The 144179-nt window shown below is 38.7% G+C and overlaps 2 protein-coding genes across 4 annotated transcripts; one reads left to right on the top strand and one right to left on the bottom strand.

Moving 5' to 3' along the window:
• The first annotated feature begins 61871 nt into the window (after positions 1-61871).
• On the top strand, positions 61872-87734 carry LOC145991308 (uncharacterized). 2 transcript variants are annotated; one of them, XM_083127301.1, is made up of 7 exons: positions 61872-61955; positions 65866-66031; positions 70372-71000; positions 75230-75433; positions 77699-77869; positions 83065-83254; positions 84970-87734. In XM_083127301.1, the coding sequence occupies exons 2-7, from the start codon at positions 65963-65965 to the stop codon at positions 85567-85569; spliced, it is 1863 nt and encodes a 620-aa protein (XP_082983427.1). In that variant the 5' UTR covers positions 61872-61955; positions 65866-65962; the 3' UTR covers positions 85570-87734. The 2 variants fall into 2 exon arrangements, with proteins under 2 accessions (XP_082983427.1, XP_082983428.1); XM_083127302.1 differs by lacking the exon at positions 61872-61955 and adding an exon at positions 62406-62458.
• Positions 87735-99050: 11316 nt separating this feature from the next.
• LOC145991307 (major facilitator superfamily domain-containing protein 6) lies at positions 99051-143913 on the bottom strand. 2 transcript variants are annotated; one of them, XM_083127300.1, is made up of 9 exons: positions 143785-143896; positions 142358-142484; positions 141176-141298; positions 137057-137734; positions 134169-134423; positions 133437-133581; positions 132210-132361; positions 127163-127333; positions 99051-101005 (listed from the first exon to the last, which is right to left on the bottom strand). In XM_083127300.1, the coding sequence occupies exons 2-9, from the start codon at positions 142470-142472 to the stop codon at positions 100584-100586; spliced, it is 2061 nt and encodes a 686-aa protein (XP_082983426.1). In that variant the 5' UTR covers positions 142473-142484; positions 143785-143896; the 3' UTR covers positions 99051-100583. The 2 variants fall into 2 exon arrangements, with proteins under 2 accessions (XP_082983426.1, XP_082983425.1); XM_083127299.1 differs by having other exon boundaries at positions 99052-101005; positions 142358-142542; positions 143785-143913.
• Between the last annotated feature and the right edge of the window lie 266 nt (positions 143914-144179).

Below are 144179 nucleotides of genomic sequence, written 5' to 3'. Positions count from 1 at the left end.
TTAATTTTGCTATAATTTATGTAAGATTCAATTGGGACAGTCTCTGTATTAATGTATTTATTCTTTTGGAAAATAGTAATAAGACAAATGAAACACAATGAAAAAACAGCCGGGTGAAGGAAGTCAACTTTGGATTTTCCGAAATGGTCGTAGCACGGTCAAAAGCCGCCCCCAAGGGAAAAGACAATGCCAAGGGTAGAAGAAGAAGTAATCCAAGCCACGCCCACAGTAGTAAAACCTGGTCAGAGTCATCTATCGGCAGACGGCTGAACTTGTAGGATTTGAAAATAACCTCGCCAGCCGATGGCCAGCCTCGCCACGGCTCGAATAAAGCCATTCTCAAAGGTGTTTGAAAATGCATATCAATGTTTGCAATGGCGTATTGTCACAATGGGCCTCTCAATTTGAAAAACAAAAAAATCAGTTTACTCAGGAAGGGTGCAAGAAAGCCTTGCAAGGTTTAATTTTTACAGTAACTTAGAATCGGGCTCTATACGCCGATCCAAAAACTAAGATATTTGACAGCTAATATCTATTAAAATATGGAAGTGATAAAAAAATTTCGATAATCACTGTTAAGATTCATCCTTTCTGATCAATTCACCACAAAGCTCATTCAAATGCCTCAAATAGTTTTCGAGTAAAAGTGTTCTGAATGAAGGTCTGTTTTTCCGCTGCCCATGATATGGCCTCTTAAGTACGTAGCCACAAAGGGCGTAGCATGGTTTTGTCATTATAAAGAGGGCATTTTTACTTAAGCGTTTCTCCACGTTCAGAAAGACCATCGGGCTTTAATCAAGACTATTTTATCCACAAGGATCCACATCAGTCGACTCGAGAATTAGCAAATGTGATGAACTGTGACCATTCAACCATCGTGCGACATTTGCATTTCATGGGTAAGGTTCAGGATACCGCACGCTTTAAATGAAAACAACCAAATCAGCGAGTAGGCCAGGAAGACAGCATCAAGTGCTGCGACAAGATAATGCACACCCACACTCCGCTAACATGACAAAAGCTGCTATCCGGGAGCTTGGTTGGGTAGTTATTCCACATCCTCCTTTGTTGCCCCGATCTTGCGCCCTCGGATTGCTACCTTTTCAGCTCTCAATCAATCAATCTTCAAGGAAGCTCCTTTGGTGACGAAAATGCTCTTCAAACTTGGCTTGACGACGCTCTTAACCCGGAATCAGCTGATTTCTTCAGACGTTAAATTGAGAAACTACCCCAGCATTGGTAGACAGTCATAGACAATGAAGGAAAATATATAACTGATTAATTTATGTCTTTTGTTCATCTTAAATTAGTATCAAATAAAAATACCCTTGCTACGGTAGGAAACAAAAGGCTACGAACTTATGCATCAACCCAATATATTCCTTTAAAATGAAATCAATTTAGGAGTCTCGAAAAAATACTGAAATTTCTTTAGATATTTCTTTTTACATATCTTGAAGAAACAGGTACGTTTCTTTAGAATACTTATCAGGCATTAGGTTTGCCTCGGTGGCCTGCAACATGAGTGCACTACCTGGAAGGGAATTTGACTTCTGGATGTCTTAGCAAAGAAATGGATAATGTCAGTTAACATAAGACTGTATTGAAAATTTAACAAAAATCAGCAGAGTAACCAGTACCAAGACAAAATAGAACATCCACAGATAAATTTCTCCATCTTCACTGATAACACTTCATTATAAAGGGTGTTCCGTATAGGACGCCGAATGTGAATCGAGTGCTATTGTTTTGTTTCGAGGTTGGCAGACCTGTTCTTACCAATATTGGCATCTGTTGTCATGCCGATTAATGTAGCCTCAATTGTTTTGACTCGTTTCTTGTAGTTTCCTGCCAAAAATCCTCGAATAATCCAGGAGCGTGAATTCCATCCATCCGCTGACAACGACTGTGTGGTGTGGGTTTTGGTAGGCGGAGTGTGATCTTACAGCCTGTGATTTCTTCTTATGGGGGTTTGTGAAATCACAGGTGTCTGCCAACAAACCACGAACCCTTTTCGAACTGATGGCGGGTGATTAGAGGCATCGGGACAGACATCTGCGAGAGGGTTTATCATCTTATCAATACTTTTGTGGAGTGTATAAATGCATGCAGACTCAGTAGGGGTGGACAAATGCCTGACATTGCCTTTCATACGTAAATGGGAGATGTCACTGCTTACATATATGTGAAATATAACTCATTTCATGATATTTTTCCTATTTTTATTTAATTTTCTAATTCGGCGTCCTATACGGAACACCCTATACAAACGAGAAAACCTCTTCAGTATTCGCCGCCAGGAAAAAGTTTCAAGGAGAAAGTAACACTCTGTCTCTGGGAGTCTGCAGAGCAAGATCAGGCGTAACAGTAGAGATGGGGAGAAAGCGAGGGGGACAAAGCAGTGCGCGCTGCTGTGAACAACTGGCAGCTGCGGCCGCGTTTTCCATTCCATGCACTTACGTCTCCTCTAATACGTTCATTCGTCAAGCCATCTCGAGCCCTACTTGCGCAGAGAAATGTTTTTCGTTCTCTTGCTCCACATATTTCCGGGACAGAGTATAATCGCAACTGCCAGCCAATTAAATGACTTCGGTTGGCAAGGAAATCGTCTAACGCCTGCTCAGTACAACAATCTGGGCGAAAAAAAAACCAACTTCATTACACGAACATCTTGCCGTGCGGAAATCTGATGTCCACATTCTGCCTGCAGACTGATGCCTGTAATTCAGCCATTAGCTAAGCAAGGAGACAGGGAAGCTGTAAAATGTTATCAGAATTATCGGTGTTCAAATTTAGAAGCAGGGCAGCTCTTGAATGTCCCTTGACGGAGGAGGTGACGTCACGGGTCTGTAGCGAGGAAGGCCCGCAGCCGAAGTTGTGAAACAAGGCAGCAAGGTGATACAGAGGTTCTGCAACTGACGCCCTCAGTTCTAGACAACTTTTTGCTTCGTTCTGCGTTGCCTTCGGAAGCCACAACTTTGAACAACTTTCTTGCCGGGTTCTGTAACATTCTTTGTGTGGGGTCTGTGGAGCGAGGGAAGAAGTTGCGTCAGCTGCGAGGGCGGAGAAACATCGGGGAAGCAAGAGAAGAACGAATATCGACATCTTGTTTTGGAGCCAGCCAAGACATTATACAGAGTGACCACAAAAATCGAGGAAGAATATCATTATCAGTCCTCTTATTCTCTCGTTGTCCAGTGTATGGTCTTTTTTTTCCTACTACCTTGATTTGATGAGGATGACTTGATGAAATTGATAAAGGGACACTCTGAAATAATACCCATGCACAGGCCGGGATTTGAACCGGGGTCCGTGGCATCATAGCGCGCTGTGCTAAACACTCCGCCACGGCGGTCGGCTACACGATGAAACTAAGAGAATACTGAGGAAGAGGGGTGAGCAGGTGTAATGTGTGCATTCACTACAAGAACCAGCACGGCATTCATCTCGATTGGCCGCTTGTTTTACAGGAAAAACTGAAGGCAATGGGAGGATTGATCTACACCCTTCTGGAGAGACGCCTGCAACGACCTCTGGGAAAATCTGCCGCCAACATGATGCACGGCTCGGAGGGAGGACTTACTAATTACAAACTTTATGACAACTTAGGTGAGTTTGCGAACAGGTGAGGGAGACGAAGATGGGGGCAAAGTGTTCGCAAATCTTAGTTCTCGGTAAACCTAGAAGATTAGACTCCCCCTCTCTCCCCATTCACCTGCGAGTGTTAACCAACCCTGTCGCCCACCCCTTTGCTTGATGAACAGCATAAACAAACGAGCCTTGGAAATATAGCACGCTCAACGTTTCCCCGCTCCGAAAGGAAAAGCGACGGTGAAACCGTTCCGAGTAATGTGCAAACTGTGTGAGTTTGTACAGGAACAGTAATCCAGGGGTAATTAATTAGCTTCGGGCCTCAGAGGGTGCGAGGAATGTCACAGGGTGTGCCATGAATCTCCTCAGTTAATTCAGGTGACTTGCAGAACGGTTGTGACGTCGGAACGTCCGGTGTGAATGCGCCACCAAAGGAAATAGTATATTCATTATTATCTCTAGACTGTAATTTTATTTATGTAAAGACTATAAAGGGAAAAGGAACCCCCTGAAAAAGCCCGCCTCCACCCCCATACATTCAGAGCTATGCGTTTATGTCCTGGTGCCTTTAAGCATTAAACCATGACGTCATTTCCTCAACGTTTACATTAGTATTTAAGATTACACGCATTTTGATTTATGGCTATAAGTACCCTTACTGTTCTCCAGAATAATCAATCAAGATCTACACATTATAAATTGTTAGAGATAAATGGTGAGTAATGTTAGTAAGATCAGTATATAGTAAGCTATTATGATTGATTGATTGATTGATTGATTTAGTTTATTTTACTTCGCGTTTTGTGCCTCTTGGCTAATTTGCGAAGATGGGGATGAGTGATGAAATGATGAAATTGATGAATGGACATTCACAAACAACCAAGCCCGACCGGGATTCGAACCCGGGACCCTTGGCGTCGCAAGTAAGCTATTATGTGTTGACCAACTATTATGTGTTGACCAACTATTGATTCGTTTTTTGGGGGGGGGGTAAAACCTTAGTCCATCATTAATTGGTTGATAGATTGATTGAGTTGGTGTTTGAAGTCCACTTAATGCACAGTAAAGCTAATCGGGACTGGATCTACAGTTTAAAGTGCGATCTGAACCACTATGTGCCTCCACCGGGTATCGAATCCGGGACACCTTTATTGGTTGATAGACGAATTGATTATAAAAAGAAGATATGTATGGAATATGAAGGTGGTACTTAAGATAGGGCGAGTAGGGACTGGGAGGGGAATCGTCGCCCTTTGAAGAGAGGGTCTTTGAAGAACAAGGTAAGAGATTCAAACTTGGTTAAGTTATATAGATCCTACTGAAAACAACAGGGACTGGGAAGGAGACATGTCAGCCCTGAAGAGAGGATTTCCTAAAAAGAAAAGCCATCAGTTTTTTATTTATAACGCGAAATTTGCGAAAGTACATTTTGACAGGGAGGGCCAGCAAAAAAAGCCAGGCTAATGTTGGGTGGGCCGTGGCCTCTTCCAGTCTATGCTTGGCGCCGACCCTGTTGCGGAACAGTTAAAGGAAGGGTTTGACGGTTACAGGGTCAACGAAGTTAGTAGTAAGGTGTGTCTTATACAGAGTATATTGATACACTTGTAGATTGAATTGTATCTTCTTCAAATGTGCTGAATAAAGAAACAAACTGCCGTAGTAAGTGAGGTGACTGTACAAACCTCTCTCATTGATTAAGTAAACATTTTGCAATAACTTACTGATTTGGTTTTCTGCCAGATCTACCGATCTCAGTGGTGGAGTGTTCGAATCCGGCCTGGCCGTGAGTGCTTTTTGTTAGTGTCCATCAGTCATCACTCAACTCATCGACGCGATTATACCAAAGTGGCAGAAGAGCGAAGTAAAATAACCTTATTCCATCAATCAATTCTTCCACTTTTGGATAATCGCGAAGATGAGAATGAGTGGTGAAATAATGAAGCTGATAAAGGGAGACTAACAAAGAACAATTAAATCCAGGCTGGGATTCGAATCCGGAACCCCCGGGACCCCGTACCGCGTTGTGCTAACCACTCCGCCACGGAGGACGACGTTTTGCAATAACTTTATAACAAAATAATCAAGAACGGAAAGACAGAATTACTGCACTGCTCAAAAAATGCGCTGAACATCTAATGTATTGTTCAGATTTGACTGGCTGTATCTTTGCGGGTGAACCCTTACCAACCCTGTACTCATGAGGAGCTAGAGTGTGATAGACACTGCGGCCCGTTCTCATATTACTTTGTAAGAGATGTCGACCACAAATACAGAACGTACTCTCTGCTCGGGGTAGCCAAGGACACCCGCAAACATACAGTTAATCAACTCTGGCATATGACCTAAAAACATAGAAATTGGACAAATGTATTTTTTTTTTCAAATAAAATAGAGTTAGCCTAATGGTTGTTCCTCTCGCCTTTGATGTGAGAGGATCTGTGTTCGTTCCCCGGTGGAAGCTAAAAAACTCGACGTTGTTCGAGCACCGCGAGGATAACTTGGGAGCAACTTCAAAAGCACAAGTAGCTAGCAGAGGTCTCGAAAACCAGAAAACAGCGGCGATGGGATCAACCTGTAAAGCTTCTTTCTAAAATATGGAACTTACTTCACATTTGTCTCTGCAGGTAATTTTGCACAATCGTGCAGTTTCTGTTTTTATCTTTATTTGTGTAAAGTTTATTTCAGTCTGGCGGTAAAGTTCAAAGTGAGTTCATTTTGTTCGGATTCATTATAAAACAGTAGTTTCAGTCCCTATTAGCCTGACTGAACATAAAATGGATTTCAAACAATCTTTGAGTTTCTCTTTGCAACTTTCAGTAACACCTGGGGTGAAGTGGTGACATTTTCTGAAGACATCCAAATACAATGTCAATTCTCCATCGGGCTCTCGTTGGGTCGTTCTTATATGATTGTGATTAACCCTTCATTCACTTCATCTTATTACCATTCATTCTCATCTTCGCGATTAGCTAAAAGTGGCAGAAAAGCGAAGTAAAATAAATCCAATCAACCAATCAATCAAACTAACAACAATGGTAAAAACTTTTAAATATGTAAAGAAGTGAACAGAATTCGATTACAGTTGCAATTTCCATGTTGGTTTTGAAAATCTTTTCCACCCGTATCACTTCAATCACGGTTACGGTCCAAATAATTTCTCACATTGCATTCTGTGTTGATATAACATTTCTTGACAAAAATTAGGACGTTGAAAACTTTCAACCCTACTCCGGCTCGGTGGAGCAGGAAACTGGAGCAGACTTCACTCTGCTAGCAGTAATTCCCTCATAAAGCCTTCCAGTTAAACGTGATGACGGTCCCGGAAGGATCTTCTCCAGGACTTACGATGATTGACAAGCAGAGTTGCCAACTGCACCCTCTAAATTTCAGGGCAGCTTAGGCTTGCAATAACCTGTATCTCGATAGATCTTCTTAAGTAAAAGGCAACTTAAAATCGACGACTCTTTGGGTTCGCCACCGCCTCTGCGAAGGGGACCTGAACTTGAAGATGTGGTAATTCGATAACAGTGTGGGAAATTTTGGAATATGGTAAACGAGAATGCATGAGAATTCTCAGGATATACAGAGAAGTGGTATCACAGTTGTAGCTAGAGGTGTGCGAAGAAACAGAAAGAGAAACCTTAATTGTATCGTTTATAACTAGCGAGCGGAAGTTGATGAAATGTCATCTTTTTCCTGACGTCTTGGACACGATGCCCATTAAATATACACAATATTACACTTCCTCTAGAACCCAAAAAAAGGTTATTTTAAAGTGCATTTTTTTTTGCATTTTTTGCCAATTTTCAGGTTTTATGTCATTTTCCCCGATTTTCGGCATTTTCCGGCATTTTTCACAATATTCGGTGTATTGTTTCGTCATATTTTGTCACTTATTTCATTTTGGTAATATTATCTATATATCTTGCAGGATTGCAATTTACGAGGAAAAGAAATGCTGAACTGGTGACACTCTTTGTTGTGTCGGGGGAAACTATTAGGTGTCCGTCTGGGGCAAACTCAGATATTTCAAACAATTTCTGATGTTAAAAATTACCTTTCCGGCGTACTTTTCCTGGGTGGGGTGGGGGGGGGGCGTGTCATGAACCCTTTCCCGGATGCGTCCCTGATTTTGGTTTCCCTATTTTTTATACAATTTGTTAAATTTCTATACAAAAATTGTCTTACGTGGATAATTTCTTTTTCTTTACAGTGCCACTGAAACACACTACACTACATAACCAGGCAAAGATGAGGGAAATTAATGCATTTTACACCAATTCATTCAGTGTATACAACTTTTTCGCTCATTTCTTTAAAAATTATTCGGTTGTTTCCATTGTAAATCCTCGTTGTATATTTTAATTGAATGTGTATGCATATGGTATCATATGGTGCCTGTTTTTTAAAAAGTAAGATTGAATTTTGTTTAATTTCCGATTCATTTCAATTTCTAACCTGAAACTAACAAATGTAATGGTTATTTTTTGCATTTTTACGTCATTTTTTTTATTTTTTAGGACATTCTATAGATCATAGAACTATATTTTTTAGGTCATCAACTTCCGCTCCCTATTATAACTGATCAGTATCCATTTACATAAAATAGTGACCTCAATTTTAAACTAGAAGGAAATACCAGGTGTTTCATAAATTATTTAAGGGTTACAAAAATTTCTTGCAAGTAAAATACTGAATTTTCGTTAATGAAACCAGTCCAGAACGATCAAGGAACGCAAACAGTTTTTTTTTTTTCACAGCTAGAATGTTCAATGTATGCACCACGGGTGACGCGGCACGCATCAACACCATAGGAATGAAAACAGTTTGTGCGTGCATGTTTCGTTAAGCTGAGAGTTCACATCCCTGCCGCTATGCGACACTCAAATCACCCATATCACTCACACTGTTTTGTGCAATGTTCTGGTCCTCGAGATCACGGGACCTTACACCGTGTGACTTCTTTTCGTGGGGTTTCATGAAAGACAGGGTATTCGACTCACCGATGCAGCGTGATATCGCAGCCCTAAGGGAGCGTCCCTTAGACTTCGACACTAGCGACAAGCTCATGTTGATGCGAGTGTGGCAAGAACTAGACAATCGGGTTGATGGGGGCCGTGTCACCCGTGGTCATACATTGAACATTTGTAGGTGTCAAAAAACCGAGTTCCTCGTTCGTTCTGGACAGGTTTCATTAACGAAGTCTTTCCTGATTACAAACTTTATTCATATCCGCTATATGCAATGTAGAGATGTGAAAGTGGTGCCAAAATGTTGGAAAACTAACCAAGTTTATTTGTTGCAGGTTTCAGTAATGTGGCTGTAGAGTAGCAATGTCAGTGCCAAGGAATCCGGAATTAATGCTCTTGACATCGGGTGGTATCTTTCCATACAATGTTTCTTGGTGACAGGATTTGGGAATGAAGATAAATTCCATTTTTTAAATACCAACTTATTGATGGCAGATATTCTAGATGAAAGAATTCTGTACATTTAAAAGTTCCTCTGCACTGTTATTGGTGACCGGGTCTCGTGATGCCTGAGGACATTCTGAGCTTTTTCCTGATTTGTGGACATTTCCGGTTTTCTGAGCACTGACACTGCTACACTACAGCCACATTACTGAAACCTGCAACAAAAAAACTTGGTTAGTTTTCCAACATTTTGGCACCACTTTCACATCTCTACCTTGCATATAGCGGATATGAATAAAGTTTGTAATCAGGGAAAGACTTTTGGGACACCGGGTATTTGTAATCCCTCAAGTATTTATGAAACACCCGGTATTGTTCAAGGAGAAGTTGCTGCCTAGTCCCCTCTCTTAATAACTACAGAGAAACAAACTTTCGACAGAAGAAAGGAGGAGATGGTTCAGAATATCCAAACGCTTATTCGTAGCCGTGAGAACTCAGAGAAGGGAAAATAATGAGACAACCTGACCGCAAAGCTATTGGATGAAGACAATGCCATCTGGATAACAAGCGGAGGAGAAGAAAGGTAAAGATTGAAATTCCTTGTACTGGAGATTGGTCGGAGTAGCAGATCCCAAAGATACTTCATCTTTCCGAAGAGGAAAAATTATGTTTCCCTTCGATGCTCTACCTCATAGGATCAATTCCCAGGCCTCGCATAATTCATAAACTAGAATGCGAGTTTCCCCTCCCTCCCCTTTCTCTAGCTCGCTGGAAATGGAGAGCTCAGAGGAAGAGGAAAAGAAAGCTCTACGCACACACATATTGATTTCTTCTTCCATCAGTTCTTATTTTTATTCTTTAATTTCCTTTGTCTCTATCTCCTGTGTGTGTGTGTGTGTATCTCTGTAGGATGTGTGTCTGTTTCTGCTGGTTTAATCTCTCTCTCCCTCTCTCCCTTTCTCTCTCTCTCTCTCCCTCTTTCGTTACTGTCTCCATATTCGCTTTATTGAACATTCGCTCCATTATCCTTCCGTTACTTCTATCTGAACCACTTCTCATATTCGTTATATTTCGCTACTTATTTTCTTCCCTCTCTTCGCTTTAACATCCTCACTCTCTTTTACTTTTCGTTTTTTTTACCTTTGCGTTCGTATTTCCTCCCATTCTCTTCTTTACTTTCACATTCTTGCTATAGTTCTTCCTCTCTCCCTCGCCAATGATCTCTATCTGTATTCTTTTCCCGTTACTTTTCCTTAGTCTCTAGTTGTCTTTCTTCTATTTCCTGACTCTCTCATATTCTATTTTCTTCCCCAATTACTATTCTTTATCTCACCGTTTTTCAGTTTCTATCTCTTGTGTCTCTCTCGTTGTATCCTTCTCTCCCCTCTCTCTCTATCTCTATCTCTTCTCTCTCTCTCCCCCCTTCACAACACCCTTTCTTGTTCAGTCCCTATCTCAATAAATCCCAATACATGCTCACTCTCTCTCTTTCACAAACACAACACCCTTCTTTCTTCTTCAGTCCTTATCTCAAAATGTCCCACATTTAGTTCATCTTCCTCTTCTTGATCCTTCTTTCTCCTCCATTATCCGCTCTTACTATTCACAACTCTCTTTCTTCTTCTCTCATCCACTACTTCTTTATCTTCCTTAGTCTATTTATCTCTCTCTATCTACCTACCTCTCTTCCACTTTTCTACATGCATATTCTTTCTTAGCTCTTTTCTGCTCACTCCTTTCTCTAATCGCGCTATGATGCCAGGGGTCCCGGAGGTTCGAATCCCGGCCTGGGCATGGATGTCTGTGAGTGTCCATTCATCAATTTCATCACATCATCACTCATTCCCAACTTCGCAAGCTAACCAAAAGTGGCACAAAAGGTGAAGTAAAATAAAGCAAATTAATCAATCCTTCCTCTAATTTCTTTCTGTTCTTTCCCTCTTTCTATCTTCCTCTCTTCTTCCCTTCTTTCCTTTCTCCCTCTATCAACAACTCTTCCCCACACTTCTTATTTCGCTCTTCGTTCTTCCCTACCACTACCTATCTTTCCCACTACCTTTCCATTTTCACCTGCTATTTCCACTCTTATATCTCTTCCCATTTTCCTTTCCCTTCTCTCTCTGCACAAAAGGTGAGCAAGAGAAAACGGTACTGGAACGCGCATTGATTTCTGCTTCCATTCGTCCTTATCCTGCATCTATCAGGCCTCCTATTTCTGACTCAGCTCTCTCTCTCTCTCTCTCTCTCTCTGCTCCCTTCCCAGTCCTAGTCCTAACAATGCAAAGGATCAGCCTCGGGTGAGGCAAAGTTACAGCCTCCTCCGCCGTCTCTTTGAAACGCGGTGATTTCGCATCTCGGGGTCCGCGGGGGATCCCCAGCCACGGGGAGGGAATCCCTCCTCCGACAAAGAAAGGGTTTTTGATTCGAGCGCCCCTGGACTCAATTACAGAAGTTATGAACCTCAGAATCGGAGATTTATACATTTTCTTTCCTCCTTCATCCCTCGCGGGGCCGGCCTCTTAAAGAGGCACAACAGAGTGGCGAAGTGTTTGCAGCGCTTCTAAACCTCACCGGAATGCAACGTAACTTCAAATAAGGATAAGCAGGCTCTCGTCGAAGGCAGTTCGTATGCTTTTGTATTTGCATTTTGCCTAATTTGTACGGATGATACCGGGACCAAGTCAGCCTTGCAAAAATTCGAGATGAGAACAAATGCTTCCCAGAGGCTCCAGAGAGCGTAGTAGTAACGCTGTTCGCTTCTAGTCATCGTCATGGCGAATTCGTGCCAAAACTTGGGGACAAGGTAAGTTTGTCTTGGTGGACAGGGTTTAGCATTAAGAGGCCATACTGCGAGGCAAAAAGTGGCAGAATTTGAGGAGGGAACTGCCCCCCTTATCCCCCCTAATCGCCGTTTATATGCCCAAGTAAAGGGTGGGTTCAACTTACAGTAGCCGAAGGATAGCACAACTTAAATAGTTATAACTCAATTGTTATAATTGGACGGGTTAAAGTTATAGTGGTGTAAGTCACTTTTTTTAAAAAAAATACGTACACACTGAAACCATATCTATGTAAGTAAGTCTGTTAACAGAAAACCTGAAGTAAATCAGAGATACATGCAACTGTCAACAGATGACAGTTTAAGGTCTAGTGATAAAGGAATCGGCTACTGTGTTGGTCAGCAAAGTACTGTGAGTCAGACTTTGTTTTCATTTTAAGAAAGTGACTTACACCACTGTAACTTTCACCCGTCCAATTATATATTTATCGTTATTAACAAACACATGTCAATTTTAAATTATACACATAAATAACAACATTTTGATTAATTGATTGATTGATTTCTTGTTTAAGTTTACTTCATGCACAGAAAGGCAAATTGCGACTGAACCTACAGTTTAAAGAGGGATCCAATAACATTTTCTCTAAACAATTTGCATGTAAATAATTGATTAATGCACGTTAACGTTGACAATATTGTTTTAATACATTTAAGCGTTTATTTTAAAAACACGTACTTGATAGTGATATTAACATCAATTTCAAAACCTTTAATATCTTGGCTATTTTCTAAATCTTGTTTAATTGATTATACCATTAGTATTATACCCTCCCCTTATATACGACCATGCTTGTATTCAAGGAGTTGCCGGTTCGATCCCCAGTTGTTTCACAATGGTTCGGATCCCTCTTTAAACTGAAGGTCAAATCCAGATTTGACTATTTCTACATAAATTGGAGTTAAAACAAGAAATCCACAAGCAAACAAGGCGTTTGCAAGTGGAACTTTATTTATATGTACTTTACATAAGAGTAAAAAAGATGATACTTTTCTCGGTGGCGTCGGTGACTATTCATCGTCGTGATTAGCCGAACTGGCAGAAAACCGGCGCTAAATTACAAACACAAATACTGATTGACTTCCTTAGCTTGACTTTCTGTAAAGTGCAGAAGGGAACGAGCAGTGTAAGGAGAAAAGAAACAATGTTGGAGAAGAGGAAAAGGTAGTGAGGAAGAAAGAGAAGATGGGAGAAATAAAGCAAGAGAGTGAGAGGGAAGGAAAGAGGTCGAAGAGATAAAAAATAAATGCAGAAAGAGATAGTGATAGAAAGGAAAAGAAGGGAGAGCATAAAAGAGGAAGAGAGAATGGGAAAGAGAGACAAAGTGATGAGGGAGAGAGAGTGAAAGTTTCGCTTCGAATAAATACGAGAAGCAGCTTATCCTAACATAAAGATATAGAAAAGCATAGTAAAATACCCAAAAATAAAATTGGTGCTTGTCTATGTTACTAAATAACTAACTCTCTAGCCTTCTTAAACCCGAAGGTTTATGGCTGCAGCAACACAAGCCTTCCATCTGTCCCTATCCTGGGCAAGATCAATCCAATCTTGTCCATCCTCACCGATTTCCTTTAGGTCCATCTCAACGTTATTCCTCAATCTTCGTCTTGGCCTTCGTGCAGGTCTCTTACCATCAGGTTTCCCAACAAGAATCCTGTAAACTCTTATTTCCTCTACCATTCGTGCCACATGGCCTGCCCGCCTAAGTCTTCTTGATTCAATTATTGTAATAATGTATGAACATGAATACAAATTGAACCAGCATGTTCGAACACTTTATTCCCCGTGTTTGTATCTTTATTCCAGGCACACAAGCGTACCTTTTCGCCGCTCAATTTCTCAGGGTGGAGCTTGAGACTCGATACGGGCGATTCTTTCGCCAACAAGAAGACGAAGAGGAACCGAGATAAACTTCTCAGATTTCGACCTTTTTGCAAAAGCACCCCTCCTCCACCCTCCTGGTTCTTGCTTCATTCCGTACCTTTGTTAGATAATTAGCAGGGCTTTATGATCCGTTTCTATCTCTCCTTCGCGCGCTTAGAACTTGCAGATACAATTATGAGTCCAATTTCGTACGAACTCAGATACGCTTTCCGGTAATTGCTTTATTTGATTTCCCTCAGGACGCGGGATACGTTCCATTGTTTATCTCGGCAACTTCCTGCTCGAAACTAGTTGGCTTTGTGTCCAGCGAGAGGTTATGAACCACTGACCTTTTGCCGCCTTCGTTGTCCTGCACCTAACCATCAATTAAGAGTTTTCTATTTGCTTACGTGGGAACGTCGCAAATTGTACACTTGCCGTAGCCGTAGGGTGGGCTAAAGTGGGCCCTAGCTCCCGTTTTCTCCTGCGTACCCAAATTGTCTACATGAGAAATTTTCAGACTAATTTTACTGGAACTAGAATAACAAAGATTGGCTTAAGAGAGAAATTATAGAAATAAAATTGGGAATGATATGAATGGAATGAATTAGAATGATAGAAAAAAATAGAGAAAGATAGAATGAAATAGACACAATGGAAGAGAGAACGTGAAAAGGAAAAAGAAAACTACAAAATAAGAAAGAAAAGAAAAGAAAGAGAGGAAGACAGAAGGAAAGATACAGAAATTAGTGAAAGGAGAATGAGGACAAAATGAAGATACAGAAACAAGGTAAGGGATAAAGTGAAAAGAAAGAGAGAAAGTAAAGAGAAAGAGACAAAAACTAAGGAAGGAATATAGAGAGAAGGAAGAATACAAAGAAATGTAAAATTAAGAAAGAAAGAAATGAAACAGAAGATAGAGTGATATAGATAAATAAATTGAGAGAGAGGGAAAGGGAAAAGGAGATATAAAACAAAGGAATAAGAAGAAGAAAAGGGAGAGGAAAAAGAAAGAGAAGAAAACAAATTAAGAAATTATGGGAAAGAAACAGATTAAGAGAGAAACACATAGAGAAGGACATGGAGACCGAGAGAAAGAAAGATACAGGAACAGGGAAAGAGAGAAAGTGAAAAGGAAGAGACAAGAAGAAGGAAGAAAGAAGAATACAAAGAAAGAAAAAAGAGAAAACAAATTTAAAATAAGGGAAACGAAACAAAGGAACAGAAAAAGGAAGAGAAATAAATGGAGAGAGAGAGGGGGGGAAAGAAAGATGAAGAGAAGGGCAAAATAAAACAAAATCTTGGCAGTTATTACCACAGAATGTTTAAAAATACAGGGTGGAGCATTTTCGACTACCTATTTTATAATGAAGACAGATGATTTGCTGATTACATTTGGATTATAGAAAATGTATACATGAACAATGTACACACAATTATTTCTTGAAAATAACATCTTTCAAATGACGTCCCTGACAGGCAACACATTGTGCAAGACGGTCTTGAAAGCTACGCATGACCCATGTTCTCTGGTGTTCTGGCTGTTCTTTTTCTCCCATGCGGTTTATTTTGAACACTTCCAACTTCACGCCATTGTTTCCGCCATTCACTGATTGTTTTCCTGTTAGGAACTCGTTCACGGCACTGTTGATCACCATACTCCCTGCGGAAAGCACGCAGCACCGCTAAAATTGACTTCGTCAACACGAACTGCTCCACACAAAATATACGTTGCTGTAGCGGCCAACGTTCCATACCTACTGAAATCCAAAGTCACAGTGTACATGAGGCAGGAGGAAACCGCCCTCCCAATGCATCTGTTTTGCAGTGTTGCCAACCTCAAACTGTGTAGTTGAAAATGCTCACCCTGTATAAAAAAAAGTGAGGTGTGACAAAGATGTTTGGGTAGGGAAAGAGGAAATATATATATATATATATATATCCCAAACATATACACACACACATATACATACATACATACATACATACATACGTACATACATACATACAGAGTGTCCGAAAAGTCACGCAACCCAGTGTTTACGACCGTATAACGGAATAGCGAAACGGAATGAGAAGAAACGCTTTCTGCCAAAAGAATGCCCTGTATATTGGGAAAATTTAGAGAGACAAACATATGTAAGAACATGCATGTTTTAATAACAAATAAGCAAAGTGTTGCCAAAGGCGGAAAAAAAATATTTGCAAATCGTATGTATTGATGCACAGAACTCACTGAGGTAAATTATTGCAACATTTCACAATACCAACGAACAATTTGGATGGCCATCTATTGAATTTGACAGAAAAAGAACTTTGACGAAGTTTCAAAAACATTGCAGAAGGGAATAAATCGGCTGTTCCAAAAATTGATGTTTTCACAATATTACGAGGGACACTGGCAACACTGTTGCTGTCACGTGTCACTAACAGATGTGTTTGACCTCAGGCTATCACACTAAGGCACTTTTAACGACAAAGGAGAAAGTTGGTTATTCTCGAACATATGCAATAAATTACGTACACCTTGCAACCCTGAAATGTGGGTACAGAAGAACGTGTATCAATTGCTATGTTTTCTGTGCCTTAGGTAGTTGCTGTTTGCCGCGAACGGCATTCTAGATTGTGTTTATTTATGCTGACGTCGTGTGTGTGTTTTTAAAATGCCATATTCTACACAGGAAAGAGTGTTTATTGTTGAAGAATATATCCGAACATCGTCATATTCTGGCGTAAGAGAAGCATTTAGGGATACCCACATTTCAGGGTTGCAAGGTGTACGTAATTTATTGCATATGTTCGAGAATAACCAACTTTCTCCTTTGTCGTTAAAAGTGCCTTAGTGTGATAGCCTGAGGTGAAACACATCTGTTAGTGACACGTGACAGCAACAGTGTTGCCAGTGTCCCTCGTAATAATGTGAAAACATCAATTTTTGGAACAGCCCATTTATTCCCTTCTGCAATGTTTTTGAAACTTCGTCAAAGTTCTTTTTCTGTCAAATTCAATAGATGGCCATCCAAATTGTTCGTTGGTATTGTGAAATGTTGCAATAATTTACCTCAGTGAGTTCTGTGCATCAATACATACGATTTGCAAATATTTTTTTTCCACCTTTGGCAACACTTTGCTTATTTGTTATTAAAACATGCATGTTCTTACATATGTTTGTCTCTCTAAATTTTCCCAATATACAGGGCATTCTTTTGGCAGAAAGCGTTTCTTCTCATTCCGTTTCGCTATTCCGTTATACGGTCGTAAACACCGGGTTGCGTGACTTTTCGGACACTCTGTACATACATAACATACATAATACAGTATTTTTGTTTCAAACGTGACAATAACGATGACATGTCACGATTCACTGGAATATTTTCTGCTGGAGTGGAATCTTCCTGAACGCGTGGGTTGAGACTTGCAAAGTGAGATTGAATCCGCTGTGGTTTTTCCGTGTTTGTCGAAGCTATCCAACTTCTTCATTCAGTGCTTACCGTAATGGTTCGGCGTGAACAACCTACGCGAGTGTTTGGTTTGCATTGCGCGCCTGGAAATCTTTTAATGTGTCAACAACGTTTTGCCTGAAACCCAACACCGGAGTTCTGTTCCCAAAAGAAAACCGGGAAACAGAATCTGCATATATTCTGTAGGTACACTGTGCACCCACTGTGTAGACGACTACACTACTGACCATGAAGACTTCATTTAAATGACGCATTTCTAGGAACACTTGGTTAAGTACTAACCTGAATATCGCAATATAATCAATGATCTCCACATTCTTACAGTTTTTGTTATAATGTATGCTGGGCATAAACAGCCACATGTAAAAAAAGCTGTAAGTCCAATAAAACTTTCTTAAGTTGAGCTTACAGTTTTTGGATATATATATATCCAAAAACTGTAAGTCATATATACATAACTTGCTTTTTTGAGACAGGCTGATATAAAATTGTAAATTTGAATATTCATAAAGAATGAGTGAATGTACTTACACAAAAACAAGTTATTTAATAATGTATTTGAACTTAATATGTAGAAATTTATATAAAAAAGGGTTTCTTTATGTATGCTGGGCGTAAATAGCCAAATGTAAAGCAGTAAGTCCAACAAAATTTTTAGATGTTGTTTACGATAAATTGGTTAATGGGTACCCAGAAAAGCGTAGGTTGATTCATTGAATTGATTTAAGCGTAAGTTGATGGTTGTCTTATTAATCAACTATTCTTTAATTAAGATTGTGGTCTGTGTTTAATGTTGATACTATTTGTTAAATTGGTTATTAACTTTAAATGTTTTGGAGGTTTTCTTAAAAAAGGGACAGCTTCGGTTCATATTATGATTGATTGGTTGGTTCGTGTTTTTATACTTCGCTTTTCTGCCACTTTTGCCTAATCGCGAAGATGGGAATGAGTGATGATATGATGAAATTGATGAAGGAAGGAGATAAATATTGAAGTCAATCATATAGCTTTCCTGTACGCATAAAATGTAGCATAAAGCAAGGCTTTGCAGCTCCTTGCCTATTCCTAAAGGAAATATCTCGGGGTAACTTCATCACTTGAAAATCTTGAATGGGTCGAGTAACACCTTGTATGTTTTTCTTCTCCCCTACCTCTGCCAAGTGTAAATTTCTCCGCCTCATATTCTGACTTCGTTGTATTTTATCTTTTACAAAATATAACTTGGAATGGCGTGCATGACGTCATAGGTTCAGCCCCCCACACACACACTTCCTATCCTATCCCTCGCTAAAGGTCTGCTCTAAACTGTAGGTACAGTCACGGTGGACTTAAAACAAAATTTGAGAACGAGAATAAAGGCCGAATCACACGGAACTGGGTTTCCAGTAGGAATGCCCTAGTTGGCGCTGGAGTGGCTACCCATTTGCTAGTTTTCGCCTCAGACGATACTTGTTACCGTACTTGTCGATAGTCTTTTGTTCCCATAAGACATTGCGCAGAGCAGACAATCTCTGTAAAAATGGAAGAGCAATTTGAAGAATGTTGTAGGTAGGGATGTGCCGAAGATGTATGAAAATCGGCCGAAATTGACATATCGGCATCGGTATCGGAATCGGCAAAAATCCGATATTTAAACCGGTACAGATTATACTAGAGTTTTTACGTTCTAATAAGTTTTATATTCTAGTTTTGTAAGATTTATTGAAAATTTGGTTATGATTCGTCATTATTGTAGAGTTTTTGTAATAAAATTATTGCAAACTCATTCAGAGGATGAACCTAACTATAAATCGGGAATAAAACAGTACATTGCTGAACCAGAATCTTCTGTTGTATTGGAAATTCAAAAATGAATATTCAAACCTGAAGCAAGTCATGAGAAAATACTTGGTCATACCTGCTGCATCAGTATTCAGTGATTGAGTGTTCAGTGTTGCTGAATAGATTTGCGATAAGAGAAGAAGTAGGTTACTTCCTGAAGTGCTTCCAAATCTCGTGTTTCTGAAGTTGAATCTGGCAGAACAGGAATTCATTTTGCATTTCAAAGAACTGCTTGTGTACTAATGTTTAATATCTTGAGAATCCATGTTCTTCTTAAAGGTTCACATAACATTTTGTAGGTGCAAATGTACATTCGCATCTCTTGAGAATATATATGTACAGTCATGGAAAGTAGTTCTTGGGCCACGAGACCAACGATATCGTAACATCTTAAAGCCTGTTGTCTATGTAACCCAAATAACAAAATTGTCGCTTGGGTTTGCCTGGCGGACCTGGATTCTCGGGAATGATTGAGTATTGACAGCAGTGTGAGTCATACCCCCAAGCCCAGCCATAACAAACAAAAGCTGGGTGCCGTGAGACCACCAGAAAAAGTTTCAGGAATTGGTTTCTTAACAACAGCTATTCGTAAGAAAATGTTCTCTTTACTGATATTAGAGTCATTGTCAAGAAAGTTCACTAAAATTGTGGTTTTCGTCGAATCATCATCGCGCAACACACATGCTTTCAACCCAGAAGACCTTGAAAAAGATTGGAGTTAAAAACAACTACTTGACTAATGATAAGACGAATCGCTATTCATTAGTCCCAAATTTGAATTTTGTGTAAGACATGGATCATCATGTCCTATCATCCATTTCATAACTTCATTAATCATCCTCATCGCCTTTGTTGACGCCAAGTGCTAGAAAAGCAATATAAAATAAGCAAAATTAAGAAATTAATAAATGACATTTTCAGCGATTTCACGCAGCGACTCAGTTGCATGTAGACAAAGTTTCATTAATCGGGAACCAAGGGCCCCCTCGTTGTGCTTCATTGTCATTTTCCCTCCACTTTGCCTGCCGCGATTAACCTGATGTTGATTAATGCACAATCCACAAAGTGCACCAAAGCGGCGCATATTATGAATAGGTAAACTATGTGATATTATGCTAATTTACAATTTAGTAATAAAATGTGAATTTTGGGGGCTTCAGTTAAGTGGCTGCACATCCATTACGTAATCGCGATATCATCAAATTGTACGAAGCGTGTCAATTATACGTAAAGTGTCAGTCCCCGTCATAGGCGTGCGCAGACCCTCTGATTAGGGGGGATAGCCTTGATTAAAACGTAATTTCATCTCACTTGTTTAAATTTTATTGCATTGATGGGTGTGTTTATATATACTCCCCTCCCCCCGCCCCACACACACATATAAATACATACATACATATATATATGTATACAACACACACACACACACACACACACACACACACACACATATATATATATATATATATATATATATATACATATATACCAACAGTAAAAATCATATAAATTGTCTCTCAAATCTGCGCGTTCCTTTTCCTCCCAACAATTGTTCATGCACTTAAGAGAAAACCTTTTAGCAGCAGTACTTCTCTCCTCGGTAATATAAAATGCATTACAGAAAACAAATTGCGAGCAAAGCGACCAATAAATTTTCAGAACCAAATATTTGCAAAATGAAAACAATGTCGATTTAATATGGGGAAAAAAATTCATGGAGCGCCATATTATTCTCTTTTACAATTTTTTTCATTTAGATCGTTTGGCGTCCAGGGTTAACTCCCGCCGACCCCTAGCTACGGCTCTGAACTTGACTAGAATATTTGACATTTTACAAAAGGTATTTATATTTGTATAAAATTTGAAATCAAGGGGGCAATTGCAACTCTGTCCCCCCCCCCCCCCCCCCACAGGTGCTCTTGGCAGTCTGGAAGAAATAATGCAAGAAAGACGTGAAAACAAAATCCATCTTGAGTATCCTTTTGTCCTGCTACTCTTAGATTCTGCTACTCTTGCTTTCCTTTATTTCCATGTTTGCCCCTAAAATTGATTTCCGTTCAAGGTTGTGGGGGGCTGTGGTTTCGCCACTGCACCCCCTTCCCCCGTAGTTGCCTTGAACTTTCATCGGCTTGAAAATACTTAATTTTCTTTAAGAGTATAATATAGTTTAATAACGGCGATAGGATTCATCTATCCTAAATTTCTAGGTGAAAATATAATAATATAGGGGCATAGATGTCTGAAAGGGAGGCAAGGATTGCCACATCTTCCCCTTAGAAAACGAATGTCAACCAAAAAGTACGTTTTCACATGTATAATTTGATTTCAGTCATAATGATTTACATTAATTATTATAATGAGGATGCAGGAATGCGATAATGAAACACTATTATCGGGGTAATATGCCCCATGGAAAAATACCTTGCTTGTCTCTTCGTGGAAAAAATCTGCAGACGTCCATGATTAGGGGTGCATTTGCCCTCCCCCTGGCCCCATGGGCGCACGCCTATGATCCCCGTGATGGAATATGTAGCGCAAAGCCAGGGCTTTAAGATCAAATTTGTTTTGTTATTGTTTTTATTAGTAATTACCTCAGATTTCTTCCTCTGAAGTTAAATTATTCATGACGACGATTTATGATTACATTAAAGACATACACAATGAATCCATTTTGGTCAAAACTCGAACTCGGAACCTTGTTCGGCAAGAAATAAAAATATCCATAAGGCATGAGTGTTTCATTGGAGATGTTCCTCTACTTCCGTCATTTTATCACTAATATATTTCTTTAATATACAATAATATGTCACAACTACCTAAAAATAAATATTATTTTGCATTTTCACATGCATATGTTTTTTTACGGTTAGAGTGTGAACTGGCACCTGTTTATTTAGATTGTTCTTTATGTTTCGTGTGTAGTTAAAGATAGGAAATATGCTTGAGGAACGATTAGAGCTATAAGAATTCCGTCCGTGGCAGAGTGGTTAGCACAGTGCGCTACGATGTCTGATGTCCTGGGTTCGAATCCCGTCGTGCGTATGGGTGTTCTTTGTGAGTGCCCCTTCATCAATTTCATCATATCACTCATCCTCGTCGTCGCGATTAGCAAGAGGTGAAAGAAAAACGACGCTAAATAAGAAAATAAAAAGACTTATAAGAATCATTCTTATTTCCGGACGTGTCCTACATTTTATAGTTGTGTCTGGCTTCCGGAAGGAATTTGAAAGAAATCTCAAATGTCTTATACGTATTTTGAGCATCACGTAACTTCAAATTAGATGGAGAAACAGAAAAACTGAGGAAAGCCTAAGATAACGTGGTTCTTTGGAGAAGTATGCTTAAATCAAAGAGTGTGCATGGTTGCTACTGGATGTTCGGAAAAACAATTACAATCCCAGCTCAGAAATTACTTCACGATTTTCTGGATTCGAAAAAGTCCGGATATATGTATAAAATGCTTACTTTGTGAAGTTTTATCGATATAAGTGTCGGTAATTTGTTCGAAGTAACAAGTAATTTTTCTCCTTATTGGAGAAATAAGGCACACAATTCTGTTTTTTCCCAGTGTATAGTAGTTTTTTTTACATATTAATAAACAAGAACTTCCAGACTTTGTTTACGAAATTGTGAATTTTTTCCTTCCCGAATTCATGGATTGTTTTCTCTTCCTGGCCCCACATCGACGAAAAACGTTCTGTCTTACATACACAAGTTGAAATCACATACAGCCGTGCTATTAATTAGCAGTTGAGGAATTTTGAACTCAACCGTTCACTTCAACATTAATTTTTCAGCTGAAGATGTGTCATATTCTCGTTATATGCTAAGATGTCCTAGTAACCTATTATAGTTACTGCAAATACGATCGTGTTCAACATTTTGAGACATTTTGTCCTACTTTCCGCTGAAGAGTGATCTGATAGCCCTATGTGTGATGAGAACTGTTTTGACTCAATTTCTGATATAATTTATTCCAGCATTTTCTTCAACCTCCATTACCTTGTTCTTACCTCCAATGCTTACACAACTTTTGCTTCGTGCTCGACCTTTGGGTTCAGAAATGTTTACAACACCCCCATCTCCCGCGTGTAAATAGCAGGCAACAACACTCTAGAAAACCACAATGTATACAACTTGTTTACTACATATTTTACGAAAATATTAGAATGTTAGCTTGATATAACTGTGGATTGGAACGAACGAAATAAAATACCTGTTTCATACGCACACTGGAACGGGTGCAGGCCTGCTGTGAGTCACTCTGGCAGTGAAGGTCACTGATCGAAGCACTTGGTGCTTGCTTACTACAAGCAGGCGCCTTATCTTTCCTCAAGGAAACACGGAAATCTTAGTTACTTTCTTTCACCAGACTAATGGTGAACATTTACAGGAACGTAAGGAGTAGTATCGTATTCTATTGGAATTAGATTTCGTGGTGTTTAAAAGATATCATAACAATATGTAAATCTCTTTTGTGACCTACACTGAACTTATTTTAAAGTTTCATTGACATGTGAAAGAGGAAATTTATAGATCCTTCATCCTTACGATTTCTAAACAACCGTAGAGTGTGGTGAACGTGAAACTACTTATTGTTCGCATCAACGATATGCATTATACAAATGGCCTCTAATCAAAAAACCCTATTACATCACAGGAAATGATATTTAAAACAATTCTACCACGTATCAAACGTAACCAATATTCAGATTGATTCCAAGCTTCTGTTTGGGTTATTTTGTGTCGCATTTTTACCTCTTGCGATAATCGCGACGACGAAGATGATGGGTAATGATACGAATGCAATGCTACATCTAAGCCTCAACAGGTTTCAAAAATGGATCCTCTGGCTTTGTAGAGAGTTACGGTGATTTTGATTTTTATTTTCATTTGGTATTTTAAGTCCACTTTATGCACACAAAGGCTAATCGAGACTGCAACTACAGTTTAAAGTGGGATCCTACCCACTGTGTCTCCACCGGGTATCGAACAGGGTACTCCTTGATTACTAGGCGACTCCTCTACTACAGCGCCATCGGGAAGGATGAGAGAGAGAGAGAGAGAGAGAGAGAGAGAGAGAGAGAGAGAGAGAGAGAGGGAGAGAGTTACGGTGACTACGATAATGAAGAATTGAAAGTAGCAGAACGCCTAAGCTATTCTTTTGTCAATATTGGAATTGTTAATGAATGTTATGAATGTCAGTTCAAATTGAAAAAAAAATAAACTAAAAGATTTCCAGAGTGTCGTTACAAATCGTTAATTTTTCTCTTTCCACACATTACTTTGCTACTGTGTAGATATTTGCATGCTAAGATGTAGAAAGTGCTGCATTTTCAGTGTGTGGAATTGCGATTTATTTCTGAGAATGGAGTGAGTAGTGGGAAAAGGATCACCTCACATGTTTGGATTATACCTCCCCGCCAAAAAAAAACACAAAATATATATCGGCTGTTGTTCTTATAAGGAAATATAACATGTATGAATTGTCAAGAAATATTGCAGCCTATTCACATCCTTACGGATCTTGGAAGAAAGCCCACGTAGAGATTGGGAAGTTTTGTTACGATAAAATTGGGATGTATAGTAAATTAAAATGCAAAGTACTACCTTGTGCTTTGCACCAAGTCATGAAGGCGTATAGGGGGTGTGGAGTTAGTGGAGTTAGGGCCCCACGCTTTCTTCATCAGGCCGAAGGTGGGAATGATGTGATCAGCACCACGCCCCTGGCCGCCATACCCCCCCTTCCCCAGAGTTTCCTCCAGGTACCCACTTTATACGACGCTGGGTGGGCACCGAAGCAGCTTGAACAGGTGGACAAAATCCCGATTATCCCCCGATGGGGATCGAACCCAGATCTCTCGCATGGTAATAAAACACCCTAACGACTGTGCTACTGCGGCACATACAGTAATTAAGTGTTTTAGCCTTTCGTTCAACGTTTTTAGGGGAATCATTTTCGGAGATATAACGTGTAGCACTTGTCGGTTCTGCGACCTGGGTTGAGAAAAGGCGATTTTCTAACGAACAACATTCCACCTGACAAGTCACGTGACTTTTCTACATTTCCTGTGCCTGTTGGCTTTTGCATGAAAGACGAGTTGCTCTTGAGACAGACAGAATCACCCGATCACCTAATTGTGCAATGTGTGTTGCCTACCCTTCCGGCATTATTTACTGCCATTAAAGTCTTATGGGGAAGAACTTTTTTCCACCACTGTACATACATATGATATGCAATAGAAATGTACATAGCAAAATTATTTTTGTCATGCTGAAAATAACATCCCATTTCTGTTTAATAATCTTATGTATCGGAATCGGTTAAATATCGGCATCGGTTCCAAAAATTATCGGTGAGTACATCGGCATCGGTAAATTTTCAGCTTCGTCACATCCCTAGTTGTAGGATTGATTGATTTGGTGTTTTAAGTCCACTTTATGCATAGTAAGGCTAATCGGGACTGGATCTACAGTTTAAAGTGGGATCCGAACCACTTGTGCCTCCATCGGGTATCGAACCCGGGACCCCTTGATTACAAGTCGACTACGCTACCACTGAGCCATAGGGGAGGCCTGAATGTTGTAGGAGAATTACTACTTGTGCTCTTATTAAAACAATTTAAAAAGTAAGTAAAGTGCTCCCCTGTGCATGAAGGCGTATAGGGGGTGTGGGGGTAACGCCCCACACTTTCTTGATCCGGTCGTGAGGGGGGGCGTGATGTGATCAGCACCACGTCCCTGACCGCCTTTACCCCCCAAGGGTTTCCCCCAGGTACCTATGTTATTCGACGCTGGGTGGGCGCCGGGGCCGCTTCCAACGTTAGAAAAGTTCCCGTATTTGAACCGGCCGGGGATCGAACCCGGGACCTCTAGCATGGTAGTCAGACGCGTTACCGACTGAGCCACAGCGGCCTCATTCTTATTAAAAATTATAAAGGAAAAGTATGGACTAGAGATTGGCTCGAAAAAAATAAACTCGGGTATGCATATTCATATATGAAATTCACAGGATTCATTCATAAATTTAAAAAAAATCAAGCATTTACTTTAATACACTGGTAATGATAAGGATTTTCATTTTCGGGTAATCATATTTGTCACGTACACATCTCATCGCTTTGCATAAATAACTAAATATTAATAAACTGAACACGAATGCACTGAACGTCATCTCTTTCGTTTTCTTATGTTTTTTTTTATCGGGAAACTAACAAAAACAGACAACAATCGGAAACCACAGACAAGAAACTCCCTTTGCAAACTCACAGATTATCTTCACATGGTCAAACTTTGCCCTGATTGGTTGTTCCACAGAATCCAGTCGAGGAAAGCCAGTAGCAATTAGAACATGTCCTACTCCTCCAAATCAGTCGCAGTCAGCCAGGCAGCCATCACATCCGGGCAGGTAGCCAGTTCAGTGCCAACTAACTTGATACCAGTTCCGTGTGATTCGGCCTTAACTAGTGCAAGTCCAACTGGAGGAGATCTAGCCTCGTGTAATTCGATTGAAGCATAAGATGAAATTGTATGAACCCTCGTCCCCTCTCAGTACCATCTCTACCTGGCACAAACATTCCAACGAGAATTTATGCTTCCCCGCTTAATAACGTGTAACTGCAAGCCACACCGATAACTCAGAGCTTGTGACACCCGTAGTAGCATAAATAAGCTCATAATCTCCTGCTAAGCTATATGCACTGACCCTTTCGTCAATGCATCATGGCGATAAGGCAGCTTAGTGCTGGATCAGGAAAGAGGACTGGCGAATGAATCAATTGGAACGCTTGCTTTGCCGCTTCCAATAATTTCATTTCTTCCAGTGCTTGGAAGCTTGGCGATTACAGAGTCGCTTCGACCTCATAAAGCGTTAATTCCCATTAGTCTCAAGGGATTATCTGTTGTGTATACACCGTATATTGGTGTGGTGTTCTTTTACTAATATTTCATCTTATGGGAAAACAGTTCATGTAATGTGCAGTCCTACAGAATGAACTTTTAAACTAATGGATCAACTCGACATGTATTTGTATGTATTTTTGTTATTAGTGTCGTTTCTCTGGCACTTTTGGCTGATCGCGACGAGATAAGGACGAGTGATCAGATGAAATTGGCGAGCAGACGGTTCCACGCAGAGATTTGAACCAGGGACTTTCTGTCGCGAATTCGAAAGTACATGCAAAATTCTTTGCCAACAGTATGGTATCGTACTCAAGGTATTGGGTAGAAGGGACAAGTCTTCTGTCATTCTTAGCATAGCTGGAAACAAAGAAAGGAATGCGGAATAAGCAATTAGGCAAACGTTAGGTTATTGGCTTGAGAGACGGGTATGCAATGAGCGTTGGAATCGAGAGGGAGCGAGGACAGTTGGCGAGAGAGAATGGAAGTGGGGGACGATTATTGGACAATGGTGCGTGAACAGGGTGAATTCTGACATGGAGGTCAGACATGTGACAATTGAGAGGACAACCGTGGAAATAACGATATAATTGTGAGGCAAGTAATATCCTTTTCTAGACAAATCCATATCGGTTCAGTCATGGAGAGTACAGAAATCCAATTAATGTACATTTAAGTTATTTTGCCATAACCTTGAATGTAACCTCTTGCATATATCACATTTAGGCCAAGCGAGTGATTACCATCTGAAAGATGAATGATGAATAACTACACCACCCAATACAATCTAAAGGTCTCTAGTTAGTTCGATCCCAACGCAATATTAGCATTACGTTAAGCTATATTGGTCAGAAACACCGTTTTAAGGTTTTAATAATGTGTTACGTTACTGGTTAAAATCATTATAATCATTCAAGTCTGACTGTAAAGTAATAATAAAATTGTAATTAGATAATTTCACAAAATTACTTTAAGATCTGAATTAAATATGCACCTAGTAAGAAATTTTATGTTTGAAAATATTCCGTAAAACTCTGAAATATAATCGAGGTGTAAGGGGTGGCCCTTACTCAAGACCTCCCTTCCACGTAGTACACACTGGGCTGCATTTTACAGACTATCGAGGCTATGGCGTCTGGACTCACTGCCAGTATAATCCTTTGTGAGGCTCGTGCTGTCTATTTGTGTCTGACCAAGGGTCCCAGGTTCGAATCCCGCTCGGGCTTGGGTGTTTGTGAATGTCCATTCATCAATTTCATCATTTCATCACTCATCCCCATCTTCGCAAATTAGCCAAGAGGCACAAAACGCAAAGTAAAATAAACTAAATCAATCAATATTTGTGTCTGATTGTTCCTTCATCAATTTCATCGCATCATCATTCATCCTCATCTTCAGAGGTCCCGGGTTCGAAACACTGCCTGGGCATGGTTGCTCTTTGTGAGAGTCCCTTCATCAGTTTCATCATGTCATCACTCATCCTCATCTTCGAAATTAGCCATGAGTGGTAGAAAAGCTAAGTAAAATAAACCAAATCATTAATTAGTTCCTTCTAGAGTCGTCGCCTTGTAATCAAGGGGTCCCAGGTTCGATACCCGGTGGAGGCACGTAGTGGTTCAGATTCCACTTTAAACTGTAGGTCTAGTCCCGATTAGCCTCACTGTGCATAAAGTGGACCTAAAACAACAACTCAGCGTTCTTTCTAGACTGAGGACGATAAAATCCTGCTTCTCGAGGGTTCGTAGCGTCGAAGCTAAGCGTCAAACAGAAACAAGTCACTAAAGAAACGTTGTTTCCTTTAATGACCTCTATAAGCCGTGAAAGTTGGTTCGGTTGCACCAATATGTTACCTAATGCTTATGCTATACAGTCCGAGATCTGAGATGGGACTCTGGCTTGCCCTTCGATATCGAAACGAGAACAAAACATGTGTTTATAAATCGTGATTTAACCGACAACGAGACAGAGCGTGTCGTCTCGATACCATCGGAACAGTGCACTACCATAAAAGGTTGTATGTACTTCAATATTCCTATACATCCCCCCCACCCCCCTTTCCTTTACTCCATTCGTTAAATCGATCGTATTGGTGATTTGTATTTGCAGTTTAGTTCTTTTGTGTCACTATTCTGTTTGTTCAGCTTCATTCCGACAAAGGAACAAAAGAACAAATATAAAACAACATTGATACGATGGCCGGGACTTTGTTTATGCTTCATTTGGATTTATTTCAATGGATAAATATGGCTTTTCGCTTGCCCTAGGTACACATTTTTCAGGTTCAATTTAATGTTTGCATTGTCTGACATGCTTACACATTTAATGAAGACCATATACTACCTCCTCTATTTTTTACCACCGCTCCTAGCAAAATAGGTTTTAGAAAATGGCGCAAGTTGCGATTGTGTTCAGATATCATCATGTAACACAGGTGTTTTCTACATGAATCGAATTCAAGCATACCTATAAACACACACTGAATAAGTTTTATGATTACACATTGTACTTTTTTTCCAGAATAATTTTCTCACCCTGTTCTGTAATATGGTTAAGCGCGTAGGCTTGGGAGGTAAGGTTTGGTGATCCTATCATTATAATTACGCTCCTACTGCCTACAATGTTCCTATTCATGTAATTTAAACTAATCTCTCATCCACCGGTACAACTTGTATTAGTACTGAATTAGGACCTGACCCATCAAATACTCTGAAGACTAACAGGACGGCTCAACATTATTACGAAGGTGGAACAGCAAAATGTTATACATAGATGAAATATGTTATTTTCATGTGCAACTATTCATAAAACATTTGACTTTTAAAAACTATCATTGAAAAGTATAATACACATTCTGGTTTCGAACATTACACATACCTTGTCGTGTATTATTAGTTTCCCTCCGCAAACTATTAATACAAGGCACGAACTCTAAGTCGTGGGCCTTGTTCGATTACTCTCAGGCTTTGAACATATTGGTTGAAACCACACATATGGCAGGTACAGCCATCTGTTGTCTACTGCATGACACTTTCGCTGTCAGTGATGTCGGTAGGGAAAAATGAATTAAACAGCATTCTGTCTGTATTTTAAATCATAGAAGTCGAAATTCTTCCAGTTGTTGGTCTTATATTTTGTGATAATGTAAATATACGAACTTTTAAAAATATTATTTTATTCTATGCGAAAAACAAGTGTGTGTTTATAACGCGGGAAAAATAATGTTTTCTTAGTTTTATCTACTGATGGCCACGTGCACCAACGCCGATCAAATTTAATCCACTCTAAATGAACTTGGTTTAAAGATTTGCATTGCACCAACCAAAAACGACGTTCACAAGATTCCGTTGAACTGATCCGAGATTAATTTGTAAGGCTATACCTGATTAGTTGGCTAAAACAAATGACAATCAAGAACCCCTTAGAGTAATGTGATGTGTTAAAGTATCAACATATAGGAGAAGAAAATAATTCGGGCTGCAAACTTCTGAGAGATGTATACTAATCAACCTTGTCAATATGTACAAGGATGTAGTGGAGTGAAAAAAAAAATAATATTAAAAAAGATCTGACGACACAACACAAAAGGATGAGATGGAACCTTCTTCTACGGGACTTTAATGCCTTACGAAATGCATTCGATTTTGAGAGAACAGCGTACGCTGAACCTCGCCCGCTCAATAAAGATATATTATTATTATTTCTATTATTACCGTACTGTGGTAAGTATTTGAATTTTTCATTTCTTAATTCTTATATATTTATATTGTCGTGTCATGTATTTTCGTAAATTTATACAATCATATTTCCAACACCATGTAGCAATATCGTAAACATTGCTCTGTTCTAATTTACCTTGCACGTAATATATGATATTTATATATGGACGGGTTAAAGTTACAGTGGTGTAAGTCACTTTGTTAAAAAGAAAAAAACAGTCTGACTCACAGCACTTTGCTGATCAACCCAACAGCTGTTTCCTTTATCACTAGACCTTAAACTGTCATCTGTTGACAGTTGAAGGAATCTCTGATTTAGTTCACGTTCTCTGTTAACAGATTAACTTATCTCGATCTGGTTTCTATGTCTAAGTGTTTTTTTTTTTTTAAAAAAAAAAAAAAAGTGGCTTACACCACTGTAAATTTAACCCGTCCATATGTTTTGTGTTCTGGGATACAAAGTACAGTATTTAGAAACATTACGACTTTGCACCACAGAACCACAAATTATTATTATTATTTTGGCAGTTTTTAGTTTACATAGTTCTCGAATTATCAGCATTGTACATCCAACATCTCTAGCGTTTCCACGCCCTCGATATCACTTTCCGCTCTTTTTATATTAAAAAAACAACTGTCTTCAGTCGAAGCGTCAGTATCGTGAACCAGGATCAGACACCAAAACGGTCGCGAATGGCCGATCAGAAGATAAACTCGTTTTGATGTTCAGTAGTGTTATTTGTGGTATTATAAACTCAACAAATGATGAACCCCCCTCAGGCAGATTTGGCTACACTTAAAACAAGCTCAACATGCCTATATGAGCTTTTTGCTCAAGTGTGGAACCCTGTCTAATCCAAGATTTTTGTAAAAATGCCCTCGGGAATTTCCCGAAACTACCGTGTACAAATGATGAGCCCCCTCAGATTGATTTGCCCATACTTACAAAAGTTGCATCAGCCAGATTGTTGTCCATAAGCTTGTTAAAAATATGCCCCTTCTTGATATTGTTTTGGATACACTTGAAATTAAGCCAAAATCCTCATAAAACCCACACCCACACACACACAAACACACACACACACACACACACCTACCCACACACACCCACACACACACACATATTTACTTCCGGTCCACTTACGGTCCACTTACGGTCCACTTCCGGTCCACTTCCGGTTTGCCTACTTCCGGTCCACTTGTGGCCTATTTCTGGTTTATTTATATTGCATCATGTTTTGCAACAAATTATTACCCAATATTAAGCAATAAATTATTAGACATGTGTTGTTTTCTGATTGGTTGGTTATGACATAATGTGATGATGTGTTATATTCTGATTGGCTTATTGTTTCAGATGTTTTCAATGCGGTCTGTGCTTAGGCTATATAAAGAGATTTTGCATTGCATATCAGCCAGTATTGTGAGAGTTGTTGAAGAGTAAGGGTGTGTTGTTGCAGTGCTGCTCATATTTTTTTAAACACAAAAATATTGCAAATTTATATAAATTGAATTACAAATCTATTTGATTTAATAGACAGAATTTTTGACAACCTGTCATAGGTTTATTAAGTATAGAGTTTTGATTTGAACCCCAAGAAATTTTATATAAATACCAAAGCCAAAAAATATTAACACACATACACACACACACACATTAAATATACAAAACACACTGCTGAACCCAACTGATATTTTTTTATTAAGCATAGAATTTTGATTTGAACCCCAAGAAATTTTATATAATAAACATAACAAAATTCTAATATTTATTTTTGTTTAACAGGTACAACAAGTTCTGAGCACATAAGCAGTTTCTGAGGAATACAAGGCAGCAGCAGCAGCAAGCAATTAACTTATAGAAGGCAGTGTGTATCATATCTAATTGCATGGATAATCTTGACACAGGATTTTTTGAGAGAAGATGTATTTCAAAATACATAAAATCTAAGTCACTTGTTGATGATTTAAAGCTTAGATTCTTTGGCCTGTCCGAGTATGACCTGTTTACAGTGCAAAATGAAACTGAAATGCAGTGGGTGCTTGCCAGTGACAGGCCTTTCCAATGCCTATTTCTCAATTTTATCAGCAAGTTTGAAAGGCTTGTATACAACAAGTACAAGAGAATTGTTGGATTGTTTGTTAATTTTTATACAGACAGGTGCCATTATGATTTAAGGTTGAAATTGTTTGACAATTATTGGTTCAACAATTGCTATGAGCATTGTTTTGATTATAGGATGCCTATGATTGCAGAGCCTGAAAAATACAGAAAATAAAACATCTCATACATCCAGATTATTGCAAATTGTCATATCTTATAGAAATTTATTCTGAATATTTTATTGATTATGAAGAAACACAGCAATATTAAATAGGGCAAGTTTTAAAATATAGTGCAGTAATAATTTTATACTCAATGTCCCTATCTCTGACAGAGCTATGCTGTGATGAAGTACAAGCTTCAAAAAATTATACCCAAGCAAATTTCAACTACAAACTTCCTGCACACAGACCCAGAGCCTGGCTGCAGCACTGATGGGCAGGGATTTGGAACTGCATGTGAAACAAGACAGGACACTGATGAGAAGAACCTATTAAAAATTAAATATTAGAATTGATTACTGACAAGAATAATTATTAATTATTGATTACAGATATATTTTCAAATTTGAAATTGTTAGCATAGAACATGTGGAATTATAGTGATGGCAATATTGGAGAGAGAAACAAGATTGTAACAAGAGAACCTGAAAAATACAGAAAATAAAACATCTCATACATCCAGATTATTGCAAATTATCATATCTTATAGAAATTTGTTCTGAATATTTTATTGATTATGACTAATGTATTGAAGAAACACAGCAACATGTTAGATGGGGCAGGTGCAGTAATAATACATACTCAATGTCCCTATCTCTGACAGAGCTATGCTGTGATGGGTACAGGCTTCAAAAAATTATGCCCAAGCAGATATCTTGCCTGTTCCTACACACAGACCCGAGCCTGGAAGATATTTCTACAGCACTGATGGGCAGGGATTTGGAACTGCATGTGAAACAAGACAGGAGAAGAGCCTATTAAAAATTAAACTTGTTAGAATTGATTACTGACAAGAATAATTATTAATTATTGATTACAGATATTACTCAATGTCCCTATCTCTGACAGAGCTGTGCTGTGATGGGTACAGGCTTCAGAAAATTATACCCAAGCAGATTTCACAAATATCATGCCTGTTCCTGCATACAGACCCGAGCCTGGCTGCAGCACTGCTGGGCAGGGATTTGGAACTGCATGTGAAACAAGACAGGAAATTTGTTACACTCTGACAGAGCTGTGCTGTGATTAGGTACAGGCTTCAGAAAATTATACCCAAGCAGATTTCAAACAAATATCTTGCCTCTTCCTACATACAGACCCGAGCCTGGCTGATATTTCTACAGCACTGATAATGGGCAGGGATTTGGAATTGCATGAGACAGAAAATTTGTTACACTGATGAGAAGAACCTATTAAAAATTAAACTTGTTAGAATTGATTACTGACAAAAATAATTATTAATTATTACTCAATGTCCCTATCTCTGACAGAGCTATGCTGTGATGGGTACAGGCTTCAGAAAATTATACCCAAGCAGATTTCAAACAAATATCTTGCCTCTTCCTGCATACAGACCCAAGCCTGGCTGCAGCACTGACGAGAAGAGAATTAAACTTGTTAGAATTGATTACTGACAATATTGATTACAGATTTTATACTCAATGTCCCTATCTCTGACAGAGCTGTGCTGTGATTAGGTACAGGCTTCAGAAAATTATACCCAAGCAGATTTCAAACAAATGTTTTGCCTCTTCCTACATACAGACCCGAGCCTGGCTCATATTTCTACAGCACTGATGGGGCAGGGATTTGGAACTGCATGTGAAACAAGACAGGAAATTTGTTACACTGATGAGAAGATCCTATTAAAAATTAAACTTGTTAGAATTGATTACTGACTTATTGATTACAGATTTTATACTCAATGTCCCTATCCTCTGACAGAGCTATGCTGTGATGAGGTACAGGCTTCAAAAAATTATACCCAAGCAGATTTCAACTATGCCTCTTCCTACATACAGACCCGAGCCTGGCTACAGCACTGCTATGCAGGGATTTGGAACTGCATAAGACAGGAAATGTGTTACACTAATGAGAAGAGCCTATTGAAAATTAAACTTGTTAGAAATGATTACTGAATTATTAATTACAGATATTACTCATTGTCCCTATCTCTGACAGAGCTGTGCTGTGATTAGGTACAGGCTTCAAAACAGATTTCAAACAAATGTCTTGCCTCTTCCTGCATACAGACCCGAGCCTGACTGCAGCACTGATGGGGCAGGGATTTGGAACTGCATAAGACAGGAAATGTGCTACACTGATGAGAAGAGAATTAAATTACACTTGCAGCAAATATTTATTTACCTTGATTGCTGTCTCTGCTGAAATAATCGGGGCTGCCTGCTGCGGGTTGATTCCCAACTGCCAGATTCCTGTGCCTGAAATCACACTGAGAGGCTGGACAAAACTCTCCCACAGTTGCATATGTCATGCAAATTATTCTGCCCCAGTGCCTCAACAATACAATCATAAGTGCAATCTCTAAATTTTTGCCTTATAAAATACATGACAAGCTCATACAAATATATATAGTTGGAATGAGATACAAACTCTGGATTGAAATCTTCACCACTGTACAAATTCCCATTATCAGTTGTAACAAATTCAATCTTCTTATTTTTAGATATCTTGTTAATAATTTTATTTGAATATTTATAATGTCTCCAATTTAAACTCTGAGATGCAATCATAGGCATCCTATACTCAAAACAATGCTCATAGCAATTGTTGAACCAATAATTGTCAAACAATTAGATATGATACACACTGCCTTCTATAAGTTAATTGCTTGCTGCTGCTGCTGCCTTGTATTCCTCAGAAACTGCTTATGTGCTCAGAACTTGTTGTACCTGTTAAACAAAAATAAATATTAGAATTTTGTTATGTTTATTATATAAAATTTCTTGGGGTTCAAATCAAAATTCTATGCTTAATAAAAAAAATATCAGTTGGGTTCAGCAGTGTGTTTTGTATATTTAGTGTGTGTGTGTGTGTATGTGTGTTAATATTTTTTGGCTTTGGTATTTATATAAAATTTCTTGGGGTTCAAATCAAAACTCTATACTTAATAAACCTATGACAGGTTGTCAAAAATTCTGTCTATTAAATCAAATAGATTTGTAATTCAATTTATATAAATTTGCAATATTTTTGTGTTTAAAAAAATATGAGCAGCACTGCAACAACACACCCTTACTCTTCAACAACTCTCACAATACTGGCTGATATGCAATGCAAAATCTCTTTATATAGCCTAAGCACAGACCGCATTGAAAACATCTGAAACAATAAGCCAATCAGAATATAACACATCATCACATTATGTCATCTAATAATTTATTGCTTAATATTGGGTAATAATTTGTTGCAAAACATGATGCAATATAAATAAACCAGAAATAGGCCACAAGTGGACCGGAAGTAGGCAAACCGGAAGTGGACCGGAAGTAAATATGTGTGTGTGTGTGTGGGTGTGTGTGGGTAGGTGTGTGTGTGTGTGTGTGGGTGTGTGTGGGTAGGTGTGTGTGTGTGTGTGTGTGTGTGTGTGTGTGTGTGTGTGTGTGTGTGTGTGTGTGTGTGTGTGTGTGTGTGGGTGTGTGTGTGTGGGTGTGGGTTTTATGAGGATTTTGGCTTAATTTCAAGTGTATCCAAAACAATATCAAGAAGGGGCATATTTTTAACAAGCTTATGGACAACAATCTGGCTGATGCAACTTTTGTAAGTATGGGCAAATCAATCTGAGGGGGCTCATCATTTGTACACGGTAGTTTCGGGAAATTCCCGAGGGCATTTTTACAAAAATCTTGGATTAGACAGGGTTCCACACTTGAGCAAAAAGCTCATATAGGCATGTTGAGCTTGTTTTAAGTGTAGCCAAATCTGCCTGAGGGGGGTTCATCATTTGTTGAGTTTATAATACCACAAATAACACTACTATGTTCCTAGATCGCGATCAAGTGTTGAACCGTCTTTGTGCAATGGAATTTTCCAGTGATCCTTTCCCGATCAGAGTTTAAAATTTGATCTTCGTTCGTGCACATGGCCATGACTCTATTAGGCGCTGCAATCGAAAGATTTTCGCTTCCAGTCCAAGCAGTGCCGGATCTACAAATCTCGCCCCCGCCCCCCCAGAAAAATATTACCAAAGGTCCCCTCTCTACCTACCTTCACACACACACACACACACACACACATTATACATGTATTACACATATATAATGTCTGTGTGTGTAATTCTTGATCTCATGTTGACAAACTCACATACGAAGGCCTACAGGGTGATTCAAAAGTCCGTTAACACCCCCTATAAAAAGTAAAGGAGTTAGGCTGGGTACAATTGGTCATGATAGAAACAGGTTAGGCTTAGGGGGAACCACGTTGGTGTGTTCCAAGCGGACGTCCACCATATTAGTGGCCGCCATATTGAATTCAACTCAATTTTTTTTTTAAATGGCAAGGGAGTGATGTGCATAGGCGCCGATTTCCAAAGAGATTTTGGGGGGGTAAAGCTAAGTAAGGCATAAATACTGATTTATTTCTGTTTGCGGGAAGAGGGGCAATTTTTTTTACCTTAAGGTGGAACCTAATACGCTTGAATTAACCTTTGAAAAAATAATAATTGCAATAACTGTCTTTGAAAACAAAACATATATCAGGGTACATAGAACTTTATTAGCTGGACAAAAAATTTACTGCACTACTGTGATTATGTAATTATACAACATAATACTTTACATGTAACTTTTGACTGAGAATTTTTTATCATATTCTGTTTATAATACTTATACTTACAATCCTTTATAGGAGTTTAATATCTTCACACATATTTACATAATAAGGAAGGCCCAAGATAAAATTTTCTTCTGGGCGAGCGATTTTTGACATTTCCGAAAGGAAACAAAGGAGCCTATTTTGCAATGGTCAATGGACTGCCTCATTCAAGAGCATGAGGACTGCAGTATTCACATGCTTCTTCCTCTATTCTCGCACATATTCATTCATAATATGCCATGCGTTCTCCTTAATTCATTGTCTGTTTGAAAATGGAAATACTGAAATAGTAAACGCACAAGCACAAGAAATACCCTCAAACTGAGCGATAGTCCCACATTATTGATTCGGCCCATTTCAGAGCAGAATCCTGCGAAATTTCCCACCTGTTGTGTGTGAAGTTTCTGTGTGCAAAAGTTATGTAATATGTTGGAAGATATGCATTGGGCTCCTTATAATGGGTCAAACGAGAACGGGATGGGCCCGGGCCCCTCTCTCCCAGTTTCGGCACCAGTAGTGATGTGATATAGGTGTATGTGTATATATATATATATATATATATATATATATATATAAATCACAGCTGTAGAATGGTACATTTGTTACAATCATGCAGTCAAAACTCTTTTCTGATAAAAGGTAGGTTGAAGAAACCTTCACCACAGCATTTCTCGTGAAATTGTAGCCTGATTTGATCTAAGGTCGGAATTTTTCCAGCTTTGTCCCCGCAAAAAGCTGATCCAGGGTCCATCCAACATCAAATCACAGGGTACCCGTTGAAAGGGGGGTGTAAATGCGGCCGGAGCGTGGTGCTCATCACATCACCTCCAAGATGTCCAGCATTGAAAATATGTGGGGCCCTGTCTGCCTGCACGTTGCTACATGCACAGGGAACTTGAACTTTACCTGTGATATTGTATTCGTTTTTGTACCTCTGAGTAACTACGTTTATTTTTTATATGTGCATATACGAACCCTCTACTATGTCAATGGCTGAGGGCCCCACTAAAGGCTTACTTATTACCGCCCCTCCGCACTGTGGGGTTTTGCGGGTTGTAGACCCGGCACTGAGTCCAAGAATTCGAGACTGAACTTTGAGACCATTCTCGAAGTATGTTCGCTTCAAGTTCTGTCTTGCGCCTTTCGGACACGGTCTTCCTTGAGTAGTAGTACTGTGGTAGTAGATAAGCCAATGGGGGTTATTCCTGAGTAAACAAAAAATAATCGATCCGACAATTCGATTATAGGTGGCGGGAAAGAACTTCCGGTTTGGGCAATTTTCCAACGTAAACAAGTGGGATACAGATCGTCACCGAGCTTATTTTCTTATAAAAGATCGGAAACAAAATGGATCACTTGAAATTTTTGAATGATATAGAGAAACAAAGGTACCTAGAAAAGATTGGCAATTTTCCGAATCCTTTGGATGAAGATTTGCGGAAAAATAGTAGTATTTTCCAAGTCAATGTTGATCTTCTAACAACAGTTTCGTGTTAAGACTTCTGCAGGTTGAAATAAAGCTTACATAAATTATAAACAATAAACATTGAAAACTTCAATTTTACAACAGTAAAATGTATAATTTTCGACATTGTGTAGTCAATCACAGCCCCGTTAATTTTATCATATGACTTAGAGAGAGCGTCGTCAGAAATTTTTGTAGGGGGAAAGGCCAGTAATAAAAGTAGAAATTGTAGAAATAATAATAATAATTACAACTGTTATAAATTTTATACAATAAATAATTACTAAACTAATGAAATAAACAATTTTTTTTCTAAATATATTATTATTTATTAATGCTATTCGAGTGGATATCCAGCACAACAATTTGAAATGCACAGTTATTGTATTTTATTACTAACTTTTGCAAGTGTCGTTCAAGAAAATACTTTAGAAGTTAGTATAAATTTTACTAATAAAGTTTACATTGATTACATTAAATTTTAAATTTTAATTTTTGGATTTCTGTATTATTATAAAGAGTTTCAATTTTTCAATATAGTCAACATATATGAGTTAGACAATTATGATTTTCGAAACACGTAAAGTATTTTCATTTGAATTACTCTGGTGATGTAGTGTCGACTATAGAGCCCATTCCATCGTGTTTGTGTGCAGTCTTTTCGCTTTACTGCCTGAATCCACTGATTTTCCCGTATCGAATCTGTCTGTAAACTATGCATGGGTACCCGAGAAAAAATATTTGTTCCCAACCTCGTGTTGTAACCAAATGTCACACAATGATTGTCGCCTTTTCTTAAGACACTGCCTTTACACCTTTGAACTCAATGTTATTCTATTGAAAACCGGAAGTAAGGTTCCCGCCTGCGCCAAGGAAGCACAGAAATGTAAACATACGGTGAATAGCCCCCATAGGCTTTTGCATCTGCTAGTTCCTTCTTGACCAGGGTTGCCAAGATTTGTGATTTTTTAAAAAAGAACAAAACAAACTGTTTCTTTTTGTTTAAAACATGTTTTTTTTTGTTTTAAACATAGTTTTAAACATGAGTTAAAAAAACATGTTTAAACATGTTTTAGACAAAAGAAAGTCAACGTTTTCCCAGTAAATTATTGTTAAAGTCGTTAAAGATAAAATACTCATTTGTATGAGTACAGTGGCGGCAAGGACAGTTTATTTCCCTTTGGAGATAAGGTTTACCATACTGCGGGGCAGAATTTTTTGGGTTGGGGCGGGAAATTCTTTAAATCCCGACATTCGGGACGGGGAAAATTCTCAATTTCACGACAAAGTCGGGAAATTCTCGGAACGGGATATGTTCGAAATTTCCCAAAGCTCTTGAAATCTCGAATTCTATACGTAATTTCCATCTTAAGCCCTTGTTTTTGCACTTCTGGTACAAATACTAACAATTTCCGATAAGTTCCAGACATTTACAATGCAGAAAACATCGAGAATTGACGACTTTTTAAAATGACCATTCGGCATTTCCCCGACTCCTTGGGATCCCGAAAAATCGGGAAGTCATTTTTTTTCCCGATCCCGACTTTTCGAGATCCCGCACACCTCTACTGCAGGGACAAAAGTTGGAGGTAATAGCCCCTCCTTTTTCCGCCACTGCTGAAGTAGGTTAGGATTCATATTCATCTAAATTACAAGAAACTAAATATTATAGAATTACTATCCTCGTCCTGGAAAAATCAGTGTGAAATATTTCCCTCTGCCTGAACAGTTTATATAGCAGAAAACAACCTGCAGTGTCATAATAGATTCTCCAGATCAATTTATCTTTCCAAGTACAAAATTATGTTACCAAAAGTAAGCATCTGCGCTTCATTCAGTTATACAAACCAATGAATCGTATCGCAAGGGGAAAAAAATTCACGTCATGATCAAAATCACGCATTGTGTATTCAGATATTAGTTTCCAGCTTCCACCAGTCTCAAATTTATAGGACGGTACGAAACAAAGAACTGAGAAGTTTCGAATTCTACAGTAAATCACGGGTCTTTCTTGTCGCGGAACAGTTTTGCTACCTTGTGCATACATAGCTAGCCTGCCTAACCTAGGGTTGCCAGACGTCCTGTTTTTCCCGGACATGTCCTACATTGTAGCCTAATGTCCGGTGTCAGGGAGGAATTTGAAAAATATCATAAATGTCCTACATTTTGAGCATCACATAATATTAATTAAATTAGGGAAATACATAACAAAAAAATCATGCAAGTTACAAGTCTATGGACTGCGCTTCCAAATTCATTAGTGAAATTTATTTTGATTCAGTCATTTCCCAAAAAGAAAATAGAAGTTTGTCCTGCTAGAAAACAAACGATAAAACGGAAGCAATTAATGAACAAAGTTTTCGGACCACTTTCTGATGATGTTACTATTCAATGCAAGCGGAATTTCTTGCTTTTGGTTTTATACTGATGAAATAAGGTGCTTCCCATTCTTATTCAATATTTTGATTGTAAAGCAAGGGCATAGAGAACAAAGTTATTCAGGGTGCCTGCCAGTCAAGAGAGTAATGGAAGTCAAGAAAAAGTAAAGAAATCAATAAAAAGACAATAAATTATTCTTGTGGTCAAGAATTTTTGTTATCACAATGACTGATTGGTTGATTTAGTTTATTTTACTTCACTTTTTCTGCCCCTTTGGTTAATCGCGAAGATGAGGATGAACGGTGGTAAGATAAGATGGATGAAGGGACAGTCACAAACATATAGGGACAACAGACACAAACCCCACATAAGATTATACTGGATGAGTCCAGACGCCAAAGGGTCCCGGGGTCAATACCCGGTGGAGAATCATAGTGGTTCGGATCCCACTTGAAACCGTAGGTCCAGTCCCGATTAGCCTTACTGTGCACAAAGTGGACTTAAAACACCAACTCAATCAATCAATCCAGATGCCAAAGCATCGCTAGTCTGCCGAAAACAGTCCAGGATGCTTAATAGATAAAGCAGATCTAATTCTCTTCTTAAATAGTTACAGCTTCAGTTTTCATCTAGGGGTTTTCATTAAATAAATATTTATTTTCTTAATTACGAATTTCCAACTTTACCTAAGTAGGGATCGAATAAATAAACGTTAAGAAAAACGGAAAAAGTCTAGAAATGTCCAGAAAATGTCAAGAATTCTGGATGTGTTGTTTTGGTAGACACCCTGTTATTGAACTAAAAACTATCCAAGATGAAACTTTTGGAACCATTTCAAATTACGGTAATTGATGAATATTTCCTTGCCATTACAGGTCATAGTGCAAATCTTGAGAGTGTACTTTCACTACCATCAGCACAACAGACTCACAAGAGAAATGCTTTCTTTCATAAAGTCTGTAAAATGTTTGGTACTGGTCTCTATAATTTCAAGAGTTTGACTGTCCACTCTAACCTAAATATATTTTGACTAAACCTGAAATTTTGAGAAAAATTGGCTCCTCTTGTACTAAGAGGTGCATTATTTACTATGGTTGCAAGTTCTGAAATTTCGCTTTTAAGAATTCATTTTTTAAAACTGAAAAGTGTCATTTTTAAATTACTTTCTAACATATTCTATAGACACATGTACGTATTATTTATTGAAAATATTTTGGGACAGCATGTCCGACATTTCCCTTATAGCGATCTGGTAACCCTAGCCTAACCTAACAACGTAGGCATTAGCCTAAAATTAACCTTTTGCCGCCCAAGCGTCACGAACGAGATTCCCAAATGTAAGCCTCACTGTCCCAAGCGTCTCGATCGAGACGCTGTGTCAAGGTCGTAGTTTTTACGTTATAACTTTTCTATTTTTGGCTAGAATTTCGATTCTTTTTATATTGTTCCTAATACATGTATTTAACAGAAATGTTTTTTGCATTTTTTTTTGTCTTCATGAAAATGGAGGGGGAAAGGCGGGAAAAGGGACTTCTCTTTTGCGTCTCTTTTCAAGGTCAAATTTTTGCCGACAAAGGAACACCGGCTTTCTTGTTCTAAAGCAATGCTTTTCACTCCCGCCTGTGAACTGCTTTCGAAGGAAGCTTGTTTATCAGTATCCGATGTCAAAATGAAAGTTTTCCGTGAGGGGGAGGGGGTGGGGGGAGGGGGAAGACTGGTTGCTGAATCTGCGTTGTGAGAATGGAATTTCGAAACGCCCTGAAGGAAACCTTTGCTTTTTTAGCACAAGTGTACACAAGTTGCGACAGGGGTTACCCTGCATTGTCTAAAAATAGAATTTCAAGCAGCTGCAAGAATCGGTGCTCATTTTTTTACTGCGTTCTAGCTTTTCGTCCGTGAATATTGTGCGTAGGTGTCGTTTTGTGCCCAAGTGCGAGGACATTTTTTGCGTGAAGTGACAATTTTTTAAAATAATTTTTGGGGTTTTTCTCCCTTCCTCTCCATATATACACCAAATTTGCATAAATTTTGCATTTTGTGCATTTTGACATTTTTTCGGGGGGGGCTGGGGGAAACACCATTTTTTTAAGAAAAGTATTTTTGAGGGGATTTCCCCCTTTTCCCCCTCCATATGTACACCGAATGTGCATAAATTATATATCGTCTGAATCTGTGATTCATTCTGCGTACAACTGTATATCTTTCATATCTCTAGGGCATTTAGTTTCTGAGCTATATAGTCATTTCAAGGTACCGCTGCATTTTGAAGCTTGAATCAGTGGCCATTCCTTTTGGGGGTACAACTCAAGTTACATTGGTCATAAGACAATGATGCAAATATTTTTCTGTTTCTTACATGCCAGCGATAATTTCTATGTGCATTTTGAACTTTTCATATCCTTTTTTCGGGGGGGCGGGGGGGGGGCGAAACCCCTTTTTTAAAAAAAGTATTTTCAGGGGATTTCCCCCTTTCCCCCTCCATATGTACGCCGAATGTGCATAAATTATATATCGTCTAAATCTGTGATTCATTCTGCGTACAACGGTATATCTTTCATATCTCTAGGTCATTTAGTTTCTGAGCTATAGTCATTTCAAGGTACCGCTGCATTTTGAAGCTTGAATCAGTGGCGTCCCGACCATTCCTTTTGGGAGTACAACTCAAGTTACATTGGTCATACGACAATGATGCAAACATTTTTCTGTTTCTTACATGCCAGCGATAATTTCTATGTGCATTTTGAACTTTTCATATCCTTTTTTTTCGGGTGGGCAAGGGGGTCGAAACCCAATTTTAAAAAAAAGGTATTTTCAGGGGATTTCCCCCTTTCCCCCTCCATATATACGCCAAATGTGCATAAATTATATATCGTCTAAATCTGTGATTCATTCTGCGTACAACGGTATATCTTTCATATCTCTAGGGCATTTAGTTTCTGAGCTATAGTCATTTCAAGGTACCGCTGCATTTTGAAGCTTGAATCAGTGGCATGCCGACCATTCCTTTTGGAGGTACAAGTAGTGCAGGTGCACGGGTTCTAAATAATCATTTGCGGCTCGAATCATCATTTGTGGCTCGTCGTAGCCTTTTATGATGTATATTTTGAGGGCAGAGTTGGCAACACTGTGGGCTCTTACTGTAGCCTTTTATGAGGGGGGTCTATTGCCCTCTGTTTACATCTGGCAATACTGCCGTAGATTTTTTGACAGTGTTGTTAACCTACTGGGTTTTTTACTGTAAATTTTTATCAAAGGACCTGAGGGGCCCATGTATTTTTTATGTCTGGCAATACTGTTGGGGGCACAGAGTTGGCAACACTGTGGGCTCACTGTAGCCTTTTATGAGGGGGGTCTATTGCCCTCTGTTTACATCTGGCAACACTACCGTAGATTTTTTGACAGTGTTGTTAACCTACTGGGTTTTTCACTGTAAATTTTTATCAAAGGACCTGAGGGGTCCATGTACTTTTTATGTCTGGCAATACTGTTGGGGGCCTAGTGTTGGCGACTTGTGGGCTCTTACTGTAGCTTTTATGAGGGGGACCCATTGTCCCCTTTTTATATTTGGCAATTTTATTGGATGTTTTTTTGAGGCTTGGGTTTTGCCAACCCATCCGAAGAAAATTCCACTATATGATCTTTCACTGGCTAAGCTAACCTACAAATAGGAGTTGGCAACACTGACGAGCATTAAATGATGATTTCGAGCCTCAAATAATGATTCGAGCCTCGTCGGTGTTGCCTACCTACTCTACAAAAATTCTACTATATGATCTTTCACAGGTTAAGCTAACCTACAAATAGGAGTTGGCAGCACTGACTTATAAACCCATTGGGTCCTCTTGGCATGTTTTTTTATGATGTGTTGCTAGGCTATTGAGCATCTTGGCGTATACAATGTATATATTTTGAGAGGGGGGTTATGGCTTTTTATGCTGTACGAATACTGGAAGCTTGACAGTGACAACCAGCAGAGTAGGTAAACCTACATCCAGGAACTGGCAACACTAGTTTCTGACAGTGAATTTGAAATAAAATATTAAACAAAATACATGAGTAAGCACTGTGATTACAAATAGTACCAGTGTTATGCCCCCAACTCCAACTGGACAACTGGGGAAAATAATTGTACAACAATTTGTACCTAATTGTACAATACTTGTACCTAATTGTACAACATATACACAGACATAAAAGAAAGAGTCTTCCCGTAACTTACTTCATGTACAATTTATATGATTTTACAACTGTGAAAAGAAAGCATATGTGTTCTGTATGCACATATTCATTCTTATTTTTCGAAGTTGAATGAAAGCACATGTTTTTACGTTCTCGTAATACTAACCTTGCTCCACTGATTTTAATTTGCTTCCATCCGCTTTTTTTTTCTGTGTTATTTCCGTATGCACGCAACATTCGCTTTCAATAGTATAATGAAACACAGAAGGAGTGTTAGTATAGCAGGCTTCGAGTTTACAATTTATTAAATTAAACAATAATTTATGTAAGAATATACTTGTACTTACCGAACACAAAATAATAAAAGCACATCTGAATGTTTGCGTGTGTTCATGTTATATGACGACTGAGTAAAAAAATAATGTTGACTCCCCGAAAGATAAAAGTTCCTAGTTCGACATCAGATGCATGCAAATTTTATGTTTTGCTCTCCAAAATCTTGATTTTATGTTTGTGCTATTTGTCATACAGCAGAGGAGAAGAGGGGAGAGGGAGAGGAGAGGGTACTATTAGCGCCATCTATTAGCAAACAATAGAAATAAAAAGTAGGGTCAAACTTTTTCAACACCCAAACATTTTAAACGTCCTCGCGTAGTAATACGATCTAGCTGAAGACGTTTAAAAGAGTACTCTTAGTCGACGAAGCTAATTGCTAGGGCCCTTATATTACAAAGTATTCTTTAATTTGCATATTTCTCATACCGCCATATGTTGTTCTATTTGACTTCTTCCAAAAAAATGCTAATTAGCGAGAGTTAATTAAGCAAGGCAAGTAAAAGAAGCAAAATAGAACAACATATGGCGGCGTGAAAATATGTAAAAAATTCGATTCAGAGGTGGATCGAATTAAAGTTAGGGGATATTTTGCATTTTTTCCCTATAATGTACAAAACATTTACCGTACATAATCTTTTCCATTTACAACAGTATAAAATAAGAGGAATGTGTGACAATATCCATATTAATTAGGAAGGTATGTTGTATGCTAGGTTAGCTAATTGTGTCTTCTACAGCTTCACTGTATAGAGGAAAGATGGAAAAAGAGAGCTCTACAAAAACTGGTGCTCTTAACAATATTGTACGTCCGTGAAAATTATATATAAATAAGACTTAAGCGTATTATCTGCTTTCATGTCAGATTTTACCAACCTGTGAGCTGTAGTGTTTAGGTGACAAGCGACCTGCTCAAATATGATACTGTTGACAATATTGTACGCCCGTGAAAATTACATATAAATAAGACTTAAGCGTATTATCTGCTTTCATGTCAGATTTTGCCAACCTGTAAGCTGTAGTGTTTAGGTGACAAGCGACCTGCTCAAATATGATACTGTTGACAATATTGTACGTCCGTGAAAATTACATATAAATAAGACTTAAGCGTATTATCTGCTTTCATGTCAGATTTTACCAACCTGTGAGCTGTAGTGTTTAGGTGACAAGCGACCTGCTCAAATATGATACTGTTGACAATATTGTACGCCCGTGAAAATTATATATAAATAAGACTTAAGCGTATTATCTGCTTTCATGTCAGATTTTACCAACCTGTGAGCTGTAGTGTTTAGGTGACAAGCGACCTGCTCAAATATGATACTGTTGACAATATTGTACGTATATTGTATTGTATAGGAGACTAGAAGCATATAATTTGGCGAAAAAAAAAACCAAATAAGGTCATAGAAAATAGTTAAAAAAAAGTGAACAATTATATTTTGCATTGCACAGCATTAGGTATTAAATAACATACCCCAAAAAATCTCTGCATTATGCGTTCTGTAAAAAATTGCCCTACGTGCCAAATTGCTGTGTCAAGTAAAACTTTTCAAAGGCACTGTCGTACTTGTGTGCTGGGAAAGCGAATATGTGCGACCAAACTGTGCTCTAAGTGTGGAAAAAATATTACTATTGCCAACTTCAAGCGACACCAGCTTACTTGCAAGAGCACTGGAACATCTCTACCGCAACCTTCCAAGCGAAAGGTAGAAGTAACCTCCCTCGATGCATCGCCACCTGCCAAACGCGTCAAGCTGGCGAAGAAAGCAGACCGATTTGCGTTTGAGCATTTATTAGAAGACTTTGACATAACATCAGACAGCTTCTGCGATGTGCGTAGTTTTCTGGAGAGCGAGCGAGCTAAGATAATATCCATCCTCAACGATGCATTGGCTACACACTCCACTAAATTCTATGCTGTGCTATGCTGCAAGTATAAGAAACCGTCTGATGAAATATATAAATTCTTCCATGCGACAAAAGCAAAAACACTGCATCAGGCAGATGTCACTGACCTCGACAGCATCTACGACAAGTTTGTCGAGGAGTTTGTGGCAAAGCACGAGGAGCATCAGGCTAAAGGCTCTGGCGGTTCGCTGTGTGGCGACCCCCACAAACTTCGTCTGAAACTTAGCAAGTCCCTGCCACTGGCAGGGTCTAGCTATATTGCCCTGCCACCCGAGGTTGAAGCAAGGAAAGCTATTCTCAATATTCAAAACAAAGACACCAAATGCTTCCTCTGGTCGGTGCTGGCAGCATTGCACCCTGTTCACTGGAAAAGCAGTCCACGCTATGTTGCACACTACAAGCAGTATGAGTCGGAACTGGAGGATGCAATGGCCGGGATTGCCTACCCTGTAGAAGTCTCGCATATTCGCAAGTTTGAGGTTTGTGCTCGTGACTTGTTGGGCCTGCAATTAGCCATCAATGTTTACGGTCTCACCGAGAACAAGCATGAGGTCCACCCCATCCGGGTGAGCAACGTGAGCAACAACAACGAGGTACGAGAAATCAACCTCCTGCTCATCAAGGACGAGACCCATCACCATTACACCCTTATCCGTTCCCTCTCTCGGCTTGTTTCGAGCCAACGGAGCAAAGACAAAACCCACGTCGAGGTGTGTCGCAGGTGCTTGTCTACATTTCATAATCGAGAACAGCAGGATTACCGGCGCATCAGAGGACCCAACATTGCTGCTGAGAAGCTAGCTCGCCACATGCTCTACTGTGGTACCAACAAGCCTGCACGAACTATCCTGCCCGAACCTGGTGCAGTAGAGTGCTTTCGCATGCACAGTGCTATGGTGAAGCATCCTGCCTATATTGTAGCAGACTTCGAGGCCTTTCTTCAACCTCTGTCTAACTGCGAGCCCAACCCCGAAACATCCTCTACCATTCCTTTCCAAATCCACGAGGCCTCGAGTTACTCCTATGTTGTGGTGTGGCGAGACCAACATATTGCCTCCGAGCCCTATGTGTATCGCGGTCCCGACCCGGTCAAACACTTCCTGGAGAGAATGCAACAGGAAGCCATCAAGATAGGGAAGGTGCTGTTGGCCCCCAAGCCCATGCTGCCTCTGTCTCCGGAAGACATGCATCAGCACGAAATGGCTCTAAATTGTCCTGTTTGCAACTCGGTCTTCACTGACGATAACAAAAAGGTCCACCACCATGACCATTATGGGACCGGAAGCTACATTGGCCCGTGGTGCAACAGGTGTAACTTGAGAGCCAGGGACCCGCGCTTCATACCGGTCTTTTTTCACAATGGCTCGGGATATGATTTCCATCACTTGGTCACACATCTAGGGTACGACAATGCGAGAATCAATGTCCTGGCACAGAACGAGGAGCGTTATATTAGCATCAGCAAGTGGGTGCCGATCCCCGACTCAAGCAGCAGCATCGAGCTTCGGTTCCTCGACTCTCTGAGGTTCCTCCAGGCAAGCCTCGATGCTCTTGCTGGGAAGCTCAGAGACGACCAACTAGCCATTACCACATCAAGTTTCCCGAACTTAGATGTCGCACTCATCAGACGTAAAGGGGTCTACCCCTACGAATACGTCACAGACCCTTCCAAGTTCGAAGAAGAGTTGCTGCCTCCCCAGGATAAGTTCTACAGCCAGCTGAGAGGTTCAGGTATTACCGACGAGGAGTACAAGCATGCTCAGTCTATGTGGGTCGAGTTGGGTTGCCGAACTTTCGGTGATTACCACGATGCATACCTGAAGCTTGATGTGACGCTTCTTGCCGATGTGTTCCAGGCGTTTCGGGCGACTGCGATAAAAATTTACAACCTGGACCCTGTATATTTTTACAGCCTTCCTGGACTGGCATGGTCGGCCATGCTCCTGCTGACTAAAGTTAAACTTTCACTTATCTTCGATGTTGATATCATGCTTTTCATCGAGAGAGCTATCCGGGGCGGCATGGTCCAAGTGTCGCAACGCTTCGCACACGCCAACAATCACCACATAGCCACTGGTTACGACCCCTCCCAACCATCAAGCTACATCATGTACACTGACGTGAATAATCTTTACGGGCACTCCATGATGCAGCCACTCCCAACAGGACAGTTTGAGTGGGTTGATCCTTTATACCACGACATCGAAAAAGAGTGCGACGAGTTTGGGTTTTTTGCCGAGGTGGACCTTGACTTCCCCGAGAAGCTGCAGGATACATTCTGTGACCTTTCGCCTGCTCCGGAATTCAAGTGTCCACCTGGCTCGGATCAACCGAAGCTCGTTATGGACTTGGAGCCCAAAAAGCGTTATGTGCTACACTACCGGAACCTCCAGTGGTTAATGCAGCAAGGGGTCTCGGTCAAAGCAGTTTATCACGTGCTCTTGTTCAGGCAGTCTCCATGGTTGAAGCCGTACATCGAACTGAACACCAACCATCGCACTGCTGCCACTTCGGAACTTGATCGCGATTTTTTCAAATTAATGAACAATGCGGTATTTGGGAAGACCATGGAGAATGTGCGAAATCGCGTTGATGTGAGGTTGGTGACGAAGAAAACACAGTGTCGTCGACTTGTTGCAAGCCCGCTGTTCAGGTCTCGAACAATTTACAACGAACAGATGTCTCTGATTCACATGAACCGGGGCAAGGTGCTACTCAACAAGCCCATCTATGTGGGAGCTGCAGTTTTGGATCTGAGCAAGTTGTGCATGTTCGAGACATATTACGACATACTACGTGCACACTACAACCACAATATCTCGCTCCTCTACACAGACACAGACAGCTTGGTGTACCATGTTCGCACGGCCGATGCGTATGGTGATATAGCCAAAGTTCCAGCTGTTGTCAAGCTCTTCGACACATCGGGCTATCCCCAGCTAAACCGGTATGGAATTCTGCCCCGGAACAAAAAAATACCCGGCAAACTCAAGGACGAGAAAGACGGGGATGTGATTAAGGAGTTTGTTGGACTTCGTGCCAAAGCCTATGCGATCCGGGCTGAGGGTTCTGTAACAAAAAAGGCAAAGGGTGTAAGCAGGCAAGTGGTTCGGGAGCACCTCAAGTTTGAGGATTACCTCGAGTGCCTCAGAACAAAATCGCCCATTCTACAAAAAGAGCATCGTATCCAAAGCGTTGATCATGTGCTTACAACTAATATTGTTAGGAAAGTTGCTCTGGATGCACACGACAACAAAAGGTGTATTCTTGAATGTGGGGTCCATACACTTCCGTGGGGCCACTATCGCCTCCAAACTAGTAAGGCCTGCCCAGAGTGCAACAAAAAGTAATAGGCAATGCGAAAAAAAACAATTTTAATTTACTTCCACTTCCTCGATTACATGCATGCATGGCACAGCAAAATTAAACTTCTGGAAACTGCTAATTGCAATTTGTACTTATATATATATAAAATTCCACATTTCTTATTGTGTGCTATTTTTTTTATTTATTTAAAACTGTTCAGTCACTCTTTCATTCTTGACGTCATACACAAATGTTTTCTCTGCAATAAGAATGACACTGCACAGAGTATCTGAAGGCAAGGCATCGTGGAACTCGCATACAATCTTGATGTTGGTACGATCGTTGACCACCACTTGCTTTCTTTTCGTGGTGTTGATGACGGTCATGGGTCTCCGTGCTTTGAATTCGCTGGGCGCGTAGTACACGTCCACGCTTCCCTCGGTCACGCGTTTGTAAGCCGTGTAAGCTTCGTAAAGTTTGAGGTAATCGTCTTTGGTCATGTCGAGGTTGTAATTCTCGCGCGGGAACACTTCCTTTCTACCGTTCTTCAGATAAACGTTCTTGATCTTGCAGTCGTCGAACTTGCTGGAATCTTTTTCCTGATCGTTATCGCGTCCGGTCTGAAAAAGCACTACGACGAAATCTGGCATGTCGAACTGTATGTTGTTGAACTGCGTCGTCACGTCGAATTCCATGTGACTTCCCGACGCCAACTTCTGCACGCACTGGTAACCGTGAAAGTGAATCGGCACCTGCGGACTTTTCAAGATCTCCGCTTTGTACTTGAGGGCGTAGTTCGTTTCGTATTCCACCACCGGCATTCTCAATTCCATGCTCCGGATGACGCATTTCGCTGCTTCGGGTAAAGTGTTGGCTATCGGCGTGGTGCCGTCCGGACCCAAAGTAGCGTATCGCATTAGTGCGTCGTTGTCGTTGGCCGCTCTTCGAAACGTGATCCTTAGTCCTCCCTTCCACATGATCTCCTTGTAGTCCGAGAAGAAACCAGGCAGCAGACGCATGGGAAAGAGCACCGTGTGACTTCTCGTCGATATTTTGGTCCCGGCTTCGAATCCCCCGGCCTGGTAGTACGCTGCGTCCGTTTTGGATAATTTCAACGTTCCCACTGCCGTCGACGTGATGCCTGGATAATCTAATCTGTCGATGACGGTGTTGTGTTTCCTCACCTCCACCTGCGAGAACAGGTGAGGCACGAAGTTGTCCACGAGTATCAAGTTTGCTGCTGCGGGAAACGCGTCTCCGCTTTCCTTCTTCACCACGTCGAATTGAAGATAAAGGTCCGCTCTGTGAGGATGAATGAACCCGTCGCCTACGTCCACGTCGTATTCGATCTCCCTGTTTGCTTCGTTCAGATTGGCGAACGTGCGACGGTTGGGAGGGAAAGACTGCAATTCGTAACTTTCGATTTGCTCCATTTTACATGTATGGTTATTTATTATACGTTGATCTCTACGATGGCCGTCGTAGTGGCACCTGCGAAATCCACCACGTCTCCTTTCTCGTTCGTCACCACCAACTCTATGTCGTCTATGCGGTTGCGACATACTGGAAAATAGATCGGCGAAGAGGGCGTGTAGATGATCGGTTCCATGAACTCGGAACTTGGTTTGAAAGTGGCTATGATTCCCGTCTGCTTGTGACTTCCTAATAATCCGTCCGAAGATTTCGTGATCATGCCTTCCGCCACGTTGCAGTGTACGTTCAGAGTCTCTATGGCCAAGAATTTAGGAATGTTGGTTGCTACGTGCTTGATGCCAGCTTCGAGTTTTGGGTGGTTGTTCTCGAAACCTAAAAGTTCTCCCATGGTGCCCAGGTCCACGGTCTCCGTCGCGGATAGGATTTCCACTCTGTGCGTGACCGAATTTTGAGAAAGGTATGTGCCTTTGGGTAATTGAGCTTGCAAAGTGGAAAGATTGTATTGTCCTGGCGTGACGACGATGTGTTCGCTTCCGACGCTAATTTTGTTGTTGTGCTGCGTGACGTTAGGTATGAGGTACATGCTGTAGAATGCACGCAGAGCCACGGATTTAGGATAGACGATGTCGTCGTGCAGCGTGAGTTTCAAGATTGAAGATTCGCTCGTGAGATGGAACACGCCCATCCTAGTGATGCTGTTTGAGGTTCCACAATGCTTTCTGGAAATCCTCGATCGTAGGGTTATTTATTTTAGAGAGAAACGCGAGCACGGAGAGGCAGAGATGACCGCAGTTCACGTCTCCGAAATTTTGAATGCGTTCGTCGTTGTAGTATATAGAGGTTTTGTTCGTTTTCAGATAATAAATTAAATTTGTAGGTGGAACACCTCCGAAAGAATCGAAAACGAATGCTTTATCATCATTTTTGTGGTAACATATCCAATGCGTGCCTGGATTTTCTTGACCGTCCAAGTTGACTACTCCGCATTCTCTTCTTTTAACGCTTGAAGGTAACGAGTCGGACATGAAAACTCCTCTGAAGTGTTTGATTTGTAACGGTTCGATCAGAGATTCAATGTCTCGGTTGGTGAGTGCTGTTGTTTCTTTTTTTTAAACTTCTTCATCACGCCCTTCCCCCCTTTCTTCTCCATGGCCAGGTTGTGACGTTTCTGTTCTTCCAATTCCGCCTTGTTCTTCTTCGAGTCGATGACGGTTTTCGCGATGGCGGCACTTCCGCCAGCCAAACTTCCAACAGCCCCCAATGCTGCTAGGATGGCCGGGATGCTGAATATGAAACCTCCGATCTTTTGCTGTTTCCGCGAACGCTGCAATCTTTTCAATTGAGGTGTGCTGAGCAGCAATTTCATTCCGTGTCCTTTCGACAAGCAAGAACGTTTCTTCTCACGTTGTTTCTTGGTGAGTAACCCATCGAGGGCACCTAGATTTTTTAGATTCGAATATGGTATCTGGTACACGATACCCTTGGGCTTCATGTTGATGCTTTATGTGTTATTTTCACGGTATGTTATTTATATATATATTCTGAGATTTTTTCTTGTGTAGTTTTTTTACGGTATGTTATTTATATACCCCACCCCAATTTTTGTTTTGTGTTCATGGCGATGGTGGTACCCAGTGCGGCAACCCGTTCACCCAGCGATGCGTCTCTGCTCACGAACCTTTCGAAAGCTGCATGTTCCAATTTTTTGTCTGCTTCGTGACGTGCGTCCAGATCCGTCTGCATGGTGTTGTAGGCGATGTCGTGATCTTTGCATGCCGCGTCCAACGGATTCACACCCTTGTCTCCTCTCTCCAATCTTTTCTCGAGTTTGGTACCCGGTCCGCAGTACTGGTAGCCAGGTAGATGCATCTCGAAAGGTAACTTGTTGATGATGTCGTTCACGAGTCCCTTTCCTTCGGCCACGTTCCAAAATTTCGGAGGCAGCGTGTTGATGATTTTGATCAGGTAACCTATGCCCTTGTCGTCGTTCACGATGAAGTTGGAAAGTTTTGTGCTGATCATGTCCACGATGCCAACCTTCTCGTTGTAGAAATTACGGTTGCCTGCATTCTCTTCGCCGGCTATCACCAACAATCGGTCCACGAGTTTCCTAACGTCGTCCACCCAAACGAATTCTTTGGGTAACGTGTTGTAGCGTTTGACGCCGCTGCCTGTTTTGACCTGGTTCCAAATCGGTTTGATGAGATTCCTGTACTTCTCGCCGCTGCTCGATTTTACCCTATTCTGCGAGGCGTCGTTGTTCTGGTACAAGGCATCCGTCATGATGAGAATTTCCTTGTAACTTTGGTAATCTTCGTCGGTGTAATCTTTCGGCTGCTTTTTGGCGACGAGTTCCCACAGTCCCACCGTACCCGGATACCTGTTCCAACTATCCTTGTCGCCTAAATTGACTTTAATGTCGTTGCCTTCGAAGGTCACCTTCGATTTCCCAATCTTTCACACCACACCGCCGCCTTCGCTGGTTTCCATGCTGGGATACAATCCGAACACTTCATCCTTGTCGAATTTCCCCGTGCTCAGGTAGTCTCGTGCCAAAGGTCCCAACTCGATTTTATCCGAAGACGTGCTGCCTATGGCTCGACGTCGTGCCGGTGCATCCTTCAGTTCGAACGGCGTCGAAGGAATGCTCGAAATGGGTGTGAGTACGGCGTAACTTTTAGCTGCAAGCGGTACGAGTTCGTTGATCAAATTTTTATTTTGTTCCGTGACACTTTTAATTTCTTTACCTAGACCGCTGATGGCATCGATCACAGGTTGATCCTGACGTTTCTTCTCTTCGTAGAATCCGCGATTCTCGGATTTCCAACCTTTGAAGCGTTTCGCGAGGTAATCGCGAAGCTTGAGATTTTCGTCTTCGATTTTTCGTTTCGTCATGACGTTATTTATACACGTTGTTTCTCACAACGTTGCAACGTTTAGAAAGTCGTTGATTTTGTTTCTGTATTTTCCGTCGTTGGGTTTCCTCGTCATGTCGATCGTCGCGAATCCGAAATCGTCACCGTTCCAGCAAGTAGAGCAGCAGCGTTCCGAAAATTGATTGTAGTTCATGTCTCCGCCTACGTAGTCATCGTACGCGTGCTTGAGGTTGGTGTGATCTTGACGAAACAAACATATGAAATTAGCGTTGTCGCGTACTAACTGTTTTGGAATTTTGGAAAACGTTTGAGCTAGGTAGAAGCAATCCATTCCTTTGTGACGACCTTGCGTGAAAAAGTTGCGAATTTCATTTTGATTTTCCAGAATGGCGTCGTCGAACACAACGACTGAATTTTCACGACAATCGTCGAGTGGTTTTATTTCCGAGGCGAACGTTGCAATGTCCAGACCATCGTACAGTTTCATCAGTTGCTGGTATTTGGATTGCTCCAAACTTTTCGAGAACACGTACAGGTGCCTGTTCTTCCAATCTAACCAATTCGGTGCGAGGAGAAAATTGTCCACGAGCAGTGTCGTTTTCCCACACCCCGAAGGACCTACGATCAGACAGCGGATGCTGTCGGGAAGCAACTTGCCGTTCTTTTTTTTTCTCGTTTGACTTTCCGGATCCGGTAGACGCTTCACCACGTTCCACGTACTCACAAGATCACTTCGTTCGCGTCGATCCAACTCTTTTCCGGAAGTCCCAGCCATTTGACAAACAGTTTGTCACCTTTCCTACGCAATACTTTCTCGATGAGGTACGTGTCGGGGTGTTTTGTTTTAGAGAGTTCCTCTTCGTAAAATCTTCCTTTCAAAATCTCGCCGCTACTATCTTTTATTATATACGTGTGTCGGTTTCCGGGTAGAACTCGAACCACCGTAAAGAGTTCCGTGCTCCAATTTTTTGTGAATCCCTTCTCGAAGGTGCGTTTGAATTTGCTGATCCTCACCTGGTCTCCAATTTTGTATTTAGCTTTTTTTGTCGTGGGTGTGTACTTTGGACAGTAAACTGTAGAAATTAAACGCTGCTCGTCGGACTTGGTAACGTCGGCTGGCTTCATGCCTATTGTTCTGTGTACCGTATCATTATAGGTGTCGACGAGTTCCGGCAGGATGTCGACCCATTTGTAATTTCCCCGAAGCGTGAATCGTTTCCACATGTGTGTTTTCAAGGTTCGATTGAATCTTTCCACGATGCTGGCTTTGATGTGAGTGAAGGTCGAATAATGTTGAATCTTGTGTTTTTGAATAAACTTTTGGAATACGGCGTTGTAAAATTCTTTACCGTTGTCCGTTTGCAGAAACCGTGGTTGTCTGCCGCCGCTTTCGCGAAAAATTAATTTGAATGCTTCCGTGACGCATGTTCCCGTTTTCGCCTTCAAAGGTAGAGCCCATGCGAATTTCGAAAATGTGTCTATGACGGTGAGGAAGTACTTGTTGCCCTTGTTCAATTTATGTACGTTTTTCAAAATGCCGCTACTCATCTCCACGAGGTCACTTTGCCAGAGGTCGTCGATGCCCTTGGTTACCACAGCCAAACGTTCGTAGTTACGGCGTGCAGGTTTATGCAATTCTTCGACGATGGCTTGCCTAGACATTTTTTAGAGATTACGTTTCAAGAGAAGCACAAGCGTGATGGGATTCAAAGAGGGTGGCACTTCGCTCGTGTTTTGAATGATCAGCTTATCGCCGGCACTCACGTCGAAAACGGAAAGATCTTCGTCTTCGTGTATTTCATATATGTTGCGCGTTTCGTTCCAACGTGCCAGAGGAATGTTTCCTGCTTTCTGGACACCACGATTCGATATCAAAGTCATGGTAGGAACGCTAGCTTTTCTACCGTGAGACCAGTACGAAAATTCGTTTATCTGAATCGTGCCATCGAGGAGAAACTTGTAGTACGGATGATAAGGATGTAACATGTACAGTTTGTTACCTTCGACGAACGTGGATATTCTCTGTTGATTGGGAACGCTGTTGATTTCGATGGCTTGCAAGGTGAACAATTTGGCGAATTTAGTGTCGACGCCGAGCAGATTACTGTGAACGTGTCCGAGTTTATTTTCGATGGGCAGCAAATGCTCGATTATGGTATCCGTTACGGCAGAAAACGACGGTTTGATTTTCACTTCCACGTTCAACTGCTTGTAGTTTTCGTTGAGTTCTTGCAACTTGGCACCGAAAGAGGCCAGCGTCGATTCCTGCGTGGATTCCAGCACTCCGACTAGATCTCTGATGTTGACGACGATGTTCTGAAGGTTCTCGACTTGATTCAATTTCGAGCTCTTCTCGGTAAGATCGTTCACAATCCTTCGCATCTCTGTAAACTGCGTGTGAAGGTCGGCGACGCTCTGCGAAGTGGGCAGCGTCGACACCAGCGAACTAATTTCGTCTCGAATCTGTTCCACGTTCGCCGTTTCCGTTTCTAGTCGTTTCAGCATTCGAGATATGTTTCTTTTCAAAGCGTGCAATTCTTTGGAGGTGGGGAGATTGGCCACCCTACTCTCGAGATCGCTCAATGAACTTTTGATGTCGTTCGAATCGGATAGTGCCGTCACCGCCGTTTTCAATTTTTCCAAATCTTCGCTCGAAGGCACGCTCGTCCGTAACGATTCCAAGTCACTTTGTATGTTGTCGAGTACGTGATGAAAATGAGCGAGATTCGTTTCGACGTTCAAATTTTCTAAATATTCGATCTTCTGCTGAACCGTGCTTAACGTGTCTTGAATGCTCGTCAACGCTCTTGCTTCAGCGTGAATATTTTTAATTTCTTCGTTGATCAATTCCAAGGACGCCTGAAGCGTAGCGATGGTGGTTTGAATGTGTTCGAAATCTCGATACGCCTCCAATTGAATTTTTATGTTCGCGACGCTTTTACCGATGACCTGCAGTTCGTCCGACGATGGTAGGTTCGTCATGGTATCTTCCAAAGTCTGTAACTTGGATTTGATTTCTTCCAACGTGCCGGTGAATTCTTCTTGTAATTTGGAAACGACGACATGTAAGTGTTCTGCATCTATATCGTTCACGACGGTTTGAAGTTCAGAGAAATTCTTTTCTATTGCGGAAGTTCGTTCTTCGATTTCGAGTTTCAGTTTTTCCAAATCTTCATTTTTCGATTGAAATTGCTGTAATTTGGCCAAATCATTTTGAAGCGAATCCACGCTCAACTGTATATTTTGAACGCTGTCGTAAGAAGGTACGTCGACATAATTTTTTATGAGCGTTTTCAGTTCGGAATCGATTTTCAGAATGGGGTCGAGACATTGCGTTTGGAGCGTAGCGATTTCCGACTCTAAACTTTTGTTTAAGGTCTCCTGCAAAGCAATCAAATCGGTCCTCAACTTCTTAACTCGAATGTCCAACATGAGAATCTCTTCTGCGTGGTCTACACGCTTGGTGTTGCCGAAAATGTCGTTAGGCATTTTTGGTTAACGGTTATTTATAATAGGATAGACGATTCGTAATTCTACAAAAAAAAAATAAGTTTGTCGTAATCTCCGAGAAGTTCCATGTAAAAATAATCTCCTGCAGAAACATCGTACGTAATGTTAGAAAGCATCTTGTCGTGCTTGATTCGAAAAATATTCTTGCCGGTAGAAATTTTGATTTCGCCTGCGTTTTCCGGATTCACGGTGATTTGAAGTTTCCCGTCGATCGGAATTTCGTAGAAATGTAAATTGTTATTAAAAACATAAAACATCTTGCCCACATCGTCATTCAGTTTCGTCCAAATGCTGTTGAGATGAACAATCAGTAAACCATTGAGTTTAGATAACACGGAAGGTAAGAGGTTATTGAAATTTGGCGGTGCAGTCTCCATGTTGATCTGTTTGCGGAAGCCAAAAAGATTCATTGTCCTTGTTAGTTATTTAAGAATACGGTCAAAGTTTTTTTTGTAATGACACGCAAAGTTTTTTTTTTGTTTGCTTGCGTCACAATACAGGCACGCGCGCGCGCGTGTGTGTGTGCGACACATTGTTCCCGAAAGAGGTTTACAAAGGTCACGATATATAAACATTTGGTCCCACAGTTGGAAAATTACGATAAGTTGCATTCAAAAGTTTCAAAATATCATATAGTGGAATTTTTGTAGAGTAGGTAGGCAACACCGACGAGCATTAAATGATGATTTCGAGCCTCAAATAATAATTCGAGCCTCGTCAGTGTTGCCAACTCCTATTTGTAGGTTAGCTTAGCCAGTGAAAGATCATATAGTGGAATTTTCTTCGGATGGGTTGGCAAAACCCAAGCCTCAAAAAAACATCCAATAAAATTGCCAAATATAAAAAGGGGACAATAGGTCCCCCTCATAAAAAGCTACAGTGAGCCCACAAGTCGCCAACACTAGGCCCCCAACAGTATTGCCAGACATAAAAAGTACATGGACCCCTCAGGTCCTTTGATAAAAATTTACAGTGAAAAACCCAGTAGGTTAACAACACTGTCAAAAAATCTACGGTAGTGTTGCCAGATGTAAACAGAGGGCAATAGACCCCCCCTCATAAAAGGCTACAGTGAGCCCACAGTGTTGCCAACTCTGTGCCCCCAACAGTATTGCCAGACATAAAAAGTACATAGGCCCCTCAGGTCCTTTGATAAAAATTTACAGTGAAAAACCCAGTAGGTTAACAACACTGTCAAAAAATCTACAGTAGTGTTGCCAGATGTAAACAGAGGGCAATAGACCCCCCTCATAAAAGGCTACAGTGAGCCCACAGTGTTGCCAACTCTGCCCTCAAAAATATACATCATAAAAGGCTACGACGAGCCCCACATGATGATTCGAGCCTCAAAAAATTATTTAGAACCCGGCCACTAGGTCTACTAACGTTGGCATCTCTATTTTTTTTAGTTGCAGGTGGTTTGCCAACACTCTCCAGTTAATAATGCTACATATTATACACACACACGCACACACATACTGTGTTGCCATCCACCCATCTCTCTCTCTTTTACAGCAGTGCGTGTTTGTTGCCGGCTCTCCTTGTTTAGTGTGTGTATGTTACGCCAGTATATAAATTAGCTAAGCCTAAAAAAAAAAATAGTAGCTTTTGCTAAGTAAAAAGAAAAAAAAAAGTTGTAGGTAGGTGTTGGCAGCTGTCGGTTGTTTAATTCCCCCTCTCTCTCTCTCCTCTCTCTTTTGTAAAAAGCTATGGCAAAAATACCAGTAGGTTGGCAAAAATTGCTTTATGCACTGTAAGGCAAGCCTCAAGCAAAGTTGCCAGCTCCTTGCTTTAGGCTAGGTTAGACCAAGAAAAAAAGCTGTAGGTAGGTGTTGGCAGCACTATCGATTGTTTAATTCCCCCCCTCTCTCTCTCTTTTGTAAAAGGCTATGGCAAAAATACCAGTAGGTTGGCAACCTTGCTTTATGCACTGTAAAACAAGCCTCAAGCAGTGTTGCCAGCTCCTTGCTTTAGGTTAGGTTAGACCAAGACAAAAACCTTGGCGATTTTTTTTCGAGTAGGTGTTGGCAACACTGCGAGCCCCACTTTCGGTTGCAGAACTCTCAAGCAGTGTTGCCAACTCCTTGCTTTAGGTTAGGTTAGACCAAAAAAATCTTGGTGATTTTTTCGAGTGAGGAGTTGGCAACACTGCGAGCCTCAAATGATGATTCGAGCCGCAAATGATTATTTAGAACCCGGCCACTAGGTCTACTGGTACAACTCCAGTTACATTGGTCATATGATAATAATGCAAGTATTTTTGTGTTCCTTACATGTTAGCGATCATTTCCATGTGCATGCCGACACTGTCATGTACTTTTTTCTTGGGCGGAGGGTGGGGGAACCAATTTTTTTTCCCGAAATTTTGGAATTTAGAGAGTTAGCCCCCTCCCCCGCCACATACACGCCGAATTTGCATAAATTTCATATAGTCTGAATCTCTGGTTCATTCCGCGTACAACGGTATATCACTCATCTCTCTAGGGCAATTAGTCTCCGATCTTCACTCATTTAATTGAAACTCTGCATTTTGCTCAAAATCGGCTCGGGACAGAGAGGCTTACAAAAGGTTAAGAAGTCTTCTCCTATGACGTCAGAACATAAGGTTGCTCAAGTGTTCTGCGATAAGTGAAACCCGTAAAGCACGGATTAATTGACACAGATTCAATGAAAATGCAGGGTTGCCAAACAAAAAAATTAACACAGACTATAAAATATCAAGTACCAAAATGTGTTTTAAACACTTCTAAAAAAAATGTTTAAAACAATTGTAAAAAAAACAAAGCCGTGTCTTTTAAACACTTTTGTTTTAAACATGCCAAGCCTGTTCTTGACGTAGAGACCATTAAATTCGTAAACAATGCAAGTTATACTATAACATTTTTAGTACTCCGATAGGGGAGTCCTAAAAATTATATGGCAACATTGGTTCTACAAAGATGGCGGTGTAGTGAGAAATAGAACTGAAAGAAATACATAAATAATATCTGAAGTTCTGCACATTTGATTACATTCCAAGTATGTGGTGACAGTAGTGTAACTTTGATATACGGAATATGTAGTACATAGCTTAGATGAGTGTGCCATATTTGTTGTTATCCTACAGTTGTAGGATGATCAAGTTGTTTGAATATGCATTTTCTTTCTGCTGTTTTATTTGAGGGGTCCGGGCACTGTTTCGTTGAAGTGATCACTAGAATAATAGATTTCTACGAAACTAGAGAACGGTCAAATGTGTCTAGAGAACGGTCAAATTTATGCCAAACCTAAATACAAGAGCGGATTCGCTGGAAGGTAGTTTGTTCATTCAACCCAATTGTGAAGGTGGACAAAGTATCATATGTAAGTGCTTTGTTGGATATTTACCATATTTTGTGGAGAATCATTTTTCTATCACAGTTGTCTAATTGCAGTTTAGGTGCACTACTTCCATCTGTGTGTTGTGTGCGTACATACTCACGTGGATATGTTATTGTGAAGTAGGAAATGGCTTAGCATAGGTTTTTTTCATTGTAGATAAGGTGAAATTGCCTTAACGCAGTTCGTAGTTCTCTACCTGTATAGGAACTATTATTTAGAACCAAAAATACACTTCCAGCAGCTGAAATGGTATAATTACAAAATACCGGGAGAATCTCAGATTGCTTTCAAATTTGGTATACTCACTAATTTTGACCTCAAAATCACGAATCTGCAGTTAAAAATTGGCGGCCACGTCTAGAAAATGCGAAATACATATATTACTGCTATGATTGTCGATACTAACGGCGCCATGTTTGATGATGTGAACAAGTGAAGTTCGCTATCCGTTCCATGGATCGTTGCTTTACATGTGACAATATGGCGTCTTCAGTAAATGTGGAAAACATACTTGCCGCACAAACCATTCACGTAGCCCCACGAACCATTCATGTTAGGTTAGGCAAGTATAGTTAAAATTCAGGGTATTCATAAACATAGTTTTTGAACGCTAATCATTGCAAAAAATTGTGGTACTAGTTTACTATCCTTCGGACAGATTTCTTCATTTCTACAGAAGAAACTACTTACCGTAATAAGTTCCTGTAGTATTGTCTAACATCTGGAAGGTGTTTTGTGTGATGTGGGAATGTTTCATAGCGGAAATTCAACCATTGACGTATAGCCCCACGAACGATTCATACATAGCCCCACGAACCATTTCCGGTAAGGTTAGGTTAGGTAGGGTCACAATAGGTTACAATAGTTAAAAATTGGTTTCGAAAAAAATATGCGTAGCCCCACACACCATTCTCGCATAGCCCCACGAACCATTGACACATAGCCCCACAAACCATTTGTGGAAACGTACGTTCTTCAGTTACAAAAACACTTTTTTTTAAAAGAAAAATTGATCAAAAAAACGTGAATACACGTTAAAAAATGATCCGCGAAGCAGATAGGTAAGTACAAATGTCAAAAATTGACGAAACTCAGAAGTTATAGGTGTCCGAAGAATAGTAAACATTTACCAAAGCAGTTACCGAGGTGTACTATTTGGCGGTTGACTTTTATTTGGCTTACCAGAAGGTCACCCCGGTATGACTTGAGATGACCGGACCCCTCTCAGATTTTCTTCATATTTGACATACTCACTAATTGAGGCCTCGTAATCACGAATCTGAAGTTAAAATTTGTCAGTCTAGAAATTGCGAACCAATGACGAACCATTGGCACGTGGTTAGGTTAGGCAAACATAGTTAAAATTTGGTGTCGTGGTAGTATCAGGAATATATATATTTGGTTGTGAAACAAAAAATTTTGCGAAAATCGACAGTTTCCATTCCGAAAACTAACTCCTTATTTTCACCTTTTTTGCAATTTTTAGACATTTCCGACAAATTTTCACTTCAGATTCGTGATTAGGAGGCCTCAATTAGTGAGTATGTCAAATATGAAGAAAATCTGAGAGGGGTCCGGTCATCTCAAGTCGTTCCGTCACCCCTTATGCACCATATAAAGTGAACTAACGTCTTTTCTCAGTCAAATTTAATGATTGAATTAACAATACTACTCCCAATAGCCCCTCATCCCTCTTTTAAATACTACCCTAGTTGATCCACATTCAGATTATGGCACATTAACCTTGCATGGGTCTCTGATGGAACAAACTTGGAATTACTTTTCCAGTGCCACATGAAACTACCTTACACATACTTTCCACTACCTCTGGTAAAATATGCAACTTTTGTTTCAGACATTGCAAAAATAGCCTGTGCGCTGAAATGTCGGTAATATAAAAATCAATCAATCAAAGCTCTGTGCTTGGTCGAGAATAGTGTGGAACTAAGTGTCAAATAAGGACTAACATAACATGTAGCATTTAAAGTTCCAAAGCTGACAACTGTGTAACCAATGTGCAGTATAACACCATTGAAGTGAGCCGGCCCCCATGGCGAAGTGGTTAGCACATCGCGCTACGACACTGGGGGTCCCAGGTTCGAATCCTGGCCTGGGTGTGGATGTTTGTGAGTGTCCATTCATCAATTGCATCATGTCATCACTCATCTCCATCTTCGCAAATTAGCCAAAAGTGGCACAAAAAGCGAAGTAAAATAAAGCAATTAAAAAAACATTAAAGTGAGAGGTTAATATCAGAATATGCAGGGCACGTATAGATTTATGTGATTGTGAACAGCACAATAGGCATAAGTTTGGATTGTGTAATACTGATAATCATGTACTGAACATGTTTTCTGATTACTTACATTGCTTGTTGTGTAACATGATTTTACCACTCATATGCTGTTTGGGTAAAAAATTCATAAAAAGCCCATACGTGTTTACTGTGTTGCTATTTATATGTTTTGAGGGCCTCCCCGATGGCACAGTGATAGCGTCATCACCTTGTAATCAAGGGGTCCCAGGTTCGATACCCGGTGGAGGCAAGTAGTGGTTCGGATCCCACTTTAAACTGTCCCGATTAGCTTTACTGTGCATAAAGTGGACTTAAAACGTCAACTCAATCAATCAATATAGGTTTTGAGTATGTTTGATTGTGCATTATAGGTCTTTTCTACCCTTACAGCGGCCTGTCCTAGTTCTGACAAGGGAAGTAAGGAGCGGGGATTATGCTGCAGACCAACCAAACAGCGGTGGCGCTGAGAGTTCCGATGTGGTGAGAAAAAGTACTACATGAACCTCGTTCTACTGGCTGCTTCGTTTCTTATCATGCTAGAATGGTCGCTTCCTCGCTCCCCACTTCCCTTTCCAGCATTAGAACCAGCCACCGTAACAGTAGAAAAGACCTTTAGTATTTCCACACTTTCCTTCATCTTATGCACATGTATATATAAAATTTTCTGTGCAGAGAGAGCACACACTGGTGGCTTCCGATTGATTGATTTGCTTTATTTTACTTCACTTTTTGTGCCACTATTGGCTAATATGCGAAGATGGGGATGAGTGATGACATGATGAAATTGATGAATGGACACTCACAAACATCATGCCCAGGCCATGATTCGAACCTGAGACCCCTGGCATTGTAGCACGATGTGCTAACCACTCTGCCTTGGGTGCTGGCTAGATGGCTTACGAGCATAGTCTCTTGCACAGTTATCTTTTCAGGACACAATTCCTCACAAATTCCTTTCAGCAGCTCACAACACACAATTAGTTTGTCCGAACTTCAAACTGACTTCCACAACCATTGCCAACATTTTAAGCTTATTCCTTATGTATCTGTAGAACTTCTGAAATTTTTATACAATCGGTACTATGAATTAGACCTACAAATCAAAGTTCACAAAATGAACATTTGACAAAGAATTTCTTATCTTCAGCTAGATTACATTAATTTGTTCTATCTACAATACTCATATTTCATGCACTATTTCTATTTGTAACCTGTGACTGAACACAACCAAGTTATTTTGTTCTCATCATTATAATTTACTTTACATTCCAGGTATTCTACAGGAGAGAGCATACAAGAAGTTGCATGTTTTAGTTTGAACAGCATACATGTTAGCCCATGAAGACACAAGCAGTGTTTCACATTAAAAATGGAAAATGAACATCAGGAAAATGTTGACGTTCAACAAATGGAGATTAAAGTTGAAAATGATGCAGAGGTAAGGAAGTAAGAAATGAGGGTAAATAATTTGATGTTTACATGAGCATTCAACACTTTCTTTAGCCTTTAAAGGATGGCTGGTTGCACATTATACCACCATCACATGACAGCAATTAAGACACCATTTCTTGAAATCTGCAGATGATAATTAAATTCTGTCTGCATTTTTCATTTACACATATACGACACAAAAATATATTTATTGTTACTATTTTTAACAAACTGATTTTGAAAATGTCGATTTTCCTCCCAAGAATTGTGATGTTTAATATGAATAGTTTATTACTTTTCAACCAATGTTTCTTGCTCATGTGTTTTACTTTTATATGTAAACTGTACACTTTAAACTGTAGGTCCAGTCCTGATTAGCTATCTGTGCATAAAGTGGGCTTAAAACAACAATTCAATTCAACTTTTACATCTAATAATGACAAAATTATATAAAAAAATGTACTCACAACATGCGACAATTAGGGATCTAATCATTTTCTAAAATTAGTTGAAGTTTTATCTTTTTTTTTTCCTTCTTGTCCATCCAGCATCTATAGAACCGATTTTCCAGACACTTTTTTTCCATAAGATGGCAACACTGCTTTTCATATATTATTATATTTACCCCAAGGAATATCCACCTATTTTCAAACCACATTTGCATGGTTCTAGGAATATACCACTGCTACACAGTGCTGTTTTTTCTGTTCACTTGGGCCTATTGTGGTGGTTAAAGGGGTGCTGAAGAGACATTTTTTTGTAAAATTTTGATTTTTTCTTCTACTGTTAGCTTTCATTATTGGGTGAAAAATGCATAAGTTTCACATCTGCTAAGAATCCTAATAGGCTATTCTAAAAACAAGAAAGAAACTATTTCATCTCTCTCCAGCAATTAGTTTTCCTAATATGTGGCAAGTTTGAAAAGTCATCCTATAGATGTTAATGTTTGCATAAACGTATTGCTTCAACAATGAAGGATGTTTTTAAATTTTATGTCACTTTTCTGCCAATTTTTGGCTAATCTCAATGCTGAGAATGAGTTATGATTAGATGAAATTGATGGAAGGATACACACAAGAGCACCCATGCTTTTGCCAGGACTCTTACCCAGGAATACAGTGGCCAGATCAAAAGTTATCCACTTTACACTCTGCCACAAAGTCAACAAATCACTTATAGTAGGGATGTGAGATTTTCATTTTAACGATAACACTGTGAGGATAACAAATAAAGTGTTTAAAATGTTTTTGGTTAGGTTAAGGACGCAACTTTCCAGTGTTTCGGAATCGCGAAATAACGCGAATTATACTATTTTTCAGAGTAAGACCAAATTTTGCAATATAAATTGGAGATAACATTACTTCTGATCAAAAAGAAAAAACCTAAACGCTATTACGTCTGTCGTTTCTAGTCTAACTGGCGATAGTTTGATTCAAAATAGATTATCATGCATCATTTATTGCAGTTTGGCGCAGACATGACTGACAGTGTTTAACCTCATCCTGAAATAAAATTTGGTGCATAGATCATCCCAGAAGAGAAGTTTCGTAAGAACGGGAATCTTTTCAGGGAGAAGCACCTGTTGTGTTGCAGCGGAAGGGGGTTAGTGGGCATGTATGAGTGTGTGCACAAAACAATATTTTGAGGTCGCAAAGGGATTTTTTGGCATTGTTAGGGAAATGTGATTTGAGTGATATCATTTAATAAACATTTCATATTTCCTGGCTGCTGAGATGAAATACTTTTCCAAATGAAATAAACTTTATCATTTCTCACAAACGTAAGCCTTAATTTTTCTTTTTTTGTCAGCCTCCCTGGTGGCGCAGTGGTAACGTAGTTGCCTTGTACTCAAGAGGTCCCGGGTTCGATACCCGGCGGAGGCACAAGTGGTTCGGATCCCACTTTAAACTGTATGTCCAGTCCCAATTATCCTTACTGTGCATAAAGTGGAAATAAAACACCAACTCAATTCATTTTTGTCATTTAAACTAAAATTTGTCTCAATTTTCCAGAACTAATAATAATAACCCGTGGCTTGACAGCCCTTGAAGTGCCTAGGCCGATCTCCTGACTGCCAGTCTCCCTCCCACAATCCAGGTGTCGAGATCTTCAACCAGTAATGGAGTGACGTGTGGTCAGCACATCGAACTCCCAGTCGTTGTGGGAGATTTCCGAGACAGTTATGCTACTCACTTGCAGCTCCCCAATTTCCTCACGATAGTGGGTTGCCACCGGTCCTATACACAGGCCGAAAACCCAGATACTGAACCCATGCCATCCCACAGTCGGAGCCCAAAGAACAGCATCTTAGGCCACACGGCCACAGAGGAGGACCTTCCAGGACTAAAGCAATGTGAAAATCTTAAGCATAGAAGGAACAGTACAAACGCATGTATAAATAAAACCAAATTTTGCCCTAAACTGCGAAAGATAACACTTGGAAAAAAAGTTCAACATTTAAATTTAATTTTTTTGCCAAATACAGATCTATCTGTCCACCTAAAAGTAATAATTTGTGACCAGAGAGATATAGTGGAAATTGGATAACCTTTATGATACAGAGGGTGATTCGCATCAGAGTGCTGCACGCGGACCAGTTTCGCTTACTAAGCCTGCCTAGTCGCCGAGCCTAGTTTTCCTCCCTCTCCCACCTATCGAGTAGAATTGCCCACCTGGGTCTTGGAGCTTCAAGCATCGAAAGCCCATGGGTAATTAGCACAACTTGCACACTTCCAAAGACCCACCTTGCTGAACTCTCATTCCAGCTCCAGATACATGAGTCATGCTGTCACTGTTGCCAACTTTTTATTCTAAATTGTTCGAGGAGCACATGAAATGTTCATCACGTGTAATCAATTTGAATTTGCAGATATTTATTCCGTGGTAGAAAACATTTGTATTACTCACAACAGTATAACGGAGTACAAAGCAAGTTACACAAAAAGTGCCGGTAAATACATTTTTCGAACATTGTGTGACTAGTGGTTGTTAAACTATTTTAACAAGAACTTTGAAAACTTTTGCTACAGGTTTTCTCTCTGATGCAATTTTGTTAATATCTGAATTATTGCTCAAGATATACCCTCACCTTTTTGAAAAGTTATGCTATTTGTGACTTGCTTAGTGTTATTATCCCCTGTATGGCAGAAAGATCGGTTGTTTTACTTTCGTAAATTTAATAGCGAACGAAATTTTATCCTCAATTTAGATGCGATGCAGCACTTATTCAACCATTACATTCTGTTCATAAAATATTTGATAAAATTAGTATTTACACTACAAAAGGTTTTTGCATATTGTCATCTATTTCCAGCGTCAGCTCGTGACTTTTCAAAGATGCATGCTACAGGTGATTTTCTTTCTTGCATTTGCAATGACTGCTAACTGTAGATTTATGCACATGAAGTTGTCAGCCAATTTAGGGTTTATTTCTGAGAATGACCATCCCTATGTAAAGCAAGGAACATTCCTGGCTTACATGGGGAAACGACACACTTCCCACCAATGTTTTTCTAGAAAACCTGTTCTAAATTAACTACTAACCACCATAACACTCCCAAACAATAATAACGCAACCAATAACAAGCACAGTTTGCAAATTAGAACACATCATGAGCACCACTAGTAACAAGTGCATTTTGAACTCCTGCCAATAGGACAGTATTAATTGATTACAAAGCCCTCTAATGGAAATTCCAATTACTAGACAAACAAAAGAATAAGACTCCACGACTAATACCAGACAAAAGCTTCAACCAATCAATTTCAAGTTGTGCAGGAAAGATAAATAGAAGCGAATTCAAAACATTTCAACATTCGCAATAAGAATACAGTGATGCTATTTTTTTCTTTACTGAGTGTATTTGCTCGTAAAAGTTGCAGTTCTGAATTCTTTCACACACTCATGTTGTTTACACTACAGTTTTGTAAATGAAAAAATAAATATATTCTTTACAGATCATGATTGCACTTGATAACAACATGATATGCCAAATTTTCAACTTGTAGCTTGTTCTATTTTCAGCAAGAATATTTTTATTTTTATGCGAAAAAGCTCACTCTACTTCTCAATATACAATTGGACAATATTTTAAGTCAACAGTACCTGACCCATCAAGTTCAAGATCATTTTGATGTTGAAAGACTGTAACTCGCTGGCAAATAGTCTGATTTTGCTGAAACGTGCTGCATTTAAAACATAAAATTTAGTTCTTTCTATTGTGTATAATGAATATTCTTCAATGTAATTAATAATAATGCAAACAACAACAGTAAGCAAATATGAAGGTGTTAGAAAATAAAGAAGGTTTAACAAGTTTTTAATTATTTTTTTTTCATTTATTTCAGGTAAATGAAGAGATAGACCTTCCTCCATTAAGTGTTAATTCCTTCCCTGATTCTTCAAATGATAAAATGGAAATAAAATGCGAAGAGAGAACAGTGGAAGAAACTAGAAGGAAAAGTCCAAGGCAGTCGAAGAGAAGGAGGAAAGGAAGGAAGCAGTACACTCCAAGACCAAGGAGGGTGAATGTGACAAGGAATAAAATAGCCCAGCCAAGCCCTAAGAGTACAAATCCCGAAAGTGAAGTGGCAAGCACAAGCAGTGCTAATTGTACCAAAGCAATGGACAAAGATGAAACTACCGAGGAGCACAGTGACGAAGCTCAGAACAATGAGGCTGTGGATGATTTGTTCAATTCAGAGGACGAGATTGACGATGATGACGACGACGAGGAAGAATCCAACGGCGAAGTTCTCGGCAAACGTCTTCAGAAGGAAATAAGTTTAGCAAGCTATTATCACATGAAGTGCCATGTGTGCGAGGAAGTCTGTAGTTCTTGGACAAATCTTTCCGTTCATTGTATGGACCAACACGACACCCAAGCACAAGTGACGTGTGTGTGTGGACGAGTGATGACCTGCCGTCGGGCATTGATGAGGCACAGACTCAAACATGAGAATGCAACAAATTTCAGGTAAACAGTGCTCATTTTTTGTTCTCCAGTGTGTAGTGCTATATTTGTAAAGGGTTATGAGTTCACAGGTCTGTGAGACGAAGCCTCTCAATTCTGTTCCAGAAGATCTCTTTGGTACCCTTGACACTCTGTATCCCCTCGAGAAAGTGAAATATTTTTGCATGGTGTATGAAGATTATGTTCATAATTGGGGAAAGAGAGACGCGGTAGTATATAAATACGGAGAAAGTAGTACTCACTTTTATCCGCGAAGCTGTTTTTTCTTCTTTTTCGATTAATTTCAGTGGCCACTGCCACCATCCTCGTTGGAACTTGCTGTACTGTTGCTTGGCGTGCATCTTTTGTTCGTAGTTCTCTGGCTGCCGCTAGGTGCACTGTTGTTAACTGTGCATCTGGGTTTGTGTCGTCGTCTGCTATTTCCGGGCGATAACTGTTGTAGTAGGGGAATCCAAGTGTGGTGCGCTTGCCCGCTATCGATGTTTAGCTCGTGCAGGAAGTGCATTATGGCGTGAGTTTCCTTGATTTTGGTGTCTACGAGCGTGTGGTCGGTGTGTTTGACTTGAACCTTTTGAATTTTATGGCTATTGTATTTGATATGTTTAGCTTTTTTTTCATCTGCTAGGTTCTGTTGGATTCTTTCATTGACAGATCTGATGGACCTGCCGATGTAATGAGCCTTGCATTCACACACTGCATCGTATACACCTGGGTTATCAAGGGGGAGAGGAAGTACCGTTTGTGTTTGTTCAGTTTATCAGCTATTTTGGAATTGGGTTTGTGCTCTACTTTGGTGCCATATGGGAGAAGGGCTTTGGATATGCAGTTAGAAGTGGTGGAATGGTAGGGGAAGGCAAACCATTTATATTGGCTGCTGGGGGTTGATTGTGGTTGGGTAGGGTGTCTGACCTGTATTTCCGCTTTACTGCACCAAGTGGAAAGTTGTGATTCAGTGTAGCCATGTTTCAGGGCTATTTCAGTGATGGTGGCTATCTCCTCTCGTAGATCCTCTTCTCTGCAACAGTAGGAGAAGGCTTTGCGATAAAAGTTCAGCCGCACATTGGCTTTTTGCTCGGGGGGATGGCTAGAGAGAGCATGTATGTACTGGTTGCCTGCATCCGGTTTTCTGTAGACTGTGGTTGTGAATTTGTTAAGTGCACGGCTGATGGTGATGTCCAGGAAGTTGATTTTACCATGTTTTTCTTGTTCTACGGTGAAGTTGAGCCTGGGGTGGATGCTATTTAGCTTGTTCACTAGAAGGTTGAGTTCTTCTGTCTTTTTGTATACGGCTATTGTGTCGTGTGCGTACCTTCCATATCGGATGTGTAGAGTATCTCTTTTTCAGCTAGGTGCATGACGATGTTGGCTAAAGGAGCTGATAGCAGGTTGCCCATCGCAAGGCCCTCGGATTGGTTGTAGAATTTATCCTAAAACTGAAAGTAATTGTGTTTTAGACAAACTTCCAATAGCCTGGTTATCTCTTGTACCTCTAGAGCAGGGATTGTGTTTGTTGTCAGCCATCTTTCAACTGAACGCAGCGCTAGGTCTGTGGGGATAGAACTGTACATGTCTACTATGTCAATGCTGACTAATTTTGCACTGTCAGCTTGCACTATTGAAGTCACCAGATTTTTAGCATCGGCACTGTTGGGGAACACGTATGTTAGTTTGTGGTTGAATTGAGATATTTTGTTTTTTAGCCAGTTTGTTAGGTGGACCGTGGGGTAATTGAAGAATCGAATCGAAAAAGAAGAAAAAACAGCTTCGCGGATAAAAGTGAGTACTAGTTTCTCCGTATTTATAAGATTATGTTGTTTATGAATATTTTCCATTGTTTTTAGCTCGCGGAAATGTTTCATTGTGAAATAAAGTATGTCTGTTACCGTGAAGCAGAACAGCCCGAAGGCTTCGTGCAGGTGAATATAGCACTCAACATGACATTCTACAACATTGACAGATAGATGGTTGCCTAACCATTTCGTAAATATATTATAAAAGAAAGTAAATCAAACACGAAGAACTTAAAACATATTAAATCAATGTACAAGTGAAATTACGAGGGTCACTATTTATATTTTGAGCCTTGGAAACACTGATTGAAGTTAGGCGCGATTTGACGTTTGCACGGAATCGTCTGGCATTATTGACCATAACGTACTTCACATGTTTTGTCAATAGCTTCATTTGTGTTGTTTATGTTGCCTTGGAGATTGCGCGACAACAATAAAATGGAATTAACTCGTGAACATTTTCGTGCGATGATTTTTTACGATTTTCGACGTGGATTATCAAGACAAGAGTGCATCGATCAACTTACTTCCACATTTGGCGATAAAGCCCCATCCTTTGCCACTGTGAAACGCTGGTATAACGAATTTAATCGTGGTCGCCGTTCGCTCACCGACGAGATTTGCGAAGGTCGTCCAAAATCAGTTGTTGTTCAAGAAAACATTGATGCTGTGCAAAACCTAATACTGCAAGATCGTCATGTGACATACTGTGAGATTGAGGCAACCATAGGCATTAGTTCCACCAGCATATATAAAATATTACATGATCATTTATCTGTGAGAAAGGTATGTTCTCGTTGGATCCCACACAATTTGACAAAAACTCAAAACGACGCTCTCGTCAATTGGTGCAAACAAATGCTCAATAAATACAATCGTGGTGCTTCAAAAGACGTATATAAGATTGCAACAGGTGACGAATCATGGATATATGCATATGAGCCGGAACGTAAACAGCAGTCGACTGTATGGGTGTTTTAAGATGAACCCAATCCAACAAAAGTTGTTCGCGCTCGAAGCACATCGAAACAAATGGTCGCCTGTTTTTTTTTTCGGGAAAACTGGTTATGTGGCAACTGTGCCTTTAGAGGAACGTAGAACGGTCAACTCTGAATGGTACACAACAATTTGTTTGCCAGAGGTCTTCGGTCAAATACGGAAAACAAACAAACGCCGTCGGATCATTCTTCATCAAGACAATGCCAGCTGTCGCACATCTCGTCTAACAACCGACTTTATGAACAGTCAAAAAATTGAATTGATGGGTCATCCGCCGTACAGTCCTGATTTGTCACCCAATGACTTCTTCTTGTTCCCGAATGTCAAGAATAAATTGCGTGGACAACGATTTTCGTCGGCGGAAGATGCCGTTGATGCTTTCAAAAACCATATTATGGAGGTGTCTCAAGAAGATTGGAAAAACTGCTTTGACAAATGGTTCGAACGAATGCAAAAGTGTATTGACCATAAAGGAGAATACTTCGAAAAACAATAAAGCAGTTTTCAATGCCAAATTCCTGTTTTTTTCATTGTTAGGCTCAAAATATAAATAGTGGCCCTCGTATTGTTAGGAGTGTTAGATTTATTGGTGTTTATCATATTATGTCATTATGTTAGGACTATTAGGTTGGGTGCTGATAGCAATTTTCAATGTTTTTGTTAAGTTAGGAGTGCTAGGTTTGATAGTGTGATCTTTTGCACGTGTTCTTTAGCTATTTGAGTGTGCATACAACAAACTGGTTTTTACTAATAAAAAGCAGCGAAAGTACTCTGATATCAAGTTTTTACTTACGTGGGGCATACTTTGGGATCAAGTATCTCTGTTATTTGTGTTTTTCATGCTCTTGAACCAATTTTATATTACATAGAACATCGAAAATCTGTCAATTAATAAAATGGACCTTAATTCTTGATGGGGTGCATTGGGTCAGTGGCCCCAATCTCTCTTTTCTGTACTTTTCTTGGTCTACCCAGTGGTGGTTCAAGATGGGATGAAAGAGGTTGGACACCAGTCCATACCCTACTACCTTCCCTCCCCAGCAAACAAGAAAAACTTGATAAATAATTGTCTTTTAGCCCAAATATGCAATTTTTGTATGGTATTTAGTGGTTTGAGGCATGAGGTTAGCACTGTTGCCTTTGGTGTGAGCAGTCCTAGGTTCAATCCCATGGTACCAGGTGAGTGATCAACTTCCGATCTTACCACCAAAGTTCCCAGCTTCCAGTCCCAACCTGGACATGGATGCAAGTGTCTCTTCCTTAATGTCATCTTATCATCACTCATCATCGCAATTGTAAAAAGTGGCTGAAATGTGGTGCTATGATGTCAGATGATAAATTTCTGTGTAAAATACATATATTATTTTTTTATTATTTGTATCTTCATTTCCCTTGTGAGTTATATGTGTGACTCAGATGTATAAATAAGCTACTTTATTTCAGGTGCAATGAGTGTAAGAAGTGCTTCTTCAATCGTGCTGCAATGGAGTCCCATTCCATATCCCATTGGCCGAAAGAATTGTGGCCTTTTGTGTGCAATGAATGCAACAGGCGATTTCACAACAAGTCTTTGCTACGTCATCACCAAAACATCCACAGGCCAGTAGAGGAACGTTACAAGTGGATATGTGATATATGCAACAAACGGTATGCATTTTTTTCAGTTTTCATTGTTTTAATAGTATTTGTGTATGGAAAATACAAAGTTTATCAGTTTTATATATACTGCTGGACAAAAAAAACCGGACACTTGCATTTTTTGTGATAACGCAATGGGTCGATAAAAGCTCTGGTACAAGGGCTAACTAAATGTTGCAGAAACTGAATTAAGTACGAATGCATAAACAAAGTCCGAGCCTATGAATGGTGCATATGGTACTACATGATCTGCCGAACATTCTGTAATATACCTGCGAGCTGTTATTGCAATTCAGATGTCAAATATTAAAGTGTCCGGTTTTCATTGTCCAGCAGTATAAGAAGGGGATCTCGTAAAGAAATTAAATTTGGAAATTATTTTTTTTAATAATAATAATAATTTCCATTCTGGACGTAATGGTTATATCATTACAGTTGTTATCATTACTACAAGAATTATACTCAAGATATTACAACAAAAGTAGTATTAAGTAATAGAATAAAAAGCAAGCTGTTAATGTAAGTAACAGTAAGTAAGTAAGCTATTTTTACTCACCCAATGAAAATGGAAACAGTTGGGGTGACCAAGAGAGTTGTGTTTATGTGCTTCTAAGAACCATAAAATACAATAGATAAATGATTAATTTACATTGTATTTACAAATTTGCATGCTTCTTTGTCCTAACCTATATGTATTTGTCCACAGAAGGTGCAGAACTAAGCATATTTTTTATCATCTTGTGCAAGGACCTTGCAGTCAACTAGAAGTTGTCTTGCCTAACTCATCTTACATCGGGATGTATTTTATATAGATTGTTAATTAAATATAAAGGAGAAATAGAAGGTCAATAAAGGAGCTGGGAGGACCCCAAAAATTAACTCTGATTTGGGAGTTCCCAGGAAATGCAGAAAAATTGGCCACTCTAGAAACAGTTGAAATGTTATGTAGAAAAGAAATATCTGCCAGAATAACTAGTAAAGCACAATAAGTATAAAATACTGTCAGTTAATTTGTGATATCTAATATAAATACAGGACTTGGGTGGTCATAGTGAAACACATTAGCCTCCCTTTAGATTGTTTCATTCTTTTGTTGCACGACAAGGCCCTTTCTCCCTTCTTCAAGGCTGGCACTGACCTGTTGTGCAGTCAGAGGAAGGTGTCTCAAGGGATGCTGCTACAGGCTCGACACTGGCATATGCCAGGATAAAACAAGTAAAATGATGGTCCCCAACCCTCCCCGGTTTGGCAAACCTTGGACTGCAGGTTGATTGATTGTACCCTGGCCTTGAATCGTGGTCCAGGATACTTTGGAAACGGAAACTGCAAATTCTCGCTTGAGCTGCCCTGGTTCTATGCTTTTTCCTTCTCGCTCCCTCACATTAGTCCAGAGGTCTATTTATTTGCTCAATATTAAGACTGAACTTCATGTTTCACTTTTGACAATTCATTTACTATTTAATAGAGGTGTGCGGAATGGAAAATTTGTGGCTTGGATGAGAATTTTTTTAAATCTGGACTTTTGGGATGTAAGAAATTTACAGGATTCTTGTTGGGTAAGCTGGTGGTGAGAGACGTGTAGGAAGGCCAAAAATGAAGATGGAGGGATAACGTTGAGATGGACCTAAAGGAAATTGGTAAGGATGAAAAAGATTGGATTGATCTTGTCGAGGATAGAGACAGATGGAAGGCTTGTGTTGCTGCAGCCATAAACCAAGGTTTATGAAGGCTAGAGAGTTAGTTGGTTAGTTATAAATTTACCATTCCCCAACTAGATGGGATGGGAAATGTTCAAAATTTTCTGACAGTGAAAAAATCTTGAAATCATGCATTTTTAGAATATAAACTGCTAACTTCAAGAAATTCCAGACACATAGAGCAATACCATACTCAGGCTGCTACCTGTACTCCATAGAGTTGCCCCCGCATACCAGTTTGTTAGAGGCTGGGCAACCCCAGAGCCACTCCATGTAGAAACATTGCTGGAAAGATTCCAACCTGAAATCAATTAGGCACCCTACCAACTGGACCATCATGGCTGTGGTGTAAGTAGGGCTTTCATTTTTAAGAGTGATTTCTGAGAGGGTTTGCTTACAGTCTAGTGGAACTTCATGCCAGTACAATAACCCTCGTATATTTCTCATTTATCAATGAAGAATGTATAAAAATAAATAACCTTGTTTTTAGTGTATTTTTCTTCTAGTGTTTAACCATATATGAGAGTATAAATTATTTGATCGTCACCAAAATGTTAATAATTACTTTCCCTTCCAGTTTCGGCACAAAGAATTCCTTGTACGTTCACAAGAAGCATGTGCACCTGGGAGAGAAGCCTTTTGTGTGTGAGGTGTGCGGAAGGGCATTTGCTCAGAAGGGCGTTTTGCAGGAACACATGACAATACACAGTGAGGACAAGCCTTTTGTCTGTGTGCACTGCAAGAAAGGGTGAGTGTGTTAGGTTACGTGGCTTTATCACGATCAAATGATCCTTACTTTCATGGTGGAGAACTACGAGATGTAAATGACCTACTGTGAGACCACCTCATCCGTGGATCTAAGGAATGATTGATAGGTATACACACTATAGTTTATATATCCTAGTAATCAACACAAAGCACAGCTTCTGCTAATATAGTTTCATACAGACTGTGTAATCCTTCCATGATGCACCCAAATATCAAGCTTCCTTCAATGTAGTACACCCTGGACTGCTTTTTGCAGACTAGCAAGACGTCTGGACTCGTGGCCAATATAATCATTTGTGGTGCCTGTGTTGTGTCCTGTCCATGTGTTATCACCATTCATCCTCATCTTCACATTTAGCCAAAAGTGATAATGAACTAAATTAATAATGTTATTTTATGCTTCAGTTTTGCTTTTCACTTTTAAAGGAAGCACTGAAGCATATGATGACACTTAATATCGATCAACCTTTCTTGGTTACACTTGTTAAAATTCCACAACCAATACAAGCACTGAATCGTCTCTAATCAACCACAATTTTCTAGCAACTGGAAAAGCCCACATGCTTTAGTAACCATTTAGTGAGATTACACAATTACATTGTGATAGAATTTACGTGTTTAACACACTAAAAGTTTTGTTTTAGACGTTACATTTTAAATATAGAATTACTCATGTTATGCAGATGAAAAAGAGGTAAAGTGCTCCCCTGTGCCTAGCACCATGCCATGAAGGCATATAGGGGGTGTGGGGGTAATGGCCCACACTTTCTTGATCTGGTCGTGGTTGGGGGTGATGTGATCAGCATCATGCCTCTGACCGCCTTTACCCCCCAGGGTTTTCCCCCAGGTACCCATGGCATTCGATGCTGGGTGGGTGTTAGAAAAGTGCCCGGATTTGAACCGGCCAGGGATCGAACCCGGGACCTTTAGCATGGTAGTCAGACACGTTACCGACTGAGCCACCGTGGCCACTTATGTTTTAATTTTTTTAACCACCAAGGATGCCGTCTTCCAGTGATGTACAATTCCCTGATGAGGAAAGCTTGGAGCCAAAGATGTAAGTTTTGTTTGTACTGTGTTTCTTAATGTACTTGCTTCAAAATAATTCAGATATGACATTAAAACCCATTAAGAACAAATATCAATATCCCATTGATAAAAACTGACATCTATTGAGAACCAGGTCAGACACATCAAATGTCACTACAGCATAGATGAAAGATTACATCCACACAAGACCAAATTAAAACAGTTTGGTACTAAAATTGTTATGCCATTTATGAAAGGAGATACTGTGAAATGGCACTCAGCATGCAGATGCATTAAGTGGTTGATCTTTGGTCTGAAGGTTCTCCAGGTTCAATTCCCAGCCTAGGCATGGTTGTTCTTTGTGATTATTCCTGCATCAGTTCCATCTAATTATCACACATCCTCATCATCACAATTATGTAAATGTGGCCAATTATCGGCACTAAATAACAAAAATAGAAAGCACACGGATTGATAAAACACACAGGAACGTGGAAGCTCCACAGGCTGCATACTAGGTGCCCGAGCCTCAGTGATGCAGTTCCCAGTTGTACTATATGAAAGACTGGTTGTCTTAACCCTTTACATACTGTGATAAAAACAAACAAATGAATGAATGAAACTTTAAAACTGTAGGACCCTTACTTAGGGAGAATTCACACCGAAGAAACACACGACACGAGACACGTGTCGCTTGGAAGCCAACACTCAGTAATCAATGCAATCTTTTGAACTCGAACCAAAGAGACACGGCAAGATGCACGTGTCGCTTACGTGCTGTTTTCTCAATGCCGTGAATCGTGTTGCTTCAGTTTGTTGTTCGCACATGCGCAGTGAATGCTTCATTCCAACCAGCTGTATTTAGACTCTAGAAGAGAGCCCAACCGGCATTATGTTTGAACCTCTAATTTGTTGATATAATAAAGTATCGATATGTACAATGTTTTAAGATTTAAACACAACGTTCATTTCGCTTTATCAGTTTTTTGATGCAGTTATCTATCGGCTGTAATTTGCCTTCAACATCACGTAAAGAGGCCCCGTGTTTTGGCCATTTACCTGACTGCTTTTATTTGAGAAAGTCAGCTTATGGAGACACTTTAGTCCAAACTATATTAGTCAACATGCTAAAGTACTCTAGTGCATTGTTTTTCAACCGCCGGGCCATGACCCAATGCCGTGCCCTCGTATCAACTATACTGAGCACCGAAATGTTCTGCTGAAACTGGTTGACAACTATTATAATCCCGATATCATATTTGAGTTGTTAGTTTTTGTTTTTTAAGTCCATTTTATGCACAAATAGACTAATGAGAACTGGATCTGCCCGGGATCACTTAATTACAAGGAGACGACGTTACCACTTTGTCTTCGATATGTTTATATTTGTCAACAATCCTACACACGTAATCAAACTATTATTACTCTTATGATTGTGCTAGAATTTATTTATCAATATTTAATTTCATAGGTACATGTTAATTCATGCATAAAATCTTAAATACTGTAAAGATTTACAAGGAAAATTCCTCGGCTAAGGGCATTGACTTAAAAAAAAATACCGTGACATGGTTTCACGAAGATTGAGAACCATTTCTCTAGTGTTTAGGTATTCGCTTTATTCAGGCTGAAAAGTTTAGCGTATAGAGTTTGAGGTCAGTGCATGTTATTTCTCAGTTTTCTCATGCACAGCATGCCTCTCCCAAGTTTCAATAACTTGCACAAATTTTACAACAACACAATTTACATGTAACAATATCTCTTGTTACATTATTTTTGGGTGACTAATAAACTTGATTAATGCAATTATATCGGGACCATCATGCAAACTGAGCAAAGAAACCAGTGTCACTTGTCACGTGTCACATGCATCTTGTCTCTTACGTGTGAAACACTCGTGTCGCATGTTGCATGTTGCGTGCCGTGTGTTTCTTCGGTGTGAATTCTCTCTTAGTTGAGCAATGATATGAAGGGGTGAGGTAGAAATAAGCATGAGGATGTATGACATTCATGCCACCAAGGCAATGTAGACACGTGGAGGGGAAGATCTGACATGAGCAATATATGTTATCGTTAGATCTCAGATTTTAGGTTCTTAACCTATTTTTTTTTCCTTTACAGGTATGTAAGAATTAATAAGTTATGTCAGCGTTTCGTTAAAAAACACAACTGATGAAGTTTTATAGTACCAAAATAACCTATTTTGCTTTTTAGAACCTATTTTAGGTTTACGTGCCTGAATCAAGCCTTTTCTTAGGTTTTCAAGCCTTTTTTAGGTTTTTATATATTTTTAAAGGTTTTACTGGATTTTTTGTCACACAAAGGCATTTGCTTTGTTTGGTCACGAAAATATTCAATGACGAACGTGTTTAAAACGTATTCTGTGTAGAATTCCCTTCCTCGAAGTCCATGGTGATTATTCAAAGCTCTAAAGAAAGCAAAATGTCTGGTGCCACTATGCCTGTACAATCCAAAGTGGTCTGATCTGTATGGTTTTGCTCACTTCCGCGTCACTTCGGTGCTTTTTGGCATTCACGCCTTGCAAACTAGCATTTCAGCATTGAAGTTTGCACCAATGACTATGTTTTCGTTGAAAGATTATTTTTTGTCTGTGAGGAGATTGACTGTGGATAACATGAAAAAAGATTTTTTGCTTAAGTATACAGCGAAAAGTGGATTTTGATAGCAAATTTCCAATGGTAAGTTCTGCCATCACCGTAGGGTTAGGCAACACCCATAACGTTATGCAAGGTAGTGCATATTTCTGGATATAGGTGTCCTAATTTCATTGCCTGTAACTATACCTAATCAGCATTTTTCGGGAATTTTCAACTATTTTAGTTTTTTTTTAACCTACTTCAAGATTTTTCGAGACTAACTTAAGATTTTTAGGACCTATTTTAGGATTTTTAGAACCTATTTTAGGGTTTTTCGAACCTATTTTGGGATTTTTAGAGCCTATTTTAGGAACCTAAAAGCACACTTTTTAGAACCTAAAAATCCGAGGTCTAGTTATCATTACGGAAGAGATTTTAAGCTGTTTTCATACCGATTGTTTCTGATATGTATTTTAGGACATGAAATCAAGGAAAATGAACACACTTTGTTGCGCCTTTTCATGAGATTAGCACAGTTATCCCCTTTTTGGAATATGTTCATGAAGAGATTTCAGCTAGAAGCTGTATGTTGAAGGAATACAGTCAATTTGCTTGTAATAAACCCCTACAGATTCAGATAATAATTGGTTTACTAAAACTAAAATGCCTTCTCTTAATCTGAATTGAAGTTAGAAGTGACAGAGGAAATAGAAGTCCTAAGGCAGAAGCAGTTTGATGACACAATGTATTAATGTTAAAGAATATAAAAAACAATACAGTATGAAACATAAAATCAGTTTACTGTAAGTTGAAAGAGTCTGTTATCTGTGGCTGCTTAGGCCATACTGTTTTCATGAACTTTTTTTTTCTGTAATCTTGTCTAGACTTTGTGCCTTTTCTACACATGATTTGCCATAGTCCACACATTGTAAAAAAAACCTTAGAACTTTCCTGACACCCTCCATACCTTTCACTGACACCTACACCCATTCCATTTCTTTTTCAACCATTCTGCATTCTGCTGAAACAAAACTTGTTGCTTCAATTTAAGTTGTTTTTTTTTCGAGTACTGTTCTAACAATGGAAATTTTTCATGAACATTTTATTTTTTTTGTTTCACTATAGCTGAATGTTCACTACATATTAAATAGTACTTGCTTGTGCATTTCACAAAGATGTATATTTTACATATTTTACATGTTCAATTGAATATTCAAATTCTTGCAGATCGTCCATATGGTCACATTCATAGTACAACTATGAGAAAACTGTACTTTATCTGTAGTGACTATACCTTTTTAAGGTTCTACATTTCATTTCCGATGTCTTGAGAGTTATTTAAAGAATGAATGTAATGCCAGGTAGAACAAAAAATCAGTAAATTACCACAGTATAATTGGTGTTGTTGGAGATTGTTGTTCACATTGTGCATCACTTGGTGCCCACAGATTGAAGTAAGGAATTATTCAGTATGAGTAGTGTGAAAAACTAAATGAAACTTGTGTGGTAATGTTTGTTCGAATGTAGTAATAATTACCCTTACTTTCAGATTTAAAACAAAATATCGACTGAAAATCCACGCTGACATTCACCGGGAGCAACCGTACCAGTGCCCCCAGTGTGGCCTCCAGCTGTCCTCTCGAAGAACTCTTCGGAACCACTTGGTGGTTCACAAGAGTGACAAGCCGTACCAGTGTCCGATCTGCGGGAAGGCTTTCCGAAGGTCAAAGGACCTTAAGGTAAGTGAACTGTTTGTGATCTTTAAATTGTAACTGACCTGTATCAATGTGTGCCCATCAAAGATGATGATTAAATTTTTGCCTTGCCACCAGTAAATTTAAACCACAATTAAAACTATCAATTGTAGCAGTTATTTCCAACTGTATAAAAAAAAGCCTTAAATATCATCACAACAAGGGGACAGATCTTTTTCCTCTGCTTGTATCAGAAATTGGAACTTGAAAATATTGAAACCATACAAAATAAAATTTCTATAATTAACAGATTAAAAAATTATAGTGTGACTCCAATTTTACATTCCTAGTACATAGTGAATTTAGTGCACATTCCACCTTTGTGGGCCCAATAAAGCAACATGTTATTAAATTTCTTGTTTTTTTACGTATTCCCACATTTTAGTTCAAATCAAGGGCCCCACTTTAAAAACAAATTGTTTTTTTATTGCCTATGGCATAACAGCCCATAAGGACCAGTGCCTTCCTATCGACTGCTGGCCTCACTTCCACCCAACTGGTTACAGAATGGTGTGTGGTCAGCACGACGAACCCCCAGTAGTGTAAATAAATAGAAGAACGTTTTTTTTTCCTATGTCCATTTTTATTCAGTATTTCCTTGGTTGTATAGTTATTCATGAACCCACTCTAAACTGTAGGTCCAGTCTGTAGGCCTATCTGAGCATAAAGTGGACTTACAAACAAGCAAACATATGTCTATTTATCAATTGTGATATATATTAACTACAAAGCACATTTTAGTATATAACATAGCTGTGGTCCTATAATTAAAAAGATTCGTGTCATGATAAATTGGAAAGATATTAACTGATTTGCACCACCATATATGTGTAATTTGTAGTTAGATCTTTATATTCATTGGCTTTTAAAGGTGGTTCAGTAGTATAGTGTATTTGCATGTAACATGTACTTGTGCACTAACAACACATATATGTTGAGCAGGGTGTTATATGTTAGTCTTAATTCAATTATTCAAGTAGTTTGTAATGGGAACTTTCAATCACCGTAGTTGATAGTAACATTAATATGTATATTCTGTAATTTGATATATGTGGTGTTCTAATCACCACTGAAGTTTCAAAGTTCAAGTCTCGACCTGCCCATCGATGTTTCTCTATGCGTGCTTCATTAGTTTCATGTTCTTATCATTCTCTATTATTGTCGCAATAAACCTACAGGGGCACTTCATGATATTTGGACACAAAGTACTATCTTAGCATAGTTATACATTTTATTCATTGCACATTAAACAAATGCAAGTGAAATCGCAATTAGACATATTCATTCACACAAATAACAAAATCTTTGAATGACAATGTCACTTAAACTTAAAAAGAAGTATACTCACACTGATAAGAATACATGCATCTCAATTTTCAGGATGATCTCCTATGATAATCAGGGTGTGTGATTACAACACTAATGTAATTTTTCTCATAATCAGAACAGCATTACGTCTACATCCAGTCTCAGTCATGTACCACTGCTCCATTTTTGCAATTTTCAAATCCGAAGAAATTAAATAACTTTAGAGAAGAGCACTTGTTATCTGCATGATACTCATGTACCAGTGACATAACTGCAACTGTTAGGTTTTTGGAACATCTATGCTTTCTCCTGAAGACTTCTTTGCCATTCCTGCCCTTTTATATGTGACGAATACTGGTAGATATTAATTCCCAGATTTTCCTGACTTGCAGAACCATGACAGACTCCACACCGGCAGCCGCCCTTATTCTTGCCCCTTCTGCCCCCGTGACTTCGCCAACTCTGCCAACTGCTGCGCCCACAAGCGGAGAATGCACGCAGAGGAGTGGAAGGCACTGCGGAAAACTCAGGCTGCTGCGAGGGCTGCCGCAAACAGCACGACCACGGCACCCACGGACAGCCACGTGGCACCAAGCATGGACCAGGCAGATGCCAGTTTGTGTGAGAACAGCATGGCCCAAGCTGCCATCAGAACTGCCGTGAAGGAATTTGTCACGAGCCACGAACAGGCTTTCGGACGTGGTACGTTGTATAATGACGACATTGTCGAGAACATCTCGGAAAGTGAACTTTCTAGATGCGTGACATCTGATCAGATCCTCTCGGAACCTGGTTCCCACTTCCTTGAAAACCTTCTTCCCTCCCCACACGGTACCCAAGAAAGTACCATGAGGCAACAAATTCCAGTAAGTTATCCAAATATAAATAACTTCATGTCTCCTCCCAGTGAAAAACTTATGGAGTCCAATCCAACTAACCTCACCATAATGACAACTCCACTTGTCCAAAGCCTTTTACCAAGCAAACAATGAAAATTTGAAGGTTTTTAGTTCAAGTTTAATTGCACCGTTAGTATTGGCAGCGTGTACAGTACAAATAGACACTTCCCACGTGTATTTATTGTTACTGTTCAGTTAAATGCATTTCTCACATGTGTTGCTTAGTGTGAATATAAAATGAGTAAAAGAAATGAACAGTTAAACCCTTATTCTTTTGATGTGCAATATATAGTTTTGCAGTGAAATAAATTATTGATGATTTTACACACAACCACGTATCCATCACAGTAAATTATTATTTGTTGGAACTTTATCTATATTTATGAGTGGGGTTATTTTAAAGTATTTTCTTATTTTGTAATACCTGGGTGCTAGTATATACTTGTGTCTAGACATTACTATGTTACTTTTAATTGACTTTTCTAGTAGATTCTTCTAAGGGAAAAAGTACAAAGGAAAGTATTTGATCAACAGTATTCAAACCTGTTTGTCAGCAATTTTAATATAGATATTAGTTCTAGTTATACTCCTTGTATAACTTATGATAATTCAATTATTATAAGTAGAGTTGAGCCAATAACGCTTTGACCAAATACGAATATTCTTATATATATATATATATATATATATAATGGAAGATGAGACAATTTAAGGTAATTCAAAATATCTATAAATTTTAAAATATAATTTGTAATTGGAACAGTACCATCAATGTACATGGATTAGGTTCAAATTATTCATAATTTCACATAAAATCACAAAACACAAAATTCATTTTGCATAATTTCCAGGATTTCCAGCAAGATTCCCAAAAGTATCGACTGGTATTGGTACTCTCCGATAGCAATACATCAGCGCTGGTATCGGCTAGGCCCTAATTACAAGAAATTAATTATTTAAAGTTTGGCTTATGTATTCAAAAATAGGTTCCAATGGCATGACAGAAAATTATATTACAATATATCGTGTGATATAATATTTAATATCCCTTTATCAGGGATATTAAAACAGTAGCACTTACGTGTAGAGTTGGCAGCAGTAAAAATGCAAAAGGCAGGTATCTATAGGAGGGTTAAAAGATTGTAGAACTACATATTAAAAGGCAGCTAAAGTAACTCTCGTGAATGTTCAAAATTGTTAATAATATATGCAAAATGTATCGAAAAGCACTCTACAACTTCTAAAGAACGTAATTGTGTGTTCAGAGGACAGACACAATGCTGTGATGTACCAGAATGTTGCAAAGCACTTTAAGTTTTACCCTGTTACAGTTCTATATGACAGAGAAACGAAGCAAAATAGTCAATTCTGTGTGACTTCCGTTGAAAAAGGTCAAGTTGTTCCACCAGTAGTCAATTTTTTCCTACTGTAATTCATTGTCTGAACCCATTGACATGAGCAGATAAGGGTGTCACATATATGCGATCTTTCATGAATCTCCATTCAAAAAATCCAGCCGTGTGAGGTCCGGTGAATGTGATGACCAAGGTATCTGGACTCTGACATAATTTGGACCTGCAAAATGAGTGTCGAGGTATATTTGAACTTCTTCTTGGTAATGAAGGAATGTGCTTTCCTACTGGAAAGTTTTTATCATTTGTTGAAGTGAGGAATGAGAAACTTTTGTAGCATGTCAAGAAAAGCGGTGCCAGTGAATGGTCTCTCCACATGAAAAAGAAAACCTTTCCTTTACTATGGACAGCAACGTATTTACCTTTAGTGTGACATGAATATATTCCAGGAATGTATGTATGTTGCTCCAAATCCTTTAGTTGTTGGTGTGGACCAAACTGGACCAAACTGAAGAAGCCTTCTATTCCTTGTATTTTATCTGATGTAACGTGCCTGTACAAAAGTCCTTGTGAACATTCTTATCTGCATCTGTATGGTGTTGCATGACAGTTATATGCCCTGGGATGTCATGTGGAGAATACCATTTCTCCCCTAATTTGTTCCACCGTTCCATAACAACAGACACATGGTGCTTTCTGGAACCACATATTTACGGTGAATAAAAGATCAAAATTTCTGTACAAAAACTAGTTATATTTGAGGATCAAAAGTGATATATAAAATGGCATTTCAGTGTAAAAATTGTGAATAAAAACCTAAATTTGATTTAAAAACTACATTTATTACACAAAATTAACATGTAACTTCTAATAGCACATTTATTTAGTTACCAGAGTGGCCGCTGTGGCTCAGTCAGTACCGTGTCTGACTACCATGCTCAAGGTCCCGGGTTCGATCCCCGGCCGGTTCAAATCCGGGAACTTTTCTAACGAGGAAGCGGCCCCGGAGCCCACCCAGCGTCGAATAACATGGGACCTGGGGGAAACCCTGGGGGGTAAAGGTGGTCAGGGGCATGATGCTGATCACATCACCCCCACTCACGACCGGATCAAGAAAGTGTGGGGCGTTACCCCCACACCCCCTATACGCCTTCATGGCATGGTGCTAAGCACAGGGGAGCACTTTACCTTTTACCAGAGTATTAAGTTTATTCCTGTGTAAAGGAGTACATTTTTGCTTCTCAAATATTTACAACAGAATGATCAATTTTCCATGCTTTGCATAACTTTCAGGATAATTCAGACCTCAAAAGGTGTCATGTCAGTAAATAAGCACTAAATTCATGTTGAAGAGTTTATTCCGCAACATTTCATGACAAAATATGGTAGGAAAATGCATTATTATGAGAATGTTAATGTTATTTTACATTGTGATGTTAATTTTTCATGTTTCTGAAAGGTGAGAGGTGCATTTTCCTACCCTGTTTTGTCTCAAAATTAACTGCAAAATAGACTCTTTAAACACGAAATTTAGAGTATATTTACCAACGTGACACTTTCTGAAGTCACATTTATCGTGTGAGTTATGCAATTCACGGAAAATTGGTTAATTCTGCTGTAAATATTGAGAGTCAAAAATGGGCCCCTTTACACAAGAATAAACTTCATATTCTGGTAATGACATAAATGTGCTATTAGAAGAGATATGTTTATTTTGTGTAGTAAGTGCAGTTTTTAAATCAAAATTTGGGATTATATTCACATTTTTTAGAACCAAAATGTCATTTTATAAACACATTTTCACCGTTATAACAGCGAAATTTTATTTTTCTTACCACTCTTGAACCTGAAATTGACTGTTTTTGTACTGATTTTTTTTTTATTTATTTACCAAAAATATGTGCCTCTATACATTGTGCATAGAACATGTAGTCTCCACAAAAGTTTGCAACACTTGTAGTTATTGTGTCCACTTTTCTTCTGACACTAACTACACAAAACTTGAACTTGTGTTGCAGACTTCATCTCTTGGAACCCAAACACACCAACATGATCTACACCTGTGTAAGTAACCATCTGAATGAGAACTATACAGGAACACTGAAACAGCCAAATGACTCGCTATCGAAGTTCCCATTCATGAGTGTTTTTTTTTTGTGAGTGTCCCTTCATCAATTCCATCTAATTATCACTCATCCCCATGATGATTATTAGGCAAGAGTGGCAGAAAAGCAATGGTAATTAACGAAACTACAAGTGATTTTAGACTAGCATTATGTTTACCAAATTCACATCAAACTTTGAGTGCATTGCTACAATCTGGCATGACCTCTTTGTGTATATACATTTATGGGCAATTAAATAAAGTGAAATACTTGAGTATACTAATTTCTATATTGATTGGCTCATTATTGTAGTATACATCTGTCCCAATTAAACTACGGAGAAGCTGGATACTATTGGTCAAATACTATACTTCTTTGTTTTAAATGGTTGTGTCTGTGAGATGATTTGGGCTCATCTTTAAAAAGTTTGATTATTCAGAAAATTGTTATTTTTACACTTAGAATGCATGTTTGTAATGTTGGGATCCAATCATTCCTATGATAATAGGGATTTGTTTATATATATATTTATTTGGAGGTAATATAAATGTTATTGATTGCTGTGATGTAGTTTTGTTGGTATGTATGTACTATTACGTATCTGAATATTTTGTGGTAGATGCTCTGCAGATTGAATAAACTAATTACGGCTTTTATTCTGTGATTTTTTTTTTTATGAATTCAAAATATTTTGCATAATGTTTCTGTTTACTTGATACTGGTGTTGGTAAGTATTGTAATTTGATCACTGATACTGGTCAATAACTAGAGCCACATATTTATGGTGAAAGAAAGATCAAGATATTGGTACAAAAACTGGGCATATTTCAGGATCAAAAGCGGTATATAAAATGGCATATCGGTGTTAAAATGATGAATAAAACCCTAAATTTGATTTAAAACTACACTTATTATACAAAATTAACATTTCACCTTGAATAGCACATTTTTATAGTTATCAGAGTATGAAGTTTGTAGCTTTGTAAAGGAGTCTATTTTTGTTTCTCAAATATTTACAGCAGAATTAATCAATTTGCCATGATTTGCGTAACTTGCAGGATAAATTCAGGCCTCAGCAGGTGTTGCATGAGTAAATATACCCAAAATTTCATGTTTAAGAGTTCATTTCGCATTTTGCAGATCAATTGCATCATTTGTGACTAAACTGTAACAAAATTAACCTCTCGCCTTTCAAAACATGAAAAATTAACATTACAATGTGTTATTTCACTTTTTGTATTTTCGTCAAAACCCTAACAATAACATTTGCTGAGCAACACTTTACATGGAATATGAATTTATATTTTATTTTTAGTTTTCATAATTTATATTTATTTCACACCAGTATGGTGGCTGGAAGAAGAGATTTTATCATTCTTGTTAAAAACCACACATAACACACAAAACAGCATGATACGAAACACTTTAAAAGTTTGTCCGTTCTAACAAAAATGTTCCCGGCACGTTAGGTAAGAAGTTTTTTAGTGTTAAGATTTTATCATCTTGTATGGATAAGCCTCATAAATACACATGGTCTTATTCCAGCAGAATATTTATACAAGAGTTATTCCATTAACGGCAACTATGTATTTTGTTTTCTCTTGACAATGCATCTACGATGATAATCTAGTTTACATGTTTGAATGCTTATATAGTTTGCAAGTCTGTCTGTCTGTCCCTTTCCCTCTGTGTGAGTGTGTGTGTCTGCGTGTACACATGCACATATGTACACAAAATTAACTAATATTTCAGATTTTGCATAGTTCACACACTAAACCCAACTGGAGAAAATGTTGATTTGTCAAATACAATCTAAATGGCTTATTTTAGGGTTATTTTGCATTATTTCATAACAAAGTATGTTAGGAAAATGCAATTTGAAATTTCTTACAATGAACATTACATTGAGTAATCCGACATGTTCATCATAAACTAAGTATGTACATCCCTACGTGTAAGTTATAACACCCACCTATACATTCCTGCCTTGTAATCATGGGCCCAGGTTTGATACCTGGTGGAGGCACGTAGTGGTTCAGATCCCACTTTAAACTGTAGGTCCAGTCCCGATTAACCATACTGTGCATAAAGTGAACATAAAACACCAAATCAATCAAACCTCTACGTTCCAGATTGTGGTGCCACCACTCATACCCAAAGAGCCACTGAAAAATTAGCATGAATATTGAAGTTCCATGAACCAATGGTATGTAGGGTAAAATATTGGAATAACAAATCCAAACAGGCATTTCTTGTAAGTCCATTTGAAGGTAAGCTCGGTCCGAAAATGTTCGTACTGAAAGTGGGTGTGTTATTTTCTGTTCCAATCCCAGTTCCATCTTGATGTTTATGGGAACCCAAATATCCAAGGAATTTTGCATAGTTCTGTATTAAAAAATGCCATAAGTATTGAAAATTTATTAAAGTAAAAGTTTTCATTTCAGAAATGTGATGGAGAAATAGTGGGTAGAATTGGATATTTTCCCATTCCAACTGAAAATTTTCTATCCTGCAGGCCCATACTTCAGGATATGTATCTCTCTGATGTGCTAAAATAAAAATCCACCTAACAGAATCAGAGTTGCCAACAATACCAATAAAATTACATGCCTAACATTCTTCATTATAATCCTTCACTGTTTCCTGCCTCTGGGTAGTTTGACATAGAAGTCAAGCCTCTCCATTTTCCTCTGGTCTTCCACCACTCCACTCTTTGCATGATGTTCCAATCTTGTCTTCTTCTCCTAACACTGTGCACTATCTTCTCTTTCCACCAACATCTTGGTCTCCCCCTTGACCTTATTCCCACTCCTTGTGCATTGTAAGCTCTTACTGGTAGAATTCCTGCATCCATTTTCTTCATGGGTCCGAACCATCTCATCTGTGTCTGATCTATCCTGTTCTGAAGTTTACCACCCCCACTGTCTGTCGCATCTCCTCATTCCTTATTCTGTCCCTTCTAGTCTTCCCCAATATACTCGTTAAAAATTTCATCTCCACTGCCTGCATCTTTCTTTTGTTTCTCTCTGTCATTGTCCAAGTCTCTGCTCCATACATAATTAATTATTAGCACGTAGTATGTATTATACGAGTTAATAATTCTCCCACATAACACATTTATTGTGACTTGTTACAGTGTATTGCAGCTTTTTGTTTTTTATGTAATTGAGAGATCTCACTATTGATTGCAATGTAATGCACAGCAGGAAAGATATTCATGACAGGCTGGTGCACTACATAGTTTTACCATCACCTTATTTCATCAATTTATAATTGTGGTTAACCTAAAGGCTGTTCGGTGAAAGCGAAATTCTATTTTTGTCTTTTCTGTCAAAAGCCAGGGAGTGTAACATGAACCGCTGAACAATCATGACACTTCCATGGTGAGGAGAAATTCTCGTGCTATTCTACATTGCCAAATGTTTTTGTTTCAAGTCGTTTTCGAAACAGGTGACACTCTCAACAAGGCCAAGCACGGCAAAGCCTAATGGTTGCTGCCGTGTAGCAAGCGAATGGGTCTCCGATTCCCTGCCTCTTCCTGAAATGCGACCGAAGGGTACAGTATATTGAGAGCAAAAGGTGTCTTGTATGACTGGACAAAAATCAGGTGTGTAGCAACACCATTTTTTCCCCCTTAAAACTTCCAGGTCATTCCATGTGAAGTGAACCAAATTTTGGTAAATTTTGAACGTGACCATCTCTGATTTTATTCATACTTAGTTGTTATGAAGTACCGGTAAGGTAGGAAAAATTGCAGATTTGTATCTGTTGTAGTTCTCAAGTTAGAACCCTCTGAAATATGAAGAAAAAAAAAAAAAAAAAATTTCGGCACACATGCAATCACAAGAAAACTCATAAATCAAGCTAGAATTGACATAGAAGGTTAAGAACCAAATTGTTACTTTTGCTATGAGCTTTAATGAGATATATCACATGACTACTTTTCAATTTTTTTTCATTTGGAATTTACATTGCAATATTCCCGTGTCATATGGTCTTACCTAGTGTACGTATAGTATTTGTTTATACATGTCAAAAACTACGATCCCATAACAAAACTTCTAAGACTTGATGTTGAAATATGTATGTTTCTATGTGCACTTTTAAAAATTTTCAAAATATAGGTTTTTGAAAAATTTGATTTTCAAAACAATTCTGAATGACCTTGCAATGAAAAAAATTTGAAAAGTAAACCACTCGTCAAGTCAACCTTGCAGCAGGTTTTCGCATATGTAGATCCAAACCTGCATGCAAGAACATAGTTCCACTGAGATGGGTTCTATTCCGACACAACTGCATACTTGCAAGAAAACAGTTATTTAATTTGTAATATACAGACAAAATAGTACATCCATTAGCAGGTATGGACTTAATTGGTTGCAATTACTGTGCAGACGAACTTATAACCTTAGATTCGCCAACTGCAATGTGTATTGCGTTGAAGAGACACTGAAACTTTAGAGCGAGTCGAGCGAGACTGAATGCGTTGCAGAACGTGTGGAATCGGTGATACCAGTGTTGCACATCCCACTATTTTAACCCTATGTTTATTGTAGAGCGGCGAGAATGGCTGAATCTACTGTTCAGCACGCGGTTTTACCCGAATGTTATTTTGGACTTCGTCCGAATGGAAAAGCTCTTCAAAGACAAGCAAGTTGTTTTGAATGCATAATCCTCCTTGCGGCAGCAAGATCAAAGTAAAACAGGGCGTGAGGTGATTTGCCATCAATGTGCGCACGAATTGTATCACGGGTGTTGAATGATTTGCTGTTTGAGTTTAGCAAGAGGAAATGATTGTTTGTTTTTTGACGACAAAAGAATCTCCGCGGTATTAAAAGATATCACAGTGAGAAGAAACATGTTTATTATTTGGACGAGACGTCCTTCAACTCGGTCGGTGGGGGAAGGGGGAATAAAACATGGAATGATACCACCATGCAAAACCACCGCCAGGGCTGAAGAAACCAATGATGAGGGGAAGGGGGAAGCTTATTGTTTCACCCACTGGCGGCAATGAAAGCTTTGTTGAAGGTGCATATTTACTGTTCCGCGCAAAGAAAGGGAAGGGTGATTATCCGCAAGAAATGGACAGACCAAGATTTGAATCCTGGTTTAGTGAAGTGATTCACAAATTGAAACCAGAGTAATAGCGACAGACAATGCACCTGATTGTATGTATCACCAATAAAAAATCATGCTTTTTTGGTGGTATAACTTGAATTGCGTGTGTGTTACAGGAACGGATGTATTGCAACCACGTTTTTCATAAATGTATTTCTTTCTAAACCAAAAACAATAATTTGTCATTAAATTCAAGAGGGGCCTATCGTTGTTTACTTTTATCTTTTTTATTTTTATTTTTGCATGCTCGAAATATACACACATGCTCTCATGTTTAGAAGTTATTTCGCTCTTATATTAATGACACATTTATTAAATAATCTATGCGCAGAAAGTACTTTTAAAATTTTATGTTTCAGGAGACAAAGCGAAGCAAAAATACATTCGACTTGACATGCATGTGGGTTTTGATGTGTTGTGCGGTTGGCAATACTGTGGATTATCTCAGTGTCTGCGATGTAAGCAGCTCGGCGGTTGAGGCAAGACTGGCACGGAAGATTCTGTTCTCAGTTCTCGCGCGGATTGATTCATAAAACCTGCTGCAAACTTAGCCTGACGCGCGGCTTAGTCATGTGATATATGTAATTAAAGCTCATAGCAGAAACATCAATTTCGTTCTTATCCCAACCTACTCCGTCAATTCTAGCTTGATTTATGAGTTTTTTGTGATTGCATGTGTGCCGAAAATTGTGCTTTTTTCCATATTTCAGAGGGTTCTAACTTGAGAACTACAACAGATACAAATCTGCAATTTTGCAGTTTTTCCTATTTTAGGGTAGTACTTCATGACAATGAAGTATGAATAAAATTAGAGATGGCCAGGTGTTTTTAATTGGTTCACTTGACATGGAAAGACCCTGCCAGAACTGGAGGCGAAAAGACGGAGTTTTCTGAAGTTTGTTGTTTGACCAGTTGGATTTTAGAGGGGTAGAAAAGTCTCAAAGAATACCCAGAATATAACAGTAAAAGTGATCCTTGATAAACCCTATATTTATCTATTTAAACATGTGTCTATAAACAGAACTTTTGATTGTGATATGTGATTTTTGTTTAGCAAGATTGTAACTGATTAACACTACGTTTTGCAAGCCAGATTTAGACGTAGAGGTGCAGGAACAACAAGCAGCAAAATTGTTGTACCATAATATAATTCAGATGAAACTGAGTGAAAGGCATAGGAGAAATTAAAACTTGAAGAATGTAAAATTTGTAAATTAAATAAGAACCTAATATGAAGGTGCTTTTCTCAATCAGCCCCGACCTCTATAGAATTGTGGTTCACACCAGACCCGTACCCAAGTAGAGGGGGGCTCAAGCTATGAAAATTTTGAATTTGAATTTATAAAAATCTACAAAATTATGTTGATGTTTTTTCAAATTTTGCATGAATTTCGATTTTGACCTTGCACAAATGAATAGGTTGTTTCTGGACAGAGGCAGGCTCTAGAAGTTTGCAATATTGGGCTATTTTAGTTGTATAACCATTGATGCAAGACTAAAAGACATTCCATTCCATTCTACCCATATCATACACTTTTTTTTCGCTCTGACAGAAACAAATGCAAGTGTCAACTGCAAATATTTGTCACTTGGTTGCATACATATTGGCTAGAAAATGCTGTTCTTCAACATTTCGTATCAAAATGAGCACATTTCTCTACCCACCCTCTCCTGTGCTCCCCCCCCCCACACACACACACATACATATATATATATATATATATATATATATATATATATATATATATATATATATATATATATATATATATATATATATATATATTTATATATATATACCAGGTGTATAAGCTTAAATCTGCTGGTTTGTAGTCAGAAAAACACATGGTTTGTTCATAGAAAGCAACAAGAAATTTATTCAAAGTACTTGCCCTCGCGAGCTACACATTTTGCCCATCTCTCGGGCAATTTGTGGATACCACGCCAAAAAAAGTCCTTCTCTTTCGAGACAAACCACTCATCAAGCCATTTTCGGACGTCTGCATACGAATCGAAGTGCTGCTCAGCGAGGGCGTGGCCCATCGACGAAAACAGATGGTAGTCGGAAGGGGCCAGGTCTGGTGAATAGGCGGGATGGGGTAGCACCTCCCAGTTGCGTGTCTCCAAGTAGTTTTGGACCAGTCTTGACGTGTGTGATGGGGCGTTGTCGTGGAGGAAAATCAGCTTGTCATGTCTTTCTTGATAATCCGGTCTTTTGTCACACAGAGCACGGTGCAATTTGATCAGTTGTTGGTGGTAGCGGTGGGCAGTGACAGTTTCACCAGGTTTCAACAGCTCAAAGTAGACGATGCCCTGTTGATCCCACCAAACACACAGCATCGTCTTCCGGCCGAAGCGATTTGGTCTCGAGGAAGATGTTGATGGTTGGCCGGGATCAACCCAGGATTTCTTGCGTTTAGGATTCTCGAAATATATCCACTTTTCATCACCAGTCACAATCCGATGCAGGAAAGACTTTCTTTTTTGTCTGGCAAGCAAGATTTCGCATGCGTTTTGGCGTCTCTCCAGCTGCCGATCGGTCAATTCATGCGGCACCCATTTTCCGATCTTTTGAACCTTTCCCATGGCACGTAGATGCATGGAAATGGCTGCTTGAGTAACACCCAATTGCTCGGCAAGCATCTTTTGCGTTTGGGTATCGTCCTCGTCCAAAAGAGCCTGCAATTGATGGTCCTCAACCTTCCTGGGCCGATTTTCACGCTTCTTGTCGCTCAGGTCAAAATTGCCGTCTTTGAACCGACGAAACCAATCCCTGCACGTTGTTTCCGATACAGCACTGTCACCATAGGCCTCCACAAGCATTTGATGCGATTCAGCAGCCGATTTCTTCAAATGGAAGCAGAAAAGCAGAGCTTCCCGCATATGCTCTTTTTCTGGCACAAAACTAGACATGCTTACCACAGGAACACTGTCTGTTGTTGTCTGCACCTGCTAACGATGTGCACTGATTTGTGTTGGCAGATGTCCAACTCATAAAAACACCAGGTATGGCGTGCTCATGGTAGCTTCATACGCTCACTAACGCCATCTATGAGCAAACAGCAGATTTAAGCTTATACACCTGGTATATATATATATATATATTTATTACTGTATAATATGAGAGAAAATTTATGAAAATTTGAATATGGGTCTGCCCTCCCCCTCAAAAAAATCCTGGGTACGGGCCTGGTTCACACAGTGCACTACGATGCCAGAGGTCCCTGGTTCTTTGTGAGTGTCCCTTCATCAATTTCATCATATCACTCGTTTTTTTTTGTTTTTTTTTTTTCGAAGAAGTTATGGTAAACCGGGGAAGGTTTGGAAAATGAGTTCAATTACATTCACATGTATTGCTTGTACTATCTATTGCATTTAGAATGTTGGCTGCAGGCCCATGCACAAGTTAGAGCAAGAGACCCTTGTCCCCCCCCCCCTCCTTGAACTATGAAATATTTAAATGTGAACCTTCAAAAACCTACAAAAATAATATTGGTGATATTTCAGATTTTGCAAGAATTTTATTTTGTTCCACCCTCCCTGTCAATTGAGGATAATAAAAAGTGCTGCTTAAACTCTGAAATTATGCTAAATGCTTCTAAATTGTGCTAGAATTTATTATTATATATTTTTAAGATAACTGTAGTTTTATGTTCAATTATGCATCTACTTTTTGAGTTTTGAACTTCCGTTATTTATTACAGTAGGAAACAAATTTAAAATTTTTCTGTATCCTGGATGAAATAGCATGTTCTTTACTAATTCCGGTGCGAGTAATTCAAAGAAAGTCTCAAAACGTGTCTATCACGTTACATTTCCGAGATATACAGGGTGTCCCAAAACTCATTGAACCAAGACTTTGAATGTACTTAACTCTTGAGATAGAGACATGAACCTTGTATTAGTTAATAACTTATTTATATTAATGGATATTATTTATACATTAATCACGAAAATAATTATCTGCCTGAACGTTCAGTATGGAATAAAAACTTGCAAGGTGTAAAAAAAAAATATTGTACGAAGGAAAAACATGGATAAAAGACAGATATGGAGTCGCTTGCAATAATTTTCAATGTGTGTCGATGGTCTCAATGGGTATTTATCGAATTGTTAAAAGAACGATAAATTGTTATGCTTTCTATGCATTACAGACGATTTATGATGTTAATCATGCCATATTCATAATTTTTCTTTTTAGAAAAATTGCGAAGTGTACTGGCAACATTGGTCATATCAGAGTGCAGTACCAGGTGCGCCAACATCGGACAATGTTATTCAATTAATTTCCAAATGAAATAAAAGATCTAAACTAACCTACTTATCTTTTTCTATGTAACACTATATTTTATATTTTAAAAATCCTTCATGTTGTGACTTCCCTTTGTGTGCTGCTTGAGATGCTGAACATTCCTAGTCACGAGAAATGTTCAGTTCCACTGTCGTGGGTGGTACTTTAGGAATTGGGAATCCCTCACTATGTCGTACCGGCTTCAATGTGAAGGGCACATCGACATATGCATATGCTTTTATTCTTAGAGGAATAATATGGTGCGGCAAAAACAACAATCAGTCACGTGGTCTCTTGGTTCAAGCCATATCATAGATACATCAAAAGGCATTGAATGAATGCCATTCAACCAGTCTCTTAGTGTTACTCCACAACTATGACATGTACCATGTGAGTTCCATGGGCGATCTTTCATCCCAGCAGCATCCAGCGGTACACTATCTTTACACAATCTGTGATGTTTTTACATTGCAATTTTAGCATACATTTTTCAGAAATGTATCACAATGTGTTAGGATGATATACACAGCTAAGGGGTTCTTTCAGTCGATGAAGTTTATCACAGCACACTCGACTGTGTTACTGAACAATTCAAACGCTGTAAACTGCATGTTAATTTATTACCATACATATAAATATCCTTTATTGTAGCAAACAGCATTACAATAAACCTCTCATACCAACACACAAGAGACGACTAAAAGACATTCCATTCCATTCTACCCATATCATACACTTTTTTTTTCGCTCTGACAGAAACAAATGCCAGTGTCAACTGCAAATATTTGTCACTTGGTTGCATACATATACGTTAGAAAATGCTGTTAAAAGAAAAGCTGAATTCAGTGGTGTATAAATTACCCATATTATATCATATATGACATCATGCGTATCTTGAAAATGGTACGTGATGGAGAAAAATGAGTGGCAAATCTGAAATCAGCATGCCAAAATTAGTTAGGAATACACACTTGCTAAGAGGGTACAAAATGGCTGTTCCCTAATGGTATTCACTACAGTTATGTAATATTGTTAATTTTTCCACAAAATAGTTTACAATGGCTCGACAAACTAAATGGGTTTAGCATAGAACTTGAAAAGTTGGAGAAAATTGTTTGTTTAACCCCTACTTTCTACTGATTTCCTGCCATAAAATTTCCTCGTGAACTAAATCAGGCAGGACAAAGAAGAGATAGAGGATGGATTGTGGAGTGCTGTTAATAAGCTTGTCGCTGGGTCGGCATACTCCCATTTGTTTGAAACATGTCCCCTGGTGAAGTAGAAATAAGATTTGGACATAATTTTATTTTTATTTCCTGTAAACATATTCCTTTGAATTCGATTTCTCTCTTCCAGCAACTCGATTTTGCAGAAGCAGGGTGCTAGGTGACAACAAAGATCAAACTGTGCTAGGCTTAGTACCATTTTGCTGGGGTTGGCATCGCTGATTGAGGAAACTCTTGCAGGTTCCTCAATGAATCTGTTAACTGCGCAACCTTCCCCCTTCCCCTGTACTGTCCCTTCCACTCCTCACCCATCGGCTGTAGTGTAACCAGCAAGGTTCCTCAGCAGCAGCAAAGCCTGGGTGTCAATTGTCTTGGGGCTGCAGCTGGAGAGAGCGATAGCAGTCAACTCTCTAAAGTAGCTAACGCAGTCAATTTGTATGTACATTACGCTCTTAATTTTACAATGCATATTAAACTCCTAAAAAGTAGGGAACTGGAAGTAAGTATAAATGAACTGTAGGAGATACCTCACTTCCTACATGGAGGAATCGCTCCTGCACTCATCCAATCATACTGATAAGCCAAAAGAGGCAGAAAAGTGATGCTAAATAACGAATATCAATATCAGCTGCAGAAAATCCATCATCTGATGTTGTTGATAGGAAAAATGCAACAAAAGTTTTAAATTTATGAGGTTGTAGGGAAGCCATCGATTCTTCACTTCAACTTCATTCACCTTTATGTTGCAGTTGTATCTTTGTAAATTATAACACTTATAAATATTGTTAACAATATATTCTGATGCATGGTGCATGTAGAAGCACTTGTAGATAGGTGGAAGAGAATGATTTTTCTTCCTGAAATGCAACATATCCACAATCCACAGTATGCTCACAGAAATGTGTGTAGCATGGATAGCATCACTTTAAATGGCCGTGCCTGTGTGAACATAATTTATTGATCACAACAAAAAAACAACAACTTTTTTTCACTTCTCTTAGCTATTTAGGAACTAAACAGGTACTTGTTCTACACACCAACTTCTTCTTTCCCACACATTTTTAACAAGTGTAATTTCTCTTTCCTCTTCATTTTCTTTTTCATTACTTGTAACATCTGTCCTTGAACCAGAAGGTGATGGTTCCTGTAAATTCTTCAAAGAACACTTATCACTGCACGAGTTAAGATGATTATTTAGTTCATCAGTGGATTTTTTTATATTGTTATCACTAATGTATTCATTCTTATCTAGTTGATGCAGTGAAGTCCGAATCTCATTCACTAATGAAAGTGTGTTATCCTTACAATCACTGTCTTCATTCTTGCACAGTTCACTTGACTGATTGCTAATAAGCTCTGGAGATGTGATGCTATGATTGTTAGGTACATCTTTATTGTCCTCTTCATGTTTTAAGTGTTTGGCCTCCTCACCATCTGAAAAAGAGTGCGCATGTTTTGAAAAATGGTACAGCATGTTAAATCCATAAAAGTACACCAGCACTCTTCACAGAGTGAAGAGTAAATAAGACAGGCGACGTAGTTGCAGTTGGGAGACTTTTGCATTTCCTCAGCGGATATCCTAAATCCTTATGTGAAGCATATAAATGGTGTATACAGTGTGCCTTATAGCAGAGTAGGGATTTTCTCCAGAAATATTTCAAAATATCCCCACTATTTTATTCCTTCGTTACAACAAGAAAGTTAAGAAATTTATTTTCACCTCTCAAACGTAGATTACTAAGGATAATAATTTTGTAGAGGTAAAGCTGTTCAAGCACCATACAATGAAGGCATGTGTTGTGTGGGTAGGGGCCCACATATTTATAATTATGGACATATGTGGAAGTGAAGTAATCAAGACCACATGCCAACCCCAAGGCACCCATTTATTAGGGCTGGGTGAAACCCAGAGCCACTCCAGGAGGGACATTGCTTGAAAAAATTCCACCTTGCGAATCGAACCGACAAGGCTGTCAGCACACACACAGGCTGCTTCATAATTCATATTACAAACCCCTGGTGCTTGTACGTGGATCAAGTAGATAGAGTTTTGAAACATGCCATACAGCAGGTACAGGGTTGGGACGAAAAACTGGCCCACCTCATATCACTTGGTCTGAAACAAAACTTTCTTCTAAATTAATGAGCTTGAAAAACAAGAACCAGCACAGATATGATGAGAGGGGTGCCGTGGCATGGCTAGTTTGGGAGAGTAGTGGCATGGATGAGTGTACAAGAAAGAATAAGTTTGAGAATGGCTGACAAGATGAGGCGGGCCAGTTTTTCATGTCCAACTCTGTACAACAAAATCAACCGAAGTGTTAAGAAACAATAGAACAATTCGTGCATGTACTGGGTGAAAGAGCAATGATATCTTGTACAATCAGTTGTTTCAAGGTAGACACTCCATTCAACATTTTCCTGTGGGGCTACTGAAGAGTTTTTCTACAATCTCTGTGAGTCAGACGAAGATCTGCTAACATGAATTCTGGCCGCACACATACTAGGTATTGTTGAATATGTATGCCAGAGCATGCTTTGCAGGTGGCAGTGTTTCCATCAATTTTGGTGGTTATCACATTGAGCTGCAAGGGTCCCGGGTTCGAATCCCGGTCGGGCTTGGTTGTTTGTGAATGTCCATTCATAAATTTCATCCTTTCATCACTCATCCCCATCTTCGCAAATTAGCCAAGAGGCACAAAACGCGAAGTAAAATAAACTAAATCAATCAATCACATTGAGCTGCTCTTATAGTGGACCAGGATTAGGGATACCAGATCACTGTAAGGGAAATGTAGGACATTAAGTCAAAATGTAGGACACAAAACATTCTCCATAAATAGTACATATTTCTATAGAACACTTTAGAAAGTAGTTGAAAAGTGACACTTTTCAGTTTTAAAAAATGAATTCTTAATGAATTTTCAAATGCAAAATTTCAAAACTTGCAATCATACTAATCAATGCACCTCTCACTACATGATTTAAGCGGTACTTCTCAGAGGAGACAATTTTTATCAAAATTTCAGGTTTAGCCAAACTATATTTATGTTAGAGTGGACAGTCAAAACTCTTTAAAATTATAGGGACCAGTACCAAACAAACATTTTACGGACTTCATGAAAAAATAATTTATCTCGTGTGTCTGTTGTGCTGATGGTAATGAAAGTACTCTCTCAACATTTGAATTATGACCTGTAATGGCAAACAAATATTCAGCAGTTACCGTAATTGAAAATGGTTCGAGAAGTTTCATCTTGAGTAGTGTCCAGGGTGTTTACCAAAATAACACATACAGAATTCTTGACTTTTTCTGACTTTTCTATACCTTTTTCCGTTTTTCTTAATGTCTATTTATTCGACCCCTACTTAGGTAAAGTTGAAAATTAGTAATCAAGAAAATAAATATTTATTTAATGAAAAACCCTACCAAAGAGCCAGTTAGGGTGAAAACTGAAGCTAAATTTAAGAAGAGAATTAGATCTGCTTTCTTGTATTAATGCATCCTGAACTGTGTTTGGCAAATAAGCGAGGCTTTGGCGTCTACTCAGAACCAGTATAAACTTATGTGGGTCTTGTGTCGGTTGTCCTTATATGTTTGTGACTGTCCCTTCATCCATCTTATATTACCACCATTCATCCTCATCCCTGCGATTAGCCAAAGGGACAGAAAAAAGTGAAGTAAAATAAACTAAATCAACAAATCAGTCATGATGATATCAAAAATTCTTGACCACAAGAATAATTTATTGCCTTTTTATTGACTTCTTGACCTACTTGTTAATTTCTTTACTTTTTCTTCACTACCATGACTTTCTTGACTGGCAGACACCCTGAATAATTTTGTTCTCTATACCCCTGCTTTACAATCAAATTATATTAGTAGTAGTATTTACGGTATTATAAACTCACGAAAGGAAGAGCTCCCCTCAAGCAGGTTTGGCTATACTTAAAACAAGCTCAACATGCCCATATGAGCTTTTTGCTCTAGTGTGGAACCCTGCCTAATCCAAGGATTTTGTAAAAATGCCCTCGGGAATTTTTCAGAAAGGAAGAGCTCCCTCAGATTGATTTCCCCACACTTACAAAAGTTGCATCAGCCAGATTTTTGTCCATAGGCTTGTTAATTTTTATATTGTTTTGGACATACTTAAAATTAAGCCAAAAACCCATACCCACACACACATATTTACTTCTGGTTGGAAACCAGGTTCAATTGTTTATCTAATATTAAAACAATGCAATATGCAGAGACCCTCTAGAATTGCTCCGTGACTCTCTTATTTTTTATATTATATGTTTGCATGTTTCTCCTCTGTGTCAGTGTGTGCAATTCCCGAGACGGTAGTATTGATTTTTGTTTTGCATGTTTCTCCTCAGCGCCAGTACTTACAGAAATTCCCGAGTATTGCATCAGCCAGTATTGTGAGAGTGACTGAGGAGAATAGATGTGTTGATACAGTGCTTCTCATACTTACAGGCTTGTTTGGTTTAAATATTCATATTGAACAATATAAAATCTGATATTTGTTGTAATCCACTCATATTTAGAGTCAAACTTATATTTGTCCCAGCCTGTTATTACCATTCTAGACCTGCATGTTTGTGCAGGTATTTGCGCTGGGTCAGTGTGAATGAATATTTATTCTCTTTTTCCACTTGTAAGCTATTGGTTTTACAACCTGTCATAATAAGCATGGAGATTAGATTTAAAACCCAGGAAATTTTATATAAATACCAAAGCCAAAAATATTAACACACATACACACATACACACACACATACACACACAAATCACACTGCTGAACCCAACTGATATTTTTTATTCAGTATAAAGTTTTGAATTGAAACCCAGGAAATATATATAATAAACAACAACAAAAATGCCGAATCAAAAATATTGCAATCAGTGCAATAAAAATATATTTAGCTCTAATTGGGCCAGACACCAAAAGATTTGTAATCCAGATAAATACAGAACTCCCACAAAAATTTGCCCCAAATGCAATAGAAAATACAGCATGCAATACTTCACATATACACATAAAGATACTTGCTCTGTACAGTCATCAACATTGCCCCCACAACCATCTACATCTGGTCTGAAAAGAAAGCACGAAGCACCTCTTAATGCCAGAGCAGCAAAGCAGCCACGCTATGAACCCATCCACAGCAGTTTTAATGCCCAACTTAGGGATTACCGGTTTGTATCAGAGCCAAGATGTGGTATTCAGAATTTTTTGAACAGTGTAAATCCTGATGTGCAGGCAATTCTAAATGCACAAAATGGCTCTTATAAGCTCTCTCTCAAATTGTTTGCACAATATAAGAAACCAAATGGCACAAAATTTACACAGCCCCACATAACAGAAACTGTACCGGTTTATTCAAATGCAAATTCAGACAGAATAATAAGCAGGTTGATGGATCAATTGAACATTAAACACTCTGAATTTGCAGCAAAAGAGTCTGGATGGAGCCTATGCGGATCTTCACACAAGTTATATGTTAATATTTCTGAATTCAGCCCATTACAAGGATCTACATTAGGGTGATGACTTTTTCATTTTTTTTTTCAAAAATTATTTCCTGTAGCACAAATGGATGAACTTTTGCCTATTAATGACTAAAATGAGGTATATTCCATTGAAATATTGAAAAAGGTCACGCACAAACCATTTTTAAATTTTATGTATGCCATTTTACCATTTCATAAAATTGTATTAACAATATTTATATATAATATAATTCAGCAAACGGAGTTGTGCAATAATTTATGCACCAGAGAATTGTATGGAATATTCCAGAAAATCATAGAACGCTGTGCGCCGTCCGGCCGGACTGAGACGTCACGGTGACGTAATTACTCGGGAAGCTTCTGTACAGTACTAACATTTTCTTCAGCTGTTTCGCAGTGTGGTATAAACTGCTATATAAGCGATGTGTTCAAAGCGGATAGTTGAGTTTTAATTAAATTAATTTGGTGTCAACATTATTATTGCCTTATTATAACTATTGCGCAATGTGCATTATTCAGAGTACATTATAAATAAATCCTTGTATTATCTGGTGAGCTACATTGAACTGTCTTGCTAATTATAATTGAGCATGTAATATATTATTTGTGTCTGTCTTTTTTATTTTCTATAATTGTTTTTTTGCTTGTTTTTAAATAAAATATATGGAAACTCAATAACAGTTTCTTTAATTTGTTACGTATTTAATATTTACGTTAAGGCCTTTTCTATTTCGCTTGCTGAGTAGAAGACAACATGTCATTCAAGAAGAGCTCTTCTAACACAGAGAAGAACAAGGAAACCTGGACAAAGAACTTAGTCCAGTTTCAAGCACCTTCAAGAAGAGGCAACGTGGCAATTTATTTGGCATTCTTGAGTGAACGGAGTCGCATGCCCTTGAAAAGCCACGTCATTGGACGCTTCAAATTTCTTGAATCCACTGCCAAAGAACGGAGAGAGAGAGAGAGAGGATCGGTCTAATTGCTGTGGAGCTTAAAGCCCTATGGAGCAAAACATTGAACTTCCCGCATATATCTGATCAAGCCATTTGTGCAAAACTAGCAAACCTTCTGAAAGACTATGAGCGATGCAGAAAGAAACAAAACTTTGATTCATTGAATGAACTGTTTGACGTGACCAAGGTGAAAGGCGAATGGATGTGCAAAGAGGATGAGAACCTCTACAAACTGCAAATTGAGAGCAAAGGTCAGGTTGGTTATTCCAGTTGCAAACGTGCTAGTGCAAAGATCATCCATCCATCCAAGCGAAAGAAGGCAATGGAAGTGACTGTGTCAACACTTACCAGCTCAGCGCCATCTGATTGTTCCGACAGTTATACGGACTCATCCGACAACAGCAAAGACAATCCTTGGGAGGATGAGAATGAAGCATCAACGAGCACAAGGAAGCATAACCCAACAGGCATTGCAAGATGCCTTGTTACAAGCTCAAAGCTGTCGTCCCACGGAGCAGCAAAGGTGTGCCGCTAGCTTTCTGGTGAGGGCATTGAAATCCCAACCCCATGTCAGTCAGCAATCCACAAGGCTATCTACACGAGAGCTGCTCAGATGAAGAAGCACTTGGTGAGCACGCTTCATCTGGAGAAGTGGAGCATACACTTTGACGGCAAACACATTGATGGCTTTGAATATCAGGCCGTGGTCCTCAAGAATGAAGCAAAAGAAATTAAGTTGTCTGTACTCAAATTGAAATATGGGAAAGCTCAAACAATCGCAGAAGGACTCCAGGATGTGTTAGAGGAGTTCAACATGTGGGGATCAATTGTGATGATTGTTGCCGACACAACAAGCGTGAATACCGGCAAGAAGACAGGCGTTGTTGTTCGGCTGCAGCAAATGTTCGAAGAGAAAGGTCACCCCAAACCCAAGTTCATCAGTTGCCAGCACCATGTGCTGGATCGCGTTCTTCGCGTTGTCATGGACGATGAGCTCTATGGTTCGACTAAATCACCAAACATCGAATACTTTTTTGCGCAGGATTTGATGAGCAATTATGATAAATTGAAAGCAACCTTCAGCAACGGTAAAACTGAGATTAAGGAAACAGGCGGCTGGAGAGACGACATGAAGCTTCTCTACCACCTCACTCGTGTCTTCCGTCACTTCACTGACAGGAATGAGATCCCCTTCGTGAAATTTCAAGATCCCAAACATCAGCAATGCACGATGGAACTCTCGTGCCGTTCTAGCCCTTCTTGAGTTTATTCTGAGGCCTGAAACACGGAACAGGCTGCGTAAAATTTGTTCATTCATTTCCTACTCATGGGCTGACCATTGGTTCAGCAGTCAATTGTTCCGCGCTGAAGATTTTGATGAACTATCTGCAGTTCTGAATGACTACCCAACATGTCTCAAATGCTTGAAAACCCACTGGAAAACAGATGAATCTCCAATCAACATTGCCCGAAGCAACCAGTACTGTGAGCGTGCGATCAGTTATGCAAGACTTGCACGACTCCTGCCGCAACAAGGACAATCTCCCACTGAGATTCATCCTGTCCAATGACATTATCATGAATAATTGACTTCCTTGTGTGTTTGATGACCCTATATAATGATGTATATATGTGACTCTAAAGCTTGTGTTCAATTTTATATCTGCTTACAGTGACTTCAAAAAATGGGCAAAAAAACTGATAAATATTTTTTTAAAATCATTTTGTGCGTGAGGTTTTTTTATCTAATCACCTTGAAAGTAAGATTTTATATAATCTTTAATGAAAGCTCATCAAATTATGATACAGGGAAATGAGGTTGTAAAAAAGTCATCACCCTAATCTACATATCTGCCATTACCTGATAATATTAAAAACAGAAGAGCCGTGGTTAATATAGAAAATACCGACCAGAAATGCTTTTTGTGGTGTATATTAGCTGCTTTGTATCCAGTTTCAAGGAATCCTCAGAGAATAAGTTATTACAAACAACATGAGCATCTTTTTGACGATGCAATGGAGGGTTTAGAATATCCAATGTCTGTTCAGAATATTGATAAATTTGAAAAAAGGGCCAAGCATATTAATGGCAAACAATTATCTATTAATGTATTTATTTGTTCCACTGGTCGTGACAATTGCTTGATAGAACCTCTCAGAATCAGTACACTTGATGATGAATCTGCTGTTCCGATTGATCTGCTCTTAATTGAAGGGGATGGCACATATCATTACACTCTGATACATAATCTTGCAGCTTTAGTGAGAACACAACTAGACAAATCCAATACAATATTCAAGTTGTGCCGAAGATGTTTAACTGTATTTGATGGTCAAAAAATGGTGAAGGGGGTTCGGGAAGAGAATGCAGAAATTGCTGAAAACAAGTTAATTGAGCATCTGAAATACTGTGGCAATCATAAACCTGTTCATATGGTGATGCCCAATCCAAGTGAAAATTGCAAATTCAAAAAATTTGAAGCTTTGTTGGAACACCCAGCATATATTGTCTGTGATTTTGAATCAAATCTCAAATCTCTTGCATTCTGCAATCCAGATCCTGAAGAATCTTCAATTACACCATACCAGCTACATGAACCTTCCAGCTTTTGTTATATAGTTATACGGGATGGTGTAGCTAGTGAGCCACACTTATACATGGGACCAAATGCCATCAAAATATTTGCACATAGAATAGAAAATGAGTGCCGTGACATAGTATTTAACATCTTATTAAAATCAAAACCAATGTTGCCTTTAACAGAGGATCAGATTGAGGATTTCAACAATGCAGAAAAATGCCCGGTATGTGATTCTGAATTTTCAGATACAAATATCAAGGTGAAACACCATTCTCATACAGATGGTAAATTCTTAATGGCCCTGTGTAATAGCTGCAATATTAAGATCAAGAGACCAAGATCTGTCCCCATATTTTGCCATGGAGCATCCAATTATGATTTTCATCATTTGATCAGGTACGAGGGGTTTGACAAGCAGAATTTAAATATTTTAGCTGAAAATGATGAAAAATATATATCTATTAGCAAGATAATTAAAGTTAATGGTGTTCCTATTCACATAAGATTTCTTGATTCTTACAGAATTTTATCAGCTAGCCTGCCTACACTGGCAAATCAATTATCTGATGATCAATTCAAAATCACACGTGCCTTGTTTCCAAATCAAGACCTGAAATTAATTAGGCGGAAGGGTGTATATCCATATGATTATGTTACAGATTTTTCTAAATTTGATGAGTGTTCTCTGCCACCACAGCAAGAGTTTTACAGCAAAATCAGAGGATCTGGAATCACTGATGATGATTATCGCCATGCCCAATTGATGTGGAACAATTTAAAATGCCAGACATTTGGTGATTATCACATGGCATATTTGAAACTTGATGTGACCCTCTTAGCTGATATAATGCAGGCATTCAGAAAATCTTCTATGCAAAATTATAGACTGGATCCAATATATTTTTTCAGTGCCCCGGGCTTAGCATGGGCTGCAATGTTTTTAAACACTAAAAAGCAATTGGATTTGATCCCAGATCAAAATAAGTATCTGTTTATGGAGAAAGGTATAAGAGGAGGGATGGTGCAATGTTCTCAGAGATATGCCAGAGCAAATAACAAATATATGCCTGATTATGATCCAGCACGGCCATCAAATTATATAGTGTATGTAGATGCAAACAGCCTCTATGGTCATGCCATGATGCAAAAACTGCCATATGCAGGGCTTGAATGGGTTGAAGATTTCAATATTGAGGATCTTCAGGACTTTGATGACAGTGACTATGGCCTCTTCTTAGAGGTTGATCTGACAATTCCTGATGATTTGCACAATAAATTTTCTGATCTGCCCCCAATTCCCGAGGTTCAGTGCTCACCTGGCTCCAAACAGAAGAAGCTCATGATGACCCTGGAGCCAAAACAGGATTATGTCATATATTACAAAAACCTCCAGTTCCTGATGAAACATGGTGTTCAAGTGACCAAAATTGGAAAAGTTTTGAGGTTCAGGCACTCAGAATGGTTGAAACCATACATTGATACAAATACAGAGCTTCGAACATCTGCAAAGAGCCAATTTGATAAGGGCTTGTTTAAATTGATGGTGAATTCTGTGTATGGCAAAACAATTGAAAATGTCAGAAAACATACCGATGTTAAAATAATTACTGACCCCAGCCTGAGCAAAAAATTGGTTGCAAAGCCTAATTTCAATTATAGAAGAATTTATGATGAGCACATGGCACTTTTCAACATGAAGAAAACAAAGATTAAGTTTGATAAACCTATTTATGTAGGGGCTGCAATATTGGAATTGGCCAAATTACACATGTTAACATTGTATTATGATGTGTTGAAACCTTTTTATGGTGATAATATAAAATTGATGTATATGGACACGGATAGTTTTATTCTTGATATTAAAACAGAAGATGTTTATCAAGATATTGCACAGCCTGAATTGTTTCAATACTTTGATACCAGTGAACATAAAGAGATTCAACACCACCACAACAAAAAGGTGCCTGGCAAGTTAAAAGATGAGACACTTGGTGATGTTATTGTGGAATTTGCTGGGTTAAGTGCCAAGATGTACACTTTTAAAACACGTAGTGGTGTTGCTGCCAAAAAAGCCAAGGGTATTGGCAAAGTAACTGTTGAAAAAAAGCTCCAATTTGAAGATTATAAAAATTGCATCAAATCCCAGAATTTAATCAAAACATCAGAAAATAGAATTCAGAGTGTGGATCACTTGCTGACTAGCAATATTGTAAGAAAAGTGGCTCTGGACCCACATGATGACAAGAGATGCATTTTATCATGTGGCATACATACTCTACCGTGGGGTCATTGTGATTTGAAAAATGGCAATCAATGCCCAATTACAGAGCATGATTTGAAATAAATAAACATGCCTATGAACTTATTTGGGTTCAAAAAACAGGCTATTATGGAGCTGCCAACACCACAACCCTCTCCTGATATGCTGTCTAAACTGAGTGGCTTGTTAATTATTCATCTGAACAGCATACTTACAGATATTGATGATAAAACAGGCAAAACATTGTACATATTTAACAATAATTTAAATCATTACCAATTACCTGTAGGTGGTCAATTGCAATTTATTACAACTCCTGAGGGTGATGTTAAAATTTCAATAGGGAGAAATATTTATAGAATTAATCACTCAAACATGATTTCTGGCACTGTATATACTGTTTCTGCTGGTGACTGCTTATATATTGAGGTCCCTGGATCATATGACAAGCTTATACCCTTTTTTATAGAATTAAGAATCAGATACTCTATAATAAATAACCGCTAAAACAAAAATGCCTAATGATATATTTGGCCCTCTTCTAAGCCCTGATGCTCATCATCCTCCCTTATTACTTCAAGTCCACCGCTTTTATGACAAAACTATTCATAATGTTAAGTCACGTTCTATTTATACATATGATTACCGTAATGCCGATTTTTTCAATATATATAGAAATCTTAATCAAACTGATTGGCATCCTTTAACATTATTTAAGAATCCCAACGTAGCATTGGACTACTTTTATGAAATTTTAGATAAAATTATTGGTAATAATGTACCCATAAGGAAGCGTAATAAGAGAAAATCGTACCCGCCTTGGTTTACACTGGATATTATAAGATTACTTAAATATAAAGAGTATTATAGACATAGACGTAAATTGTCAGAATATAACCAGAAGAAATTTGTTGAATTACGCAGAAAATCAAAATCTATGATAACCAAAGCTTACAAGATTTACATAAAGAATTCTGAAGAATCCATAAAAAATAATCCTAGGTCTTTTTGGAGTTATATTAAAGGTAAAAAGAAATCAACTAATAATCAGTGTAGTTTAACCTATAATGGAGTATCACTTGACAATAACAAAGATATAGCTAATGGTTTTGCGCAATTCTTTAAGAGCGTTTTTAATGATTCTATTCCAACTTACTCAATTCCCAGTGAAGTACCTATGATAGTAAATCAACCATTAGTATTAGATAGTATTACTGAATCTGAATGTAAAACTTCTATTAGAAAACTGAAATCGAAGAAAGCTAGTGGTCCAGATAGTATACCCGTTTACATATTTAAAGGATGTACTGATTGCTTATTGTTTCCTCTATGCACCATATTTAATTTGATTATAACCACCCAAATTTTCCCCGATAGGTGGAAAATAAGTAAAGTAACTCCTATACCAAAATCTGGTAATGCCAAGGAAATCATCAATTATAGGCCTATATCTTTAATTTCAACACCAGCAAAAATTTTTGAACACATTTTATATAATAGAATTTGTTATCATGTTAAACCGTATATAACTCACCATCAGCATGGTTTTATATCCAAAAGATCAACCTTAACTAATCTTATCTCATTTACCCAATTTTTGGCAGACTCATTTAACAATGGTTACTCTGTTGATACTATTTATACAGATTTTGCTAAAGCTTTTGATAAGTTAGATCATGATATATTAATATATAAGTTAGCAAATTTCGGTTTTTCGTTTCCACTGTTAAAATTAATAGCATCGTATTTAAAAAATAGGAAATTCTATGTCACCTACAATTTTGAATCATCCCCTTTATATAATGTTACATCTGGTGTTCCGCAAGGCTCAAACTTGGGTCCCTTACTTTTTATAATATTTATTAATGATTTATCCTCTGTTATAAAAAATTCTAATTATCTGCTTTATGCTGATGACCTAAAAATATTTAAATCCATTACAAATATAAGTGATTTAGCGCAATTACAGAAAGATATAAACAATTGCTTTCAGTGGAGTGTCACCAATAAGTTAGATTTTAATATAAGTAAATGCAGAACTATTACGTTTAGCAGACATAACTTATCTTATACTCATAACTATACTATGAATGGAATAGTTTTAAATAGAGTTAAACTTATAAAGGATTTGGGACTTTTACTCGACTCAAGGCTTACTTACAGAGAGCACGTACAAACATTAGTATCGGATGCATTTAGAATTTTAGGCTTTATATTTAGAACTACCAGAGAAATTAATAATATTCAAGCTATTGCTTCAATATACAATTCGATATTAAGAAGTAAGTTAGAGTATGTTAGTGTCATCTGGGATCCTTATTTTCAATGCTACCGTGATTTAATTGAAAATGTTCAGAATAAGTTCGTAAGATATTTATATTACAAAAAATTTAAAAGATCTTCATATTTAGAAAGAATATCCTATAATACTATTTTATCTGAATTTGGGTTCTCTTCATTACAATCAAGAAGAGAACTAGCCAAACATATTTTACTTTATAAATTTATAAATAACTTAATTGATGCTCAAGATTGTCTTCAGTTGATACGATTCACAATTAAACCTAGAACGTTGCGTTCTTATTTGCCATTTTCTTTGGTTAATTCTAAAAATATTGTACATCAGAACTCAGTAATGGTTCAAATATGTAAAGCTCATAATGTACTAATACAAAATAATGTTAATATTGATTTTGCTATGTCCTACAAGAAATATTTATCTGTCATTAAACAATTTATTCTTAATTAGTATTTTGTCTAAAAAATTGTAATTCTATATTTTAAGTTATTTTATCAATGCTAAATATAATTTTATAATACAATATAATATAACACAAACTGAAAATAGGCATTAATATCATTTAATTATTTGTGTATATGCAATTGGTTTATGTGTTTGTATATGTTAATATTTGTGTTTATGTATATGTTAATATTATGTTTATGTATATGGATATTATGTACCATAGTTTATTTACTGGTAAGCCCCCGTTGTAAGTGGAGCAATAGCTCTGTTATGGGGAGTATGTATAAATAAAATAAAATAAAATAAAAGACATGAAGATCACAGTGATGAGATTTTGATGCTTGATGTCAGAGTCAAGAAATTAAGAAGTGATTTACAAGCTTTACAAACCACACTGAATGCCAGTCTTCAATTAGAAATTACAAATTTGCAATCACAATGCATGGACCCTCTTCTTAAAATTGATTCTGAACTCAAATTGCTGCTTCAGAAATATACTGATCTGGCCACATTGGATAATTTTCAAAGTTTAGAAGAAGCTGTAGCAGCTCTTCAAGCCAAATTTAAGACCCAGGCCACCAATTCTGAGCAATTGAAACAGCAATTGGAAGAGCAGATAAATAATGTCCAGACACAGCTCCAAACAATTGTCAAAAGCATAAAATCACAAGAAGATTTTGATCTAGTGATTTCCACTCTAAAAGAACAGATTCAATCACTCCAAATACCTAATCTGGATCCTCTGCACAATGCCATAGCCGAGGTTAAAGAAAAAATTGAGACACTTGAAAATTTTATGAACAACTTGCCATCTTCTGATGCTTTGAGTGCAATAACTCGGAGTGTTGCAAATATCAAGCTGCAACTTGAAACATATGAAGATTTTGGAAAAATTCAAAGTTCCATAACCCATCTTGAAGGTACAATAGCAGCAGTGCAAAGTGATTTGGCAAATGTACTAGAATCCAGATTGCCTGGGATTGTAGACACTCTTGTTAGTGTCCAGCAACAAATCACAAAGCTTGAAAACCTCAACACTGAATCTGAACTATCTCATTTTCATCACTTGATAGATGATATCCAAACAAAACTTGAAATTTTACAACAATCGACACCCTCTCAGGCAGATATAGCCCTGCTCCAAAATGCTATGCAAAATGTGGCTGATGCTTCTGAATTAAACAATGTGAAACTGGCACTTGAATTTTTACAAAATACAGTATCAAATTTGCCTACATCACAGGAACTTAAAAATATAAAGAGGGCAGTGAATAGGATATTGAAATCAGAAGATATCAAGAATATCCAAACAGAGATCAAACAACTCACTCAGACAGTGGCCACTCTACCAACAAATCAACATATTAATGAACTGCATGCCCTGTTTGAGGATATCAGAAGACAGGTCCATGATCTTACTGCTCAAAATTCAAAATTGGCAGTTGTTGAAAATTTACAGCAAATTGTAGCTAATATCAAGCAACAGCTAGGAACCATGGAATCCAATCAAGCAAATGCTCTGTCTGTTTTTGCCACCCAGCTTCAAGAGATTGTGCAACAATACAAAAAACTTATTGTGGACATAAAAATCAAGCCAGGCCATGATGATGTTGTTAGGACCATCAATGAGCACCTTGAATCTGTAACAAGCAGATTGCTTACAGCAGAAAAGGAAATAACAGGCATAATCGAGAATCCAAAACATTCAGTAATTCTTGAATTGTACAGCATCCCCAACAAAGAATATGATTCTCCATTTACACCAGGTGGCAAAATATATATGCTGTCCCCTGCACAATTTTATTATCAATTTTTTGTTGGGGGCACATTGAGACCAATCAAGATCAAATATTGGCTGCAACCACAGGCACACCACTACCCCACCTTATCAATAACAAATGCTGATAACAAAGTCAAAATCACCAGTGTAGAATTAGAGGATTTTACAGATCCCAATACATTAGAAACATCTTATGTTGAAGATGATGGCTCTCTGGAATTTAAAATACAAATAGGGGATAAATTATATTTAGAAAATCCTGCAGTATCAGCTGCTGAACACCCTATAGTTGCAATATTCTTGTTTACGTATTATGTCTAGACAAATTATTGTTGATGAATTACACAGACAAGCCAGACATAATTTTAAGAGGCTCCCAGTAGTCACAAAGGGCATAGATGATTTATGGCAGAGCGACTTGATTGAGTTGTCAAGTGGGCAGTTGAAAAACTTAGACAAAATCAACAAGGGCTACAAGTATCTACTCACTGTCATAGATACATTTTCAAAATTTGCCTGGGCTGTGCCACTCAAATCCAAGACTGGAAAATGTGTTACAGAAGCCATCAGGACAATCATCAATCAGAGTGGAAGATCCCCGCGCTATTTGCAAACAGATAATGGCAAAGAATTTTATAATTCTGTGTTCCAACAATTTATTAAAAGCCAGGCAATAAAACATTACTCGAGTTACAGTGACCTCAAGGCCTCAATTGTAGAGAGATTCAACAGAACCTTAAAAAATCTTATGTATAAACAATTTACCCTCCAAGGTAATTATAAATGGATTAATATTCTTCCAGAACTTCTACATAAATATAACAACTCGGTCCATTCCACAATCAACATGAAACCCTCTGAAGTAACTTCATCTGATGAGCAAAAATTGATCAGCACTGTTTATTATCCTAGATACCAGCCAACAACAAGAAAGGCCAAATACAGGGTGGGTGATCAAGTAAGAATCAGCAAATATAAGCACTTATTCAAAAGAGGTTTTACAAGAAACTGGAGTACAGAATTATTTACAGTGGTTCAAGTTAAACCCGGGACCCTTAACACATATATAATAAAAGATCACCGAGGAGAAATTCTCAAAGGCCGGTTCTATGAACAAGAGCTCAGCAAAACTAAACAGCCTGACACATATCTCATAGAAAAAATCATCCGCAGAAAAGGCAACAAGTTACTTGTCAAATGGCTAGGACTTCCAGAACACAGCTGGATCGATGCAAACAAAGTGATAATATGAGCACCTGGGATGTTATAAAAAGGCTGCCAGAACCTGAACAGCAGAATAAGAGAAATGGCAACTTGCTGCCTGAAAATATTAGATGTCTTATTGTTGGGACATCGGCTTGTGGTAAAACTACACTAATGGTTGATAATTTTTTATTGGCACCCAACTGGTTAGAATGGAAAAACAGGCACTTGTATGTCTTTTCTAAGAGCTTGGAACAATTAAAATATCAGCAGCTGATGAAGCTAAATGATGGATTGGATATAGCCACTTTTGAACCAGATGTTAAGCCACTTCATGAATGTCTCGATAATTCTGTTGTTGTGTTTGATGACATTATACTGGATAATCAAAACAAGGTTAGAAATTTCTTTACACAGGGCCGACACAAAAACATTGATTGTTTCTACCTGGCACAGACTTTTTCTAAAATACCGAAGCAGCTGATCCGAGACAATAGCAATTTTATATGTGTGTTTCATCAAGACCATACCAACCTCAAACACATACATGATGAATATGTAGGTGGGGACTTGAGCTACAATGATTTTTCCAAGTTTTGCAGTAAGTGCTGGAACCAGGACAGTTATGGGTTTGTCACAATTGATATGACAAGAACACCTAATAGTGGCAAATACAGAAATAAAATCAACAATTTTCTAGACATTGAAACATATATAAATAAACATGAAAAGGCCAATAATTGATGATCTTAAGTTAAGAGATTATCTTGTAAAAAGATTTAAGGGATGGAAATCAGAGAACCGTGGAATTTATGAAAAACACAAACAAACAGAACAGCCCATAATTGATGCTATTAGTGAATTAGGTAAGAATATCAAAACTGTTACAGAGCAAAATCAAAATTTGATCACAGAGCTTGTACCTGTAGCTGCAAGGAACATATTAGATTATCCATTCACCCCACTTTCCAGTATTCATACACCTAGTCCTGTTGCTCCTCGAAGAATTGAAGCTACTCAGGATCCTATTGAATTGGGTCTTCTTGCTCAAAAATATTTAACCACACCTAAAGACAATAAAGATGAGGTGTTTGGCTTATATGCTGACACAGAGCCTGATGGTAGCATCATACATAGAATTGGCAATTTCAGAGTAACATTTATGGGAGATGATCTGATTGTATATTCAGAATCTCGTCTCGGAGAAAAAGGTGCTTTTGTTAAGTACCCCGGAACACCTGGATTGTGGGAACTGATGACTAGGAAGAGACCTGGCAGCTATACAGATCAAGATTATGATTATTACAAGGAAATATTAATAAAATCAGATGCTCTATACCAGAACAATGATCCCACACAAAAAAGAGTCAAGTCTAGCAGTGGGGCAAAATACAACAATTTAATCAAGCCCATATGGTCACAGATCAAGACAGGTAGTGGAATCAAACAATACAACACCCTGCCTAAAGAATTTGTGTGGGTTGATGATGTCAGGAAACTTGTAGATAGGTTATTGGTAATAGCTGGGGAGGAAAATGCTGGCAACCACAATTTTTACAATGAAAAGGTTGGAATTATGGACATGATAAGCACTAAATTGTCTAATTTTATAGTGAATGACACTAAGGGGATTGGATATCTCATAAAAATTATTAATACTCTACCCCCCAAATTTTGGAATATTTCTGAGGGTCGGGGGTTGGTTAATGACATTATAAACAAGTTGCCATTTGAACTACACATTCCAGGCTATCAGTATTGTGGTCCAGGCACAAAATTGGACCATAGATTAAACAGAGGTGATCCTGGTGTTAATCCCCTCGATGCTGCTTGTAGAGACCATGACATAGCATACAACACACATTCTGATCTTGATAAGAGACATGTTGCAGACAAGAAATTAGAAGAGGCTGCATTTGGCAGATTTGTAAGCAAAGATGCTTCTTTAAGTGAAAAAATAGCAGCATTGGGAACCACCATAGCTATGAGCACCAAACAAAAACTGGGGTGGGGGTTGTGAATATGTATATAATAAACCTAGGATGAAGGCCAAGGGTGTTATGTATCAAATACCTTATGCAGGTCTTAAATCTCTTAAAACTATTGATAGCCTTTTGACCAAAAAACAGCGCAAGAAAAAAAGCTCTTGTATTGCAAAAGGCCATGGTATGAAATTGTTGCTTAGTACCCCCCAATTAAAAAAATTACAGCAATCAAGAAAAAAATCACATGTGGGGGGATTTATATTTACCATCCCTGCCATCTTAGCAGCACTTGGGGCTGTTGGGAGCTTGGCCGGCGGATCAGCTGCCATAGCAAAAACAGTAATAGATGCCAAGAAAAATAGGGCAGAATTAGATGAGCAGAGGCGCCATAACCTTGCCATGGAGAAAAAAGGCAAAGGTGTTAAGAGAGCCATGAATAAGTTTAAAAAAAACAAGAGCCGCTTACAAACCAAGATATTGAAGCTTTAATCAAGCCACTGGGCATCAAACATTTTAGAGGTGTGTACATGTCTGATTCTTTACCTGAACAACCACTCAACAAAGAGTGTGGCATTGTTAATTTGGATAAGTACAAAAATCAGGGCACTCACTGGATTTGCTATCTTAAATATTTAAAAGATGAGGCATTTGTGTTTGATTCATTTGGAGGTGTTCCACCTGAAAATTTAGTACAATATCTAAAATCAGCTAATCTTTATTACAATAATGCCCGTGTTCAAAACTTCAAAGATGTTAATTGCGGACATTTGTGTTTATCAGTTCTTAGATATATGTCTCAAATAAATAAACCATCAATTGAAAATTTTCAAAAAGCCTTGTGGTATTTAAAACATCATGGGGGTATTCCATCTCACTAGCCAAAATTCAATATTGAAACTCAAATTACATGATGACATTGTGTATCCCAAAACAATAGCTCTCAGGGCATTTTATGGCATGTACTTGATCCCTAATATTACACACCACAACAACAAAATTGCAGTAGGGGATCAAAAAATTGTCATCACTCCAGGGCAGTATAATCTGTCCACTCTAAATGCTCAATTACCCAGAGGTGTAGTGTTAAGTCAAAATTCTGTCACTCACAGAGTAGAGATTGTATCTGCTACAGAAACAGTGGATCTGGGTACTATAGGAGAGCTGTTAGGCTTTGAGAACAACACAAAACTTGAACCAGGCATCAAACACACTGCTATGAATATACCTAAATTCTTAGCCATAGAGACTCTGAATATTCACTGTAATGTGGCCGAGGGTATGATCACCAAATCAAATGGCATAGGCACTCACAAACAAACTGGCATCATTGCAACATTCAAACCTAATTCTGAATTTATGGAGCCCATCATCTACAATCCATCCCCAACATTATATATTCCTGTGTGTCATAACAGAATAGATAATATTGAATTGATGGTCACTAATGAAAAAGAAGAATTAGTTGATTTTGCTGGAGCCACAACAACTGCAATCATAGAGATTAATATTTAAATAAAAATACATACAATGGAAAATATTGAGAGTTATGAGCTACAATCATTCCCCCCAAACAGGAGGACATTTGCAAATTTAAATCAACCCAACACAGAGATTGAGGTTGATCTTGATGTAGGGGATGGCTTTATACACCCTCACAGAGCAGATCTATACATCAAATTTGATGTTGTAAAGCTCGATGGTACAGATTATCCGGCAAATTCAAATATAAGATTGGTAGACAATTTTGTGCCGCATCTATTCTCTGAAATTGAGATCAGAAAGCATGGCGTTGTTATAAACAGAATAGATTATCCCGGCATTACCTCCACAGCTTTGGCCACACTAAAATTATCCAAAAACGAGGCTTCGTACTACAGAATCGGTGGATTTGAAGCTGGTGAGAAAATATTATCTAAAAACCACACATTGTTGTTCCCCATGCGCCTGTTGCCAGGATTCTTCTCAGATTATAAAGATATTATGTGGAAGGGTGGTTTAAGAATTACATTTAGAAGAGCTGCAAATGATAACAATGCTTTGATGAGGTACAGTACATTAAACTCTACAGGGGAAGCTCTGCCTAATACCCTACCTGATGAAGGCAAATGCATTATTCAGACTATGGAGCTAAGAATCCCAGTTGTTGAATATGAAGCCAGTTATGCTCTTAAATACAAAGCAGATATAATAAAAAATCCACAGGTTCCTCTGCAATTTTACACATATCAATCTGTACAGAAGCCCGCATCTGGTACATATTATGAGTTTGATGCTACAAATTCATTCTCCAGCATACAATATGACATGCCTGATTTTGTGGTGGTACTGTTTCAGACTGGGAGACACAATAATCAGGAAAAAAATTCAAGTAAATTTGATAACTGCAACATCAAGAACATATATCTTAAAAATGGCAGAAATGAGGTCTTTCCTAGAGAAAATTATAATTTAGACATGTCCAAGGATGATTTCCTCAAATTATATGAGGCATTTTCGGCATTCAAAAGGGTCACTGCTGGCAATACTGACATGTATTACACACCAGATGAATTCAAAGCACAGAGACCCATGTTTGTAATCAACACTTCAAAAAGAAAACAAGTTGTGGTGAATGACAGGACAAACATTAAAATTATCTGTGAATTCCATGAGGCATTACCTGATGACACTATATGTAGTGTTATTCTCATAGGAGAAAAATCATATGTTTATGATGTAAGAAATGAGAGGGTCACAGAGCAATTCTAGAAGATATTTGCTCTATTATCCTGTTGTACAACAACACACAAACCTCAACTGTATATCAGCTAGCAGTAAATATCTCATATGTGGGCAGTTGTATGTATTTCAATCTTATCAGGACTCGAACCCAGAGCCCCTGATTACAAAGCCGCAATATTAGCACTTCTCCATATAGAATATATCCACATTTTACTGGGTTCTAAGACCCAGAAGCTAATACAGACAAAATTGGATTTTGTTTCTGTCATAATATTTTCTAAGTCTTGGCTATGCTTTTATTATCAGAATAATACAAAACTAGAATTGCTTTCAGCAGGCAAGACAGTTCATTAGCACTGTGTCAGAAAATGTGTATCTCTATCTCAATGATCTTTGTTACATTTTTACATGTCGCACAGAAAAATTAATGGCCCCTTCAGTGTACATGTTGCACAGAAAATGTGTATCTCTATCTCAATGATCTTTGTTACATTTTTACATGTCGCACAGAAAGATTAATGACCCCTTCAGTGTATCACACAGAAATATTATTAATGCCCCCTTTTAGCTGTGTAGATTTTATCTCTTGCGTGCCGGCAAAACATGCAAACAATTAATTATGCTTGCCCGCTTTTCCCCTATTGTATTGAGCGGGCAATTTTGCTTTCATAAAAAATATAAGTATTTTTTGCTTAATTTCAAGTGTAGCCAAAACAATTATAACAGCAGTTAGTGGCTGAGCTGGTGATCCCCAATATAAAATAATTTTGCTCTGTTGTAAAACACTTTTTACAAGATTTCAGATCTGGGAGCTATCAACTAGCAGTAATTATTCTCAAAATCTCACGTATAGAAATATTATTTTGCCACACATATTTCAATCTATCAGGACTCGAACCCGGAGCCCCTTATTTACAAAACAACAATATTAACATTTTGCCATCAGGAGAGGCTTCACATTTTATAAAAACTTAAACCCAAACCTTTTAATTACAAAACAATAAAAACCATGCACCACACTCTACTGGGTCTTAAAACTCAATAAATATCAATTCAAGATTCCTGGGATTTTGACAAAAAAACATACTATAAACAATAAGATGATAAGAGAACTTGGCATAGTTTTAAATATAAACAAATCAATCTGAGGGAGCTCTTCCTTTCTGAAAAATTCCCGAGGGCATTTTTACAAAATCCTTGGATTAGGCAGGGTTCCACACTAGAGCAAAAAGCTCATATGGGCATGTTGAGCTTGTTTTAAGTATAGCCAAACCTGCTTGAGGGGAGCTCTTCCTTTCGTGAGTTTATAATACCGTAAATACTACTACTTATATTGAATATTGAATAAGAATTGGCAACACCTTGTTCCATCAGTATATACCCTAAGGCAAGAAATTCTATTCAGGCATTGAACAGTGACGTTATCAGAAAGTGGTCCCAAAAATTTGTTCATTAAGTGCTTCCGTTTTCCTGTTTGTTTAATAGCAGAACAAACTTTTTTTCTTTTTGGGCAATGACTCAATGACTGAATCAAACTAAATTTCACTATTGAGTTTGGAAGCGTAGTCCATAGACTTGTAACTTGCATGATTTCTTTCTGTTACCTATTTTCCTAATTAATATTATGTGACGCTCAAAATGTAGGACATTTATGATATTTTTCAAATTCCTCCCGGACGCCGGACATAGGCTAAAATGTAGGACATGTCCGGGAAAAACCGGACGCCTGGTAACCCTAACCAGGATGCAATGACAAACAAGCAACCAGAACTGGAAAACCAACGTGACACCTGTTTCATGACCTCACATAGCATGTCATTGTGTACAGGAAACCTGTAAACATTTGTTTATTTTTTCTGAATTGGACTTACATTAGTAACACTTTGATTCAGCAGAAGCAGGAGATTTAAATACTTGATTTGATTTTGTAATACCTACTGCCTGGTGCATGCGTTCCTTTACAGAACCCCATCTACTTAGCCCCCACTACAAGCCCTAGGGGTTTGTAAGGGGAAATTCGAAACACCCTATTTATCACACAATCCAAAGTGTTCCCAATAGTGCTTGCTCCCTTTGGTGCAGTTTCAATTCCCTGTGGGAGCTCCAAAATTTCAGTGTTGATCAAGCATTGGAAAACTACTTGAAAGCAATTGAAACACGACATGCCTCAATGCATCACCCAACAAAAAGCTGCTTCACAGACCAGTTGCAGTTTATACCCTAACATTCATGTTCAGCTGGTACCCAGTGCTCCCAACTTGTGGAAAATCTTTGGTAAGCTCAACTCAAAGATTTGTTTTGTAACTTTGCAAGAAAAATAATACTTGTCATAACCCCTTACCCTCCCTTACATGAACCATTATATTAATTTTATTTATATTACCACTAACTAACTAACTAACTCTCTAGCCTTCTTAAACCTGAAGGTTCATGGCTGCAGCAACACAGGCCTTCCATCTTTCCCTATCTTGAGCAAGATCTATATACTCTTTTCCATCCCTACCGATTTCCCTTAGGTCCATCTCAACGTTGTCCCTCCATCTTCGTCTTGGCCTTCCTACAGGTCTCTTACCATCAGGTTTCCCAACAAGAATGCTGTAAACTCCTCTTTCCTCTCCCATTCGTGCCACATGGCCTGCCCACCTAAGTCTTCTTGATTTAATTATTCTAATAATATCTGGACATGAATACAAATTATGTAGTTCTAAATTATGTAACCTTCTCCACTCACCTGTCTCCTCATCCCTTTTAGGTCCAAAGATTTTCCTAAGGATCTTATTTTCAAATACTCTCAATTTATGTTCCTAATTCAATGTAAGGGACCAAGTTTCACATCCATATAATACTACAGGCAAAATTACTGTTTTGTATATTTTAACTTTTAGTTTTAGATATTAAACGAGAAGACAAAAGTTTATGAAGAGAGAAGTAACATGCATTTCCTGAATTAAGCCTACTTTTTATTTCCTCTTTAATATAATTTTCATTTGTTAATATTACTCCTAATTTATATTACCATGTATAGTATAAATAATATACAACACAAATCAAATTGGAGATGTAAACTATGATTTTGATACGTTTTGGCAGTTATCAGAACGCTACATTTTAAAAGTAGCTCCGCTACAGCTACAGCTACTCTTCCAAAATGTAGCTTCGCTACAGCTACAGCTACATTTACCTAAAAGTAGCTTGCTACGCTACTCCTGTTCGCTACTCGCTACTCGCTACTTCGCGTGCTACTTCTGCATAAAAAAATGAAAACCATATGGGTATTAAAAAATTCCCTACTACTGGTAGGTGGATTCTGTTATTTATTATCATGATTGCAGTCATTCCATAATTTTGATAGCAGTGTTACTTCAGTTACTTATTTTTACTAAAGTTTGTGAGAATACCAAACCTATGCAAGTGGCATATCAATTCAAATTTGATATATGAATATTGCAATTAGGGTGTTACCCAACTTAATTATTACAACTATACACACAAAATTTTTTAGGATTACATATTTATGTTCACATCAACATATTTTTCTTGAGAATAAATATTTCATTTTTTATAGACTGATATGAAGTCATCATTTTGAATGAAAAGTACCTGGAGCCCTTTGACTACAAAAGGGCCCCAGGTTCGATACCCAGCGGAGGCACATAGTGGTTAGGATCCAGTCTCGATCAGCTTATCTATGCATAAAATGGACTAAAAACAAAAACTAGGAAAGACGCCAAGTTTCGAGGATGAGATCCTCCTGCTCCTCCATTTCCCGCACTGCTCATCATTCATCATTCTTCGTCGTTCTCACAATTAGCCGAAAGTGGCAGAAAGCGACTATAGATAAGAGAATAATTAAATAAACCATTCATCCTCATTGTCTTGATTGAGGAAGTGGAAGAATAGATGAGGAGGTAAACAGAAGAGGACAAATGGGTGGTAGACTCTATCAAAGCATTCGAAGATTAATACGGAACAGGGATGTACATATGAAATTCAAGAAGGTAATATATAACACATACTATGTGCCAATAATTTCGTATGGAGCAGAGATTTGGACAATGACATAGAGAGACAAAGAAAATATGCAGGCAGTGGATATTAAATTTTTAAGGAGTCTTTTGAGGAAGACTAGAAGAGATAGAATAAGAAATGAGGAGATCCGACAGACAGTGGGTGTTGTGAAGCTTCAGGACAGAATAGATCAGGCACAGATGAGATGGTTTGGACACATGAAGAGGATGGATGCAGAAAGACTACCAGTAAGAGCACAAGGAGTGGGAATAAGGCCAAGGGGGAGACCAAGATGTCGGTGGAAAGAGCAGATAGTGGAGAGTGTTAGGAGAAGAGGACAAGATTGGATCACCTTGAAAAGAGAGGAGTGGTGAAAGACCAGGAAAAAATGGAGAGGCTTGACTTCTATGCCGAACCAGCCAGAGGCAGGAAACAGCGAAGGATGATGATGATGATGTCATGATTATCTAAAGTTACAGAAAAGTGACGTAAAAGTAGGAGAAATACATAAATTTGAAAACTATGTATATTAACTAAAGAAAATTGTCGTTTCTGCAGGAAAGTCTATAACTCGTACATACTTTTTGCAATATGAAAAAAATATTGAGGAAACTGTCGTGTAAACCTGAGTGTTCTAAACGTATTGTAATTTTAAAATTTGTGAACAAAAAACTATCCCAAAATAATTGTAATTCCAGAAACTCTATTATTCTTGTAACAATATTTTCTTGCTGGCGAGATCCTATATACTGACGATGATCAACGCTGTTAACGTACTGAGCCATTTATTGCTGGCACTATTCCCTTTTCAGTGCAGTGGAAAATCCATCGCTCGTTTTTGCACTGCAAGTTGTGTCTTACACAGCAATTAATGACATGAATATCCACAGGATTTGTTCCGAGGGTGACGCAAACGAGGCACTTTTTTCCAGTGGTGCAGCAATCGAGGCATGTTTCTCCCCAAAATAGCGATGCAGCTAAAGAAACGTAGCTGTTAGCCGGAATATATTCATATACACGTATGTCAGTTACTTATCTGGATATATGAATTATTCAGATACTAATTAAATAAATTACGCAGACATCTATACGGTAATCTACAATCTATATAATCTGTATCTCCATGTAATAGACTGTCTTTATGAACCTCCTGCAAAATTAAGGGTTATTGTCGATTTTTCTGACGCTGTTGCCACATTCAAAATTCACCTCAAAATGCTGAGAAAAATGTAGCTGTAGCGAAATTTTCGCTACAACTACAGGAATTTTGTAGCTTCGCTACCGCTACAACTACAATTTTCAAAATGTAGCGTCGCTACAGCTACAGCTACAAATTTTGTAGCTAGCTACAGTAGCGACGCTACAAGTAGCTCGCTACTTCTGACCACTGCGTTTTGGTAATATGTTGGGAACAAGGTGTGATGTTACCTAATTCTTACAAATATTCTTTAAAGTTTATAATTACACAAACCTTTCGTTTGTTAACCTTGGAAACTTGGAAAAAATAAAATAGCTGTGACAACATTAAGGGACAGGAGCAGGATGGACCACAGCTCTCCCAGAAAAGCAACTGTACGTTTAATATGACAACCATTAAACAATAAGCATTTGATTCAGTAATTTCTGTACTACCCACTCCTACAATACACCATGCTAAGTATAATAATATTAATAATAATAATATTGGGTGGGCTCGAGTGCCGCACTGACCAATATAAATTGTCCCACTGCTAGTATTCACAACATATGTTTGAAGATACAAACCATGTTTTTGTCAAATATCACCAGTTTCAGTGTGTTTTCTGTAATTGTTCACTTGAAATTTGAGAACTTACGGTTTTCAGTTTCCATGTATTGCTGGTTTTCAGATTTTCTCAACCACAGATAATAGAGTGTGCTGTATGTGACTCCTCCAAGGATTGCGAGGTATCCCATTATTCTAAAGGCTTGCCTGGTGCCTACTGCTCCCAGCAGAAAACCTCCAGCAAAACTTCCACTCCCTCTACCTGAAAAAAAAACAACAGTAGAATAACATAAGTTTTAATGGAATACACAAATATATAAGTTCTATTTTAATATCACTGACAAAACTAGTTTATAATATTTTTGATATACACTATGTGGAAGAAAGTCATTGGACACCACATGTCAGCGGATACCATCAGTTTTCTTGCAATGAATAGGATATCGGTCCACCTTTGGCAGCGATAACAGCAGCTACACGTCGTGGTAAACTGGCCACAAGGTCGTGTAGTACACTGAGTGGGATATTCCGCCATTACTCCTGCAGTACAGTCATCAACCCTGGAAGTGTAGAAGGGCGAGGCGATCACGACCTCAATCGGCGCTCCAGTTCGTCCTATAGATGTTCCATAGGGTTGAGGTCAGGGCTCTGAGCAGGCCAATCCAGTCGGATCACATTATTTTCTGCATACCACTCCATGGTAGCCCTGGAAACATGACAAGTCGCATTATCGTTCTGGAACACACATTCTTCGATTCCATAGAAATGCTACAACGTGGGGAGCATGGAGTTGTCGAGAATATCTTGGTAGGATGCAGACGTCATGTGGCCATACACAGTTACCAGTGGACCCACCCCATGCCAGCTGAAACAACCCCAGAACGTGATGCCGCCACCACCATATTTCACTGTGGGCACTACACACTCGGGTAACAGACGTTCTCCGGGTAATCGCCATACCCACACTCTCCCATCTGATCGAAACAGTGTGAAGCGTGATTCATCGCTCCATAGGACCTTCCGCCTTTGCTCCACCGTCCAGTTTCCCCGCTCTTTACACCAGCGTAGGCTCTGCTGTTTATTGTTTTTTGTTATCAGAGGTTTGTGGGCAGTAGCTCGACAATGATAACCGATCGCATAGGCCTCCTTGCGAAGTGTCTTCGTCGAAACAGTCAAATTGGTCGCACTTTGAAACTCTTCTGCAATCGAATGCAAGGGACGGGTCCTGATTTCCCGAATCTCCCTCTACAGCACTCTCCTGTCCCGGTCGTCCAATTTCGTGGGTCTTCCATTTCGTGGTGCATTGCTGCAGTGACCCTTTTCCTTCCACTTCTTGATGACAAAGGCTACAGTTGATTTAGGGACCTGTCGGGCATCAGCTATGCTACGTATACTCATGCCTCCTGTGGAGCAGCCTACTATGATCCCACTTTGAAACATGCTGAGCTCTTTCCTGTCCGTCATTTTATCAGCGAATGATCTGAGAAGCCTCCTGCTGCCGTATATATACCCGTCTGTACTCTCTTTTCCGTGAGGAGTTCGTTTCAGAGTTGAAACCGGGGTGTCCAATGACTTTTTTCCACATAGTGTATTTGTCCCATAGATTTGTTTAGAAAATCTTTAAGGGGCATATTAATTGCATGGCAAGTGTAGAAAATTAACAATATGGTACACAGTGCTGTGAAAAAGTTTATCAACATCACATTTCTGTGCGATAACTTTTTCCAAATTTCATAGATTCAAGTCAAATTATATGTTGGGCAACAAGGTAGGTACATTAGTATCAACATATGGTAGAACGTTTTGGACTATTTACAAAATTATTAAAAATCTTTATTCAAATTTTTCAACCTGGCAAAGAAATTACACTTATTCTTATTATTGTAATGCATGAATGCTTTGAGGAACAATCACCAAACTAGTCACCGGTATCAACCCACTCTAGTAGTTGGTTTCAAAGCCCTTAGCATCAATCACAGCCTGGAACCTGCATTTTTGTGATTGTTCCTTAAAGCATTCATGCATTACGGTGATATGAATAAAAGTGTCATTTTCTTTTTTTGCCAGGTTGAAAAAATCGAATAAAGATTTTTAATAATCTTGTAAATAGTCTGATCTGGTCTACCACCTGTTGATATGGATGCACCTACCTTACTGCCCAACATATAAAAAATTCACTTGAATCTGTGAAGTTTGAAAAATGTTATCGCAGAAAAACGTGATGTTGATAAATTTTTACAGTGCATCATTAGTACTGTTTCATTTGTATCTACAATAGAGTGCAGCATCGAGGCTTTTTTGCTCAATCTTCTAGTAGTTCACACAGATGACGCTAGATTGCTTACGGAATCGACTGTTTCTTTGCTCAAGCGAATAACACTCGAACATTCAAATGATCGGTATACGCTTGAAGCCCAGTACTTCACGTACAACCGTAATTTGTCTGTGGTAGTGGGCCTTCAAATATACTTTGTGAAGTGAAAGATGCATTGAAATTGAAACTAAAGTGAACATACTCATTACCTCCATCTTAATATGTAATTTAGCCTATCTTACCAATGCATAGCAATATAATTATGAAAATGAGTAGATGATTATGGTCTGAAACTACCAGCACGAATTTTACAGATTATTCTCGCATTGAAATGATATTTGATGTTCTATATATTCGAGCGTGGGAGATTCGATCGAGTTTGAGCGAGCGAAATTGGTTCAATGCAGTACTCTAATCTACAATGATTTAGTACTTGCATGCAGAATATTAATGTGCGACTTGGCCTGTGACTTAATTTCTATGGTACAAAATCACTATCCCATTCCAATTTTGAACATTGTGACTGTCACGTGGGAGACCCAGCTTGATTCACAGGGTGGCTGATCTAAGGTTGGAAATTTTCCAGCCTTGTCCCTGCATAATGCAGCCTTGAGGCTCACCCAGACTAATAAATTTGTACCTGGAGGGAAGGGGATAAAGGCGACTGGAGTGTGGTCCTGATCACATCACCTGCAAAAAATGGCCAAGATTGCGTGGATCCTACCTCCACATCCCCGTATGTGCCTTCATGGTGTGATGCAGTGAGCATGGGAAACTTTTATTGCAGTTCCTTATAGAACATTCAAGTGAATATTTGTGTGATTTAATTCTGCAGTTGTTAAGATATCTGCAATAGTTTTGTGGTTAATTGCTCACTTTATGTCTTATTTTTGGATTTTGTAAAGGCATATAACCAAGTAAAAAGGAAAAATATGGAAAGTCGTAGAACATTATCAAGTTCCAAGTAATTTAGTAAATCCAATAAAAAGCCTTTATGAAACAACACTAGTGAAAATCAAACTAGCGAAGAATAACGAGGGTCTTTAAAATAAATCAAGAATTAAGACAATGATGTGGTCTTTCTCCATTATTATTTATCCTGTATCTTGATAAAACAATTCAGGAACGGAAATCGTTAAAGCTCCCTGGAATATATATGCAAATACAATACTACAAACAGTAATATTTTCAGATGACCAGATGTTGATGGCAATGAATGAAGATAATTCACAAAGGTATATTTTAAAACTACAATCAATTCTTACAAATTACAAGAAAATTTCAGAAGATAAAACTAAGTCAATGGAAATAAATGGTAAAACACTTCCTAGAGTGTAAAAATGATTGAACAATAAAATAATTGAACAGGTAACAGGTTTTGTATATTTGGGAATCCATAGATTAACACTTTCCGGTCGGGAATCGGGTGTGATGCGAGTAGAGTAAAACACCCGTTCCGGTCGCCAATCGGCTAGGATACGATCGCCGTATTTCTGTTGCGTTTAAATTTAGTTGCCCGAACCTTATGCAATTATCATTTCACACGCTTGTTCTATTTTTCGCCACCATAGAGCATCTTATGTTGGTTGGGTAAAGGCTTATCGTTATTTCGTTGTTATTTTAAACGTGCACTGTGCGTGTTTATGCTGACTTATCAAAAATACAAAAAAATACGTAATTTTTCAATAAATATTGCAATGTGTAAATTATAAAAATGTAACATCTAATTGAATTATCTATTAGAACAGAATCTAAGCTTTCATTTGATATATAATACATTGTGGTACCATTTATAGTGTATTTTTCTGTATTTTTACAAAAATGCCTTAAAACATCCGTCCACAGGTAAAAGACGCTTGAAAACCGTCAGACCGGAAAGTGTTAAATCGAATTTTCAAATGTTGGAAAAATAAATGAGGAAAGAAATTCAAATTATGTAGATACCATAACAAAGTTTCAAAACCTGTTCTTCTATATGCTAGCAAACGTGGGGCCTTCATCAACATGATAAAACCAGAATAAATTGTTCACAAATTAGATTTTTGAGGTCTTTAAGTGAAGTAACTCTACAAGACAAAATTAGAAGTGAATGATTCCAAAAAAAAAAATGAAAGGTCAAAGCAATAGTAGATGAAATTCAAAATTATCAGTTAAGTGAAATCAACATGTTCTGAGAATGCCAGATAGCCATTTGCCTCAAAAATTATTGAATTACAGGCCAAAGGGAAGTAGTAGTTTAGGAAGACCATATCGATGATGGAATGGTCAATTTTTTAGTTGCAGAAGGGGCTTTGGTTACCTAGACCTGCAAAAGGAAGTAGAAGTAGAAGTAGTAGTAGTTTTGCGGTGCTGGAATCCTGTTTTTGTGTCTCAGATATCTAGTGAGAGCAAAGAACTTGAAGAATCACTAGTAATAGACTAGAGTATACTAAACTACGTACAATAGTAATAGAGCAAACTAGAAAGAATCTCTAGAGATGTAATTTTTCAGAATTTCGGAGCAGTTTACGAAAAGAAACTGGCACCTTAAGGTGAACTTGTCTTTTTCCAAATCAATACTGTAACGTAAGGAAGGACTATTGGATTAATTGAAAGGAACTAAATCTGATATTATAAGGCTCATATTCACATTATAACATTATTGCCAAGGCAATAATAATATTTTAAAAACAAGGAAATTAGTGGTCATACTTTATATTACTGTAGGGTACAGGTTCCCTTGAGCTCTTTCAAGTCAAAAATATCAAAGTGGAAACCTTTAATAGGTAGTAAAAGGAGGAGAGTCTTTGTGAAAAATGGAAAACGAAAATATTCAAATACAAACCTAAGCTAAAATGTGCCATTCCTAAGATTCCCAGAACCGTTGCGATGAGCTTTCTGGGAGCTAGAACGTTGCAGTAAGTAGCAGCAGCAATCCACATCAGATGCACTGCCACTGCTTCCAGTGCTTCAAATGGAAAACTCCACCATGGGTCACTGAAAAAAATGAAAGTGTTTATAATTATAAATTGATGGTTATTTGAAACTTTCAATTACTTATGTTCAGACCAGGAATTATATATGTGGAGGCCTGTAGTAGAGACTCCTCATAATAATAGTAACTTGTGAGGGCCAAGGCCTACTACCTACCAACTGCCAGCCTCTCCCCCACCTGCTGAGGTGGGAGATAATCCAACTAGTTACGGGGTGGCGTGTGGTCAGCACGACGAACCCCCAGTCGTTGTTGTAGGCTTCCATGACCGGGTAATGCTACTCGTTTGTAGCTCCCCAATTTCCTCACGGTGGTGGGTGGCCGCTGATCCCATACACAGGCCGAAATCTCAGAAGCAAAGTTGTTAAGCTTCTCCTAGGATACTTGAACCTGCGTGCATCCTGTATCCAAAGCCCAAAACATGATGCCTTAGACCACACGGTCACTGTTCAGGACTGAGACTCCTCATGTTGGCAACTGATTTCTAATAGTGCCACGGCATGTCTTGTGTTTTTCATTGCGTGGACCTTTTCAAAGCACCTGCTGTCTCATCTTACTATTATTATAAAGACTAACGTTAACTTAACAACATACTTTATTGTACAACACGAAGTATAACAATAACTCAAGAAGTTACAAGGACCGATTACTCTCGGCCATGTTGCCATTATCAGTGGTGCCAGTTCCTTCTGTCTGAAGGCACTGTTGAGTACACATATATTACATCTGCCCAAAACCCTGGGCTACATCCTCACCTCCCCCAAATTTGGACTTAACTTATGTTTCATCACTTAATAAATATAGTTTGGTACTGAGTTGCCAGCCTTAGATGGAGTAGGAAGCAGTGACCTGTCCTCTGCATTGTCATGCTTTTTTAACCCAACTTACCTTCACATGTTTTAAACTTTGACTATTCTTGCTTCTCCTGAAGAAACCACATGATGTGGCGAAAGTTTAAGTAACTAAAAAGTAAGTACATGCCTAAACTGGACTTCAGCTACTTGCGAAATGATGGCATGTAGTGTAAGTTATGCCTTACTCGAGACAGTGAAAATATGATAAGATGAGTCATAAACTTACTTTATAAATGAATAACCCATAAGTCTAGCAGCATGAGAAAAGAATGCTACAACGATTATGTTGACATGTCCAAACTTCTTCACAATGCTCTGAGATCCGTACATGAATGGTATGCTGGTGATGGATCCCACAGTCAGTGTCAAACCTGAAAAGAAAGTTTAAAATTAAATATTAGTTTTTAATTCTACTACATGCACCCGCCATTGTGTATCTTTCTGAACATAAGAGAAATGTTTTCTCATGTGCATTTTCTACACTTGCAAAATGATTTCCAATAATTGAATGTTGATACATGTTACGATGAATATTCGTAAAACCAACATGAAATTGTGACCTAGTTTCTGCTTTTGGCATACAATTTTTCAACACAACACATTTTTTACATTGTGTTGGAATACTGATTAATTTAACTTTGTTTCTGTTATGAACTATTATTTTTTTTAGAGGAAACATGATATTTTATTCTTTAAATAAGTATTACTATATAGTGTGAAAGAAAAAAAGTTTTTTGAAACTTGAAATGAACGATACCAATCTGCAGGGGTGATAGACTGACTGGTCCAATCCCATCGTGATGCCCATGAGTAACTTGTAACTAACTATAACTGAGTTACTTTTGAGTAAAATAACTGTAACTCGCTTACTTTTAAAAACTAACATTTCAATGACTGGCTGTCATGCGTTTGACATGCCTGAGTAGCTAAAATTACAAGTCCTTTAAAGAGTACCTACCGAGCAGATAGTTTGGAGCCTTGAGTTCCTTCAAGTAGATAAAGAGGAAGGACTCGATGAAGCCCCAAAAGTTTCCAAGTATGAAGATGAACAGGATGAACAGCATGAGGTGGGTCATCCTGACGATCTTCTTCAGATCCTTAAGGATATGGTCAGCAGGAAGCTTCCCCTCAAATGGCATCATCATGATAGCCAGGGATGATAAACCCAGGAGCACATCGTGCGTGTAGAAGGCAGCGGAATAGTCGACGTAACCTGCAGTAAATTGGATCCTAAATGTTACTTCAAAGGATAGGCGTAACTTGCCCCCCTCCCCCCAAAAAATTCAGGTTGCTATATTTAAAAGTTAAGGATGGTTTTCTTAACCTCCTGGAACCTGAGGAGAAAAGTATTGGAAGAGTATTTTTTTTATATATTATGCAAAAGTACATAAGTTACATAGCAAAATAGTTTTGAACGCTATTTTTATGGGATTGAAAACTTGTCGATTCCGTCCTACTGAAGTTAAGTTTTAAGTTTAATTCTGCCCCTAAATACCCAACTTTGATTCCCCCCAGAGACCCAAGTCAGATCCCCACCCCCTCAAAGTTAGGCCCAAAGTTGAAGCCGTGCTTCAAAGTGCTTATTATTCTATTAATATCACACGAATAATTATCTTCAGTAGGCTACTTTGCTGCGGGAATAAATAAAGATTAACAGTAGTAAAAAAACTATGGAATTCATATTGGTATATACGTTGAATATTGTGAATGCTGTGTAGGTATTCAGTTCTCTCCATAGGTTGATTTAGAGTGGGCAAAAGGGGCAACTTCCTACCTTGGCATGGGCGTCACCAGAAATGTGTGTACAGCTGGGGTGACGCAGGTCCGTTTTTGGTTTGGGGAGTACAAAGTTCAACCTGCACACATGCATTTTTTGTGTGCGTGCGTTCGTCCATAACCTTGTACAGCCAATAAAAGCACATTCATTTTATTTTGTTAAATTTTATGGCTATTTTCAAGATTGTTGCAAACAGGTTTTAAGATTGTTGAAAAATTACGGAACAGCAAAGCTCTGAGCAGCTGGAATTTATGCAATTTATTTATGCAGCTGCAACTTATAACCATTATCTATCTATATACATGATAAAGTATTCAAATGTAAATAAACGGTCCGTCCCGTTTTTATAAATTTTCACGGAAGAATATTTCAAATTTAACGGTAAATTCTCTTCTCTCTCTCTTGAATAAGTCATAATCTTTAAGAGTGCTTGAAGAAACTTTTCAGCTTCTCCCGATGTTATCGGAAGTGGTTGTTAGTTGGAGAGGTATTTCTGAGATTAAGCGCGACTGTCGAGATAGCATTGTGATTTATACAGCATTGTATAAGAGATAGAATCCTTGCCTGTAGCTTCTGCAGTTCAAGGTAAAGAAATATGCACGGAATAAGGACACTGAATTTCACTCGCACAGAAGCTTTCGTTTTATTGTGTTTCACTGCATTGTACCGCTTGATTGTGGTGGCCTTCTCCTCATGGCTTTGTATAATCAAGGGGTTCTGGTTTCAATACCCGGGATCCTATTTTTAAACTGTAGGTCCAGTCTCGATTAACCTATAAAGTGGACTTAAAAAAACTTCAATTATAATGCGTATTATTGTAATGTAATTATTGAGTTATAATTATAATAATTAATAATCAGTTGTGCTCTGCTTTGGAGGTAGTGGTTGATTAGTATAGTGTAGAGGTAGGAGGATGGTTCCTCTACCCTTTATTTGTTTTTGCTCGTACATTTTTGCATGCAGGGTTGCACAAGTTTGATATTTTTTAAACGAAAAATCTTTGCTAATGTATTCATACTTCTCAGTGCAAGCAAGTGTCTGGAAAGAGCAAGATGTAGAGAAGTGTGTGAAGAAGGAGGCATGTGGAGACGATGGGACCAACAAGGTTTCAAAAGAATGAATATGCTGCACAAGGAGTGAGGAGAAGACCAAAGGGAAGGCCAGTATTTGGGGTGGAAGACATGACCTAATGCAAGAATGATGGGCTGAATACATTACAGCTTGCAGGAATGAATGGTGGGTGGGAGGCATGATCACATGCAGGAATGAGGGGCTGAAGACATGACCTCATGCAGGAATGAGGGGTTGAAGACATGGCCTCATGCAGGAATGAGGTGTTGAAGACATTATATCTTGCAGGAATGAATGGTAAGCGGGATGCATGATCACATGCAGGAACGAGGAGCTGAAGATATGACCTCATGCAGGAATGAGGGGTTGAAGACATGGCCTCATGCAGGAATGAGGGGCTGAAGACATTAAAGCTTACAGGAATGAATGGTGGGCGGGAGGCATGATCACATGCAGGAATGAGGGGCTGAAGACATGACCTCATGCGGGAATGAGGGGTTGAAGACATGGCCTCATGCAGGAATGAGGGGCTGAAGACATTAAAGCTTACAGGAATGAATGGTGGGCGGGAGGCATGATCACATGCAGGAATGAATAGTTGAAGACATGACCTCTTGCAGGAATGAGGGGTTGAAGGCATGACCTCATGCATGAATGAGTTGCTGAATACATTAAAACTTGTGGGAAGCATGATCACATGCAGGAATGAGGGGTTGAAGACATGATCTTATGTAGGAATGGGGGGCTGAAGACATGACCTCATGCAGGAATGAGGGGTTGAAGACATGATCTCATGCAGGAATGAGGGGTTGAAGACATGACCTCATGTAGGAATGAGGGCTGAAGGCTGAAGACATGACCGCAAAGGGTGATAAAATAAAATAAAAAGGGTGGAACAATAGGCAAATTGCAGACTCCTAACTAGAAATGGAAAACAGTGTGGATGTTGATGATAACATAAAATGAATTCTTCATTAACTGAATTTTTATTTACTTACCAAGTGCACGACTCATCTGATCTATAAGTATCCCGGTGAACGGAGAAAAAATAGCCATTCCAATCGTGGTGAATATCCTCTCCCTTCCAAACTGGCCGCCAAATTTCTCGATCATCAGGAGTATTATGGGATCCATCATGGTGACTCCTGCGGACAGCGCCCACGTCGCCAGAAACCGAAGCGTGAAGTAGATCCAGAATATCTTCCTGCTCGCTTTTTCATACTGCAGTGGACAGTTTTCAGGACCCTTCTGAGCGAACATACACCGGGCGATTGAGCAGTTCGATTCTTGAATCGTGAACGACTTGGACACGAAGGCGGCTCCACACCTAAAGTTCCTGGTAATATTGGCGTCAATTTGCCCATAAGTGAAATTCCAAACGAGTTCTTCGGAAGTGGCAATATGGAGTTGGAAGCTGCTCATGGTCAAATTGGCCCATGGCGGATCTACGCAGCTGCAATCGTTGACCTGTAACTGGACGCCGTGGTATATTGCGCAGGGGCTGTCCGTACAAGGGTTCCACCATATTTGTGATGCATTGGAGAAGTACGCCTCTGGTGAACTGTTCAATGTTTTAACGCTTGGTATGAAGAGAAGGGAGTGGTGGAAGACTGCATTCAGTATGAACGAAAGGACGACCACTGGTTTGAATCTTCCGAATTTGTCCACCAAGAAACCTGTAAAAAAGTTGAAAATGATATATTAATCGACGAATTATCAGGAGCGGCATAATATACAGTGCCTCCAACGAGAATTTACATATAAAATAGGGACGTGGCTATGCTAATGTGCTTGGGAAGGGGGGGCGGCAAACCTGTGTCTGTGTGTGTGCGTGTGTGTGTGGTTGCGCATATTTGACGGCCGGTGAGGGAGAATTCCCCATTCTGGTTAGTCCATCACCCTCTGCTAACTCTTGGTCGAAGACAAAGTTTGTCTGATTTATGCACAGATAAACTAATCGAGGCTGGACCTACAATTTGAAGTAGTATTCGACCCACTACAGCTTCGTGTTTTAGCAATGTTAAGGTTTAGGTCATGTTTCGGTAATTTTAAGACACATTTCTAAAGTTCTTAGGTCCTAGAAACCTAAACCCTTCTATTACCATATTCTTGATTAGCCTAACTAGACTGAAAAGTTATTATAGTAAATAAAATGCGAAATTGGTCTTGCTGTGGAGTCTTGTTAATAATTGGTGGAAATTTATTCGTTCATTTGCAAACCTAGCCCATTTTTCCTCCGTTTCCACAACATTGGAAGAAATATTTGCTTCTACATCGCCAAAAACTAAATAAGAAACCCAGTGTTGAGGATAGTACTATAAATGTGTGTTTGTTCAAGTCCACAAGACTAATTGGGACTGGATGTACAGTGTAAAGTGGTATTCGAACCTCTACGTTCATCCACCGGGTATTAAACCCAAAATCCCTTGATGACAATGCGACGACGTTACCACTACGTTATCGGGAAGGCCCCAGTACTATGGGTCGCTTGAAATTTTTAGATCCTGAGTACTGATTCTGAAAAATACCCGGATCCCAGGACTGGGTACGCTCAGGGATACCGGCTTTGAATCCAGGCCTGGACATTGTTGTTCTTTAAGAGTGTCCCTTCATCGTATAATCACTCATCCTCATCATCAAAAGTGGCAGAAAAGCGAATTAAAATAAATCAGATCAATTAACCGGATACGATCCGTTATTATCCGGAACCCAGATATTCGAGGATACGGATCGGGTCAGTATCTCGGAAAGAAAGCCTTGGTGTGTAGGGGTTCGCATGCCCTCGCGCTGATTCTACATCTTTTGAGAGCTCCACACATTCTCGACCCCTATCTGCAAAGAGGCAAAACACAGGCACGTGGATACGTTGTCCCTTATCAGTCAATGACCCTCCGGCACACTTAGCAGCAGCCAGCTATCTTTCGATTCACCACGTTCTCGAGTTACAACAGATTTCTCCTTCTGCAATCGTTGTCAGCAAATACTTGTTGGGAAATTCAAGCCAAGAAATCTCGGTTATCAGCACACATTGTTGACTGTGTCAAATACACACAGAACACTCGTTATGATGTAGAAACTTCCACATACTCTCTTCTCTGTCCCCTGCAAGAACTAAATCAATGGAAATAAAGTCACGTGGCTTAAGAGAAATCCTATTGGTTACTTAAATGACTGCTGTGCGTAGGAATATAGAGCATGCGATAAAGCCATACCAGTCAACGTAGCTCCTATATTGATGGAAGTTGTAAGGCTTTATATTATGAACTATACAACTGCGACCAATACATTCATGGTTAAAATAACACCAACCAAAACTACCACGTGAGAAAGGAACTATTTCTCATAAGTCACGTGCTTTTGCTTAAGGGAGAGTAGTCCAAAATGGAGACACTCACATATTTTGGTCTGCCGAAAGCAAAGTTATCAATTAAAAAATGTTGAAAAACTTTTTTTTTCTGAGTAGGTCCTAGATTATCATGAAACAAGGTTGTTCGTGTAAAAAAAAAACGAGGGGAGGCAGGATAAATATTTTCTGGAAAATATGCAATGTACCCGTTTTAGACAACCGGTTGGGTAAAATGGGGTACTCATACGAAAGAATGTATATTCTAATGCAAATTTTTGTTACAATAACATTTTTGAAAGAACAAAAGTTCAGTTTTGTTATTTCAAAAAAAGTTATTATAACAAAATTTTGCATTTGCTAAGTTCAATTAGCTATGAAAAATGTAATAAAATTATCAGACAGGAAGATTTTTTGTAAGACAGCCTACCAAGCAGCATGTCAAAATCTAACTTAAAACTGGAAGAATCAATGCTATGCTTACCAAATTTGAGTGTTCAAAGGTGGCTTGATAAGACCCAGCAAAGTATAGAGGGAAAATCGAAAACCCTTTTTCACGAAAACTTGTAACCCTCGTAGAAAAGAAAGGTCGGGCTGCCGCGTCCATGACTCGATTCAAACTGGCATAGACGGCCAGGAATGCTAGTACGGCATTGGGTCCCAGGTAGCAGCATTAATCAGTGAGAAACCGAACGTCACCATTTGACCCGCCGGCCCCGTTTTGGACAACTCTCGCCTACATTAACTTCGTTCTTGCAGTGGATGGAGAATAAGATTATCATAATCAAATATCAAGAATATCATGTCTACCAAATGATCGGCAGTTCTGATACATTCCAATCCCCTACAATAAAATGCATTTTCAGAGTTACTTCTATTGCAATGTTCCTCGGTGTGCTTATCGAAGATAAACTTAACAAAACCTCGGCTAGGATAGCTACCAAATACTTGAGTTGAGGGGACACCCACACCCGATCTCGCGGCAAGCTGTGTGCTTCCAGCCGCCACACGACCACTCGATCGAACGGCACCATGCCCAAATAAAGGCACTGTAGAGCATTGAGGTTCGGAAACAATGCATATTTCTAAACCAGAAGATATTTTCGTTAAAGTCAGAGGTGTGTCGTGAACGCATGCGGTGCATGCTGCGCATGCGTCAATTGTGGGGGAAAAAGGACAGCTTGCTCTGCGACGACTTTCATGAGCATTTCTACATTCTAATTTCTTCATATAGGAGAAATATTTATTTTACACGAGAGCGCTGAAGTAAGCTTATATTACATGTCTTGGATCTGAAGTGACGCATGCATCAATTGTGGGAAAATAATTATTACTTTCTTTCACTTCAGATCCAAGAAATGTAATATAAGCTTAGTTCAGCGCTCTCGTGTGTACTTCTCCTATATGAAGAAATTAGAATGTAGAAATGCTCATGAATGTCGTCGCAGAGCAAGCTGTCCTTTTCCCCCACAATTGACGCATGCGCAGCATGTACCGCATGCGTTCACGATACGCCTCTGGTTAAAGTATAAGTTCAATATTGTTTTGTCTTCTAACATCATTGCTTCCTTCTATTGTATTGAGAAATGCAAGGACAATAGGCAACACACGTAACGGCATGTAGCGAGGGGAGTGAGTATTTCGATCTAGTGTCGCAATTTTATTGCCGGTGACTGTACATATTGTAAAATGCAGTAAAGATTTAAGGAACGAGCAGGTAATTATATTCTTTATATGGTGTAGTGTACTCTTCTTCAGGGGAAATTTCACTTACCTGTAATAGGTGGGCTCAGGAACGTAGTTAACGGGAGGGCCAGGTACACCACTGCTATGTCCTCCACAGAGAGACCGACGTTTTGCATGTGGATGGTCAGATATGGCAACAGCGCTGCCATGGCTGAAAAATGACAGAACACAGTTTTGTAGAACACAGACTAGAGTTTGAAAAAAGAAGCGTAGGAAAATGTAGCTTTTTAGAACCAGAATCATAGTATAATCAGACTCTTCATGTTAATAATAATAATAATAATAAATCGTCTTTATTAGAGCGGGCGTGCTTTCGGCCACGAGGGCCAACAGACCCTTGTCTGGGTGATTATTACAAAGTAAAAATGTAATATAATACGATAATATACGTTGATTGATTACATGTAAGCTTAATGGATATGAATCAAAAATAAAAATATAAATTGAATACATCTGTAGTATATGTATGACAGAGTCAGCTGGAACAATGAATGAAACATTAATGGCAATAATATTAATAGTAATAAATTGAAAAAATAAAGAAGTTTAGAATGTTAATAGCTGTAAGAAGTCATGTGCACACAGTAGCTTGTTATTACAATGGATATATTGTGCACACAGTTGCTTATTACAATGGATATATTCATGACTTAAAAGTTGGTCGTGGTAAAGTGCTTGGCTACCTTACCAGCAGATGATTATGAAATTTCTTTTTGAATTTCTTATGACACTGGATGGATGTTATTCGCGATGATGTAGATGAATGATGATTTATATGAAATTGTTGAAGAGATATGCATAACGAATGCTCTATCCCAGAACCTCGGATTCGTTATGCATGTCAATTTTTCATCAGTTTTGTCTTGATTAGTATAGTTATTGCTACCGTTTTTTGCAGAGTTTAATATCAGAAGCATTCATTACTTGTATTGATTTCCTCATCAATTTAAAATAAATACTCCATCATAATTTCATTGACATCATGTGTATATGGATAGATATGTTGTAATGCTGCTAAAACCATTTCTTTGGAAACCCAAAAATTAGTTTTTCAAAAACTTGTTTTACCAAATCTATTTTTGTTTTTGGATTACAAACCAATTTTTCTGTTTTGCAGAACCATTTTCCAGTTTCTGTTTTCTTGAAAACCGAATACAGGAAATATCAAAAAAATATTAACAACAGCACTCTGTTGATGTTAGTGACTTACCTCCATATAAGAGGAACACAGAAGCCTTCAACATCACCAAGTTTTTGTTCACTTTCAGCCTCTTTCGTAGACCCCGGCATCTTTCCTTCCCGCTTGCTTCTTCTGCTTTCTTCATCTTGATTTTTCTCTCCGTTAAGAAACGATTTACGTTGGTCTCGTTTATCTTAATCTATTTGCTAGACATTCTGGAAAAAACAAACATAATATGTACTAATAGTCGATTGGCCACCGAAAAATAGACTAGCCCAGGAATTTTGCACTTTCGGCGGGTAAGAAAACGGCGAGTTTAATTGATAGTGCGACGTCATTTTCTCATGTTTTACATATATCACAAAAGATCCTAAAGCCTTAATGATTGATTGATTTAAATTTTTTGGATGCGTCGGCAAGTATGGCCATTTTGCACTCTTCAATGTATACGGGGAAATATCCGCTTACCTAAAATTCTTGCTTAGAATGTTAAAACAAGGGGAGCCCCTTGAGAAAAGTTAAAAGTGCTATGTTGTAAAGGGACCTGCTCAAGACAAACACAACACATGAACAGCGACGGATTAAGGCGGGTGCTATTGACGCTGCAGCATTAGGCCCATTCCTGAAATAGGCCCAGATGAAAACAGACGAGAATTTTCCGAAAGCTGAACAGTTCTCTTGTGCTATATTAACGTGAAAATAAATCTTAGAATGAAATTTGGAGCCCAAATTTCGGACGCCTAGTCAGAGCGTTACTTATTATACAGTTACTATTATTCTTTGCGCTGTGACGTAACTATAGCGTTGTTGTGTTTATTGTTCACCGAAGATTTCAAGTTAATGCTCTCAATTTTACGTTAAGCAGTTTACTTAGTAATTTAGCTGCGTTTTTTTTCAATATCTTGGCAATTGTTGCCACTTTATTATTGCTCGGTAAGTGCGACGTAGTGAATTTTTCACCTTGGAAGTTAGTTCTGCAGAAAAAAAATCGACGGTGATTCATTGTTAGGTTTTGACGTGACGGCATCGGGCCCAGTTTCGTCTTAATTCGGCCCTGCACATGAAAAAGTAAGAATATACTAAAAACTTCTCCCTTCAACTTTCCAATAAAAGATAAATTTAGTTTCACATAACAGATGAATCATATCAGAGGTTATTTAGTACAATTTTCGACACCATATGTAGCTAAGTTAATAATGGAATGTTGTGAATATTTCTAGAACTGACAAAACTTAAAAGTTAACTATGTATAAACTTGAGATTAAAATATTTAACAATATATTATTTTTTTAAAATGTAAATATGATTGAAAATGTCGGGGTTGCAGAAGAATTTCAGATGGGTTTCTACGTCTCTGTCTTTCTTAATTTGTTTGAAAGCCAGTTCTCTAGCCCCCGCCCCATCTAAATACACCACTGCGTATGACTAATATTAGAGATAGCACGTTACAACCTTACCTGTCAGAGAAGTCACGTCAGTTTTATCCTAGGACACTCACAGTATGTCATTAAACACTGGCAAAGTAATGTACGTCTAGAATTCGAACGATACCTTCCTACCTCGCTATCATTCCCATTGTATCTGAGAGTAAACGTAGACCACGTGATATCTCAAAGACAACAAGCCTGATCTATGACCCTTAATTGTCGGCTATTATCTGCTCACAGGCGCAATCCAAACAGTCATGGTTGGTACAATTTAGCAATCGGATTAATCTGTAGATGATTCGCTAGAATTCTGCGTTTTCTTAAACGTTATGTAATTACGTTTTATGTAACGTGACAGAGATAGAAATGTTTTTATTGTGCTAGGCTGGTGCACATTATCAGTAAAGGTATGTTATGGGAATTCT

This window comes from Lepisma saccharinum, chromosome 8, assembly GCF_977018435.1.
Source record: "Lepisma saccharinum chromosome 8, izLepSacc3.1, whole genome shotgun sequence".
NCBI lineage: Eukaryota > Metazoa > Arthropoda > Insecta > Zygentoma > Lepismatidae > Lepisma > Lepisma saccharinum.
Note: the sequence above shows the minus strand (reverse complement) of the source record. Positions and strands in the feature narration are given on the sequence as shown.

Bases quoted from the DNA above. Each gene is read 5' to 3' on its own strand.
- LOC145991308 (XM_083127301.1), top strand. From the start codon at position 65,963: ATGGAAAATGAACATCAGGAAAATGTTGACGTTCAACAAATGGAGATT. The intron at 66,032-70,371 runs GTAAGGAAGTAA...CATTTATTTCAG, and splicing joins AAGTTGAAAATGATGCAGAG to GTAAATGAAGAGATAGACCT. The intron at 75,434-77,698 runs GTATGCATTTTT...TTTCCCTTCCAG, and splicing joins TGTGATATATGCAACAAACG to TTTCGGCACAAAGAATTCCT.
- LOC145991307 (XM_083127299.1), bottom strand. From the start codon at position 142,472: ATGAAGAAAGCAGAAGAAGCAAGCGGGAAGGAAAGATGCCGGGGTCTA. The intron at 137,735-141,175 runs GTAAGTGAAATT...ACTTTTTTACAG, and splicing joins CCTGAGCCCACCTATTACAG to GTTTCTTGGTGGACAAATTC. The intron at 101,006-127,162 runs GTAAGTTCTCAA...ACTCTTTTTCAG, and splicing joins ATACATGGAAACTGAAAACC to ATGGTGAGGAGGCCAAACAC.